The sequence below is a fragment of the Dromiciops gliroides genome, chromosome 4 (assembly GCF_019393635.1).
Source record: "Dromiciops gliroides isolate mDroGli1 chromosome 4, mDroGli1.pri, whole genome shotgun sequence".
Lineage (NCBI taxonomy): Eukaryota > Metazoa > Chordata > Mammalia > Microbiotheria > Microbiotheriidae > Dromiciops > Dromiciops gliroides.
Genome location: NC_057864.1, coordinates 302,068,831 through 302,201,147, shown reverse-complemented (window position 1 = coordinate 302,201,147; position 132,317 = coordinate 302,068,831). Strand labels below are relative to the sequence as shown.

At 38.0% G+C, this 132,317-nt stretch overlaps 1 protein-coding gene across 1 annotated transcript; it reads right to left on the bottom strand.

The window, feature by feature from the left end:
* Nucleotides 1–12,487: 12,487 nt before the first annotated feature.
* SH3BGRL2 (SH3 domain binding glutamate rich protein like 2) lies at nucleotides 12,488–118,644 on the bottom strand. Its single transcript, XM_044002601.1, has 4 exons — nucleotides 118,318–118,644; nucleotides 50,933–51,118; nucleotides 26,361–26,440; nucleotides 12,488–15,615 (listed from the first exon to the last, which is right to left on the bottom strand). Exons 1-3 carry the CDS (start codon nucleotides 118,360–118,362, stop codon nucleotides 26,381–26,383), a joined length of 291 nt encoding a protein of 96 aa, XP_043858536.1. The 5' UTR covers nucleotides 118,363–118,644; the 3' UTR covers nucleotides 12,488–15,615; nucleotides 26,361–26,380.
* Nucleotides 118,645–132,317: the final 13,673 nt, after the last annotated feature.

Here is a 132,317-nt window from a genome sequence, read left to right as displayed (position 1 = left end):
AAAAAGTACATCCCAATCAGCCATTTTCTGATGCCTTTGAATAGGCCCAAGGATATAGTTAGACAAGAGAACATGCTGCTTTTCTCACCCACCCACTCAGTGTGTCCAAGAAATGTGCTATACGGCATAGTTAGCTCACCGAGGGCTCTAGCTGGCAACTGTGCAACAGTTCAGCCTTCTAATAGCAATGCAATTACCACCAATTTCTCACTCTCAACATAACTCTAATCCAGGCGTGCAAAGCCTCTCCTTTGAATAGAGAAAGCATGCAAAAGGGGAGGGAGGGAATGAAGGAAGGGAAAGGAGGAAGGAGAGAGGGAAGGAAAAAGGAAGGAAAAAAGAAAGGAAGGAAGGAAAGAAGGAATGAAGAAGGAGGGACAGCTGGAGGGAGGAAGAGAGGGAAAGAGGAAATACTTAAGAAAGGTTTAGTATGTGCCAGGCATTGTGCTGAGCTCTCAAATACAAGAGATACAAATACAAGGCGGGGAGGGGAGAATATTTTCCCTCAAGGAGTTTACATTCTAATGGGGAAAGAAGTTATATAGAGAGGAGGTGAAACGCTGGGTGAGTGTGGAGAGGAGTAGGCTGAATTCTGGAAGTCCAAAACAAGACTAGGAGGGAAAAAAGGCCAGACCTGGAATCTACAAAATGCAAGCTCCAGGAGGAACTCACTAATGAAAGAAGAGGAAAGGCCTTACAGATGGATATTCCAGGTTGACAAGGCCACAAGAATAGCCTTGGATGTTAGAGCAAGGGGGTGCCAGGCATTTAGGAAAATATGCCAGGATGAGGCAGCATGGTTTGGAAGTCTGGAAGGCAAGAATAGGGCTGGGAGAGGAACATGGGTTTGTGAAAGCAGGTAGGTAATATGCGATCTGAAATCAGGGGGACATGAGTTCAAATTCCAATCGGATACTAATTATTGGGTCTAGACAAGTCACTTAATTTCTCTTGGCTTCAGTTTTCTTATCTGTCAAATACCTTACAGCGTTGTGAAGATCAAATGAGAAGTCAAATGTATGGAAAATACTTTGGAAATGTCAAGATACAAAATAAATTATAGCTATTGTGGTTAAATTATTTTTGTTATGGTTAAATTATTATTAAATTAAATTTAAAATGAATAAGGGCTTTAAAAAGCAATCTTGTATCATATCAATCAAAATTTAAACAAAAGATATCAACCTATATAAGGGAAAGGCAAAGTGGACATCAGACCTTTCCTGCTTTCGTTGTGATCCAGGAATTTTTTCAAATATGATTAATCCTGTCAAATGGATTTTTAGGACTCTTAGTAGTTATTATTTTTATTCCCCTTATCATCATCATTGTTTATGTCTAGGCCTATTATTTTATCAATTTGGGGAGCTCTGGTGCAGAACCTCTCTGCATCAAGGCAGATAAGGAATTAATTGTGACTTGTACTTTTCTTAGAGAACTGTCTTGAGTACTAAGAGGTTAAGTGACTTGCCAGTGGTCAGATAGAGCTGAAATGTTTCAGAGGCAGCCCTTTATCATGTATCTTACTGTTATAGAAGCTGCCCCTCTATTATGCCACACTCCTTCTTTTTACTTAAGTACTAAGGAAAAATATTTCGAGGCTTTTAGGCCTATCTGATTTTTGGTATATGGTTTTTCAAAGACATAGAAAGCACTGCTTGTCCCAACCCAATTCCATCAATAAAAATAAGGCAAAACTCCAGTTTTAGACCCTATAGCAGAACTAATGCTAACTTTGTTATCTCTCTGATCATGGGAGATATATATATATATAGATAGATACACACACACACACACACACACACACATATATATATGTGTATATGTATGTATATATGTGTGTGTGTGTATGTATGTATGTATATCTCCTAACTCCTAAGAAAAGGATCTTAGAATCAGAAGGGAATTCAAAGAACATTTAGTCCAATCCCCATTCGGTACAGGAAAGACATTTCAAAATGCTTTTCCAGTTTCTGTTTCAATGCCTCCAGTAATATAGAACTGCAGATTATAACCTCTTTTGGAAGAACAGAGCATATTTTATGCTATTTAACCCCAGCAGGATATATATTATAATAATAGCTAGCATTTACATAGTACTTTAAGGTTTGCAATGTACTTTACAAATATTATCTCATTTGACCCTCACAATAGCCCTGATAGGAAAGTGTTATTATCCCCATTTTTAAAGGTGAGGAAATAGAGGCAAAGAGGTCAAATGACTTGCTCAAGGTTACACATCTGCTAAGTGTCTGAGGCAGGAATTCAACTCGGGTCATCCTGACCCCAGATCCACTCTTCTATCCACTATACCAACCTACTATTCAATAAGTATGTATTAGTTGATTGATTAGTTGATGACTATGGAGCCTCAGTTTACTGATACAAAAATTAAGCTGGAAAGCAATGACTTGTTAAGGGTCAAGCAGGAAGTTGAACGCAACACTAGTAGAAAGATGGAGTATGAGAGATCACCTTATGGGGCAAATAAAAGAAAGCTTTCAGTCTATCTCCCTTATTTATTTATATTAGAATATAAGCTCCCTAACTATAATGATCAAGCTTGGTCTCAGGAAAAAAAAAGAATTGAGAAAATTTACCCCCTCTCTTTATTGCAGAGGTGAGACATTACAGATGAGAACATTGAACCCACTGTTACACAATTCATTGGTTAGTTTTACTGACCTGCTTTCCTTCTCTTTCTTTTAAAATCTCTGTTACAAGAAGAGGAAAAGGATTTATTTGAAAATGAATGTGATTATAAAAACAAAAGGTGCCAATAAAAGTAATCTATTTTTGTTTTTAAAAAAAGAATTTAAGTACCTTGAGGACTGGTATTATTTCATTTTCTTTGTATTTTCAGTGCCCAACACAGAGTATGCATTTTTAAAAACATCCTTTTGATTCCTTTTGTACTTAGTCATTTCAACAATCCCATCCTAGACTAAACCCTTCCTTGTCACAAACAAAAATCATTAACCAAAAAATTCCCAATGAGTGACTACATCTGACAGCACATATAATACTCAGTCCTTGTAGTTACCTCATCATGATGGAGTGGCTTTCATTATCTTCAATTACTCAGAATTTGACTTCCTTAAGCAATCTTTTCACTTTTATTGTTGTAGTCATTGTGAATTTTTTCTTGGTTCTGTTTAATTCACTCTGTATCAATACATATAAAACTTTGTTTCTCAGAATTCTCAGAATTTATCATTTTTACCACAAAATAATATTTCATTATATTCATCATACCATGATATTTAAAAATCCATTCCTCAATTGATGGATACCTACATTGCTTCTAAAAAAGGTTTTAAGAGGGAGCTAAGTGGTGTACTGGACAGAACACTAGAGTTTGAATCAGGAAGATCTGATTTAAAATAAAGATTCAGGGGGCAGCTAGGTGGAGCAGTGGATAAAGCACCAGCCCTGAATTCAGGAGGACCTGAGTTCAAATCTGACCTCAAACGCTTGACACTTACTAGTTGTATGAACCTGGGCAAGTCACTTAACCCTCATTGCCCCCCCTCCCCCCCATGCCTCTAAAATAAAGACTCAAATACCTTCTACCTGTTTGGCCTTGGACAAGTCACTTAACTTCTGCCTCATTTTTCACATATGTAAGGTGGGGATAATAATGGTACCTACTTCTCAGGGATTTTGGATTAGATATTTGTGAAGGGCTTTGTAAACCTTAAAGCACTATGTAAATGGTAGCTATAATTATAAAAGTACTGGATAGTAATTTTTGCATAATTCCAAAATGATAACCATAATAGTTTCACAGCCACACTAATATTCTAATATTGTGCCCATTTTCCCACAGCTCCTTCCACAGTGACTTGTTCCATAGTTGGTCATCCTTGCTGGTGTCAGATGAAACTTCAGGATTGTTTTCATTTGAATTTCTCTTACTATTAGTGATTGGTAGCAGACTGTCCTTTTCCCATTTATAATTTGCCATTGTTTTTTTGAAAACTGTTAGACTCTTTTAACCACTTATCTATTGGGGAATGGTTATTAGTGTTATAGCTTCAGTTCCCTATATATTTTGAATATCAGACTTTATTAATAGTTTTCCTACCATACCATTTCTCTTCAAATTCTGTCTCCATTTACTATAATCATGCAAAACATTTTGAATCCTAGCTGGGAGCTAGTGGTACAGCTAAGAGTACTGGGCCTGGAGTCAGGAAAACCTGAGTTCAAATCTGACCTCAGACACTTACTAGCTGTGTGACATGAGGCAAGTTGCTTAATGTGTTTGTCTGTTTCCTCTTCTGTAAAATGGGAACATCACTTACTTCCCATAAAAATGATTGAATGAGATAATAATTGCAAAGGATTTAGCATAGTGCCCAGCACATACTAAGTTCCATAGAAATGTTAGCTATTAATAATAAAATTTTATGTTTTTATCTTTTGTGATTGCTATCCCTTATTTAGTTAAGAACTTTCTCTTTAGCAATAGTTGGGGAAAATACTCCAACTTCTCTTCTAATTTTACATGGTATAACCTTTTATGTTTAGGTTACTTAGTCATTTTGAGTGTATTGGCTACATGTTACGTTAGTCTAAAACTTATTTCTGCCAAACTGATTTCCAATCTTCCTAGCGGTTCTTGTTCCCCCACAGCCCAAAAAGAGTCCTTCCATTGGTTACTTAAATTTTGGAGTTTATCAAACCTTGGGTTGCTGTTGTAAATTGTTTCTTATCATTTGCTCCTATCCTTCTTTTCTGTGTTTTTCAACATGTGCCAAATAATTTCGATAGAGTAGGCATTTAGTAAATATCTGTTGAATTTGCTGTTGAGAAATAGCCTTTTAAAAATTCTACCTTGAAATATGTGAGAGGTTTAGGAGAGGATATGCTAAGAAGAGAAAGGTCTGTGGACCGCATATGCAGACGGCTAGGTGCTCAGGTTATTTGGTTACCTTTTGCCTTTGATTCTTTGAGGATGATTTCTTTTCTAGTAGGGCATATGGTAAACTTTATGGTGAAGAAACTGTTGCTGTGATTAAATCATCAGCAGCAATTGTTCAGTCATTTCAGTCATGTTCAACTCTTTGTGACTCCATTTGGGGTTTCCTTGACAAAGATACTGGAATGGTTTGCCATTTCCTTCTACAGCTCCTTTTTTTAGATGAGGAAACTGAGGCAAATGGGGTTAAGTGACTTGCTCAGGGTCATACAGCTAGTGTCAGAGGCCAGATTTGAACTCAGGAAGGGGAATCTTCTGGACTCCAGGCCTCTATCTACTGCACTACTTAGCTACCCAGAAGGGACCACAGAAGTCATCAAATCCAACCCTTTCGTTTTCCAGATGAGGAAATGGGAGATAGAGATAAAAAGATGTCTAAAGTGATTGGACTTGAATTGTCTGAGGTAGGAATTGAAACCTGGTTTCCCTGACTATAAATACAGTTCCTTATCCACTGCTCAATCCTGCCTCTCTGATATACTTACCTTCCTTTCAAAGGGCAACTCTAATCCCAGTTCACAGAACCATCTCCTGATTCCAGGTCCAGTGTGTTCAGGTAAGGTCCTTCCACAGTGCCCTGTCTATGTAATACTGACACCCCCCACCCGCAAACCTGGGGGGCTATGCCCAGAATTTCACAAAGGGTTTTCCTCTGTACTGCCTTTCCAAATGGGGCAAGGAGCCAGGACAGGCATTTTTCATCTTCACATTTTCCAACAGATAACAAACACTCCTCCCTCCACCCCCCTCTCCGGAACCAGAATGGGGGGAAAGGGAGATTTCCCTGCCTCTGCATTTCCTGGGAAGGCCAGGCTTTGACTGGAAAGCTTTCTTTGGCAAGGCCTTCCTCTTTCAAATGCATGTGAGGGAGGCTACTTCAAATCAACAACAGCAGGAACATTAGTAACCACAGTGTTACTAACCTAATGGAAGACCATGTGCATGTGAGTGGCTAATAAACAGTTTGAGATGATGATGAAAACATTAGAAAAAGCAGCTTTTCATCAAACTTAAAATATATGCTCCGCTAAAATGATTTGTTTCAGGACGACAGCTGTCCCCTTGATTACCGTCTGCCTGACTACTACCCAATTCCACTTATCATCAACTTGTCACTTCGCCTGCGTCTATCCAATTTCAGTTTAAAGAGATCTTCTGTCCTTCCTCGCTGCAAATGTAGCTGTTTACTCATTTCCTGGTTCTGCCACAATTTATACCTGGGGAAATGAGTCCCCCTGGAGATGGCTTTCCTTGAAGACAGCTTGTTGCTCTCAATCAGGGAGTGACAATGAAGGGCTCCATCTTTTCAATTCAGTCACCGTCCACAGTTTGGGTGTTGTAATCATTTTGTCTGCTAAATATGTATCTTCAAAGATTTTGTTTGCACGGCCTATCCAGGGCTAGAATGGAAAACCTGTCAGTGTTCTTTTTTTTTTCCATTTCAAACTGTAATGGGATAATAATGATAAATATTTATTAGGCGCCTTGAAAAATATAACGGGAATTGCAGTTCAAAACACAATTTCTTCTGATTCCAAGACTGTCTTTAAAAGTGGAAAATAATGCCTTTAACATCATTTCTGCTATTAGCCTTGGTCAGGGTAAGGTGGCAAGGGGGTTAATGGTCCCTGAGTAGCTTGCCATTAAAGATGAATGGAAAGAAAGACAGGAAAATGACAGGTGTGGTCCAGGATCACCCAGGTGGCCCCAAATGATATGGCATTTAGGCCTGAGCTATAAAGGAGACAAGTCTTTGGACTGGACCAGACTGGGCTGTGTTTATTTCCGGACCTAGCTAAGCTAGTGCAGCTTGTTAATACTGGAGCCTTGGTGATGTCATTGGCACACAACATGAAATGAGTTGACAGGAAGGAAAACAAGAGAGCTTGAAAACCTGAACCCACATGTTGAAGGCTGAAGCAAATTAACATGAACTAGTTTGTGTGCATTTGAATTTGACAGCTTCGAAACATGAGCTAGTGAAATGGGGTGTGTGGGGCGGGGGGGGGAAGTAGTCAAAAAGTCAAGCACAGACCCGAAGGCAGGGTTGTTCACTGGCATCACCAAACTGAAATAATTCCATTAAGTTCCATTCAGCAAACATTTATTAAGCAACTACTCACTATTAGGTGCTGGGAATACAAAGACAAAAACAAAATTCAGAGCGATGTGACTGTGGTTCAGATGACAATTACAGTAGCTATCCTACCTCTTACCTTGCCAGGATCATAATAAACATGTCAATCTTTTATTTTAGAACTTTCATTTTAGGTGGAACCCTTGGAATAAAATAATATCACCAAAACACGCTGAACTATTCTATCTTCCCATACACTGTGATAAAGACCAAAATCAAAATAAAATTCCCCTATCTCCTCCACAACTTTCTGGTTATTTGACCAGGAGAATGGGTAAACAGTGATTAGTAACATGGTATTTCCCCAAACACAGGGAGTCAATATCTCAGGAATTTTAGAGGAATTATTCTAGGAGTATATTCTGCTGTCCTGCATATTATTAATGGTGTCTGAAGCTGACCTATTAAACACATTCCTTCCTCCCCCTCCCCCCCCCAAAAACCACCCATTATGATTGGGCCCATGAGCTCTAAGTGATTAATGAGAAGGAATAAATGTTTCATAAAATAATGTAAAAACCAGAGTTCTGAGGCAGAATTCTAGGAAACAGGATATATAGATAGCTGTCACTTGCTATAAAAACACACATGTATTACTTGTTTACACAGGAGAAAAGATAGATCATGATTTTCCTTTTTTTAAAAAGAAAATTTGCTATAAGCAACTATTGCAAGAAAACCCCAAACCAGAGGAGCATTTTATCTTGGCAGTTGTTCTAGAGAATTACAGTCCAGAAGATATTTCCCCACCTCTTCTAACTGGAAGCATTGATTGAATAAGAAAAGATGCCGTCAAAACACATGGTACAGACTTTTAGAAGTATTTATCTTTCTACTGTAAATTCAATTTTAGAGGTTGGTATAGAACTTTCACTTATATTACCCAAGTGATGGATGTTTCCATCTTTTGTGTACTGAAGTTCTCTTTGTGAAAAAGGCTGCAAGTGGAGGACTTAAGTTTTAATTCAAAGCCAAATACTTCCATTTTTTCTTGTTAGTGGTTTTGATAGTATCCAAACCAACAACAATAATAGGGCACTTTAAGGTTTGTAAAGTGCTTTACATATGTTATCTCACTGAATCCTCAGAACAACCTCAGATGGTAGGTGCTATTATTATCCCCTACTTTATAAATAAGAAAATTTTGGCAGAAAGAGGTTAAGTACCTTGCCCAGGGTCACACAACTAATAAGCGTTTGTGGCAGAATTAGAACTGATCATCCTCGGGGGCAGCTAGGTGGCGAAGTGGATAAAGCACCGGCCCTGGATTCAGGAGTACCTGAGTTCAAATCCGGCCTCAGACACTTGACACTTACTAGCTGTGTGACCCTGGGCAAGTCACTTAACCCCCATTGTCTTGCAAAAAAAAAAAAAAAAGAACTGATCATCCTCATTCCAAACTCTATACACTGTCCCCCCTAACTGTCCCAACATTTCTCAGGCATCTAGCATGTATAAGGAAACTCTCGAAGTCAAACAGTGATAGAGAAGGTTCTGACTTGCATCAGTTGAGTAAACTATCCTCACCAGGCATTCCCCGTATCCTATGAGCTCACAAGTGTTTGAGCTATGAAATGACAAGTCTGGTCTCCCACAAAAAATATACATGGCACTGAGGATACAAAGACAAAACAGAAAATAGTGCAATAAGAGTAATAATGATGAAAATTATAAAGAAAATAGCTAACATTTATATAGTGCTTTAAGATCTGAAGAGTGCTATAGATAATCAGATAGATCTTATGTAGATATCTCATATCTAGATAGATATAAAGATATATCTCTACCTATCTAGCTATTATCTCATTTGATTCTCATAACATTTATGTTAGGCGAGTGCAATTAGAATCTCTTTTATAAATGACGAAATTAAGGCTGTCACAGGTTAAGTGATAGACTCAGCCACAAAATTAGTATCTGCAGCAGAATTTGAACTCAAGTCTTCCTGACTTAAAGTCCATTATTCTATTACACTGTAACAATATAAAAATAAAATGTTTGATTTTATTACTAAAAAGTATATACATATATGTACGTATGTTTATACATACGTACATATATACATACACACGTCTTTCTGTGTGCATATATGTATACATATATATTTCCACTAGAAATATTAAGTCCCAACATTTTAAAGTGAATGAGCTTTCAAATACCAGTATTTTAAGTCTCTTACAAATATTGACCCTGTAAGTTAATAAGTTCTACAGAGGGTACAACTTCTTTCTAGTTTCATATTCCTGACATACACCAACCAATGACTAAACTAATATACTAAAACACGCTGCTTGCATAACAGACATTCAATATAGTGTTTAAAGATTTTCATTCATTTAATTATTATTGAATTAAGTTATTTAAATTTCCAATGATTTAAGGCAAGATGGTCTTAACTATTTTTATGTCATGGCAGTCTGGTAAAACTTAAGGACTTTTTCTAAGAATCATGTCTTACAAATACATAGGAATACATAAATTAAAGGAAACTGATTATATTGAAATAGAGATGCATTTTTTCCCATCCAAGTTCATAGACTCCCTGAAATCTACCCAATGAATCCTAGGTTAAGATTTCCTGATTTCAACAAATAATTTTCTTCACAGTTTTTTAACATACAAGAAAGGCTTCTTGCCTATTTGTGAATCTTCCTGCTGTTACATGCCCAGCATGCATGTGGGCAAAGGTGCACAGACACATACTTCTAGTTTATACAAAGATTTTCTTTCACTGAAATTCAATAGCAGCAAATCAATTTGTAATTCTAATGGCTTGGATTTCTAACAAAGAAATGAAAGCATGAGCAAAGGCTCTATGCTTTCAGATACACTGACAACTTCCTAAACACCTTTGTTTGCACTTAGAAGACTGAAAATTAACATTATTTGCAAATAATATAAATTGTTAGAGAGGCAGGATGACTGCAAATAGAGTACTGGGCTTAGAGTCAAGAAGACCAGGATTGAATTTCTGCTTCTGAAATTTACTAGCCCTGTGAGCCTAAATGTTTTAAGGAACCACAGGCATGTCTCTAAAAATTAAGCTATAGACCAATTAGAATCTGAGTTAGGGAAATGAGTTCCTATACCAACATGTCAGGATCCTTGTTATACTAAAATATAACTTTTATTTTTTTAGTTAATAAAAGAAATTAATTTCTTTGACATACTTGTGGAAGTCATCTTAACAGAGCATTTCTACTAGAAATGTTATTCTTCTGACTTGGAATTAGAAAACAAATGCCCCGGGGCAGCTAGGTGGCACAATGGATAGAGCACTGGCCCTGGAGTCAGGAGGACCTGAGTTCAAATTCGGCCTCAGACACTTGACACTTACTAACTGTGTGACCCTGGGCAAGTCACTTAACCCCCATTGCCCCGCAAAAACAAAATCAAAACCAAAACCAAACCAAACAAAAAGACTTTACCAGAAATTTCATTCTTTGTTCAGGGTTATTTTTCTGAATCCTGAAACTATTCTTAAGCATAATACCACCTAGGTTTTTACCTCTAAAATTTCTGCATTGTGATCGATTTATTTGGCAGCAGTTACTTACCTATTTCTACCATAACAGTGCCCTTTTGGTTAGTTCCTTCCCTTGTCTGTGATTTGGATGTAGAGAAGACATGACAAGTCTTAAAAGTTCCCTAACTTCCTTCTCCTTCCCCTATCAAGATTCATTCCCAATAGAATGCATGGTCCTTGAGATTTTCATTTTTTTGTCTTTGTTATCTCTAGCACCTAACATGCAACTAGCATTTAGCTAGTATTTATATGGTACCTTAAAGTTGGAGAAACAGTTTACATGCTAACATTTGAGCCTTACAAACACTCTGTGAGGTAGGTGCTATTATTATCCCCATTTAAAAAATGAGGAAACTGAGGCAAAGAGATCAAGTGATTTGCATATAGCTAGTAAGTCATATAGCTAGTAAGTGTCTATGGCAGGATTCAAATTCAAGTCTTCCTGTCTCCAAGTCAGCACTCTACCATTGGCCCCCCCCTCCCCAAAGCTGCCTTATTACATTTCTTTGTTGACTGATAAGATCATAGGCTCATATAGAGGTGGAAGGGATCTTTAAAGGTCATCTAGACAGATATCCTCATCTTACAAATGAGGAAACTGAGATCCAGGGGGTTAAGTGATTTGCCAAAGGTTAGATGAGCTGTTTCCAGGACACCACAATGCAATGAGAATATAATTGACCAATATGAGTGGCTGGAATTAAGTGATGGGATGAATTTTAGGTATTGCTACCCTTCAAGTGACGTTGAATGAAAGGTATTGTATACCTTCATATAAACTAAGATTTCCCTTGGTCTCTGCTCCCTGGATATATGAAGGATGTGTGGTTTCATCAGTGCAGGAAAGTCCTGAGTGTAGGAACTCCTTCTGCTTCTGCAGACTGAAATCCCCAATGACCCATATATGATTTACTTAGTAGAGAAGTCCTAGGAATTGCCTTAGGAACATATGGCTTAGTAACATGCCCAGTCTCAGTCAACCAGCATCAGGCCAAGGATTTGAACACAGGTCTTCCCAACTCTAAGCCTAGAATTTTATTCATTGCTATCTTAACAGAAAGAAAGTACTCACCAACTACAGAGCATCTGTATGCTCAGGCAGTCAAGGAATCACTGAGCTAAAAACAAAGGAGTTGACAAAATTACTGATGCTTTGTGCTGTATTGATTGATGTTTTTCTGAAACAAGCCAAATTTTTTTCCCAGGGTCCTATCCATTGGCTTCTCCTTTCATCACACTGTTTATATGACTGAATCTTTAGCATTTCGGCTACTGCATGCATGTGGCTAGCAGAAATATGGCAGAAAATGAGACCTAAGGGGGCAGCTAAGTGGAGCAGTGGATAAAGCACCAGCCTTGGATTCAGGAGAACCTGAGTTCAAATCCAGCCTCAGACAGTTGACACTTAATAGCTGTGTGACCCTGGGGGAGTCACTTAACCCTCATTGCCCGGCAAAAAAAAGAAAAAGGAAAACAAAAAAGAAAATGAGACCTAAGCAGGAAGTTTTGCCTTATACAGAAAACTCTACAAAAGTAGTGTAGGTGGGAAAACTTGTTGGCAGGGGGACACTCCCAATTTCCGTGTATGTTTTAAAGCAGCTCACATACTTCCTTTTGCTGCTAGATCTGCCACCAGGTATGCAACTTATTTTATGAGCAGACAAATAAAGCTAAACACAAAAGCAGCAATAGAGGCTATAAAGCAGTACGGAGAGTGACAGTAAAATGAAAAACGCTTGTAAAGAGAAATAAAAACAAGAGCCTGTTGTTTTCTATAAAGGAAGTATATAGTTAGTTTACCTTGCTATATTTTTAGCTCATTATAAAGAAAATGCCAAACTATGGATGTCAAACTGGAATTTTTTATTTTAAAAAAATCTGAATTTCGTTTTGGAGTCAAAGACAAGTCTTATCTGTTTTGATATCTGATATAACACTTAACACCTGAAAAAACAAATATTTCCTTAACTAAATATTCTGTTTGACATTCTGGCAGCAACAGAAGACTCTGGGGCATCTGATTAAAAGTCACAGAATTTGCTTTTTCTCCATCAAGCCTCTTTTGCCCTAAAATTGTTTCCAACAGCAACTCACTTGGGAATTCTCCTTTAATGACTACCCTAAAGATTTGAAAATTGCAGTTCCCATAATCATAATTCCTCCCCACCTTGGTTTTTAAGACACTGGCCACCACGATCCTGTGATAATTAAAGTATTTCATCCACATCAAAGTTGTGTCTGTTAAAAATGTCTTTCTTCAAGGGCCAGCTTAAATGCCCCTTCTTTGATGAAGCCTTCATTGATTTCTTCAATAGAGCATGATTGTTTATTCCTCATATTTTTTATAGTACTTTGTCTAGTTTACTCCAGTGATGTTCTTATGAGATTTTATCTTGTGACATATTCATAAATGTGTTTTATTCTAGTATTGGACTATAAACTCCTTGAGGGCAGGAACTACACTATTTTTCAGTTTATTTACCTCACATTTAGAGCAACACCTTATACATAGTAGGTGCTTTTGAAAAAGTATTGAATTTAATTCAAAGTAAGATAAAGGAGGTCATTTTGAGTATGTCATTTGGTGGTCTGGTTGGTCCTATATATTAAATGGCTATTGCATAGACACAATGTTTAGGTTCCTTGCAGTACCCTAAAATAGTACATTTGTCCCTCGATAGGCCTAATATAGATAATGTACTTCCAAAAACTAATTATTCACTGGAACTAATACAGTGCTTGATCTACCTACTTTTATTACTTAATTGACAAAGCAAAAAGATGGATATTGCATGTCAAATGAATTCAGAAAAACTCTCATTTAGTATGAACATGGCAAGTTTACTATGGGAAGTTAAGAATTCATAGAGGAAACATCCAATCTGGGTTATTGTTTTTCCCAGGATACATACTACTGGTCCCATAGTTCCTCACCCTTGTTCTTCAACTTCACCTTTTGTTGTTGTTGTTTGCAAGGTTTAATGGTATGGATTAATTCTCATTACATCCAATAAAAATCTCTTCAGTTTCAAAATTTCAGTATAACCAATACTCAATTAGACAAAATTCTTGGACAAGCCCTTGGAATTTACAATCATAGGGCTTGACCTTCACTGTACTCATTGGAAACCAATCAATGACATGCAAGCTTCCTGACTTTTTTATTTGGATGGATCCTGGATCAAGTCTCTAGTTTTTATGGAATAGAAATGAATATTTCTTTTTTTTTTCTTTTTTGGTTATAGTGCTGGACTACAAATATCTGGTCTGAGAATCTAGTTTTGGTTTTCACTAAGTTCTGTGAAATGTTAAATAAATCACGCAGGGACTTTTGAAACAGACTTGGGCATTTCTGCTACTCTTTCAATTTTGCATAAATTTCCTGTTCAAAGTCCCAACCATGTCAGTACTCTGGGAGTAGGCCCAATAGCTCAGATAGTCCTGTACATGTGTATATGTGTATGTGTGTCTCCATGCACATCAAGTAGTTTTTCCAGGGTGCTCTAGGAAGATGTCCTATGCAAGGAAATCCCATATTTAGCTATCACATACTATACAAATACAAGTTGTTTACACTAGGAATACTAAGATGAAGAAAAGCACACTTGTCCAAATGGGAGGACCACCTAAGTTTATGAGCAGCTGCCCTAAGTGGGAGTGTGAAAGGATATTGCATGCCATAAAGCAATTCTCTTGTAAATGCATAGTCTGCAAACTTACTATTGAGGTCAGGATTACTGGGAAAACAGTATTTATCTGCATTAAGTTGAAATGCTTAAATTTTAAAATAGGTTAAGATTAAGGTAGGACTGAAGAGAAAAGGAAAAGTTACATAGAAAGAAATATTCACTTATGTTAAGGTATTAGTATCATTTAATATGACTCATTAATGGATACACAAAATATATCTAACCAAGAGCTCCCTTTTCAAAAAATATAATTCCTTTACAAGAGATAAGTAGCTATTGGGGAGGGGCACACTAATATATGTATGTATGTATGTATGTATGTGTATATATATGCATGTGTATACATATATAAATATGTATATATATATACACATACACATATATACAATATATCTCTCTGTAGTCACAAAACTTTCAGATCTAAGTCAAACAATTTTCTTACAAAGTTTGGATTAAATTAGTGCATGACCTTCACAATTTAAAACATATCTGTCAAGCATCTTATGGCATTTAAGTGGAAAATTCTCTAAGGAGGAAAAAAGAAAAACAAACGAACCCAGATACTTTCCAAAATATCATATAGAGTTTTCAATATGCTAGTGAGAATTTCTTCAAGTCACTTGAATGTTTCATTGTGACAATGAACTTAGAATCATTTTTTATAGTTTGAAGAGCTCCTATTACAGTAAGCAGGTTGTAACATCAAAGGTTATATTTATGTGGTATTTACAAATAGCAAAAATATCACCATTCCTGGTTATGAGCCATTTTTCTTCACTACCCTGCTTGTACTAAGCATCATTTTCCCCCTTCCTGGCTCAAGAGATGCGAATGTCCTAATAAACTAATTTCAAGAACATGATCTGGGCAACATTAGCTTAAAGGAAGCATGTCTAACTAATGTGGGTATATACTGCAATATTGTAGAGATGCTACATGTGTCATCTGGTGGCTGCCATCCACTTATCTTTGAAACTATCAAGGAAGACTATCAGTACCCAGTAAAAGACTCCCCCAAGACAGCTCATCAAATGTAGGTAAATAAGAAAATAAGGAACAATCCACCATATGGCCAATTTGATTTATAGATTTTTGTAATGCCCAGTGGTCCCACATCTTTGGAAAGCACTCCTTCAGTGGCAAGCAAAGTGCTGATGATGCACGTGGCTTTTATCACAGTGATCCATTAGGTAAGTGGCTGTTTGCTGAACACCACCCTTGCTCTTTCAAATGTGCTTCTGCCCTCTTCATTGTTCTCTTTCCACACTTAGGGCTCTGCCTAGATGTGAAAAGAAAGAAAACACAGATAACAGCATGATTTGTCATATTCTGTTGAAATGCAAAACAATCTTTTTTCCTCTCCAACCCACCATTTCTTCTCTGTGACGTTGGCAGCAACTTTTCATAGCAAGAGATGTTGCCTCAGATGAAAAGATAATATATCAATCAATAAGAATTTATTAAGAGCTTGCTGAGTGCCAAGCAATGTGCTTACAGAGACAAAAATGAAAGTCTTTGCCCTCAAGAAGCTTATATTCTATAAACTAATTCATGAAGTAAAACCTGAGTTTTGTAACCAAAAGGAAAAGAAAGAAAAAAAGAAGCATAATAGCAGTTCAATTCAATCAAACAAACTTTAATTTATTAAACCCGGCAAAATAAAATTAACCTGTCTCCTAATGGCTTAATCCCAGTTCATGTTTCCTATTAATAGGTATACAATTATAGTATAGAGAAGGCCAGCCTTGGTATCAGAAATAATGACATACACTGGCTGTGTGACCCTAGCAAGTGGTTTAACCTCTCAGTGCATTAGTCAACTAAGGCTCCAAGTTATAGAAGAGTTGCTGATCTGTATCAACAGAGGAAATTTCTAACCAGGGAGTTCTAACCACTTCATGTGAAAGGACTGAAATCACAGGTCCAGCCCCAAATCAAAAATAGTTCCAAGACCTAAGTATGTTTAGGTGCCAGGAACACAAAGATAAAAACAATTCACTCCCTCCCTCAAAGAGCTTATATATGCTATTGAGAATAACAGACAAATGTTTGCTCCCATAAAATGTGCCATCTTTTATGTTTCATGATACAATTCCTTTCCAGAGATTTTTCTTCACAGATATTGAAGTATCTCTATGGTCTCAGACTATTACAGAACCTTCTATAGCATCTTACTTTATGAACCATCTGTTAATCTGTGTGTTCATGTTAATGGTATCCAAAGCTGAAGCAAGGTTTTAATAAGGGGGCAGTTTTTGGAGAAGAAAGTGCTTTGCTTTTGAAACTTCTTCCTTATTTAAGTCTGGATGTTGGAGCCCACTGTCCTTAAATAAACAGCATTTGGGTCTTTTTTTTTTTTTCCTTTCCTTTTCATTTGTCTTTCACCAGAGGTGTGAAGGTTTCTCTTCTATACAGGGACCTGGAAAGTGAAAATTAGGTACTTTTTGTGGCTTTAACACTTACTGACAGGGTTACACCAATTGCTATGACGGAAAGGAGACATTTTTAGAACCACTTGACAGGTATCCTAGTTAATGGAATAAATACATTTCAGTACTGCTCTAAAGTGAATTCCCATTAATTCTTTTTTCTATTTGGCTTTCATAAAGAATCAGAAGATAATGTTCCCCTGGAAAAAATTTTGTTACCTAAATATAATAAAAAATATTGCATAAGTATGCAACAAACACGATTTTTAAAAGCAAAGCTAAAGGAAAAAATGTTTTCTATAATGTGTCAATAATACTAAAAATATTAACAACAACACTAAATAAAAAATAACAAAATAAAAATAAAGTTTAGCACCCCAAACTGGCAGAATGGATGTGTGTTTTACTGTACACTACCCACTCGCTGTTCCCACTATTACCCAACTTCAAATCATTTGCTAATTCTAATTTTATATCCAAGTGAAATTTTTTTCCCTCTGTACATTTCTTGTTATTTGAACTCATTGGTCTCTTTTCCCACATATCTAGAAACACCTATATAGTTTGTTACAATTACTGTCACAATGCCTCAAGATGTCTTCTCCTAACCTAGTGCCTCATCCCCACCCCCGCCCTGCCCCATTTCCCATTGGTGAGTTTTTTCTGGATCCTCCATTTTGAGGAAGGGCCTAGATCCACCATCCTTCATCCTCTGTACTTTACCACCATGCCCCTGAGCTGGTACCACCCACTGCCTGCTTTTCGGCTCTTTGTTACATGTTATCTCACCCATTAGAAAGTAAGGTCCTTGAAAGCAGGGACTGTCTTTGTATACATTTATATCCCCCAAGGCTTTAGGCACAGGGCCTGTAACAGAGTAAGTGCTTAAAAAATGTTTTTTGACTTGACTTAATAATACCCTCAGATCATACAATCATAGAATTTGAGGGTTGGACGGGTCCTCTCCATAATCACCCAGTCTAACCTTTGTTTGAAGCAAGAATTCTCTCTACAAAATTTCCAACAGGTACTTTTAACCAGTTCATGGCTGAAGAAAACAGGGAAGGGAAACACATTGGGCACATTTTACAATGGGCCAGTTCTAATTGTTAGGAAGTTTTTCCTTATGGAAAGTGAAAATATGCCTCTCTACACATTTCATCCATTGCTCTTCCTTCCACCTTCTATGGCCAAGCAGAACAAGATTTGCCTCTCTTCTATGATAACTTTCAAATACTTAGAAGACATTTATAGTATTCTCCGTTATGACTGTTTTCCACATTGTAGAAGATAACACAGAAAGCTCAAGTCTAATCTTTGCTTTAGATTGGAGCCTGATAAAAGAAACTAATGCCTGACAATGACACGAATATACTGTGCCCAACTTCATCTTCAGTTTGATTTATTTAGTGTTACTGGCTGATAGCCTCATTATTCAATTCAAAAAATATTTATCTCACGCCTACATGGGCACAGGCAGTGTAAGGTTAGAATGTTTTGTGCCTCTGTTATATTACAAAGGCAAGAACTTAAGACAATGCTTCTAGCTCCTGGTAAGGTACTATCATTGATGGGAACCAGCAGGTGATTGGGTTAACTAGAGACAAAGAGTTAAGCCAAACTCTCCAGCTGGCAGTAGCAGCAGGGACAAAAGTCAGTTAAGTTTGGGCAGATATTGTTCTGCAAAGTGAATTTTTGTCTTAATTTATGAAAACCCAAACTTATAAGTGAATTTCTCTTATGGAAAGGATGCTGTCAGCATGATACATGAAAATCACTGGGGAAGTTTCTACTCTAACCACTGACCAGGTCTGTTTTGAGAGATGCAAGGTCTGACTTAGGTCTCCACGGTCAAAATGATCCAAAATGGACCCTAACACTCAAGTTAGAGGCTATTTAGTCAACTCCCTCATTTTACATTTGAAGAAAGTAAGGCCTAGAGAGGTTAAATGACCCATAAAGTCAGAGCTGGAAGGGACCTCTGAGGTCATCTTTTTCATTTTATAGATGAGGAAATTGAGGCCCAGAGAGGTTTACTTAACATTACAAATTGAAAGCTCAAAGGGACCTCAGAGGTTGTATCATTTTATTTCAGAGTCCAATCATTTCATTTTACATCTGAGGAAACTAAGGCCCTCAGAGAGTAAGTAATTCACCCACGGTCACATGGGCAGTAAACATCAAAGTTGGGATTTGAACCCAGGTCTTCTGAATCCAGAGCCAATGTTCTTTCTGCAGCAATGCACTAAATCTGATATGATTGCTCCTAGGTTTATAGTAATAGCAGCTCCCGTTTGTAAGGTGCTTTAAGGTTAGTTAACAAGGCACTTTCTGAACAGTATATAGTTTAAGTATTATTTACTCAACTTTACATAAGGAAACTGAGGCTCAAAAAAGTTCAGTGATATGCCCATGGTCAAACAACCAGTAAGTTATCAAGGCAAAGGTATGAATCCAGATTTCTTCTGTCTACAAATTCAGTGTCCTTTCCGCTACTCCCCACGGCCTCACAAAAAATAGTGGAAGGGGTAGAGAAGACATACTTCAAAGAGAGGCATATGAACGAAGATGTTAAAAATATTTTGTGTCACAATTCCTTTTGACAATGTGGTGAAACCTATGGGTCCCTTGTTTGAATAAAATAAATTACATAGGCTCAAAAAGGAAGCCAATTATATTGAAATACAGTTATCAAAGTATTTTTTCAAGTTCATGGATAACCACAGGTTAAGAACTCCTGATGCAGGGTGACAAGAGAAAGGAACAAGTATTGATTAAGCTCCTACTATGTGCTGTGCACTGTACTAAGAGCTTTACAGATACTATCTTATTGGATCCCCACAACCTTGGAAGGAAGATACTACTATCATCTCCATTTTACAGTTGGGTAAACTAAAGCAGAGGTCAAGTGACTTGCCCAGAGTCACACAGCTAGTTAGTGTCTGAGGCCAGATTTTTAACTCAAATATTTTTAAGTTCATGCTCAGTGCTCTATCCACTACACCACCTACATGCCTCTGCTAAGGGGCAGGAAGACAGTGCAACTGGGGTTAATTTTTCTGCTTTTTGCATTTTCATACATGGATACTCAAGTAGATTTCAGATTGTAAAGGGAACTGTTTATATGTGCATAAACATATGTATATACATTTATATAGGAATAGGTATACCCCCCACACACACACACATATTTCGAACACACAAGTGAATTGGATTTAAATAGTGCACTATCTCCTCCTCCAGAATATCCACTCACTGATCTTCAATAACTTCCTAATCCTTTCAGGAAGAAATACCAACCCATCAGTTTAGCATTTAAAGCCCTTCACAATGTGGCCCCATCCTCCCTTTGTACACATTTCACATTACTCCCCTTCATTCCAGTCCATGCACTAGCCAAACTGGCCTAGCTGCTGTTTCCCATCTCTCACCTTTGTGCCTCTGCCAAGGCCGTCACCCAGGATTGTCTCCTCTCTGCCTCTTAGCGTCTTTAGTTTCATTCAATGTTCAACTTAGGGGCCACCTTCTAAGGGTATACTCTCCTGAGCCCCCCCAGTAGTTACTGCTCTCTCTCTCCTCAGATTATCTTTTTATTTATATGTGTACACAGTATTCCTCCTAGTACAAGGTTCTTCAAACTCTTGGATCATTCATATCAGTAATAAATTCTGAGCATGCACCACTAATATGTGTACATTTATTTAAATATGTACTACTGTACTAACATGTACATTATAAAATGTACACAAAATAGACTTTTATTTTTTTTTTGGCGGGGCAATGAGGGTTAAGTGACTTCCCCAGGGTCACACAGCTAGTGTCAAGTGTCTGAGGCTGGATTTGAACTCAGATCCTCCTGAATCCAGGGCCAGTGCTTTATCTGCTGTGCCACCTAGCTGCCCCCCAAAATAGTCATTTTTTTTTGTTTTTTTGTTTTTTTAAGTGAGGCAATTGGGGTTGTGACTTGCCCAGGGTCACACAGCTAGTACATGTTAAGTGTCTGAGGCCGGATTTGAACTCAGATACTCCTGACTCCAGGGCTGATGTTCTATCCACTGCGCCACCTAGCTGCCCCCCAAAATAGTAATTTTTAAAGGATGTGATAATGATAAACAATATTACAGAGTTTTTAAAAAACGTGTTGCAGGCAGCTAGGTGGCGCAGTCGATAAAGCACTGGCCCTGGATTCAGGAGGACCTGAGTTCAAATCCAGCCTCAGACACTTGACACTTACTAGCTGTGTGACCCTGGGCAAGTCACTTAACCCCCATTGTCCTGCCCCCAAACAACAAAAAAAAACCCCACCACGCACAAAAAAAAGTGTTGCAAAGGGGCTGGATATGGTGATTTCATTTGGTTTTTGTTTTTGTTGGGCAATGAGGGTTAAGTGACTTGCCCAGGGTCACACAGCTAGTAAGAGTGAAGTGTCTAAGGCTGGATTTCAACTCAGGTCCTCCTGAATCCAGGGCCAGTGCTTTATCCACTGTGCCACCTAGTTTCCCCCGATTTCATTTGTTTAAGGAACTCCCAGATAAAGAAACTTCCTCGGTCAATGGAGGTTGGCACCATCTTTATTAACTTAGAAGTCTCAGTTTCTTTAATTTTTAAATTTTTTTTTTTTTTAGTGAGGCAATTGGGGTTAAGTGACTTGCCCAGGGTCACACAGCTAGTAAGTGTTAAGTGTCTGAGGCTGGATTTGAACTCAGGTACTCCTGACTCCAGGGCCAGTGCTCTATCCACTGCGCCATCTAGCTGCCCCAGAAGTCTCAGATTCTAATGAGGAAATTTGGTTTTTATTCTTGTTTCGTTTTTCCTAATTGGGGGGAGGTTGAGAGGCAGAAAGAACTTATTTGTTTAGTTGAAAAAGATTTCATTTAAAAAGGGTCATCTTCTTAGAGACTTGCCTGGAGTACTGAGAAGTTAAGAGCCTTGTCCAGGATCATAGAGTCAATATACCTCATGGGCAAGACTTGAATGGTGGTTTCCCAGCTCCAAGGCCAGCTCTCTATCCACTTCCCCATGCTGCTACTCTGCCTTGAACATAGTAGGTGGCTAATAAATGTTTGCTAAATTGGGTTGTTGAATTAAAGTTTTGGTCTTTTCTTAATGGTTTGTTTTGAATCCTACACATCTAAAAGGTCTTAAATAAATATATTTGAGGGTTGTAACTTTCAGACAGCTAAATGTCTCTCCATCCATGAAAAGAGAAATCAGTGTCACTTCCAATTTGCATATCCTGCCACTTCATCTTAATTACCTTGCAATGGGCTTGATTAATGAGTCATACTAAAATTTCCAAAGAAGCCAATTCTGTCAATTTTGTTGATTCATGAGATTCTTTTGATCCTCATCTCCACCCAGTGTATCTAGAATTCAATACACTTATTCTAAAATACTACAATAATGATTTATTCTATTCTTCCTTTTTGTCAAAATTGCCCAGAAATTACTACTATGGAATGATTTCCAAAATGGAGACAAAAGGCAAAATTTAGAATGAAAATCACTTAACATAAAATGAACAGTTATATAGGGGGAAAGGTGATTTTTTTTTTTTCTGAAGAGAAGATACCCAAAACAGTTGACCACTGTTAACCACTTTTTTCTGGAAACTCCTATCTGGGTTTTCCTGACAGTGCTCTCTCAATTTTTGTCTTATCCAACATCAACTGCTTTGAGGATCTTCATCTGTATCATGTTCCCAAACATGTGCATACTCCAAGGTTCAGACTCAATATGCCCTCTTTCACTGACCTCATCAGTTCCATGGCTTTAATAATCACCTCAAAATGTAGATGACTCCTGGTTCTCTATGTCTCACTCTGATTTCTCCTGAACTCCAGTCCTGCACCATGAACTGTCTCTGAGACATTTCAAACTAGATGTCCTGACATACATCTCAAACTCAGCATCTAAAACAGAACTTATCCCCCTAAATCTATTCCTCTTCTGCACTTCTTTGTTTCTGCTGAGACACAATCATTTTTCCAGTAACCTAACTGTATATCCCTAGGATCAGTCTCCCTTACCCCACATCTCCAGTTGCCAGATCTTGTTCATTCTACCTCTGCATTTCTTGTATCCTTCTCTCTACTCAAATGACCATCACCGTAATTTCAGGCCCACATCATCCTTACCAGAACTACTTCAACAGCCTCTTAAAAGGCATCCCCTGGGGACAGCTAGGTGGTGCAGTGGATAAAGCACCGGCCTTGGATTCAGGAGGACCTGAGTTCAAATCTAGCCTCAGACGCTTGACACTTAACTAGCCATGTGACCTTGGGCAAATCACTTAACCCTCATTGCCCTGCAAAAAAAAAAAAAAAAAAAAAGCATCCCTGACACAAATCTTTTTTTTCCCTTATCTGAATCTGTACTCTGTATAGCTACCAAAGTTTGACCACATCACTCTCCTTGCTCACTGAACTCCATTAGCCCAATCTAACTTCAGCCTAACTTTTGAGCTTTTTTATACATTATTCCCCTTCAAGTACTTTTTGGTCAGCCAAACTAGACCACTTGTTATTCTCCCTTATTAAAGGTCTTCAAGAATAGACTAAATTACACTTTATTTGTTGGTGATGTGGTAGAAGAAATGTTTGGGTCAAATACAGGGTGCATTCGATAACCACTGAGGTATCTTCCAGCTTTTATGATTCTACAACACACATTTTTAGTTCTTTGCATATAAATTTGCATTCTTAAGACCTTTTTCTGAGAAATTTTATAGAGATACTAGAATTTTAACAAGCATGCAATTGTTCTATATTAAGAATACTTCCAAGAGCCTTGTGTATGTGTGGGCTTTGTTTTTGCTTAACACGTGTGCAGGGAAAACACCCACAACCATCTGGAGGTTCAAATGATGAAAAACAAAACACCACTTTACACCAGAAGTATACCAATTGGGCCTATTTTTAACTTGTGATCTTTGTTTTTGTTTTTGTTTTTGAGACTGGGGCTCCCTGCTTCACCCAGGCTGAAGGGACATTGGCTACTAGTGGGCCCAGCCCTATTGCTGACTGACACTGAAGCTTGACTTTCCTTCATTATTCTGACCTTGGCTAGTTCAGCCCTCTTTAGCCAGCCTGGTGCACCTTTGCTCTCTAGGGGCTCACCATATTGGAAATAGGTTTACTGCAGACACCTGATTCAGCTTTAGCCCTAACACCGCTCAGAACTCCCAACTAAAACCATCTACTAGCCTAGCCTCCTCAGAAGTAGCAACTACAGGCATCTGTCACTATGCCCAGCCAACTTACTGTTGATAAGAGTCCCTCCTTTCTCTCACTAGGTTTGTAGAAAAGATTGAAATTCTGGTGAACTTTAGAAGAACCTATTTCTCCCAAAACATAAACATAATTTGCTTTTATTTCCATTTATTGGATAAAATTGGAAACCTTGAAATCAAGGCTCAAAATAAAAACATTCAGATTTATTCATATGAATCTTCTCTCATCATTTTACCTCTTACTATGATATCTGGAACATGAACAATGAAAATAAGAAGTGATATTCATAACTGCTCAGGTGTATCATTTGTTAGTGGTTCTCATCATAGTTTCTGGAGGGTGGAAGGTGGACACAACAGATGGAAAAATGTAAAATACAAATGAACTATTTTTCCTTCCAGTGTTCTGCTAGAAGACAGTTTGGAAGAAGAATAGTCTAAAAACTGAGTGATTTCCTTCATTATCCTAGTGTCCTGCTACCATGAATAATGAAGAACTACTGGCACCTAACAACAACAACAACAACAAAAACAGAAACCGCACAACAATTTAAAGTCTGCTGATTACCTAATACTTTTAAGGACAGACAAACCAAAGACCTTTCCTTAAGAAAGAAACAGTTTCAGGGGCAGCTAGATGGCGCAGTGGATAGAGCACCAGCCCTGGATTCAGGAGGACCTGATTTCAAATCCGGCCTCAGACACTTGATACTTACTAGCTGTGTGACCCTGGGCAAGTCACTTAACCCCAATTGCCTCACAAAGAAAATGAAAAGGAAAGTAAAGAAAAGAAAGAACAGCTTCTTCTCCAAGTATTTGTTGGTTGAATGTAATATTCTCAGAATCTATTGACATTAAGTCAAGGGATCATTAAAGGTCATCTCTAACAACCACCTTATTTTACACATAAGGAAATTAAGCCCTACAGGGATTTAAAAACTTACCCAAAGTCATATTAAATAATGATGATGATGACCAACATTTGTATAGCACTTTTAAGCTGGCAAAGTACTATATTCACACCTCACCTCATTTGAACCCCACAACAATTCTCGGAGGCAGGTACTAGAGGTATTACTAGTCTTATTTTACAGATGAGAAAATCAAGGGTCAGAGAAGTCAAGTGACTTATCCATGGTTATATAACTCATAAATGCCAGAGTTAAGATTTGAACTCACAGCCAACACTATCCACCACAACATTCTGACCCTCTTATAAGGACTAAGTAACACCACCAGGATTCAAATCCAGGTCTTTGGCTCTGGATCCAGTGCTCTCAAACTAAACACTAGAACATAAATCTCTTTTACTAGAATTAATGAAAATCAGTCTTTCCCAATTGGGGATCATGTATGCCAAATTCCAATATCCAAAAGTTTCATTTGTAAGACGTCCCAAGTATATGGGAAGGCTGCAATAATGCCAATCATTTCTGGATCTAGACGACAAAAAAGAAAACTAGGTCTAGAGCTTCCACATTCGCACAGAAACTACTAAGGAGACAACGTTAACAATCAAGTGACTTCACCATCACATGAGCAGAAATAAACTGACAACATAATATCAACACTGACCATACCCTGTCACAAGTCCCTCTTTTGTAGCTGGGCACAATTCAGACACAGCTAAGCATTTTTTTTTAAATCTAATTTTATTCAATTCTAATTTAACACATAGTTAAGTGCCAGGCACTGGGAATACAAGATGAAGTAAGACTCAAATCCTCATCTCTTCAAAGAACTTATAGGCTGATACAGGTTTCTACTTCCTGATGCTGATAAATGAAGAGGGATTCAGATCATAAAAATTAAGAACTCCTGGTTTGAATGGTCAAGGACATAATCTGCTTATTGCTATTGAGATCATTCTCCCTGCCTTGCCTGGGCTAGTGCATTCATGGACCCAACCCCACTGCTGATTAGTCCAAAAGCAGCTTTTACCTGCTGTTTTAGACCTGGTTCAGCTGTTCCCTCCCTCCACTCCTGAGGGCTCATCACATTAGATACCCAATTTTAGCCCCACTGAAGCTCAAAATTTCTGAAACTTTCTAACAGAACTAACCAAAAATGGAATGGGCAGCCTTCTAGAGAGAGAAATCTTGTTACTCAAGGTCTTCTATCAGATGACCACCCATCTCAGATGGTGTTGACAGGATGCCTTTTGGGTAGGGTTTATACTAGATTATTCCTGAAGTGCCCATCCATATCTGCAATTCCATGATCTGTTTTAATGTATTTCTTTATCAGCTAATCAGCCTAATAAAATGGAAACTGAAATACAGGATAGCATCAGTGAATCCACACCCTTAACCTGGATTTTAGAAGAATAAATTCCAAAAAGGGACTAAGAAGATATTTATTTACCTTTGATGGCAATCTTGGTTTCAGGCTAAGAATGAAAAGACTGTGTTGCTTTCCTTCGATTCAAAAAAGCTGTCATAGTCCTAAAAAGTGGAAAAGGAGATGAGAAAGAAACAAAATCAAACAGTATCTTTGATGCTTTAAATACATAATCCTTTAATGTCTATATAAATAAAACAAAATATATCTGTATCTACTTTTAGGAAAAGCTACAAATATTTGCACTGTACCTGAACTCAAACTTCTCTACCTAGGAAGATACTGGAACAATACAGGATCCTGATCCAAACTCACTGGAAAAGATGCTTTTAAAACCTCCCTTCTCTTATCATGGCACTGTAAAATCTACAGTCACATAAATTAAATAGGGAAAATGGCCATAAACAATTAATTCATTTCCCCCTACATACCAAGCTAAGATTTAATTGTATCAAATTTTTTCCCATCTATAATTGCAGAAGGATACACTCTAATCTCTTTCAGTGTTAAGTTGTTGAGAAATTTTAAAACGTCCCAATTTGGGGGAGAAAAGTCACTGGGAAAATAAGAATAAATCATTTCCCAAGAAAGAGGATTTTAAACCTTTTTTAGTGGTAGAGACACCTTTGGAAGTCTAACGGAGTCTACTGACAACTCAGAATAATGTTTGTAAATGCATAAAATAAATTATAAGATTACAAAGGAAACCAATTATACTGAAATACACTTAATTTTTTAAAAGTTCATAAACCAAAATTAAGCATGATCCTTACCCCCTTCTAACTGCTAAAGCAGATTTTCCTGGAATGGTATATGTACTTTCTTCTGATATTCCACCCCAGATGCAACAAGGCAAAGGCAGGAAAACGGGGCCTCAGACTGTGACCTTGGGTGGGTGACTTAATCCATGTAAGCTTTGGAACACTGGCCCTGAGGGCTCATGCATGTCATGACTGGTGAGCATACAAGCACAAACTCCCATGATTCACTCAATAAGAGAATGCCCCTGTCCTGCTTCACATTCCACCTTGCACATTGTCTTGACATGTTAGCCTAAAGCCCACTTTCCAACTTCTCCTCAGAGAACTGTAATTATACCAGTACTGCCATCTATACTAGACAAAGTAAGTCAATCAACTCTTTATGGCTCACTCACAATTCCTGTGATTTCCCAAATGGAAACACTCTTCCCTGGGAACTGCTCCCCTAATTTGTGTTTTTTCCTTTCTATTAGCATGTATGGTCCTAGAGGGATTTCAGGGGTTCTATTGTATTGGTATTCCTTATTGTTGCTGTTGTTGTTTGTCCTTTGTTCTTAAAAAGGACTGTGGCATTGGGGTGATGTCATGACTTGCAGTGAATTGGATTTAAGTGAGGGAGGACTATTGAAAGGTCACCATCTTCACTCTCTCCTTCAGAGCCTTCTGGGTCCAGTTGTCAGATGATAGATAGATAGATGGATAGATAGATAGAGGACAAGTGGAGATGGCTCAATGTTTTTTAAGGCAATTGTGGTTAAGTGACTTTACTAAGCTATATTTGAACTCAGGTCCTCCTGACTCCAGGGCCAGTGCTCTATCCACTGTGCCACCTAGTTGCCCCTATTGGTATCCCTAGTACTTGGCACACTAGTAAAGTCTTTTTCATTCATTTAAATTCATTCATTTTCTACTTTTTGAGAATCAGTCTAAAAAAGGATTTAGACTCTCCCCAGTCTGAGACTTCATTCCTCCTTTGGTAAAGTAGAAAATCATATATATACATATTACCTACCCTCCAGGATTTTGAGAGGAAAGCATTTTGTAATATTAAAATGCTACTTAAAATATGAGTTGCTTACTAAATAGGAAAGTTATAGTTTTAAAAGGTAGTAACCATCGTCTAAAAAATCATTTCTCTCTTGCTGGATTCGGAGGATCACAAAACCTTCAATCTGGTGTTGGAAGGAGACTTGGACATCATGTAGTAAAACCTTTTCATTTTACAGATAAAGAAAACTGAGGCTGAGATAGAAGTGACTCACATAAGATCACAAAGGCTAGGAAGTGGCAGAGTTGTAGTCTGACTTCATTTCAGGTCCTATCATACTAAGGACTGGACACTTCAGGTGTACTACACTACTTCATTTATAGGAAGAGCCACCAAAGGACCTCAGAATAAATGAGTCTACATCTGAAAAGCATTTCTGCAAACCTAAAGCACCATCAGCTGCCAATGCCTAGCCCTCTAAGGTTGTCCTTCCATCTCTGTCTGGATCTTGTTTGTATCTATTACATACATGCTGTCTCCTCCATTAGAAGGTTAGCTTCTTCAGGGAAGGGGCTGCTTTATTTTTGTCTTTATATCCCCCAGCACTAGTCCGGAGCCCGCCACAAAGTAGGACCTTAATAAATGCGTGTTGACTGATTCATTGGCTCAGCAGTAGCAGCAGTCCATATATTTATTTAAAATTTAAAAATCCCTAGCCTGGGTTTAAACTAGTCAGCTTTAGACTTTTGGTTTGTGTGTTGATACAAAGAAGCTCTTCTTTTTTTTTTTTCTAAAAGACCTAGAGGGCTTCTAGAATGTAGTGTGGCTTTTCTGTGGACAATTCACAGGAAAACATGGAACAAGACCTCCACAGGATAAGAAGGGATGAAGGAGCAGTGATCTGTAACAGTGATAAACAAAGAATCAGAATGAAATGTCCTACAGAATCAGCAAAGCTCCTTCAAGGACATCCTTACCATTCTGAGTCAGGAAAACAACATAAAATATGGACATTTCTTCAGGAACTGCCCTAGTTTCCACAGAGAATTTAAAACTTTTCTTGCTTACTGTCATACCACACAGATTAGTGGCCTGACTTAGACTATGCTGTGACACAGGCATAAAGAGGACAAAAATTTTAAAGGAGGAAGCACTATGTTCAAAGTTGTCCATTTTGAAATGCCTCATAAAACCTTCTTTGTTACTGCTTCACTATGTATATTTGGTACCTCATCTGCCTAAAGCATATCTGTATTTCCATACCTCAGGGGCCCATGATTCTATCAGCCAAAGAATGCCCTTCTTTTCTACAGATCACAGTCCCTCTCAGGCTTCATGGCCACTCTTTGTGGGTTGCTGTGACTGAAAAATCTACTGTGTGACTGAAGAACAACTAGGACAAAGACATAGAGAGGTGGGAGATGAAGTGACATAAATGAAGAAGAGAGGAGGGCCGAGTACTGATGGAGCACAGCATGTGGGAGAGAGAGTATTGCCCAGTGAAGCTGAGGTTGGGATTATAAGCATGACTACATTTATTTGTTACTAGGATAAGGTGTAAACTCTTGACTTCAGTAAGAGGGTACTCATAGGCAGATGAAAAGGAGGCGCCCAGGAATAAAGGAGAGCAGACAGAAAAAAGACAAACATACACAAAATTAAAAGAAATATATTGCCTGCATGTTTAGCTCTTCCTTATGTATCCTATTCTCAGAAATCATATTTATGATTTCCTTACTTTAAGGAACTCCCGGTGAGGAGACTCCCTCTACCAGTGAAGCCTTCTCTACAATTTATGTAGTTTTGGGTTTTTTTTTGTTTTTGTTTTTGTTTTGGCAGGGCAATGAGAGTTAAGTGACTTGCCCAGGGTCACACAGCTAGTAAGTGTCAAGTATCTGAGGCCGGATTTGAACTCAGGTCCTCCTGAATCCAGGGCTGGTGCTTTATCCACTGCATCACCTAATATAAATCACAATTTATATAGTCTTAAGAGAGCTGCCTCAAGCACTGAGAGGTTAAGTGACTTGCCCAGGATCACACAGGCAGTATATAAATATAATATATATATAAAAGAGGCAGGGCTTGAACCCAGATCTTCCTGGTTCAAGGGATGGTTATTTATATGCCATTACTGCCTCTCATGAATAGGAAAGAGTAGGTGTAAAAGACTAAACATCAATGGTTGTTGATGTTTGGAAGAGAAAACAACAAGGCTTCTCTGCATGTACATTTTCAGAGCAAAATAAATAAATACATCCTGCTTTCATATTTGAGATTTCTCAGACAATAAACATTTTATTGCTGCTACTGCTATTGGCACCAATTGATTACTGGTGTGATGATCTGAATGCCAGGGATTACTGGCCCTTGATTAACACATTTTTTAGTCCTGGCCTGGAGTGACAACTGATGCTGTCCAGGAGTGTAAAGAAAAGCAACAATTTAATTTTTTTTTTTGGTAGCGCCTTATTTCTTGGAACTTCCGAGTGTATTTGATTCATATAATGTTTGAACTGAGTGACAGTGGTGTGTAACGATTGGATATAACGCAACTGCTGATACTTCGGTAGAGGAGTTCTGCCCATGAAGGGAAGGTCTTTGAGGGCAAGACCAGAGTCAGGAAGTGACGCGGGCTAGTGGGAGGAGGAAGGAAGAGGACTGGCGCTCAGTCTCGCTCTCTTTTGCTCTGGACTCTGGTGGAGAAGGGAGCTAGAAATGTGCTCCTCCCTTTAATAGATAGAAATCTAGGCCTTTTCTCTCTCTTTACCAATTCTTATTCTCCTTAATAAATGCTTAAAAGTCTAACTCTTGCTAAAGGTTTATAATTTTTGGCGACATCATTAGATATTTTAGACAGTTTAGCTAGAATTTTAGCCCTTAACAGATGGCTGACCAACGAAGAGGAAAGCTAACCTTCAGTCTTCTTCTGATCTTCTAGTTGGGTAAGAAATTTCCCCTCCCTCTTCCCTTTAACTGCTAAGTACTGGTGTACTGGCTGTGTTTTCCTTTAAATTTTTTCGAATGGACCTTTTAAACTCCCTAATTATCCTATTTTTGATTTTAGTCTGTTTAACCAGACAAATGGGAGATAAGATCATGTTAATGCTTTGTTTTTGTGGATTTCTATTTTTCTTTTTATTTTTGTTAAAAGAGCCCAGCAACTTACTCACACAAGGAAATATCTCTCCCTCTCCCAACCATGCTTTTTCAGAGAAACCTGAAGAGATTCCCGCAGCTTTTCCCAGTTTCTAACACTAATTGTTGCTCTATTTTGCATGCCTGGAGGCAATGACCCACCCTCTTGAAGCTTTTAATCCCCTAGCACCTGGAGGCAAAGTGGGGAAGAGGAATCCAGGCCTGAGTTCAAATCAAGTCTGATTCAAATTGCTCTGGTCCCTCCCCTCCTCTCCAGACCCCACCCTCTACTCCTCCCATGGCCAAGCCCATTGCTCCCCTGCCTGGGAAGTCCAGAGAACTGATGCGCATGCTCAACTTTCATCTAACTACATTTGCAGCTTCAGGCTCAGCCCTTCCCCAGCCTGGCTGTGCTTCTGAGACAACCTTAGAAAGCCCTTTAAATTCAGATATGCTCGTTTTGTTCATAATTTTGCTAACCTGCTTTTGTCTTTAATTAGTAATCTTATAAAGCATTTGTATGGTGAAAAGACTGACAGACAATATAGAGGGGTTAAAGAAGAAAAACTTAAGCTGAATAAGAATGACAATCAACATAGTTCAAGACTCCTGCTTCTTTTGCCATGGAAGGGTATATATTTTACAGAAATGTAGAAGTAAGCAGGCAAGGTATTGATATGAGTATTGGGGATTTTAGATATCGGAATCAAGAGTGTTCTGAATTCACTCAGATTATTAATGTCAGTTCAGAGGTTACATAGGATTTCTATGCTATTACATATACATTTTGGAATTAATGGTATAGGTTTATTTTCATAGAGATTTTAATGCTTTTGAGATTGTGTTTTATACTTAGTTTTTAAAACAAGGAGAATATTTGTAAAAGCTTTTTATAGTAATGTGATCAAGTTTATATTTTATAATACTCTTATTGATATTAAGTTCATATTCATTTATATTTCATTAGTTTGAATTTAACTGTATTTATTGTTCCATGTGTATTTTCTTCTATTCATTTGTCTATCTATTTGAAAACATTGCAAGATGGTTTTGATTTTATTATACAATGTTAATTCTAGGAGTATTGTGCTCCCATATTCTGAGTTGTTTGTTTTGTTATTTTTTCTCAACTGATTATTTGATCAACTCTTTAAAGCATTTCCCTGGCAAATTGTTTGCCATGGCAAGTGTAAATTGATTCTAGAAGTATTATTTTGATAAGCATATTCCAAAAAAAAAAAAAAAAGAGGGGAACATTTGTAAAAGTTGTCTTTGAGATTGTGTTGTGCTTTAACTTGTATTTAAATATGTTCAGATTTTTCAAAAAAGTAATTGTATACTAAGTAAAAAAAAAGGGGGTATTATTTGAAATTGTTGCATAATTATATATTGTGTTCTGAGTCAAGATGTATTCACATTTTTTGCAATCATTTATTATCCTCAATTTTAATCCATATGAGACTTGGATTATGGGAACTTATCATTTAAGACTTAATTGCCTTTATTCTGAGTTATCAGATGCCAGTTGGCCAAGATGCCATCCAATCACAAGAGGAATACATGCAAGAGCAGACACTGAACTGTCACATGAGGGGAGACATGCATGAAGTCAAGGTATGGCCGAGGGAAGTGGCTTTTGACAAATGTTGAGGTTGGATTCTCTTGGTTTAATATTTTATTCTCTTTTTCCCCACAATATTGTACAGATGGCTGAAGTATTCATCCCACCCATCTCACTTCTACACCTGGCTTCTATGCTCCCTCCTATATGGCCTGATGCCATGGACATCTCAATCCCATGCATCTGATTAAGTCTGACTCAGTTCTTCCAATATGTTCGGTGGCATGGACCTATATTCCATCCACCTATTTTAAGCCTGCTATACTGTATGGGCAGTATATATTGCTCAAGTGTGGGAATGCTCATATCCCATCATTTCTCTGTTCTTTTATGGTAACCCCCATAATTATCTCAGGTGTCATGATAAATACACTGTTGAATTTGGCCTTGACATCTGTTACCAATTATATTAGATTTTTAAAATTTCTCATAATGGCATGAGGATAATTAGGCAGATGATGCAAAAAGTGATGAACAAAGACAAAAATTATTTTTAAAAATTAATATCACAGCAATTGTCTTCTCAATTACTCTCCATAAGGGGGGACTATAATAATAATGTAATTTTAAAGAATGGTTCAATTTTTGTTTTATTGTATGTTTCACGTGTTAACAACTAAGATTCTGTATTCCCTTAGACATGTTTTTGAGAACTTTCATTGTTTGATTTGATTATTGACAAAGCTATTTTAAAGTTGTGTTAAGCTCAATTTTGTAGGAAATTTTCCTGGCTGATTACCAGCATCCACACCTCAACCCCTGAAAAGACTTCCATTCCACGACTACACCTAGAGGACATCTGAGAAAAGACTTTCAGAGACTTTAAATGACAGTTTTGATTTGTTGTTTTTGTTGTTTTTTTCTCTTTCTGTTATAATATACACCATCTGTAACATGTATTCTCTGCAGAGGCCCTCCCTTTGCAAGACTAATGTCAAAGCGTCGGTTCATGAGGACAAAAAAAAAAATCGCCCCTCTGACAAAACTTTCCTCTCTTCCTTTTCTATATTGTTGTTCACATATTATTAGTTAGCAATAGTTATTATATTCTTTTTACTGTTCCGTCAAGGAAACATTTTGTTTCTTGAGGAACAACAGGGGGGACTGTAACGATTGGAATAACGCCACCTGCTGGATACTTACTGTAGAGGAGTTTCTGCCCATGAAGGAAGGTCTTTGAGGGCAAGACCAGGAGTCAGGAAGTGACGCGGGCTGTGGGAGGAGGAAGGAAGAGACTGGCGCTCAGTCTCGCTCTTCTTTGCTCTGGACTCTGGTGGAGAAGGGAGCTAGAAATGTGCTCTCCCTTTAATAGATAGAAATCTAGCCTTTTTTCTCTCTCTTTACCAAATTCTTATTCTCCTTAATAAATGCTTAAAAGTCTAACTCTTGCTAAAGTTTATAATTTATTGGCGACCACTCATTAGATATTTTAGACAGTTTAGCTAGAATTTTAGCCTTAACAGGTGACTCTTGTGGGGCAAGTCAGCTTATCTCCAGGATGCAGCTACTCACGAGGCTAGCTGGTTTTGAGACTCACAGCCATGATGTCTCTGTTCTCTCCAAGCTACAGCACCTGTACTACAGGGATAGTGAATAAAGTGTTATAACCCACGTAGGTCTGCAGCCCTCAGACAGTACAAAAGTAATGAATTCAAATGACTTTCATTATCAACAAGGTTATGATTTAAGTGAATTATCCCATGAAGCCATTATAGTATCAAAACTAGTAAAATCTCAAGACAGAAAATAACATTATAATACCATTTCTAACTAAAATCCCTGTGAGTAGGGGAGACTGTGGTGGATGGCTTGAGCTCTGGACTTTTGATCTGCAGGATGGCTAAATTCTATTGAGGAGCCCAGCTAAGTCTGGCAACGGCACGATGAACCTCGAAGGCCGGGAGGCCCTGAGCAGGTTAAAGTTTCTGTGCAAATCCAGTGGTGGGGCTGGGCTGGTGGGTGGTAGCTGTACTCATAGCCTGGATGAAATAAGGAGATCCAGTCTCAAAATTCATTCCTATATTGTTGTTCGTTCTCGAAGAGGACCATAACATTGGGGGGATGTCATGACTTGCAATGAATTGGTTTTAAGTGAGGAGAGCTGTATAAAGTCCACCAATCTCACTCTCTCCTCCAGAGCCATCAGGGTCCAGTGGCAAGATATACATCAGGAAGAACTGGAGATGGCCCCAGAAGCTGAAGGCAATTGGGTTAAGCGACTTACCCAAGGGTCACACAACTAGTAAGTGCCTGAGGTAAAGATTTGAACTCAGGGTCTCCCAACTTCAGAGACAGTGCTCTAGCCACTGCACCACCTAGCTGCCCCCATTTCTATACATCAAAGCTATTACCACATGCCCCACCCCGACTCAAAAGACCTTCAATGTCTCTCTCACCATTGCCTAAGAAATGAAATCCAATTTCCTGGCATTCAAGACCCTCCATGATTAGGACTCAATTTACCTTTCATCTTTATCTCCCACTAACCTCTCTGTACACTCTTTTGCTATAACCAAACCAAGCTCCTTGCTGATTCCTGAACATTCCCTGACATTCTGAGCTTTCCTGCCCTGAGCCTTTGCTTATGTTGTTCCCCACACCTGGAATGCTGATCCCTGACAGTTCCACCTGTCCAACTCAATTTAAGGCATGGTTTGTTTGTTTGTTTGTTTTTGCAGGGCAATGAGGGTTAAGTGACTTGCCCAGGGTTACACAGCTAGTAAGTGTCAAGTGTCTGAGACCAGATTTGAACTCAGGCCCTCCTGAATCCAGGGTCAGTGCTCTATCCACTGTGCCACCGAGCTGCCCCTAAGGCATGTTTAAAATTCTATGATCCTCTTTTGCCCTTCCCTTATTCTCCTGGTCATCTAGAAGCAATCTCTCCTACTTCTGAACCTTCTGGTGAAGGCACTCCATCCATACCTCTTGCACAGAATGGACATTCTACCTTGAATTACAAGAAATTTGTATACATAGAAGCAACATTGTTATAGTGGAAAAAGCATTGGATTTAGAGTCAAAAGATATGATTTTGAATCTCGGACTCTGCTACTTACTATAGGATCTTTTGACCAAGTCACTTTAACCTCTATAAGCCTGTTTCCTTTTCTTTAAAATGAGAGATCAGGGATTCTTAATGTGAGATGTATTTTTTTATTCTGATTTTTGAAAAACTATTTGTTGTTCAGTCATTTTAGTCATGTCTGACTCTTCAGACCCCATTTGGAGCTTTTGTGGCAATTACGGTGATTTGTGATTTCTTCTCCAGCTCATTTTACAGATTAGGCAAAAGTTAGGCAAAAACAAAAACAAAACAAAAAAAAAAAAACAACAAAAAAAGTTAGCAAACAAGGTTAAGTGACTTGCCCAGGGTCATACAGTTACTAGGTGTCCTGAGACCACATTTGAACTCAAGAAGCTAAGTCTTCCTGAATTCAGGAATGGTACTCTACCTACTGTGCCACTTTACCTGTCCTTGAAAACTGTATTTTAATATAATTGGTTTCTTGGAAATCCTATATATTTTATACTGTTAAGAACATTACTTGGAGAAGCAGTCCATGGACTTCACCAGACTGGGTTCATGACACACAAAAAAAGATGTCCCTTTCTGTCCCTTGCCAAAATGGTTTCTACAATCCTGGACTATGCCTTATTTATCTTATTCTTTTCATCTCTTAAGGCATCTAGTCTAGGACCTTGGGCATAATGGATTTTAAAAATTATTATTAAAAAAAATTTTTTAAATCATTAATGATTACTATATGCAAAGCACTGTGCTAGAAAACTGGGGGGGGGGGGGGTGGCAAAGGGAAGCAGGAAAGAAGAAAACAAAAAACAACAGTTCCTGCCCTAAAGCAGCTTAGAATAAATATTTGTTGCATGTCTTAATGAATTGTCTAGGTTGCTAGGTCTTAAGAACAACATTTCCGAAAAATCTGGCCACAGCAATATGATCTTATGGCAAATGCTTCCTCTGGTTCCTAGCTATATAATGATGACTCTCTGTTTACATAGCATATGAGGAGTGAGAGACAAAAGCTAAAACGTGTCTGGGTTCTCCACTATTTCATTAGTCTTCCTTTACGTAGTAATTCAATGCAATAAACATTAGGGGTCTAAATGCAAGGTCTCCACTAAAGGTCTATTACAAAGTCCTCATGGGGCATGAAGGTGACCTTGAATTCTCCAATGTTATGCCAGGGGAATGTAAATTCTGGCAGGTTCTCCCAACCCAGAAAGGCTTTGAATATGAGCTTAATGATAGACTGTATGTATCTATTATCTGTAGACCAGCTCCAACCCACCAGAAACTAGGATTCCACTCCTGGCTCCCTCCAGCTCTGATAACTGAGCCTCTTACTTATCTCTCTGGGAACAAGGACACTCCATTTCCTGCAGTCTCACCACCTCCCTCCTTTCCCCAACTCCCCCTTATAGGTTGTCTTTCCCCTTTCCTCCTTTAGAATGTAAGTTCCATGCAGAAAGGGACTTTCTGTGTGCTGCAGTATTTAGCATATAACAAATACTTAATGAACTTCCTTCCTTCCCTCCTTCCTTCCAAGTGTCCTTCCTTATTCTCAAAGGCATTTTGCCAGTTTACAAAGTAACAACGTTTTTGCTGTTTCTTTTTCTGCCATAGCAACTTCTGAAAATTACCTACCAGCTTTAGGTATAAACACTGATATTTGAAGCATCCGTATTAAAGTATAGATGAGGAAGGACCTATGATTTCACTGGTATAGGAAACTCCTGATGAGGAATTTCCCTCTTCATGCACACTTTAGAGTTGGCTAGGGCACTAAGGTTAAGTGACTTGGCTAGGATCATACAGTCAGTATGGCTCAGAGAGGGGCCTTGAACTCATTCAGGACTTTCTAGCTTCAGGGCCTATCCCTCAGACTGCTTTTAGTGCACGGTAAAGTACATGCAAAAGGGATACAGAGAAAAACAGACATGGATCCTGTCATCAAGGAATAGGACAATCTTAATAAAAGAAATTGTCCTCCAATTCTCTTCATTCTTTTCTTCTTTCAACTCTCCTAACTAATTTCCTCTAAAAATCACTCCTCGGGACAGCTAGGTGGCACAGTGGATAGAGCACCGGCCCTGGAGTCAGGAGTACCTGAGTTCAAATCTGGCCTCAGACACTTAACACTTACTAGCTGTGTGACCCTGGGCAAGTCACTTAACCCCAATTGCCTCACTAAAAAAAAAAAAAAAATCACTCCTCAACCTGCCAACCCTTTTACTCCAAACAAGTCAATCATACAACACCAAAAGATGTATCTAGAGCCCAGAGAAATAAATGGGTGAGAAAGAAGAACCTGGGCTCTTCCTCCCGCTTGTTTCATTACAGAATTGCTGGCTCTTGGCCTTTATTTAAATTCCAATCCCTGCAGGCCAGGAATGTGATTCTAACAACCAATTCGTTGTATTCATTCATGTTTGTTAGTTGTGACTAAATTATACTATGGCAAACAATTGGGGTGTCCTGGGAGTTGTTGTAATGCACTTTTATATATTACCAGAGCTGAGCTGGGGCAATTCGACAATATATCTGGCTCAGTCTTTTCTCTGATCTAGATGGAAGTTGGGATTGACCTAGGCAAGGGAGGAAGTAAATAGCAGTGGCAGGAAACAGTAGAAATCATAAGAGTTGGATGTTAAAGGGGGGTGGTATATATCAACAGTAGCAAGTGTGTACTGACTAAATCACCATCACCCACTATTTCTCAAGCGATGAAAACTCTACTATAAGCATAATTACTGGGATGAGCTAGAAGAGCAGCTCTAAAGAAAGGGAATCTAGTGGGTCAGGCAGACAAATCACTGGCTGATAATTACCTTTAAGAAAAAAAAGAAGGGCAGCTAGGTGGCACAGTGGATAAAGCACCAGCCCTGGATTCAGGAGTACCTGAGTTCAAATCCGGCCTCAGACACTTGACACTTACTAGCTGTGTGACCTTGGCAAGTCACTTAATCCTCACTGCCCAGCAAAAATAAAAAAAGAAAGAAAGAAAGAAAAGAAACTAATCCAGGAGCCCAAGGCCTCCAGAAAGAACTTTTGCTATGTAGGTAAAAATCAGCTAGAACACCAATTCATTAAATCAGGTTGAGAAACAAGGGAATTTAGACAAATCTGCCTATTAAAAACAAACTGTTTATATTTGCCATTGGACTGGAAGGCACTGGATCAGTGTTTTTACTGGCATAAGGACTGCTAAATAAGGAAGGTTCTCTCTCAATGCAGATCTGAAGCTGTTCTGTAACTAAGAGTTTTAAGTCACAAAGCCCAAATGTGTCAGAGGTATGATTGAACCCAGGTCTTCCAGACTGTGAGGTTAGCTCTCTATCTACTATTAGCAGTTCTTAAAGTGTGGTCTGGAGTCCTCAGTGGCCCCAAGACCCTTTTGGGGGTCTGGAGTGTCAAAACTATTTTCATAATGATCTTAAGATGTTTTAATTTCTAATATATAATGCAAATAATTTCAAGTAATAATATTAGTAGATATAACCCATATAAGAGCTCTAGAGGGAGTCTTCAGCAATGTTTAATAGTTGTAAAGGGGTCCTGAGACCAAAAACCTTTGAGAACTTCTGCACTACACCATATTTATGCCTTCTCACTACTGAAATGATGTAGAATAATTCCCATATACTATTTATGGAACTGGAATCTGGCTATGCCTTAAAAAGACTAACTATGTAGTAACTCATGTCCTGTACATAAGAAAGATTATTGATGCAAATTATGGTGAAACCCAACTTCTACATTCCAGGTTTCAATGTTTATATTGGAAACTTTAATCTTAGAATTTTATGAGCTGAAAATAAGAGCCTCATAAGAATTTTCATACAGACTTATATAATAAAGGTATTTAAATGGACACACGTAAAGAAAGCACCTGCTGAATCCTTAGCTAGGTATTTTTCATACATAGATTATTAGTCTTTCTCATGAAATCTAACTAACTGAAAATGCTGATTGTTACAATCTTCAAATCATGGGACCATAGATTAGAGTTGGAAGGGAACCCTAGACATCATATAGTAAGATGAAAACCCCTCGCATTTTCCTCTTATTAAAAAAAACCCCTCTACTTAGTAATTTCCATCATGAATCTAAAGAGAATACCCTTGTGAATAGTGCTTTGGGCCACAGTGGTCCTCACCCCTGCAATTCCAACCAGGTCCTTACAACTATGGGTTGCCCCATACAGCATTCCAGGGAAGCGGTTGGCACTGTGGGCCCAAGGCCAGTCAACCCAAACTTTAGTCCTCCCTTCAAATCTGAGATGAGGACACTGAGGATCAAAGAAGGTCACTTAGTGGTCAAGCCAAGATTTGAACCAAGTTCCTTTCACTCTTAAATTCAGCATTCTTCGTTCTACATGGTGTTTCCTGCATCTTTGATTCATCAAGTTCATATTTGTTTTCATGGTAGCCTATTTATGATGTTGAAAACGGGATTTCTGATTATTAAGTCATCAGCAGAACCAAGTACGTGCAATCTATCAAGAGCATCCTCTACACTTGTGACATTGAAGGCTGTATTCCACCTGATCTGTAGTACTGGGTTAGTTATGGACACCACATTTAGAAAGGACATTGCTAAAATGGAAAGCCTCCAGAAGACAGCAAAGAGAATGGTGAGGTGATGCCATATTTGGATCAGTTTAGCATAGAGGAAAATGATCATTTTCTTCTAAGTATCTGAAGAGCTGTCACATGAAAGGGGGATAGACTTGTTCTCTTTAGTCTCAGAGAGCAGAATTAGGAACAGTAGGTGGAAATTGCAAAGAACCAAGTTTAGGCTTGATATATTTTTAAAAATCTAACAATGACTCAGAGTTAGTACATGGAGTTCTTCAAAATAAAACCAGATGGGGGGTAGCTAGGTGGCACAGTGGATAAAGCAACCGGCCTGGATTCAGGAGGACCTGAGTTCAAATCCAGCCTCAGACACTTGACACTTACTAGCTGTACAACCCTGGGCAAGTCAGTTAACCTTTATTGCCCCACCAAAAAAAAAAAAAAAAAAAAAAGATTAGAAGAATGTGCTTGAGGCAAGAACGTAAAAGATCATCCCAGAGCATGTTCTCTGCAATGGGTTCAAAATAGGACCAGATGACCAGTTTCCATGTCTGTATTAGAAGAAATCCATGTACAAGTATGGTTTGTTTGTACTAAATGGTTCCTGAGGCCCCAGCCTCCGAGACTGATTCTGTGAAGGTAACACATATCTACATATCTGAGCAGTAATTTTTTTTTATTGAAAATGAAATTTAAAGGAATCTATCATCTTAGTTTGTTCTAGTTTGAAAAGCAACTAAAGCTTGAACAGAGTATAAAAATAGACTTAATTCATATTCTAGTAAAGATGCATTTTTTTGAACTTGGTGTTCTTCCAGTGTCAAGAACACAGAAAAACTAGAAAAAACAAAAAAACCCAAAACTAATTCATCTGAAAGACTTGCCACGTGTAACTAATCACTATTCTAATTATTAGAAGTTTCTGCTTCATTTCATCACAATATTTTCAAAACTAAAAGTTTGCCAGCATTTAAACAACCATACAACTTATTCAGTCATTCTTCATGTATGATGCTTTTCTAAATATTAGGCAACCTACACATAGGTCAAAAAATTTAAGAAGCTTGAGGTGCAGTTAGGTGGCACAATGGATAGAATAGCAGTCTTAGAGTCAGAAAGATGCATCTTCATGAGTTCAAATCTGGCCTCAGATACTTATTCACTATGTGACCCTGGACAAGTCACTATCTCTCTTTGCCTCAGTTTCCTCATCTGAAAAATGAGGTGGAGAAGGAAATAGCAAACCACTTCGAGTGTCTCTGCCAAGCAAACCCCAAATAGGATCATAAAGAGTTGTACATGAGTGAAACTAATGAATACCAACAACAATAAAGCTAAAAACAGACAAGAGGAATTAAAGGTATAAAATGATAGGCCATCAGAGTTGCAAGGAGGGATGTTTGTGTTAAATCTCAGTTTGCATCCAGGACAGGCACCTGAAGATGTTCTGTATTCAGCAGCATTTGAAAGTACTTTTTTTTACTACACAGCCTACATGCTAATTGCTCTAGAATCCCACCAAAGACTATAACAGGGATAGTATTTCTTTCTCTTATTTGAATCCTGAATCTAAGCTTTTCAACAGAATGAAGACACAAAATTTTCCCTGGTTTTTGAAAATATTTCATGTTACTTGTTTTCATAAGTAAAACTGCACTTGGAGTCTTAACAATCAATTATTTTTTTAAAAAATCTCTTTGGTACAGAATGTCTAACCAGTACAAGGTGTGATTCAGATTAAGTGGTTTTTAAAAAAATTAATGTTAAATTCTACAATTAGCTCTATAGTTAAACCCAAAGAAATTAACATTAAATTCTATAATTAATTCTAGAGATGAACCCAAAAGAAATTCAGAATGTTCTTTATATCTTTCAAAGGAGCAGCTAGGTGGCAAAGTGGATTTAGTGCCAGGCCTGGAGTCAGAAAGACACATCTTCCTGAGTTCAAATGTGGCTATGGACATTTACTAGCTGTGTGACCTCGGCAAGTCACTTAACCCTGTTTGCCTCAGTTTCCACATCTGGAAAATGAGCCAGAGAAGGAAATGGCAAACCACTCCAGTATATTTGCCAAGAAAACCTCAAACAAGGTCACAGAGAGTGGGACAGGACTGAAAAAAATGACTGAACAACAAGACCTCAAGAAAGTTGTTTCTGTTAACTGTTGAAGTTAGCACTTTCAAAGACAAAATCATTCTCATTATTGAGGTTCTTACAGCATTTAAAAGGTATTTTTGCTCTTTTAATATAGCTTATTGATGCTTTATTTTTTTTACATTCAGACATTTCAAACTACCTGCCATCTCCACTGAACCCTGGCCTGTGACAAAGGAAAGTCAAACAAACAGAAGCCTCCAATATATATATTTTTTAAATTGGGGCTTTGAAGTTTTCAAAGTACTTTGTATGGTAGGTAATCCTGATGTAGGAGGTAAAAAAGGGGGTTAAGAGAAAAACCTAAGACCCAAGCTCTAATTTAGATCTGAGCTCCAAGAGGGGCTATAACTTACAGACCCCAGCTCCAAAAGGGATTAATGGATAACTAAAAATTTGGGAAACTGAGTCACTGAGTCTTATAATTTTGGGGGGATGACTCAGGATCAATTTGACCCTAAATCCATCCCACATCATTTCAGGCACACTCTTTATCCACTATACTACACTGCTTGCTATACTACAGTCAATTTTTTTTCTATCTTCGATGGAGTACCAACATGATATTTGGATTTCAGCTTTTTTACAAATAAATGCATAGCCTCTCAATTAAGTTACCTAAAGATTGGAGCTTGTCCTCACTCAGTGATAAATTCCAAAATTTGTGAGTAGCTCTTTATTTAAAGAAAATATTTTTACATTTTTATAACATTTAACATGAGTAATAAGATTAATTTAGGAACATGCAAACATTTCACATTATGAGTAGTGTGATGTTACTAACACAAACTTCATTGAATAAAAGTTCTAGTGTATTGGTTCTTGTTTTATCTTTTCTTTCTTTTTCACCCTGACATCACTCTTCCTTCAATTAATGATACTCAGTTTCATTCACTGAGGTCTGTTAAATCCTTAAATAAAGAAGATGTTAAATAATTTTCTTTCAAACTGCTAAATTAAAGAATAGTAGCAGAGAGTTCATATGCCAGGACTTGTTGCAAGCTGATTTTTCTAAATCTTTCCTTTGAAGTTATTTACCTCAGTTTGAAAAAGAAAAAAAGAAACAAAGAGCATTTATGAACCTAACATGAGTCAGGCACTTTCTAGGTGCTAGGGATTCAAAAAAGTAAGTCAGTCCTTGCCCTCAAGTAGCTTACATTCTATTTACATTCGATACCATAAGATGAGTAATATGTTTGTCACTGGGAAAAGGTGGGGGTCCTTAGGTATTCCTCAATAAAGAATTACAATTAAAATGTGTTTGTTTGTTTTTTTAATTTGGCCCTAGGGTAGGTTACCAAGAGGTAAGTCTAAGATTTTACCTCAAGGGGAGGAGAGATTAGAAATATCCTCCTCCCAGAACAGAAGGAATGCAAAAGCTTTTATAGAGGATAGAAGGGTTGTTCACCTAAAAGTGGAAAGTTCCTTTTGGGAGTGGGGTGGACAAAACCTGGATGGTTTTCATATTCTTGAGAGTCGAAGGGGATTTTCTTTGAAATGATGGTCCTGACCTTTGGGGTTATCTCTTTCTCCTAGTTCTGGTTAGGTAGTAGTGATGCCTAATTGACTTTCCTGCTATAGAATTTTGTCTCCCCTTACTTTTTAGGTGTGTCTGTCCTAATATCTAGTTGGTCAACTAAACTTTACTAGTCCTTTGTTCCTAGATATGTCTGTCCAGTTATCTGTCATCTTTGGTTTTGCTTCTCACAGGAGAAACTTCCTCTGACTTATCTTAAGCCCCATGTCAAGTTCAATGGTTTAGGAAGAAAAATGTGTTTTCTATTACATGAAAATAATTAAAAGAATTTATATTTTTAAAATCTTCCTGCTTTCTCATCAAGAAATGTTTCACTTATATATCTTTCCATTAAAGTACTTTGAAGCTTTTTTCTACTCTGGTTAAGTGTGTTATTTTTTTTCTTCACACATAGCCATAAATATTCTATCCAACATTTACTTCAGTACCTCCTTAGGGAAGGTCGAAAATGCACAAATATCTTAAGGGCAAGTCTGCACATGCCCTCACCCAGTTTCAGAAACTTGATTCCTTTTCACTGAACTTCTGAGGCTGGTGTTTATACTGGAGGGAGCTATTTAAGAAGGAAACAGAAATCCCCTGGATCCTGTGTGGATATTTGCTTTTTAAAATTCTATTTACATGAATACTCATCTGACCACCCTAGACTTAAGAAATTATAAAGCTTTAGAACTGTTTAAAAATTCTAATCACCTGTATTCCTATTTGGTCCCCGTGACCCTTAAGTCAGATCTTAAGGTTAGGAACATTTACCTCAGAGGTCATATAGTCCAATCCCCATTGTTTTACAAATGAGGAAACTGAGGCTCAGGGAAAGTGAATGATTTTCAATTGAATGAAAGTCACACAAGTAGCAAATAGCAGAGCTGTCAAATCCAGGCTTCACATTCTTCCACTGAGCTCACTTAAGAACATTAAAGGCAAATTGATTAAACTGTCTTGGATTAGACAGCATTTGGGAGGGAGAACCTTACATTATTATGATGTTCCAGTGTTCCCCCAAAAAGAAAAAGGGTTGATGGAGGGTGTGTGTATATGTGAAACACGTCCCTCCCTTCCAGCTGCTTTGAACATCTGTGTTGTTTCATAGTGCTAAACCAGAAACAATCAGGTGACAAGCTGATAATACCAGTTGTATTCCTGCATAAAGAAGACACAGTCAAACAGGGGTTGGATGTGATAAAAACAAAGATGAGCCACTAAGAAAAAGGTCAACTTCAATCACTACCAAATGAAGCGAGTAAACTGGATTGCCTTAGAGAAGGAAATGAACATGACTTTTAAAAGACTCTAAGAGTGTTTTCCAGTGGTTTAAACTGGGCAGAGGCTGTTTCTTTCATGCCTGAGGGCATCCTGCAAGCAAAATTTCTTCCCTTAATGGCTAAGGGCTACTTTCTGCTCCAGTCCATCTCATGAAATTATGATGGGAGAAGTTGATGTTCTCTCTAGTCCTAAAAGGGTATGAAAGACATAGTCATACAAAGCAGTTCTATTCAAACCTTTTAATAGGCAGCCTGACAGTAAAGGCAAATCTTATAGAGGTAGATTTTTTTAAAAAAATTATATCTTATGTTCGGTCAAAGCTGTTTTAATTGCAGAGGAAGAAGGGGAAAAAATGTCTAACATTATCCTATCAAAGAAGTAGCCTGAAAGGGAAAAATACAACACTGTAATTATTCATATTCACTTGCACTAGCTCAAGATAAACATGTTTCTCCTCTCCTTTAATCTCTTTGAGGAGGAACTTTTAATAATTAATCCACATTTTGACTGGCAGGATGAGACATAAAGCCTGATGGCCATTAGGGTGAAATAACTAATCCTAAAGCAATAACTTGAAGAACTGTGAAATCTTTCCTCCCTAGCCTTGGTCTTAAGCATAGAATAAAAATGGTCACATTGGCCTATCTTCAGGTTTGGCTCTCATTAGGCATCTCCCATAGAGACTTTCTACATGTCTAAGGAATGAAAATACACGAATCAGAACACTAGGGGAACAAAAGGCATGGGCTAGATATGTTTAGGCCAAGTTCATGCCAGGATGTGGAGTTGTGGGTGGCCTTGAAAACTGTTTAGCTGAGGGATTGATATTCACAAGCACAAAGCTTCATTTTCAAGGTGCAATCACATCATAGGAATCCATCACTGCAGAACACTAAGGCAAACAGCCTAGTAAAGGTGAAAAGGGGGCAGGATTAAACACTCAGAAGCAGTAGAAAAGAAATTGGAGTTGTAAAGAATAGATAAAATTGCAAAAGATATATTAAATTTTATGCTTTGGAAGATAACATCCAAGACTCCAGATTCGTTGTTGGGGAGATGAGAAATTCATACTTCCTCCCCCAGCACACATTTGCCCTTTTCTAGCCTGCTCCGGAGCTACAGCCTCCCACACTCCTGGAGGTATTTACAACACTAAGAATATTCCTTTTCCTCACACAGCCTGGGGGATTGAGCTGACCTCTGCCCTACGACAAGATGAAGGACAGCCAAAAAAAGATTAGGGACCATGCACTGGCTGAAGGGAAAGGCTGTTTAACACAGAGAAAAGAAAATTTGAGGAATTCATGATCTTTACCATCAAGCATTGGAGGGACTGTTATTGAAAGAAGGCTCAGATTTGTTCTGCTGGTCCCCAGAAGGCAGAACCAGCAGCACCAGATGGAAGAAGCAATTTGAGCTGTCCCAAAATAGAATGTGCTGCCTCAGGAGGAGGTGGGTTCCCTATCACAGGAGGTCTTCAAGTGGTGGCAGGATGAATATTTGGTGAATCTGCTATAGAAGGTATTCTTGTTCAAGTATGGATTGTATTAGATGGCCACTGAGGTCCCATTCGGCTCTAAGCTTCTGTCTCGGTGCTGTGGATGGTGCCACGCTGAAATACGATTAATGAAAATATGGCTCAAAAACCTTTCCTATAGGAAAACACAGTAAGTCTTTTGGATAGACTACCTTAGTTGCTTCAACAGTCTTGGTCTCAATTTCCTCATCTGTAAAATGATGGAATTGTACTAGAGACCCCTTCCAGCTCTAAACCTATGAAAACTATGAAGATAGGTTTGTGAAAAGCTCATAAACTGACATCTTCAAAAAGAAAAAAATGTAGCATTTAGGGCACAAGGGCTTTAAACTGAGGTGGTCTCCTAGACAAGATTCACTGAATACAATTTGAGAAAGGCTTATGATTTTCCAGAAGTGAAAGCCTGAAACATTTTGGCATTGGCTTTTAATAAGGGAAACAGTGGAACAATAGCGTGTATGGTCCAACTCTCTAAGAGCTGTCCAAATTCAGGACTCAACATGGTGTTAATATGAATGTATGGTTCACCTGGATTTGAAGGAGGTGCCTTATTATCCAAAAGTATTTTTTATGAAACCCTGGGTTAATAGGAGCAAAATGTCCTTCAACTGATAAAGTAGGGATAATAACACTTGCCTCACAGGGTTTTGGATACATGAATGAGATGTTATTTGTTTTTTTTTGTTTTTTGGGGTTTTTTTTTGCAATAATGAAGCCTGGGACCTGAAATCCTTCAGGTTTATGTTTGTGTGCTTAAATATTACATGTTGTTATTAGTAATTTATAGGTATTAGGTTGAGATTTTTTTTTTAATTTTTTTTTTTGTGGGGCAATGGGGGTTAAGTGACTTGCCCAGGGTCACGCAGCTATTAATTGTCAAGTGTCTGAGGCCGGATTTGAACTAAGGTACTCCTGAATCCAGGGCAGGTGCTTTATCCACTGTGCTACCTAGCTGCCCCGAGATATATTTTTTAAGTATTTTATTTTATTTTTTTTCTAATCAACAAAGTATTTTATTTTTTTTCCCATTACATGTAAAGATAGTTCTCAACTTTTGTTTATACGAGCTTTCCAATTTCAGATTTTTCTCCCTCCCTCCCCTCCCTTCCCCCTCCCCTAGACAGCAGGTAATCTGATATAGGTTTTATACACACACACACACACACACACACACACACACACACACACACACATATACACACCCATAATAACATTAAACATATTTCTGCATTAGTCATGTTATAAGAGAAAAATCAGAGCAATGACGAAAAACCTCAAAATAGAAAAACATCAGCACCAAAACCAAAAGAAATAATATGGTTCATTCAGCATCTATACTCCACAGTTCTTTTTTTTTTTTCCCCCTGGATTTGGAGATCCTCTTCTATCATGAGTTCCCTGGAACTCTTCTGTACCATTGCATAGGTGAGAAGAATATAATCCATCACAGTAGATCAACACTCAATGTTGATGATACTGTGTACAATGTTCTTCTGGTTCTGCTCATCTCACAATGAGATGTTATTTGTAAAGCACTCTGCAAACCTTAAGCATTATATAAATGCTAACTATTATAATTAAGGTTGGGGCTTTAAAACTGCAGATCTTATCTGAATAATATGGTATCTTCCCCCAGATAATCTAAGAAGTTAAAGTGGAATTCCAAGAAACTTTTGAGGGTTGGCTGAAGGTTCCAAAAAACTAGAAGTAAATCTGGAATAGGTTCTTCCATGAGATTTACCTTCTGGTCTGGGCCTGATATAACACTCCACACATATTAAGAGATTAATAATAAATGCTGATGAATAATCCTACATCAGGGCTTAATCTTCTCTTGCCACCACTATCTTGTAACAGTTCCGGCTGAAGATTAGCTTTTTATATATGTGAACTCTGTTTAAAGAAAATTCAGTGTGTGAAAGCTGAATTTGCAAAGCTAATAAATTAGGGGCTGATAACTTGTCTTATGAGAGAATTCAGTTTCCTCTGAAAGGCAAATTCCCCAGTACACTTAAATTGTGACTAAATGTTGGGTACCTGATCTATTCACACTTTGGGGGAATAAACCTAATGCATAAAGTGAGGTGTATTTGTAGACCAAGTTTTAACCATATCCAACCCAGTTCAATAATCATTTTTGAGCACCTCTGTAAAAGTACTATGGTAGGTAAGATGAAAGAAACACAGTCCCTTGTTTTTCATAGTGCTAACACTCCAGGAGGGAAAAAAAAGAACCAATTCATTCATTTCTATAACATTTACAGTCTACAAAATGCTTTCATCACAACAATGTATTTGTTAGGTAAGTAATACCAAGGTGAGGAAGAATAACAGCTGTCATACAATTTTTTCTTTTCTCCTTTAGAGATCAGGGGATCAGGAAAGAAGGTTAACACTGATCCTTTCATTGGCCTGTTCATTTGCTCTTTTCCTACTTGAACTAACTCATCTTTACATCCCATATTTGTGGGGGAAAGAGAGAGGGCAGTCTACTATCTAGGTAGGAGACAGGGTAAAGGCAAGAGTCAAAAAAGGATGTTTTGGTTCTTTTTTAAAAGGATGTTAGTGAATTTGACTCTCTGGATACGTACTCCCTAGTAATTCCATTGAAATAAAATATAAGTGACCTAAGTGTGAGTAGAAAGTCTCTGCAGAATTCCTTCCAGACCAGACAAAAAAGGACAGGAGAATACAGTCTACAGCAGTAGCCTGGGGATTAAGCTGCTCAATAAGAGCAGATCCTGTGTATCTGGATTAAATTATTTCAATATGTATGCCTCATAAGACAACCCCCAAAATATTCCACCTGACCAAAAAACTCATAAGATACAATAAGGCCCTGGAGAGGGACCTGGACCAGGCATCAGGGAAAGTTCTAGTCAAATGCTCTTCCCTCACTTAGCTTAGATCTTAGGTTGTGTGTGTTAGGGGAAGGGATAGTAAATTTCCTTCTCTAAGTGACAAAATCATGTTTCTGAACAAATGAGATAATACATGTAAAGCACTTTGCAAACCTTAAAGTGCTGTGTAAATATTAATTATCATTACTGTTATTTGAGAAGGGAACAAAAGGCAGAATTAATACTATATCTGGAAAGACCTAAGTTACTAATTAAGAGAATGGGTACTGGGACTTCTGTTGTATGTAGCTGTATGGACGCTGTATATTTCAAATATTCATAAAGATGTCTAAAGAGGAGTTTGGTTTAGAGTCAATTCTTGATTATTCACACTGATGTAAAGGCACAGAGGCAGAGTCAATTTCCTCCTGTCCCCAAAAGGCTGATTCGAAAGTCATTTATATTTAAATATGAAATACAACCAGACACAGATACAGACACAAACACAAACGCACACACTCTATGTGTATTTGTATTTAGACCCATCTCAGCTCAGCTCTATTTTTGCTCAAAGTATGAAACTAGCTAAGTATCAGAGAGAATAAAGCTATTTGAAAGGCAGAAAAGTTGAGAATAACTGTGATTATTTTTTTAATTTTTACCAGAGCTTGATTTCATTGATAGAAGGAACTCATGCTATGCCATTTAGAGTCTTAGAGAGTGGCCTGAATCACAGAGAGGTTACAAGACTTGCCTAGGATCACACAGCTGGTGTGGCAGTGATGGGGCCTGAACCCAAGTCTGCTCTTTCTTTTCTTTCCATCCATCCATCCATCTATATCTATCTATCTATCTATCTATCTATCTATCTATCTATCTATCTATCTATATCTGTCTATCAGGCTATCTTTCTCTCTAGCTATCCATCTGCGTGCACACAGAGAAGAGTCAATGCAATATAGTAGAAAGAGTGCTGACCAATGAAATAACACATCCTGTTCAAATCACGTATACATAGGCATAAAATCCACATCTATATTATATACAATATTTTGTATATGCTACATATCATATAATATACATAGAAGTATGCATATAGACTATAAACACAGAAATCAACATACACATGTACCCAAGTTATAAGATACTACTCTAGTTACTTACACCACAGTATCGATCTCCGTTGAATATTTGTGGTGGTGTTGGATTGCCTTGAGCTGGTATTTTTTCTGGAGGAATGTTCTTGTACATCCACTGTCTTTGTTCTTCTGACATTGTGATGTCTACCTCTTCAAATTCTATCTTGTTGGCTTCTAGAAAACGAACTACATCTTGCTGTTTCTTTTTTATCTGGAGAGAAAAGATCAGCAATGAGAGAAAATTTGAACCAGGAAAGGAATTTTTTGTTTTTGTTTTTGGGGGAAACTTTTTGAATTTCATTCAAAATGAACCAAATTTAACTTCTTGGGGTGAGTTGTGCAAAGAAATAGTGAGTCAGGCAGGTAATAAGCTCTAAAATGGCTGTTTTTCAAATGGCTGAGATATTTTTAAGGTTCCTTGAAAGAAACATATTCGTTTGTTCTCTGCATATAACATTGAGGCCCAAACCCAGACCCACATAGTCACCATTCAGGTCCCGATACTGAACATCTCTCAACTTTAATACTTACAATACTCTCTAATTGGTCTCCCCTCCCTTAAGACTCCCTTCTCCAATCATCATCCACAAAAATGCTAGAGTCCTAAACCCTAGATCAGATTGACGATTGAGCTCAAAGATATTCAAGTGGCTCCTTCTTACTTCTAGGATAAGATGCAAACCCCTTTGTTTAACTCTTAAAGAGCTTCACAATCTGGTTACAGCCTAATTCTCTGGGTATATTACACATTAGTGCCCTTTAGGGATGCTACATCCCAGCCAGAGAGATCCACTTGCTCTCCTTCCTTTATGGCATTCTATTTCCTGCCTTCATGCTTTTGAACAAGTTGTCTTTCCTGTCCCTATACCTGCGATGCCATCCTTCCTCAATTTTACTTCTTAAGATCTCTCTTTAAAAAAAAAACCAAAACAACAACAACAAAAAAAACAAAAACACAAGGGGCAGCTAGTGGTGCAATAGATGGAGCACCGGTCTTGGAGTCAGGAGGACCTGAGTTCAAATTTGACCTCAGACACTTGACACTAGCTGTGTTACCCTGGGCAAGTCACTTAGTCCCAATTGTCTCACACACACAAAAATCAAACCAAACCAAACCAAACCCAAAACAAAAAACCTCCAAACTCTTTGCTGACTTCTCCTCAGCTACTAGTGCCCCCTCAAAGTAAGTACATATTTTGTATTTAGTTATATGTGTAGATGGTTGTTGGTTTGTTTTTTTTTAAACAGAATAGAAGCTAGTTTGTCCTTGTATTCTTAGTGCCCAACAAAATGCCTAGCACATAGTAGGTGCTTTAATAAATGCTTATTTAGGGGGGCAGCTAGGTGGTACAGTGGATAAAGGACCGGCCTTGGAGTCTGGAGGACCTGAGTTCAAATCTGGCCTCAGACACTTGGCACTTACTAGCTGTGTGACCCTGGGCAAGTCACTTAACCCTCATTGTACCCCCCTCCCAAAATCTCTTCTCTAATAAATGCTTATTTACTGATTAATTGCAAAATGGTAATATGATCAGGAAAAATTAGAAAAACACTAGTGTAACACATAACAGTTTACAAAGAACTTTTACATACACTCAGTTCTTACAACCCTTTAAGGCAGAGGGCACTGATTACAATGAGAAAATAGAACTGAGAAGTTAAATGATTTTTTTTTTCAAGGACCCACAGCTTTTTTTTTTTTTTTGCAGGGCAATGGGGGTTAAGTGACTTGCCCAGGGTCACACAGCTAGTAAGTGCTAAGTGTCTGAGGCTGGATTTGAACTCAGGTACTCCTGAATCCAGGGCTGGTGCTTTATCCACTGCGCCACCGAGCTGCCCCGACCCACAGCTTGAATAGAAACAGAGAAGCTAGGACTCAAGTCCATGTCTGCTTACTTCAGTCCAGGACTCTTTTTCACCACACTATGCTTCCAATGCTCTGTGGAGGTGACATTTCAGTTATTTGGGGGATGGGGGGATCCTTTGCAACATCAGGTTTTTTTCCCCCAAAACACAGCATAACAATTCATGCTACTCTTACAGATATTTTCTTTTATTAATTCACAGCAGAAAAATGTACTCTACTTCTAATAATAAGAGTAGAATAAGAATGTAATCTTTAACTCAAAGTCTCATTAAATTTTTAACCCTTTTCATTCTTCTAGTCTTCTATTACCTTCCTTAGTCACTAGGTGTCATCTGTACTCTTTTGTCAAAACCACCTACCTACCTATTAACAGGGTCTTAAAAATGTATACTCATTTTCAAAATGTAAAAGTATATATTAAAATATTTTGGACAGATAGAATATTTACTAACAACATTAAGCAACGTATAAAGAACAAAACATAACTTTATATAATAACACCACTAGGCTCACTTCCTCCAGTTTGCACCCATGTGTGAAATTTAGGGCACCAGAGAATCAGATAACTACTACTCATCAGTGGTCTAGGGGGAACCCTGAGGGGTTGGGTTTCTAGTACTACTGTTCACAAGTTTCTACCAGGGCTCCCTATTTATTATCAGTTAATAGCATCAGTTAGCTTTTAGAAAATAATATTTACTGAGGAAGGTTTGGCAAAACGTCACAAAACATTCCTAAAAACTGGAAGTACACCCTCTCCCTATATACATAAGGTTCTTGGGTAGACCCTGATAGGACAATGGTAGCACCGCATAAATGGAGACAATATGTGTTACCGAAGGATAAACTGATAATGCCCGTTTACTGAAAGTCTTTTTCTCCTTTCAAAGAATTATCGTGAAATTCCGTGTGTGTGTGTGTGTGGGTGTGTGTGTGTGTGTGTGTGTGAGAGAGAGAGAGAGAGAGAGAGAGAGAGAGAGAGAGAGAGAGAGAGACACTCTTTACTGGACTCTTTGGGTTGTTGCCTCTGCTGAGTTCACAGATGAACCTTTTTTGTGCCATGAAATGTCTCACTTTCTGAAGTTATTGCTGTTCTCAAATGACTATTGTTGCACATCTATCTGCAAGTTCTTTCTTTCTCATTATCCATTAGCATTCTAGTGGCCACTGCTAACAACTCTGGTCACTGGTGAAACCCCTCAGATGAGACCTCAGGATCTTCCAAAACCTATACAATGGCCTGGGATTGGGGGGGGGGTTGGGGAGAAGAGGGGCAGGAAAGAAACTCTCTCCTTTCCCCCAATAAATATCCTCTCAGAGGCTTAACTGGAGCTCCCCAGTCTCTGGACTGGACTATTACTGGCTTAGAGATTCCTAATTGGCTTGTTGTTTTGTATATAGGCCCAGAGGTATTTCTGACTCAGGAAATCACAAAATGTTTCCTGTGTAGCATCATTTATGTTTATTCAAAGATCAAAACATTTTGTTGCTCTGAAATTGATTAATGGCCTGTCCAAGTCTAGTTTATACTATGAAATGATTAATTCAATCAAGCAATCTTGGGCCTTCTGTGGTTCTTCTGCACTGATACAGGCAATCTGTAAACTCCTAAGAATTGCCAAGAAAAGTGGAACAATGAATTTCTAACAGTAACTAAATATAATTGCTCAGGGAACACATAAAGCTTTTTTTGAGATGGCTTAACTGGTATGAAGTGGTGGTACCAGAGCATTGTGAATAGGTGCTAGAATTGGAATCCAAAAAATATAGGTTAAAATTCTGCCTCTAACATCTACTAGCTGTTAGACCATAAGCAAGTCAATAAATTTCTCTGAGGCTCAGACAACTGCATATGACTCTAATTTATGGACTGCTGCCATCTGAATTGATGAAGGCGTTCTTGTATTTGGACAGTCAAAATTATGTCACTGGTGCTTGATACTGAAGTATCAAGCAGCATTCTAAAAGACCTCCTCTCTTGTGTTCTGGAGCAAGCACTCACATAATTGATCACAATAAATTCAAAAAGAGATGAGCCTTTGACATTCAGGAATAATAGAACACATTTGCAAATACATTCTAAAATACTCATGCTACTAATAATGGTATATGCCATACATAAAGAGAATTCAATGTTGTGCTTGGTTTCCAAACCAGTGACTTAAGCAAAGACAGACGTGATTGTCTAGTGGAATGTAATTTGTTTCATGTTCAATGGTACTGAAAATGGCATTAGAATAAGTATTATAAACCGGTGATGCTACCAATATTAATCCAGGTATACATAGCTTTATACAACTGAAACATTCCTGTAAAAAATATCTAAGCCCAATTTTTGTAAACAGAATAATTATTTTCTCATGACTAAAATATTTTTAAGAACTTGGTCTGAGGAATTAGAAAGGTAAGGTAAAATAAGTCCTGAGAAAACAGTAAATCCTTTTAAAGTAAATATGAAAGTACATTGAATTTTTAATTAATTATTTTTTTTCCATGTTTTGTTTTTTCTTTAGTTATCCTCTCCTATCCTCTGGCTAAGAAGGCAAGCAATGTGATATCAATCATACATGTGAAATCATACATGTAAAACATTTCTATATTAGCCATAATGCCAAAAAAGCAAGAAAAATAAAGAAATTGGAAAAAAATGACACTTCAATTTGCACTCAGAGTTTATCAGTTCTCTCTCTGGAGGTGGGTAGCATTTTTCATCACGAAGACTTTGGAATAGTTGTGGACAGAGTAGCTAAGGCTTTCACAATTGATCATCATTACAATGTGGCTGTTACTCTGTACAGTGATCTCCTGGCTCTGCTCACTTCACTCTGCATCAATTTATATAGGTCTTCTGAAGTTTTTCAGAAACCATCCTGCTTAATATTTCTTATAGCACAATTCTATTCCACCACAATTATATACTACAACTTGTTTAGTCATTCCTCAAGTAATGGATATCCCCTCGATTTTCAATTCTTTGCCACCACAAAACAAACAAACAAACAAACAAAAAATACCTGCTATAAATATTTTTGCCTTTTTCTTTTATCTCTTTGGGATACAGACTTAGTGGTATTATTACTGGGTCAAAGGTATGCAATTTTATATTCCTTTGGGCATACTTCCAAATTGTTCTCCAGAAATAGTTTGACCAGTTCACAACTCCACCAACAGTTAACTAGTGTCCTTACTTTTCCATAGGTCCTTTAGGATTTGTCATTTTCCTGTTCTATGTCAGAGTTGTTTTAATTTGCATTTCTCTAATCAATAATGATTTAGCATTTTTATATGAGTACAGATGGCTGTGATTTCTTCTGAAAATGTCTTGTTCATGTCCTTTGACAACTTATTGATTGGGGAATGGTTCTCATTTTTGTAAATCTGACTCAATTCCTTTTATATTTAAGAAGTGAAGCCTTTATCAGAGAAACTTGCTGTAAAAATTTTTCCTAGTTTCCAACTTCCCTTCTAATTTTGGCTACATTGGTTTTGTCTGTGCAAAAACTTTAGTTTTATGTAGTCAAAATTATTCACTATTCTTCCCATGGTTATCTCTAACTCATTTGTTTTTCTTCCCTTATCCACAAATCTGAGGTAAAATTTTCCATGTTCCCCTAATTTTCTTATATCACCCTTTATGTTTAAATCATGTACCCATTTTGACCGTATCTTGTTATTTGGGATGAGATGTTGGTCTATGCCAAGATTCTGCCAAACTGCCTTCCAATTTCCCCAGAAATTTGCCAAATAATGTGTCCTTGTCCCAAAAGCTTGAATCTTTGAGTTTATCAAATATTAAATTACTAGTCATTTACTACTGAGTATTATAATGTATCTAATCTATTCCACTGATTCACAGCTCTATTCCTTAGTCAGTACCAGATTGTTTTGATAATATAGTTTTATAATATAAAACTTTATAATATAGTTTAAAATCTAGTACTACTAAGCTACCTTGCTTCACATTTTTTTGGGGGGTGGGGCAATGAGGGTTAAGTGACTTGCCCAGAGTCACACAGCTAATAAGTGTCAAGTGTCTGAGGCCGGATTTGAAATTCAGGTCCTCCTGAATACATGGCCCATGCTTTTATCCACTGTGCCACCTAGCTGCCCCTTGCTTCACATTTTTTAATTGATTCCCTTAACATTCTTGACCTTTTGTTCTTTTACTGATGAATTTTGTTATTTTTTTCTAGCTCTATAAAATAATTCTTTGGTAGTTTGGTATAGCACTGAATAAGTAAGCTAATTTAGGTAGAATTGTCATTTTCATTATCTTTGTTTTAGATAGATAGTACTTATTTTAAGAAAAGCTCCATTGATTACTATGCTTTCTAGTGTTTTTAATAGGAATGGGTATTCCATTTTGTCAAAAGCCTTTTCTGCATCCATTGAGATAATCATATGATTTTTTTGTTATTTATATCCTCAGTTATGCTTCTAGTGCTTTCCTAATACTGAACCTGCCCTATATTCCTGGTATATATTCTACCTGGGCATTGAATCTTCTATAAAACATCAGCATTTAAATGTTGTAAAACGTAGTAAAATGTATGGTACTATGGAAGGGAAGGCACTAACAATTAAAAGAATCAGGAAAGCCTTCATGCAGAAGATGATGTCTAAACTGCATCTTAAAGGAATAGAGGGAAACTGAGGGAGAGGTAAGGATAGAGTGAATAGCATTGTATTTCTAGTGGACTTAGAATATTCAGTGAGATGTATCTTTAAAAGTTAGGCGACATCTCCATTTTTAGTCAAATTTCACATTTTATTACCTGCCAGGCTTCTATCTTCAGGTTTGTTTTCACTTATTAGGAAAAAAAAAGTTTTTAAAAATAATAATAAGGGGCAGTGAGGTGGCACAGTGGATAAAACACTGGCCCTGGATTCAGGAGGACCTGAGTTCAAATCTGGCCTGAGACACTTGATATTACTAGCTGTGTGACCCTGGGCAAGTCACTTAACCCCAAATGCCTCACCAAAAAATAAAAAAAATAAAACTAAGTTAAGACAGAAGAAAGTTAGGATGAAATAAAATCGCCAAAAAGGCAAGATTGGAGAAGAAAGTTTACAAAGTTTATTTTACTAAAACAACATCCAGGAAAGAAGATTAGTCATGCTGGTAGGCATTGTTCCAAGTGCCTGCTGAAACGAATACACCTTGAAATGAATTTGCCTAGTTTGAATGTGGGCTAAATGAGGAGTTGTGTCTTGCAGAGAAGTATGGAGTGGCTTGACGGAGCTGTTAAAGCATGTTGACACCTGAACATAAAAGAACCACCCATTATAATTTTCATTCAGAAACAGTATGTTCTTTGAAGGGGTCTGATATAAGACAGGAAACTCTAAATCCTCAGTGTGATATCAGGGATGCCCTAGGAGAATTATAAAAAAACTATAGGATTATAGGACAGGAAGGGAATTTAGAGATCATGTAATTAAATGACTTTATTTTATTAAGGAGGAATAGAGTCCCCACTGACTCCCACCTAAGTTAAGTAACTTGCCCAAAATTACACAGCTAAGTGATTGGTTATGCCAAGATAGCAATTTCTCAAGGAAATGGGTAAGAGGAAACATAAAGCACTCCAGATTTCATTATCAACTAGGGGTAACCTGAAGGATTCCAAGTTAGTTACTCATAAAAACTCTCATAATTAAAACTGAGGATTCTTGTTCTACTACTTTTTTTGGGGGGGGGCAGGGCAATGGGGGTTAAGTGACTTGCCCAAGGTCACACAGCTAGTCAGTGTCAAGTGTCTGAGGCTGGATTTGAACTCAGGAACTCCTGAATCCAGGGCCAGTGTTTTATCCACTGTGCCACCTAGCCGCCCCCCTTGTTCTACTACTTTAGCAGACTCAGATTTATGCTACCTCGATTACTATTTACATTTCCTGGATGAGAATAATGACTATTTATTAGTGATTATAAACCATGCAATGAAGTACATATATTGATATCCTACATCTTAAGTCCTCAAGAGTTGCCAGGTACACTGAAAGATGATAGACTTGTATAGGTTCATATAGTCAGTAGGTGTCAGAGGTGGAAAATGAACCCATGTCTGACCCTGAGGTCAACGGTGTCTACTCTACTGAACCAACAACATTCATACCTAAATAAAAATCCCCTGTACAGTGTTTCTGACAAGTGCTCATCTAGCCATTACTCGAAGGCCTACAGTGAGGAAAACCTGTCTCATGGTAATAACACTGTTGGTCATCATAGTTTCTTGGTCAGCCCATTCCACTTTTTGAAGTTCTAATTTTTAAGTTTTTCTATACATTAAGCTGAAGTCCACCCGTCTGACGCTTCTACCCATTAACTCTAATTCTGCTTTCTGAAGCCAAATAGAGCAAATGTAATCCTTCTTCCACGTGACAGTCTTCCAAATAAATGCTTAAAGACAGCTATCATACTCCCTTATGCTATATCTTTTCTTCTTTGAGCTAGTTATCTCTGCTTCTTTCAGTGGATCTTCATATGGCACGATATTGAGGACCGTAACCCACTCACCATCCTGGTCACCATCATATGGACATTTTCCAGCTTACTGATATTCTTACTAAGCCGTGGTGCCCCCACTGATGGTCTGTCAACCTCCTTAGAATGCTTCATCTGGTTCTTATGTTATTTCAGCATATCAATATATGTACTTCATTGCATGGTTTATAATCACTAATAAATAGTCAGGACAAATCAATTCTGTAAATTGGTTATTTTAAAAGTGCTAAGAGAACTTATTCTAGAAAGGAATCCTAATAAACAAGGACCCCCTAATTGACTCTCCGGGTAAATTCTGATTTTCAAATATTGACTGGCTTAGTTAGGCATAACTGTATTTGATTATTTATGTATGTATGCAATTTCTTAGCGATACATCAGAGAATACTGACAGCTCATGATAAAATTTAGAAAAAAAATTCCTAGATTAAACCAGTTGTGTTTTTTTAAGCATCATTCCTCTCCCTTCTCCACAACATTTTTTTTTTTAATTTAACAAATATTTATTGAGTGTCTAAAGTCCTGGACACAGATAACTTCAATGCAAAGTAGAATGTGAAGATGTAATTCTAAAACTACAAAAGTGGTTTCAGATCCAAAGAGCAGGGATAGATTTCTTTCTTTTGAGGAATAAAGATTTTAGCTATATTTTGAAGGATGGGAAAGAATTAGAGAAGTGGAACTGGGTATGGGGGAAAAAGGGGACTCTTAAGTGGAAGGAACAAACAACATGGATAAAGGCTTAGTAGCAGAAAAGATGGGACATATTTGAGAAACAAGTAGCTCAGTTTGACTAAAGAATAATGGAAGATGAGTATCAAAGATAAATTGAGTCCAAAGTGTAGAAAACCTACAATACTAAGTGAAGGAATTAAAGCTATATTCTGTAGGAAACAGGGAGCCATTATATCCCATCTTTCTTTTCTAAGGCAAAATGGAATTATTTTTGACTATAATTTTTTAAAGGAAAGAAGCATTTATTATTATGAACCAGTCACAGTAAATGGGTGCCTGATAAATGCCTATTGTGTTGTCATTCTAATCCCTAGTGGTTACAGGATCTACAACACCAGAACAACAAGCACTGAAAAGAAACTACTGTGTACACCTAAGAATAAGAGGTCTCCAACTTACAAATATTCACTTGGAAATCAGTTTTTCAGAAACTCAGATCACATATTCACACAGAAATAATGTTTTACATATATATATATATATATATATATATATATATATATATATATATATATTAGTTTGGATGCCAAGAAAATTCTCCAAATCCCATTTCACAATGGAAATCACATTTTACAATGGAAAATGTTTAAAAGATAATAATTATATCATTGCAAGGAATTTTTAAGCCAAACCTAAGGATAAAATTGAATAAGGAACAATTTCTGAATGCTTTGATTAGATTAAGCTGAGAAGGTAGATAGAGACTTTTATGGAGATTCTGAAAGGGACTCTGAGAACTTTCAAGGGCTCTTTAGAGATTGATAGCAATGGTTCTTTATGTTGTCCCAATTTCACTTCAAAACTTAAGAGTTTCGGGGGCGGCTTGGTGGCGCAGTGGATAAAGCACTGGCCCCCGATTCAGGAGTACCTGAGTTCAAATCCGGCCTCAGACGCTTGACACTTACTAGCTGTGTGACCCTGGGCAAGTCACTTAACCCCCATTGCCCCGCAAAAAAAAAAAACAAAAAAAAAAACCCTTAAGAGTTTCCCTTTTCTTTAGCCTCTAACACCTGCCAGCCATGATTAGAATTGCTTTTTGATTTATCACTGAAAAGGAAGAGAGAATTTTCTGAGGTTTAAGTGGACAGTATCTGAAAGAGAAAGGGTAAGGAAGAAGAAGAGGGTTAAAGAAGATGTGTTTGTAAATGTACAAAAGAGACTGTGAAGTAGAAATAACTGAATGTGACTAAGAAGAGCAGAGGAAATCAGGAACATGGTGTATGTACAATCCCCTAGGGGGAGAAGAAAAGAGGTTGTAGGGAAGAGATGTTGGAATGAGAACAAATCACCATACCAGTAACCAAGGGGTAGTAGTGTCAGTCCAGTACATTTTGGTTGCTACCTGGAGATGCTCTGACATTTAGAACATATGTTAAGTATTCAGAATGCCCTTTTAGGAGCTGATAAAGCTAAAGAAGACACAATCTCTACTATTATAGAATTTACCAGGTCTGTCCCTTCCCTAATCCATCTTCTACCTAGCTGCCAAAGTGATTTTGCTAAAAGCTCAGGTCTGACCATATCACTCCCCACCTAATAAACTCCCTGTTGCCTCTTAAGATAAAAATGTATACTTCTTTGTTTGGCATTTAAAGTCCTTCACAGCCTCTAGCTTTATTATATACTGCCTCCCTCAGCAAACTGATCTTCCTGCTATTCTTTATACTGGACACCCCATTTTCTATGCCTTTTCACATACTAACCTTTATGCCTGAACTCCCTCATTCCTTATTCCAGGCTCTTGAAATCCCTAGCATCAACCATTACCTTCTACAGGCAACCGTTCCTGATTCTCCAGAGGCCAGTGCCTTCTCTCTAAAAAATAAGGTTGTATTTATTTTATTTGTTTTGGTTTTTTTTGAGGGGCAATGGGGGTTAAGTGACTTGCCCAGGGTCACACAGCTAGTAAGTGTCAAGTGTCTGAGGCTGGATTTGAACTCAGGTACTCCTGAATCCAGAGCCAGTGCTTTATCCACTGCGCCACCTAGCTGCCCCATATTTTATATAGATTGTATATATACTAATATAAGCTGCATGAGGGCAGGGACCGTTATTTGATCTTTGTAAGCACAGTGCCTGGCACATTGTAACTTCTCAATAAATGCTTGTTGATTAACTGATTGATTGTAACGTTAACAAATGAATTGGATTTAAGTGAGGCAGGGTTGGGGGCAGCTAGATGGTGCAGTGGATAAAGCACCGGCCCTGGATTCAGGAGGACCTGAGTTCAAATCCAGCCTCAGACACTTGACACTTACTAGCTGTGTGACTCTGGGCAAGTCACTTAACCCTCATTGCAAAGAAGAAGAAGAGGAAGAGGAGGAGGAGGAGGAGGAGGAGGAGAAGGAGAAGGAGAAGAAGGAGAAGGAGGAGAAGAAGAAGAAGAAGGAGGAGGAGAAGAAGAAGAAGAAGAAGGAGGAGGAGGAGGAGGAGGAGAAGGAGGAGGAGGAGTAGGAGGAGGAGGAGGAGAAGAAGAAGAAGAAGAAGAAGAAGAAGAAGAAGAAGAAGAAGAAGAAGAAGAAGAAGAAGAAGAAGAAGAAGAAGAAGAAGAAGAAAAGCTCTAATTAAAATCATATTGTAGGACCACAGATCTAGAGCTGGGAAGAAACCCCAGAGGTCAACTAGTCCAACTGTCTCAATTAATCAATCAACATGCATTTCCTATGTGCCAGGCATTGTACTAGATGCTGGGGAAGCAAAGATGAAAAGCAAATCTGGTCTCAAAGAACTAACTCTGAATTGAAGTTAGCACAGTCTGACATAGTAGGTGCTTAAACATGTTAGCTGACTGATAGCATGTAAAGATAGAAGCATATGCAAAATGGATACAAGGAATTGGGGGAAGGGGAGGGGAGAAGAAACTGACTTCCAGAGAGAAGTATTTTATGCCTGAAGAAACCCAGGTTCAAGGAGGTTGTTATGCAGCCAAGTCATAGGTAATAATAGAGACTAAATTCCATTATCAGAAGGTGAAGCCGACATGGCTTCACCTCCCAAAAGTAGATAGTATACACGCACAAAGAACCTACAGTTTCTCATTATATTACATCAAGATTATCAATGGGGGCAGCTAGGTGGCACAGTGGATAAAGCACCGGCCCTGGATTCAGGAGTACCTGAGTTCAAATCCGGCCTCAGACGCTTGACACTTACTAGCTGTGTGACCCTGGGCAAGTCACTTAACCCCTATTGCCCTGCAAAAAGACAAAAAAAAAAAAAAAAGATTATCAATGGAGGCCCATAAAGTCCAGCCTTTCACGCCTTCTCTTTGAAATGACTAAGTCATATTGCTCAGTAAAAAAAAGTACTGGATTCAGCTTTGGGGAAAATTAAATTCTATTTTGAATTTCACCTCTGATCTGGGATAATTCACAACTAGAGTCTCTTTTTCCTAATTTGCAAAGGGGGAATAGCAATTCCTTCCCCCCCCCTTTGTTAATAACCTCATGTGGGAGCTTTCTAAGATATTTTAACAACAGCTGTTCTATACAAATGCAAAGTGCTGAGTGGTAGTTATTGCAACAACAACAAAATTTCAAAACAAAAAATTCAAGGGTTTGAACCACTGGTATGTTATTTTTGTGGTCCCACTCTCAAGTTCCCACATCTAGCCAGCACCATTGTAAAGGGCAAAAGATTAAATGATATCCTTCCTTCCCTTGCTAAGGACACCAGTAGTAAGATAACTTAAAATTACATAATTTGATATTTTATGTCTGACAGTAAATTTTTGGTTAAAGAATAAATGACAACTGAACGATTTTATATGACATTATCATCAAATGGCACTAAAAGAATCAGATAAAACAACCTGAAATTGATCAGTGTTTGAAATAAATGTATAGAATACCAAAACTATTCAGTTTTAAAATTGCATCATTACTCCAATGTAATTCTTGTTAACTGTTAACTTTCTAGGATCCTTTTAAATAAGAAAACACTAGACAGCACATGAGTACTATGTCTGGTTTCTTTTACAGTTTATCTTGCTGGAAAGCAGATGCCAGGTCACTTAGCCAAAGATAACAGCAAAACTGTTTGACCTTCAAGAAACCAAGGCTATAAAAATAGTGGGAATGACAATATAAAGATGGGCCACAAGAATGCACTGGTATTTTAGAAAGAACCAGTGATGCATGCAAGGCTTAATTCAGACCAATGGTTATTAGGCCCTATAAGGACAGGGATAGATAGGGTCTGGACCTGCCATTTCACTGGTATAGGGAATTCTATGATGAGAAAATCTCCTCTACCAATACAGGCCAGCATCTACTCTGTAATTATGGTCTTATGAGTGTCCTAGACTACTGAAAGGCCAAATTGCTCAGGGTCACACAGCGAGTATGAATCAAAGGTTAGATTTGAACCCAGATCTTCTTTGCTTCAGTGTTGGCTCTGTAACCACTAAGCCATACTGCTTTGGGGCCTTATAGAAAATTAGATTTTTATGATTAAAGAATTCTGTTTCTTTTCCTTTGAGTTGTTTTTAGAGTATAGCATACCTAATGAATTTAGGTTCAATTAAAAATGTAATACTGATCATCTAAGACAAGGGTTTCCAGATTTTAAGTCACAATAACTATTGATTTTTTTTTTGACAAATCACAAAACCTTGTCCAATTGTTATTGGAGGTCAGCAGAGAGGTTGGTAGAATAGGTAAATCTGAGAATCATCAGCATAGAAATGATAATTAAATCTATGGGAGCTGATGAAATCACCAAGTAAAACTGAATAGAGGGAGAAGAGAAGAGGGCTCAGGATAGCAGGTTTAATATATAAAAGGTGCATGGGAAAGCTAGGTGGCACAGTGGAAAGAATGGCAGACCTGCAGTCAGGAACACTCATCTTCCTGAGTTCAAATGTGGCCTCAGACATGTAGGAGCTGTATGACCTTGGGCAAGTCACTTAACCCTGTTTGCTATATATAGGTTCCTCATCTGTAAAATGAGGTGGAGAAGGAAATGGCAAACAACTCCAGTTTCTTTGTCAAGAAAACCCCAAAATGGGGTCACAAAAAGTCCTCACAACTGAAAAATGACTGAATAAAAAGTGGGAAAGTCAGTGGATTGATACAAGATAGGATCTGGGTTCAAATGTTGGCTATATTGCCTGTTTTAACTGGAATAAGTAACTTCACTTTTCTGGGTTGTGTGGTCCATTTTAGCTCCAGAGCTGTGACTTAATGATTTCTAAGTTCTCTTCCAAATCTAAATCATATTTTTGCCTTGACTTCTCTACAGTTATGCATACTGCAACTTCTTCCACACCTTAACAAAACTGTTTCATTATCTGCCATAATTTTTTTGTTTTTGTTTTTGTTTTTTTTTAAGTGAGGCAATTGGGGTTAAGTGACTTGCCCAGGGTCACACAGCTAGTGTTAAGTGTCTGAGGCCGGATTTGAACTCAGGTACTCCTGAATCCAGGGCCGGTGCTTTATCCACTGCGCCACCTAGCCGCCCCATTATCTGCCATAATTAAAACCATTCAACATCTGGTGATAAACTTTCCTGTGATCAGTCTAGAAGATATCTTTTCAGAAGACAGATTTTATTGTTCAGTCATTTCAGTCATGTCCAACTTTTCATGACCCCATTTAGGTTTTTCATGGCAAAGATACTGGAGTTGTTTCTCATTTTCTTCTCCAGCTCATTTTACAGATGATGAAACAGACAGAAACAGGGTTGTGACTTGCCCAGATTTAGTTAGTTAGTGTCTGAGGCCACATTTGAACTCAGGTCTTCCTGACTCCAGGTCCAGTGCTCTATCCACTGCCATCTACTTGCCCTCAGAAGACAGAAAGATGGCGTTATACTCAAAATCTAGCTTGCAATTGTTGGAACTTCTGTTCTCTCCATATAGCCTTCAAAGACACAGGGTCACCTCTATTACTGGCTGAGCTCTGCAGCAAGTCTTTAGAGAAGATAATGATATATGTCAAGAGCAAATTCATTCAGTTAGAATTTTTTAAGCACACACTAGCTGCTTGTGCTGTGCTAGCCACTGAGGAAAACAAACATGTAAGAGAGGCAACACAGAAAAATGGGAAGATAGCCAGCACTGGAATCAGGATAGACCAGAATTTGAATCCCATACACAATAGGATCCTTCACTTTGTTCAGTTTCCTTGTATTCATCTGTAAAATGGGAATAATAACACACTACACACTTAACATGACTGTTGTATGGAGAGTATTCTGTAAACCTTAAATCCCTTTATGATGAGAGATGTCATTAAGACTCAGTCTCTGCACCCAAGAAAGCTTAATATCAAATAGGCTAAAATAAGAAACGTATGAAGAAAAATTATACAAATTAAAATACAATTAGTATATATGAGTACAAAGTACTAGGCTTGTGAGAAACAATTTCATCTAAAGAACATTGTTTTTTGTTGTTGCTTTTTTAACAACTCAAGTGGTGTGATAAGTCCTTTTACTTGTTGCAGGGGAAAGGATATGGTATGAAATAATAAGTAAATAAAGGGTATGAAACAATAATAGGTAGAAATTAAGGAAAGACTGGAGATGGAGGTTGTGACTCTTCTAATAAAAGTTCTCTCTCTCTCTCTCTCTCTCTCTCTCTCTCTCTCTCTCTCTCTCTCTCTCTCTCTCTCTCCCCCCCTCTCTCTCTCTCTCCCCCCCCCCTCTCTCTCTCTCCACCTACCCCCTCTTCAGACCTTCCTCTTTTTAGGTTATTTCTTTTTCAGGTCAAGGTAAACTATATGTAAAATCCCTGCCTAAAGGTAACGATACTTCCAGTGTTCACTAGTACTAATTTCATCCCCAAAATGCCATTTTTATCGAGAAAAGGCATTAATAGGAATACAAGTCCTTGATCTCACTCAGAATAAAGGCATTATAAAAAAAATAGGGGGCAGTTAGGTGGTACAGTGGATAAAGCACCAGCCCTGGATTCAGGAGGACCTGAGTTCAAATCTGGCCTTAGGCACTTGAAACTTATTAGCTGTGTGACCCTGGGCAAGTCACTTAACCCTCAGTGCCCTGCAAAAAAAAAAAAAGAGAGAGAGAGAGAGAGAATAAAGGCATTACTCCAGAATAGAGGAGATGGACATGTAATCTGGAGAGTGAAGAGAAAAGAACTAGATTCAGAAGGAATATCCTTACACAAACTTAAAACATGAAAAATCATATAATCATCTTGCAAAAAACACCTAGAGTGTTTTTTAAATGCTTCCTTGAACACCAGCAGGCTTCCAGGGAATAGAGAACAAAGCCTGTAAAACGTGCAAAAGGCCTCCTTATGAAGGATTCATAGTATTCAAAACTGAAGGGACCTCGGAAGTCATCAAGTCCTAACCACTCTCCCTCCCTCATCAAACATTAGAAGCAACAGAGGGCCTAAGAAAGTGACTTATCCAACGTCACACAGATAATGTCACAGGTGTAGTTATACCCAGGTCCTCTGACTCCAGAGCCTTCCTGAGTCATCAATTCATAAATGAGAGGGTCATGGTCTCCATTGCCAACTTCAACTAATTGTGTAACTATATGAGCTCCTTGTTTTAGGACCCTTAACTAGTCATTCGTTCAACAACATCCACTCACTTGACTACTGGAAAACTGTGCGAAACAGTCCCCCAGAATGTTTTCAGAGCCAAGAAATGTTACAGTCCTGTTAAAACCTAGGCTCCTGCAAGACAGGCCGTCTCCTTTTTTGTGTTGTATCCTTGATGCCTAAAATAATTGCTGGCACTTAGAAGTCAATCAATAAATGCTTAATGGGTTAAACTGAAGTTGTTAGTTCTTCCCTTTCCAGGTTCTATAAGCACAAAGGCCTGGCTACTCAGACCAAAGCTGTTCTCTCCTCCCTCTCTGTCCTCCAGCAAGGGCAGGAAGAGGCAAAGTGGAGAGAGAACAGAGTGGGGAAAGTTCCAAACCACTCCTAGCTTTTGAAAGACATGTACAGTGCAGTGAATCATTCAGCTTCCATTCAGACTTGCTTTTGAAAGAGAAATGTCATAGTGAAATGTGTTTGAACATGAAAGTGTTTCATGTGCATTCAAGAACAAAAGCAAAAGCACTATATGGGATGACACTATTCCGTCAATAAATCAATAAAGCAACCCTGAAGAGAAAATGGATTTAGAGGGCTAGTACCTGTTATTTGGTTTCCTTATGTATGAGTACTGTGGACAAGATCATTTTAAAGTCCGCTTTATATCTTCTAAAGTCCAATTCAACAAACATTTATTAAGTACAGACTGTGGAGTCAGTCAATAAAGATTAATATTATAGGGGCAGCTAGGTGGCGCAGTGAATAAAGCACCGGCCCTGGATTTGGGAGGACCTGAGTTCAAATCCGACCTTAGACACATGACACTTACTAGCTGTGTAACCCTGGGCAAGTCACTTAACCCTCATTGCTCTGCAAAAAAAAAAAAAAAAGATTAATATTAAGTACCTACTGTGTACTAATGGGCTAGGTATATGAAGAAAGATAAAAACAGCTTCTCCACTGAAGAAGCTCATTCTAATAGAAAATGCAGGGGGGCAGCTAGGTGGCACAGTGGATAAAGCACCAGCCCTGGATTCAGGAGTACCTGAGTTCAAATCCGGCCTCAGACACTTAACACTTACTAGCTGTGTGACCCTGGGCAAGTCATTTAACCCCCATATCCGCACCAAAAAAAAATGGGGGGGGGGGGAAGAAAATGCAGAACCCTGTGCCAGACACAGGAACAATAGAGTTTGAATAAGGCCTAGTTCCTTTCCTTACCTCACCAGCTCACAGTCTAATAGGGTAATGTGTCACATGTATAGATCAAAATCAATGAATTAGTGATATGTATATAGGTCTTAGAGTTTTAGATGATGTTAGGAAGAAAATAGCTCTAAATTCCAATTAGGTCCCTCTCAGCTCTGCATAAAACCTATGAACCTAGTCCAAACTTATGCAGGTTACTTCAACTCTGTGAGCCTGTTTCTTGTCATTGTGGGATCATGCATTTAGAGCTGGAAAGGACCTTAAAAGTCAGCTGAGGGGACAGCTAGGTGGCACAGTGGATAGAGCACCAGCCCTGGAGTCAGGAGTACCTGAGTTCAAATCTGGCCTCAGACACTTAACACTTACTAGCTGTGTGACCCTGGGCAAGTCACTTAACCCCAATTGCCTCACTAAAAAAAAAAAGTCAGCTGATCCAATCCTTTAATTTCATAGATGACATAATTAAGACTGAGAAAGTGACTAGCTCAGATCAGGGAGTTGAACTTCAACAGGGGTTCTTAACCTGAGATAAGTGAATAAAATTGTTTTAATAAATATTTCAATATGACTTGATTTCTTTGTAATCCTTTGTATTTTATGTGTTTAAAAATCTTATTCTCGGGGCAGCTGGGTGGTGCAGTGGATAGAGCACTGGCCCTGGATTCAGGAGGACCTGAGTTCAAATCTGGCATCAGACACTTGATACTTAACTAGCTGTGTGACCCTGGGTAAATCACTTAACCCTCAATACCCCAACCCCCCCCAAAAAAAGATCTCTACATTGCTATGACAGTGATTCTTCAGATTCATCACATATAGCAATACATATTCTTTATTTAATATATATTTTTAAATCCTGTTATTCAGGCTATTTTATTTGTAAAAATGACATTTAGGAGTAGAGATAATCACTGTAATAACAGCCTTCATTTATATAGTTTTACAGTTTGCAAAGAACTTTACGCATATTTCATTGGATCCTCAGGGTACCCAGGCTAAGTGGGTAGTACAAATATTCTCTTCAATTTACAGATAAGGAAACTGAGACTCAGAGAGATTAAGTGATTTGCCCAAAGTTACATACCTAATAAATGTGGAACTGGGCCTCAAGCCCAGGTGTTGTGAATCCAGTGCCAACAACACATATAAAACCTCTATCACCTTTTCCACTCAAGCTTAATGGAATTGTGCATAGTCTATAATCACAACTCTCCTTATTAATTCATTGACTTCAAATTGACAGAAATGGTTTTCTCTTAATTGATGTAACTTAATAGCTATCTACAGAGTGTATAATATTTACCATTATTGTACACAGTCTTCTAATAAAATTATAGATGATAATTTTATTTACTCTGAAATGAAGCCTGTTTGACAAATTAATTTGTTCGAATGTAGAAGGTGATGTGAAAATATTTATCATAGTGTATGCCTTTAATCCCAGCTCTGGGGAGGCTGAAGCTATCAGATCTCATGAGCAACAAAGTTCTGAATGGGAGTGGATTATTCTGATCAGGTGCCGAAAGGAAGTTTGGCATTAATATTGTGAGGCTCCAGAAGTGGCAGGCCACCAGGTTGCCTCTGGAAGGACAAACAAGCCCAGGTCTAAAACAGAGCAGGGCAAAGCTCCTGTGGGGATCAGAGTAGAACTGGGTCCATGAGTAGCCCCTGTACTTCCAACCTGGGTGAGATTGAGGGACCCAGTCTTAATAAAATCAATAAAAAAAAAAATGAAATTTTCAAGTTTGGAGCTTACAGAAAACTGTAGTTCCCAAACTTACTATACACACACACACACACACACACACACACACACACACACATACATATACATATATACGTGTGTGTATATCCACACATACATACATATGTATATAAATTTTTGTATGTCACAAATTATGTCACATTTCGGTGCTCTAAGACAATCCTCAACAGAAGATGAGTTGCAGAGAAGGTGCCAATCTTAACTAATAGAGGGAATTTCCTTACCTGGAAGATCCCTATACAAATGAAATTGCAGATTCAGTCTCTTTTCCTGTATGTACATCTAATAATATGCGTGAAGAGAGTTAAAAATTGACCTTGTATTAGTTAGGACTTTTTCTTGATGATCCTTGAAGAGTAAGATTTCTATATTAGGTTTAGAGTAAACAGACACAAGTATCTTAGAACTGATATTAAAAATGCATACAACTCTTTCTCTGGGAAATGTTCTGGTTTCACACATCACCCACTCACCCTCCATAGATCACAATTATTTTCTCATTTTGGATGGGCCTTTTCCCCCGCACTACACATCAAGGTCTGTCTTCCCACTGTGTACCACCTCCAGATCAAGAATCTGATGGAGAGAAAAAAATGAATCTTGAAACTCTGAGTCTCATGAATTCCCACCAGAATAACTGGGCATCCTTACACCTTTAGCTATTCTTGAATTGTTTCAACAATTCCATTCACATCTACTTAGGATGTGCTATTTCTATAAAACTACAGATTCTACCCTCACCAATTACCTCGTGGGACCATCCCAACAGCCAAAAGCTACCTTAAGGAGTTAGGTGCTATCTGACATACATAAAAATTACCCTAGAAGCTGCCTAAGCTACATTCTGCAAGAAATGCCATTGGACAAAACCACCAAATCACTTCCAAAGGCTAGCAACAAGTTCCCAATCACAACCAGGGATCTCCACATCAACTGACACTAAGTAACAACAACAACTAGGATTTTCATAGTGCTCTGAGGTTGGTTTGCTAAGCACTTTACAAATACATATTTTATACTCACAAAACTGGGAAAATAAATGTTAAGTACTTAGCACAATGCTACAGAAATATTATTATCATCGAGATGACAACTTATGATGAGATTTGGTACTTCATCCTCCACAACTGAAAGCAGTGTATAAGCTACAATTATTTTCATCACCTTTTTTTTTTTTTTGGCTTAGGCTTATTATGTGTATTGCAAGGTGATATGGACAAACATTCCATGAACATTCCCTTTCAATCCACAGAAAAAGGAACTCCTCTAACACCCTTACTTGTCTTTCCAAGGGGAAATCTATGAATTCCTATTATCTGCAACTTCCATTCACTTCTGATTTAATTTATCACAAAAATACGGATATGGTTCAGTTGTTCTAGTAGCAGGTCAATTTCTTGGTCATCTGACAACACTCCATATTTAGAGTACCTATAGATGCAGCAGATAATTTAAAGATTATAACTCTTGTGGATAAGGCACTGGCCCTGGATTCAGGAGGACCTGAATTCAAATCCAGCCTGAGACACTTGACACTTACTAGCTGTGTGACCCTGGGCAAGTCGCTTAAGCCTCACTGCCCTGCAAAATAAATAAATACATACATATATTAGAACTCTTAGAACTCTTTCTCCCTTTTCCAACTTTTCTACCACCTGTGGAAAGGAGCTGAACAAGATTAACAAGATTTTAAAACTGGTCTTTGTTCAATATTGTTGATATATATGATACTGACTGACACATAAGGAAGACCACAGTACGTTTTATTCAGTATATTAATCGGTTCAAATAAACTAACACAATATTCAGTTTGGTCCAAGGTTACAAAAACCAGAGATCCTGAATTTTCCATGCTAGTCACAATTTTAAATATTCTGTCCTGCTGTCCCCATAAACATTTAAAACATATCAAGAATTCCAGTATTTCACCAAATAGTGACTGGATAAACCACATCTGTAAGCATTGCAACACAAAAGCTATATAGATCACTGAAGACTGAAAGTTACAAAAGATTGAGAATCATAGGCTGAAAAAAAATCTACAGATTATCCATGAAAATGCACACTGATAGCTCTGCCCATAGGATGTATGCCTATGATATGAAGAGCAGACTGCAGCAGGGATGATCAGTGGTTTCTAGCCTTAAAGCCTTCAAACATCACACTGCATTTGGCAATAAGCCTACAAAATTCTGGCAGCAAGGAAAGGTTGATTGACTGTATTATGGAGCGATAAAGATGGTAAATGTTTCCAGGCTCCATTGCATTCATTTATTTTGCAGCGTGGGGGGCCCTGACAGGGCTTGTGCTCTACTGACCTAACCTTCAAGAACCCAGGGTCACGTCTAATTCATGATGAAATTACAGAGTGGAACTTTGGCAGAGGCCAATAATTATCACCACACTTAAAAGAAATCAAATGCATTAAAACCTTTATTCATTCATAATTAAAACAAAATAAGTTACTTCTATGGCTCCAAAAACCTCAACTAGAATTTTAAATAAGAGTATGTCTGGGCTCAGTTTAGTAGGATACATATTTCTGGAATGAAAGAAAATTAGTGTGGTCCTTATGCAAGTAAGATGTGCAAATCTGGGAAATCTTCTATCTTTTATCTGTGTGCAGTCAGCTCAATGCGCTATCCTAAGCTAATGAGGCCAAGGTTGTGGATTTGATTCTCATTTGGTCCATCTGACTTTGCCAAGTGCCAGGGCAACAATTCTACAATGTGTACCACTAGTCAAGAAAGAGAGGGAGTTCTGTGTAAATTTCTCTCTACTATTTAAATTTTTTTTTTTTTTGGTGAGGTAATTGGGGTTAAGCAACTTGCCCAGGGTCACACGGCTAGAAAGTGTTAAGTGTCTGAGACCAGATTTGAACTCAGGTCCTCCTGACTCCAGGGCTGGTGCTCTATCCACTGTACCACCTAGCTGCCTCCTCTCTACTATTTTTTAAAGCTAGCATGTATATGTCCAAAGATTTTCACAGCATGGTATGTAATTACCAAAAGAAACCCTCCAGAAGTCATCTAAATGTCCAGCCACAGGGAACTGGATAAATAAAATCGTACTACAGTAATATAATGGAAAACTGTAATGTAATAAAGAATGAGGCATAGGACTATGTAAATACCTTTACAAAATAATACAAAGTGAAAAAAGCAAAACCAGAAGAATCCTGGACAATACAAAACACGACACAAAATCAGATTTTAGAAAACACAGATGGCGATACATGCCTGTAATTCCTGTTACCAGAGATGCTGTCACTTACAGATCTCGAGCTCAGGAGTCAATCAGGTGTCTGCACTCAATCTGGCACAAAAACGACAAGCTCTCAGGAGCAGAGGGGACACCAAGCTGCCTAAGGAGGGGCAAACCAAAGCCCAAGTTGGAAATAGAACAGATCAAAATTTCTGTGCCAATCAAGCATGGGATCACTATGAGTGGCCACTGTACTTCCAGCCTGGGTGAGATGGGGTGACCCAGTCTAAAAAAGAAATAAAACTGTCTATATCTTTTAGGCACATAAAGTTTATCAATAAAGAATAACCTATCCTATATATATGTGTGTGTGTATATATGTATATATGTATGTATGTTTGTATATGCTTATATATTTATACATTTATATATAAATGGTGCTGTCACCCTGTAAATAGAACATGTACTTAATTTTTTTCTCCTCCAGTTTATGATGAACCAATCCTTCCTTTGCCATAGGAGCAATAGCACATGAACTAAGTGCAAAATTTGGAATTAGAAGGACCTGGGTTCAAATTCTCCCTGGACCCTATCTAGTTATGTAACCAAGAAAATTGAGCCTCAGGGTTCCATATGTAAAAATGTGGATAATTACACCAGTAGTAGTACCTCATGGGTCTATTGTAAGGCTAATGAGACAATGGACAGAAAACACTTTGCAACCTTTAAAGTGCTATATAAATAGAAACTTTTATCATTATCATTATTATTAATTCAGGATCAGGGGCAAAATTAACAACAGTAGAAATAAAAGGTTTGTTTACATGTGAAACTAACTGGCCATAAACCTGGAAGAAAATTCTCAGCCAATGAACTAACCTTCTCAGACCTATTGGAGAAAACACAGAGAAGACAAAATAACAGACAAATAATATAGTACTTTTTAAAATATTCACAGTATTTGCTTTTTTTTCTCTCATGTCTCAACTGAGTTGTAATGAAGGTAGGATGGAAAATGAAGTTGAAATAGAGATACAGATGATAGAGATAGAGATAGAAGTAAAGATATATAGATATATAACTTTAAAATTTGTAAAGTGCTTTAAAAATACACTGTGTTCCAAAAAAGTCTCTTTTTATGCTCATAACACCCTGGGAGGTGGGTGCTATCATTATCCCCAATTTACAGATGAAGAAACTAATGCTATGAGAAGCTGTGATTTGTCTAATGTTACATATCTAGTAAATAACTGAGGTAGGATTTGAACTCAGGACTTCTGGATTGAATACTTGCCCTACCCATTGTGCCACCTAAGTAACTATTATAAATTGTAATAGATCAAAACTTCTGTGCTAACCAATGTGGGATCAGGTCATGAGTGATGTTAAAGCTAATCTTTAACTCCTATCTAGGAGTTAGTACAAAATTAATCTTCCTGAGGGTCACCTTATTTACTACACTAAGGTGCGGGCAGGTGTCTGAATTTATAGTCTACTACCTTTGAGTTCAAAGTAACCTTTCATAACAGATCAAAGACAGTTTCCCTACAGCTGCCAGAAACAGTTCTTCCCAGGAACTATAATCTAATTCATAATCAGAATACAATGTTACCAGTAAATAGTTTCTGATTAGGAACATAAATATTTTCATAAAGCAGTTTATTCAGTTCTTATTACATCACATCTGTGATCAGAGACAAGCTACTAAAATTATTTGTTTACTTCTAATATTTCTATGCTTTTATAAAAGAGACAGCTCGATAGTGCCGTAAATTTAAGAATAAAATCAGTTAGACCATAATCTAAATAGCAGTCATATATTTTAATTAACCTTTTAAAAGAACATTTGAGCAATAGCAATTTATTTCAAAGACTTATTCTAATATAACAGCCTCATTATTTTCATCCATAAACCCTCCTCCCCTCATAGCTTCCCCATCACCAAGTGCAATAACATTCATTTCCTTTTTCATGGTTGGCTGGACATAACCAGGAAATCATAATCTCTTCTTTCCTCCTTAATTCCAATTCCTTCATCTGCCAAGTTCTGAAAATTCTGTTTTTAGAATCTTTCCTATTTCTTTCCATTTCACTCCAGGGCCATGCATGGACTACCTCAACAGTTGCCTTGTCTCACTCTCCTCAAATGGATTGATGCTGAATTGGAGGATGTTCTCTTCTTAGGAGGTGCCGCATGGATATGTCCTTGATCCTAAACATTTCAACATTATTAGTGACTACTTTATCAATTCAAAGGCAGTATGTGAAAGGCAGTGCCATGTGATATGGTGCTGACTTTGAAATTAGGAAGATCTAGCTCAAATACGGTAACTAATACTTACCAGTCATATGTATATACATTTTTGCATTTCAGGCCCATATTGTATGAATAAAGTTTTAGAAAGATAGAATGCTACAGTGTAACACTTTTTTGGTCTTCTATTGAGGCCCCGGGTTCAAAATCAATACCTGCTACACACTACCATTAGAACCTTGGTCAAGTAACTTTTCCTCAATGATAATATGAAGGTCTTGGAAAAAATGATCTCTAAACTCCCTCCCTTCTGTTTCCAAATCTATTATTCTGATGCACATTCATGTAACATTTTATTATCATTTTTCAACATAATAATCAACAATCTGAATGAAGGGATAAATAGAATTTTATCAAATGTGCAGATAAACTTTTACAATCAGCTAAACAATTATAAGATAGAGAAAGGCATAGTTAAGACAGTTCATATGGAGAAAAATATTGGGAATTTTAATAGTTTACAAGCTGAATATAAGTCAACAGTGTCATGGTCACCCAAAATTCTTAGCTTCCATTACCAGAATAAGAGCAATGATAGTCCTCTATGCTATCTATAGTACAAATAGTAGAGGTGACAGTTCATTTGAAATATGACCGTCCATTGTAATCTGCGCTGGTCAAACTACATCTAGGCTCTCATGTTCAGTTCCAGGCAATACATTTTAGGAAAGACACTAACGAAACTGGAGCACATTTACTGGGCAATCATAATAGTGGAATGGCTAGAGAACATTAGATTTGCTCTTTGACCCAAAAATGCAAGACATAGGAACAATGGGTTGAAGGCACAGGAGCAGAAACAATCTAATCACACAAGCATTTATTAAGTGCCTAGGTGGCAAAGTGGATAGAGTGTTAGAGCTGGAATCAGGAAGACTCATCTTTATGAGTTCAAATCTAGCCTCAGACACTCAGTAGTTGTATGACCCTTGACAAGTCACCTAATCCTGTTTGACTGTTTCCTCATCTATAAAATGAGCTAGAGAAGGAAATGGCAAACCACTCCAAAATCTTTGCCAAGAAAACCTTAAATAGGGTCATAAAGAGTTGGACACAACTGAAAAATGATTGAACATTATATGGGTAAGATACTATGCTTGCAAAGTAAAAATGAAAAACAATCACTGAGCTCAAGCAATACAGCATGCAAAAAAGTATAGACACGAAAATATGAGAAAGAACCACTTACTCATCAGGAAAATACCTCTTTTGATTGAAACTATCCCAAAATGGAATTAACTATCTTGAAAGGTAATGGGTTCCCCATCATTAGAGGTCTTCAAATGACAAAACTTTTCACTTGTAGGAGATTCTTACTTAGATATAGGTTGGACTTTGATACCTCTAAAGTTTCTTCCAACTTTTAGATTCTATGAACTATATCCTGTACACAGCAGCAAGCATAGTTTTCATTAACATGCAGTCACCACATCACTACCTTTCTCAGAATCCAAAGCAGTCCCTAATTGGTTTTGCACTTAAAAAAGAAGCAAGAAAAAAAAGGAAACCCTTTATGGCTCTTAATTATCTTCAGTTCTTGTTACAACCCAACTGGTTAATACCACTAGTGTGCATATTCACTTAACCGATCCAGATCATAACCCTTAACACCTCAAGCTATATGACTCTTTCCAACAATCCACCATCTGCAATCTATCTTTGGCTGGTCAAAGCTATCACCAGCAAATCATTCCTTCTCTCACTGAGAATATGTCTGTTGACTGAAATGTTTTCTTTTCTTCTCTTTCATCAAAGAAACACTTCCTCCCTCCTTCTAAATTCTGCTGGGCTCACCCCTAGCAAGAAACCCTCCCACACAAGCACAGCTGAATCTAATTACTTCAGCAACTTTTTTTTCATTCTTCTCACTACACACTTTATATATTTATACAACTGTAGATGATGTATATAGGTATAGCATGATGATTATGACTATCACTCACATTACATAGTACTTTAAAGTTTACAAAGCAATTTCCTCACAAATATCCTATGAATTAAGTATTGCTAGCATTTTTTTTTCCATTTTATAGATGAGAAAACAAAGAGGTTAAGTGCTCATGGTCAATGGCCATTAGAGCTGAGATGTATGTGCAGACACTTAATTTAATATAGTTTTCATGACGATGGAGCACATTCCCTCATGGAGAGAGAGGAACCCTTGTGGGACAGAGGGGTTACTGAGTTATTATTAAGGGACAGTTAGGTGGCTCAGTGGATGGAATTGGAGTCAGGAGCTCTGTGACCCCAGGCAACCTACCTGACCTCTTTCAGCCTTAATTTCTTTTAGTCCAAAAGAGGAATAATATAGCACCTACTTTACAGGATTGATACGAGGTTCAAATAAGATATGTGTAAGGTATTTCTCAAACCTTAAAGTGCTCTATCGATATCTATAGGCATAGATATGCTAACATTTTTATTGGATATATTTAATTATGATGTCCACCTAAAAACATTTTTTAAATGAAAACAACATTGAAATCAGTGCCAAGAAAGCTGAGTACATAGCAAAGTTGCTCCAACTGACAGTGAATTCAGTACCTTAATTATATGATTTAATAGGGTATGTACAAACAAGGTGAAATCTGAGTCAGAACATATTGAATATCAATGCAAATACACTCTCAATTGGTGTAACTTCATGACACTGATGAGTTGTGTCACTGAATATCATCACAAGCACATCATTTGATGTACTTGAAGTGTGTAAACTTCAGGTTAAAAACCATTGTGTACAAGCTAAAAGCATCCTAATAACAGCTACTTATCTCATCATTTTGCAAATTATAAATAGAAAAACCCTAGCTGGAGAATTCCAATGTACTATTTAGACTATCTACCTGTCCTGATGTTTTTACGATATAACCAGCCTACCTAATTTTCCCATCATAGCTATCCTTGATGATGCATTTTATTCTTGTTTTTCACATGATCATCATTGTTAATGTGCTACAGAACTTCTTTATAACCTTTTGTAAATTTCATTCTTCTGAGGTATTGGGTGTTTTTTGGCTTGTAGTTTATATTTTATTACTGGGTGAATTTGCATGGCAGGCAGTTTGAGATCATAAAAAAAAACTATGCAAATTCCCAATTATTTGTAGTCTTCAACTCCAAGCCCACGTTACTGTTCAACTACAACACTAGTCCAAGAAAAACATATTGAAGAATATTTCACATACCAAAATTTATGGGATACAGCCAAAGCAGTACTTAAGGGGAAAATACGTCTCTCTAAACACATATCAATAAAATAGAGAAATAGCAGATCAATAAATAGGGCATGCAACTAGAAAAAAAACCAAGAAGAACAAATTTAAGATCCCCAATTAAACACCAAGTTGGAAATCTTGAAAAATCAAAGGAGAGATTGATAAAATTGAAAGTAAGAAAGCCACTGAACTAATAAATAAAACTAGGAGCTGATTTTATGAAATAAATTAGTAAAATAGATAAATCATTGCTTAATTTGATTTAGAAAAAATTTTTCAACAGGCAACCCATATGTCCATATGTCATACTCAGAACAATGTGCATTTTTCTTCTACTTTGCTTCTGCAGTGTGATTCACTGGACTGATCACTTTGACATTACCAAGGTCTTGTAGCTTCCTGGAGCTTTACATAATGAGTAATACATCATCTCTGCAGATTCAAATCTTGCCTATGATAATCACTCATATGGCTATCGATAAGTTACTTAACTGCTCTGAGTCTCAGTTTTCTCACCTGTAAAACAGGGATAATAATACCTGTTGTACAGACCTGACAAGGTCATTTTGAGATTCAAATGAAATAATATACACAAAACACTTTGCAACTTTAAACTCCAACATCAATATCAGCAATTAATTACTATTACAGCTGGGGAGAAAAGTTTGCAGAATACTAGTAAATTAGAAGAGCATTGCAGAAGATTTTAAATAATAGTGTGATTTGAAATAATAATATTGTAAAACATCAAAAAGCAGTTCAGTAGATATATCCTAGAATAAAATTCAACTAAACCAGAATATCTTGAAAAGTGTGAAAAGTAAAACTGGAAGGAGGATGAAAAAAATGTTAACGGGTCTGTCTGTATTTTACAGTGTTTTATTTACACTGTCAAAAACATTGGAGTCACTACACTGGACTCTACCACCTCTGCTCCTGTTAAACTAAGTAAAGAAAAAGTAATGCTACTTAGGAGATAAAAGTTAGAAAGAATAACTAGACCTGACTAAATATATACAAAAGAAATCTGTGCAGGATGAAACTTTAAATGCACTTAGAGATTGATTATCTCATAAAGAGGTGAAGATCATCAATTAGGAAATAGCTGAAAAAAACTACAATGTGTGAATATAATTGCTGCAAAAAATGATGAAATGGACAGTTTCAGAGAAATTTGGGAAGACATATGTACTGATGCAGAGTGAAATAGGTAGAACCAGGAGATTAACTTATACAGTAACAACACTGAAAAGACACATAATTTTGAAAGACTGAAGAACTATGGTCAACATAATAACCAACTATGATTCCAAATGATCAAAGCTATCTACTTTCTGACAGGGAGGTGATGGACTCTAGGTACAGAAAAAGACATATGTATTTTTAGACATTGCCAATTCAGGAAATATGGATTTGTTAAAAGGGTTTTGCTGGGGCAGCTGGCGCAGTGGATAAAGCACTGGCCCTGAATTCAGGAGTGCCTTAGTTCAAATCCGGCCTCAGACACTTGACACTTACTAGCCGTGTGACCCTGAGCAAGTCACTTAACGCCCATAGCCCTGCCAAAAAAAAAAAAAAAAAAGGATTTTGCTTTCATTTTTCTCATTAAAGAGGAGGTGAGGAGAGAAAATAAATTTTTGTTAATTGGAAAAAAATTATTTTTTTAAAAAGGGGAAGATTTTAAAGAATGAAGATAATGGAGAACACCTTATTTACTCACACACAAGAGCTTCAGACACTAGAAGGACCCACAAACTTGCTTTCTCCATCTATAAATTTAGTATTAATTGTTTATATTTCTAGAAAACATTTGACTTAGCTGAGCCAAATATAGCCTTGAAAGTTCTTTTCAAAACTCATCTGACAAAAATTGCTGGGAAAACTGGAAAACAGTATGGCAGAAACTAGGTATTGACCAACATCTCATACCATACAATAAAATAAGGTGAAAATGGGTACATGATTTACACATAAAGGGTGATAACATAAGCAAATTTAAAGAGCATGGAATCATTTATCTGTCAGATTTATGGACAGAGGAAAAATTTAGGACCAAAGAAGATATAGAGAGCAAAACAAAATGCAATATAGATAATTTTGATTATATAAAATAAAAATTTTTTGCACAAACTAAACTAATATAACCAAGATTATAAGGGAACCAGAAAACTGGGAAAGAATTTTTTTTTTTTTTGCGGGGCAATGGGGGTTAAGTGACTTGCCCAGGGTCACACAGCCAGTAAATGCCAAGTGTCTGAGGCCAGATTTGAACTCAGGAACTCCTGAATCCAGGGCAAGTGCTTTATCCACTGTGCCACCTAGCCACCCCCCAAAGAATTTTTGAAACAAGTATCTCTGATAAAGGTCTCATTTCTTAAATATATAGAGAATTGAGTGAAATTTATAAAAATACAAGTCGTTCCGCAGTTAATAAATGGTCGAAGGATATGAACAGGCAGTTTTCAGACAAAGAAATCAAAATTATCGATAATCATACGAAAATATGCTCTTGATCACCAGTGATCAGAGAAATACAAATTAAAACAACTCTGAGGTATCACCTCAGAACTATCAGAGTGGCAAATATTTTTTTAAAAAGGAAAATAGGGGATGTGGGAAAACTGATAAGCTAATCTACTGTTGGTGGAGTTGTGAAAAGATATAACCATTATGGAGAGCAATTTGGAACTATGCCCAAAGGGCTATAGAACTGTGCATACCCTTTGATCCAGCAATGCCAGTGCTAGGTTTACATCCCAAAGACATCCCCAAAAAAGAGAAAAAGACCTATTTGTACAAAATATTTATAGCAGGTCTCTTTGTGGTGGCTAAAAATTGAAAATCAAAAGAATACCCATCGAGGCAGCTAGGTGGTGCAGTGGATGGAGCACCGGCCCTGGAGTCAGGAGTACCTGAGTTCAAATTTGGCCTCAGACACTTAACACTTACTAGCTGTGTGACCCTGGGCAAGTCACTTAATCCCAATTGCCTCACTAAAATAAAAAAAAAAAAGAATACCTATCAACTGGAGAATGGCTAAACAAGCTGTGGTGTATGATGGTGATGGAATATTATTGACAAGCCGGATGATTTCAAATAGGCCTGGGAAGACTTATATGAACTGACATATATAGGAATGAGCAGAACCAGGAGAACATTGTGGACAGTGACAGCAATATTGTTTGATGAAAAACTGTGAATGACTTAACTATTCTCAGCAATACAACGATCCAAGACAATGCCAAAGGACTAATGATGAAATATACTATCCACCTCCAAAGAAAGAACTGATATTGATTGAACACAGACTAAAGCATGTTGTTTTTCACTTTCTTTGATTTTTTTCTTTTATGCAAGTTTTCTTGTATAAAATGACTAAGATGGTAACGTTTTACATAACTGCACATGTATAACCTATATCTGATTGCTTACCACCTCAGGGAGGGGGAAGGGGAGAAAGGGAAGGAGAGATAGAATTTGGAATGCAAAACTTTAAATCAAAATGCTTATCATTTTAAAAAAAGAAAGTTCTTTCCAAACAAGTTCTCTCTCATGAAGATCCCCAAACCATATAAAACAATGACATATGACTTTAAAAATAACTGTTCATAATCTGCTAAAAATTGAATGGTGTTAAATAGGTTAACATATCAACAAAAATGGTTGACAATATAATGGAGATTGTCAATGCACATTTTTAAGTGTCTATTCTGTACTAGGCAAATTCAAGGAATAGAATAATCCCTACTGACAAGGACCTTACATTCTAATGGGGCATCAAGTAGATATATATGCTCGTACACCATAAATATAAAATGAATAAATAAGGATAAATACAAAGTAGTTAAATACAAAATAGTTTGGAAGGGTGTTGGGGAATCAGAAAAGGTCTTATGCAGAAGATGAACCTTGTGTTTCACAGAACAAAGCTTCTTAAACTGTGAGTTATGACTCCATGTGGAGTCACATACTTGAACGGGGGCGGGGGGGGGGTGGATTGTAAAAAATTTTGTAATAGTAAAAGATTATGTATACCTATTTTACATACCTATTTACCTGGGGCCATGTAAAAAATTCTCGGGTGAAAAGGAGTTGAGAGTGGGAAAAGTTTAAGAAGCCCTTTCTTAGAGAATACTCTTTTTTTTTTCTGCTCTGTGTATGAATTTTTTTCTTGTTGTTTTTGGTGCTTAAATTCAGAACAGAAAAAATTAAGAGACAGAGACAGACAGAGAGAATCAGAGAGAGAGAGAGTCAGAGAGGAAGAGAGGGAGAAAGAGATCTTATCCACCAACATACCAATCTACTAGCACCTGAAGCAGCACTTGGAACTGGAAGAAGGGCAAGTGCTGCCAGGACAATCAATGGAGCTTCTGGACATAGGAAGCAGAAGCCACGGAGGGAAGCAACATCAACCATAAAATCCTTTACTACCAGAATCTAGGACCAGAGCTATGTGAGTAGATTGTGCTATAGATAATATTGTGATGGTTGTGTTGCTGAAACTTTCCACATACATCAACCCTCATTGAAGATCTACAAGAAAGTGATGCCTCCACTTTTTTCTGTTTCCCCTTTTGCTCCCTTTCTCCTGAAAGAGCATGTGCTTGTTTTCCAAACATCATCTCTGTCACTTAAGAGTTTATTCTTCTGTTTACTTTTTCTAAAGTATGATAAATTTAGCTAATCATTGCATTTTATTTTATTTTTTTAATTAATAAAGTATTTTATTTTTTTCCCGTTACATGTAAAGATAGTTCTCAACTTTTGTTTATACAGGCTTTCCAATTTCAGATTTTTCTTCCTCCCTCCCCTCCCTTCCCCCTCCCCTAGACAGCAGGTAATCTGATATAGGTTTTATTTATATATATATATATATACACACACACACACACACACACATAATAACATTAATCCTATTTCTGCATTAGTCATGTTATAAGAGAAAAAATAAGAGCACTGATGAAAAACCTCAAAATAGAAAAAAACAACAGCACCAAAAACAAAAGAAATAGTATGGTTCATTCAGCATCTATACTCCACAGTTCTTTTTTTTTTCCTTGGATTTGGAGATCCTCTTCCATCATGAGTTCCCTGGAACTCTTCTGTACCATTGCATTGGTGAGAAGAATATAGTCCATCACAGTAGATCAACACTCAATGTTGATGATACTGTGTACAATGTTCTTCTGGTTCTGCTCATCTCACTCATCATCAGCTCACGTAAGACCCTCCAGGTTTCTCTGAACTCCTCCTGCTCATCATTTCTTACAGCACAATAGTATTCCATTGTATTCATATACCACAACTTGTCCAGCCATTCCCCAATTGATGGGCATCCCCTCAACTTCCAATTCCTTGCCACCACGTAAAGAGCAGCTATAAATATTTTTGTACATGTGGGTCCCTTTCCCCTTTCCATGATTTCTTTGGGAAAAAGACCCAAAAGTGGTATTGCTGGGTCAAAGGGTATGCACAGCTTTATCGCCCTTTGGGCATAATTCCAAATTGCTCTCCAGAATGGTTGGATCAGTTCACAGCTCCACCAACAATGAATTAGTGTTCCAATTTTCCCACAGCTTCTCCAACATTTATTATTTTCCTTTTTTGTCATTTTAGCCAATCTGATGGGTGTCAGGTGGTACCTCAGAGTTGTTTTAATTTGCATCTATCTCTCTAATCATTTTCCCCTGAAAGAGAATGCTCAGTTTTTCTGGGTAATAGATTCTTGGCTGCAATCCAAGCTCCTTTGCCTTCCGGAATATCATATTCCAAGCCTTGCGGTCCTTTAATGTTGAAGCTGCCAGGTCCTGAGCAATCCTGACTGTGGCTCCATGATATTTAAATTGCTTCTTTCTGGCTGCTTGGAGTATTTTCTCCTTCACCTGATAATTCTGGAATTTGGCTATAATATTCCTTGGAGTTTTCCTTTTGGGGTCTCTTTCAGGAGGTGATCGGTGGATTCTTTCAATGATGATTTTATCCTTTGATTCTATGATATCAGGGCAGTTCTCCTTAATAATTTCCTGGAATATGGTGTCTAGATTCCTTTTCTGGTCATGGCTTTCAGGCAGTCCAATGATTCTCAAATTGTCTCTCCTGGATCTGTTTTCCAGATCAGTTGTCTTTCCAATGAGGTATTTCACATTTTCTTCTATTTTTTCATTCTTTTGATTCTGCTTGACTGATTCCTGGTGTCTCATGGATTCCTTATCTTCCAACTGTCCCATTTTAATTTTTAAGGCATTGTTTTCTTCAGTGAGATTATGCACCTTTTTTTCCATTTGGCCAAGTGAATTTTTTAAGGCAGTGTTTTCTTCAATGAGATTATGCACCTTTTTTTCCATTTGGCCAAATGAATTTTTTAAGGCATTGTTTTCTTCAGTGAAATTATGGGCTTCCTTTTCCAAGCTGCTGATTCTTTTTTCATAGTTTTCTTGTTTTGCTTTCATTTCTCTCCCCATTTTTTCTTCTACCTCTCTCAATTGATTTTTAAAATCCTTTTTGAGCTCTTCCAGGAAGGCTTTTTGTTCTTGAGAACAATTCAGCTTCCGTCAAGAGGCTTCACATGTAGGCAATTTGAGATTATTGTCCTCATCTGAGTTTGTGTTGACTTCTTCCCTATTGATACAGAAGCTCTCAATGGAGAGGGCTCTTTTTTGCTTCTTACTCATTATTGCAGCTTGTTTATTTATTTTTTAAGTTGAGGTCTGCTCTGGGGGCACCAGAGTCCCTGTTTTGGGCTTCTTGTGCAGGGGTATAGGTGCTGTGTGACCAGCTTTTTACTCTGAGGCCTTTATAGTGTGTGCAGTTCAACCCCCTGCACTTCCTGTCTGGGTGCGCTCGGCCAGGCGCCCGCTCCCGCCTGTCCCATTCATGGCCCTACAGCCCGCCCTCCTGGCCAGTGCAGGTAGGTTTTTCCACTGTCCTTCTTGGCCACCAGATTTTTGAGCCAGGTTCCAGGGGCCTCAGTTGTTCGGCTGTGGCCTGCAGCTCCTGCTGACTTTCCCCGACCCCCTCAGCGCTGGGCTGCTGCCCTGCGCTGGGCCTCCCTTTTGCCCGAATCAGACCGAACTTTTCCTGAAGTCTTCTAAATTATCTCTGGTTGGAAGACTGTGTCTCTCTGTCTCTTTGCAAGTTCTGTAGTTTCAGAATCCATCCAGAGGCTTGATTTAATGTTCTTTTTGAGGGAACAGAAGGAGAGCTCAGGCAGCTTGCTGCTTCCTCTCCGCCATCTTGGCTCCCTAATCATTGCATTTTAAAAGAAGAGAGGGACTTTGTGTAGTAAAGGTAAGGAGGAAATATATTCTGGTTATAGGGGATGGCCAAGGCAAAAGCTCACAGACAGGAGGTGGAATATAATGTCTGAGGAACAAAGACAATGCCAGTTTAGCTAGATAGCAGGATGCAAGAGTGGGATGTGAAAAAATCATGGAATTTGGCAGATGCCATGGGGTCCCACCTGATTGATTTAGTATTGTTTGAATTGGGTGAGAATGAGAAACTAAGTACCTACTTAAGGATGATTGGATGGGGACCACACCTGGCTGGCCCTGAGTGTTAGTGTACTACTGACATCAGTAATAGATCACTCTCAACCAACCAGCTTGAAGGACCTCCCCTTTGGGGGAAGGAGAGTAGAACTAGGAAGGGGATGCTGGCTCATAGAACAAGTCGCTTTGGGGCAGCTAGGTGGCGCAGTGGATAGAGCACCAGCCCTGGAGTCAGGAGTACCTGAGTTCAAATCCGGCCTCAGACACTTAACACTTACTAGCTGTGTGACCCTGGGCAAGTCACTTAACCCCAATTGCCTCACTAAAATAATAATAATAAAAAGAAGTCTCTTTTTGTTGAGGACTAATGAACTTGGTGGCAGATGGAGAACGGAGGGGGGCCCTCTTAGTCATTCAGACACAGGCTTGGTGGTGAGTGATTTCACATGGGCTGCTAGGAAAGGAAATTGCTTTCTTTCTCTCTAGCTATACTGAATTAGATCTGAGCTAGGATTTCCATGCTATAAGGAATTTGTTCTCAATCTCTCTCTCTTCACTAACTTATAATATATATTTTAATAAATCTTTAAAAGCCTAAACTCTGGCTAAATTTATCAGTGATTTTAGCCAGCTTCCCTGTCCCTCCCCCCAAGACTGGGGTGGGGGGGGGGCAGATTAGAACCCACAATTTAGATTTTAAACAACACAGTTACAAAAGATTAATCTCATGTTTATATAGATGAGTATGTGTTTATATTTTTAGGTACATGCCATAACTTGAACATTGCTCACTGGAGGTCAAGGTTACCTTTTTGCCAGATGTGATCTTATGGGTCTTAGAAAAAAGGCATGGGCCATAGACAACACTTACTCTCCTCACCTCAGACATCTTTGTACTCTGGAAAGGAGCTGTGACAAAAGACACTTGGATTTCCCCCAGCTCAGCCTTTAGTCTCCTGCTATGTCTTACAGCAAAAATGGATTTTCAGTTCCATCATTTTCTAATTTTTTTTTACAGATGTGTAACTAGTCATCTAAAAGGGAACAAAGTGAAGTGTACATCAATACTATCTTCAGGATCCCCTGTGAGGTCTCCTAAGTATCAAAATAAACCCAAGAGAAGTACAATTAGTGGTGATAAGATATAAATTCACCTTTAGAGTTTCATTCTTCACAAATTCCTTGATTTCTCTGGCACAGTGAAATAAAGTATGGAAATTTATTTTGACTAGGGGACCCTACCTTTAGGCTGAGATTAGAAAGCCTTAGGCCCTCAGGGTCTCTCCCCTTCCTCCTCAGCTTCAGCTGAGTGAAAAAGCCCCGTGGGCTATACAAGACGCCAGGTCAGACAGCTGGGGTGGGGGGGGGGGAAGCCCCCAACTCCCTCTGACCTGAGCAGATCCGGATAGCCTTTGCTGAGGCACGTGAAACTTGGAGCACACCCCCCCCCCCCACCAGCCGCAGCTCTGGCTGGTGGATTAGCTTGGTCTGTGGGGGCGAAGGAAGCCCCGAGATTTGAGTGGAGAGAAGAAAAGGTATATATAGACCTGGGAGTGAGCTAGGAGAGAGGAGAACGGCTGACTAGAGCGAGGAAGACGACAGGTGGAGGAGATGGACCGAGGAGAGTTCGGTTCAGAAAAGGAGAGACCGGGCTGGACAAGGTTATGGGCCTTAATACAAACCAGGGAAAGTGTAACTTGCCCTGAGGCCGGAGGCGGCTAAGGCCCTTATTGTATTCAAGAAGTTTGAAGCAGCAGGAGCGAAAGAGAGCAGTGGAAAGAGACCGCAGGAAAGCAGTCAGGTTGTACACTTTATTTCCCTGTATTCCTAATTTGAAATAGTATCTCATAAATAAACTCTGCTTGGATTATTTAGTTAAGAGGCTTCTTAATCCTGTGCTTATCAAATTGGGAGTGGAGCAGTGTGGTGGAACTTTACAAATGGCCCAACATTAAATTAACGTAGTCAGATAGCCAAATAGTCAACAGTCCCCAGATTAGTCCTCTAGTCAGCTTCAGCCCCCAAAATTAGGCTAGTCATTTAAAAATATTTCAACAAAAGTAAATTATCATCTGATACAGAATAAGTTGGTCAAGTCATATGGTCAATATGGGTGTGCACAAAAGACATGAGGTACTAAACCTTGGCAGAAAGGAAGCACAGTGTAAGAAGTAAAATGGGCATAGCAAGAAACCATCAGGAAATGAAAGTGTTTTATGCCATCCCACCAATGTTCAAGTGTTCAAGTAAAGCTTCTACAAACTCTTCCTATTTGCTTGTTTCTAAAGGTAGGATAAATGAGCAAACCTAAAGAACAAATGCAGAGTAGAAAGGCACTCTATACAAGGGTGGCTAGCATTCCCCTTTAACATACAAAAAAAAAAGCCCACCTTTCCTTTTTCAAGTATTCTCATGTCTCTCTAAAAAAAAAAAATTTAAAAGCCTCCACTGAAAACAGAATACCAGGAGCTACAGTAATTATCTGCTGTGTTTAAATGAGATATTGATCTGGCCTACTCTCAAGGATTACTGACCTCAGTGAAATACATGATTTCTTCTTACATATATCTTATTTTCTAAACAATGTTAGAGAAAGTTTAATGTCTAGGACCTTCCCACTAATGGAAAACCAAAAGAGCAGACTATATAGACACATGGCAAACAAAGACAGGGGTTTGTATAGCATCTGACATAATACAATACACTCAGCAAAATCATTTCTGCCGGATAGAGCTGCTGCTCTATTCTGTGACTTTGCTCTACTCCATACATAATCCCTTCCCTTGAGAATTCATCCGTTTCAGGGTTTCAACTATCACTACTACATATAAGACTCCTAAATTACATTTCCAGGATCATTTATCCTCACTACCTCTCCAATCTTTCCAAGTACCTGCTAGGTATTGCACTCAGATGTTCCACTATCATCTTGAACTCGATGTCTGAAACTAAACTTTTTTCCTCCAATTGGATCACTTTTGTTATACAAGCTCAAATCTTTTAAATCTCCTTTGACACCTCTTTCTCCCATGACCTCATATTTAGTCAGACAGCCTCATGATTCTTCCCTCATTCCATTCGGATTGACATCTGTCTGGCTCAGGACTTCATCAGCTTTCACCAAGACTATTTCACCAGTTTGACCTGCCTCAAGTCTCTCCTCTGCTCAATCTATCAGTGCATTACTACCAAATTAATCCTCATAACACCCCTATGAGGTAGGTGCTATCATGATTCCCATTTTACAGTTGAGTAAACTGAGGCATAGAGTGGTTAAATGACTTGCCAAAGGTCACATAGCTAGTAAGTGTCTTAGGCTGGATGTGAACTCAAGTGTTCCTGACTCTAAGCCCAGAACTCTAACCACTGTACCACCTTAGTTTCCTCAAATGAGAACCAGAAATGAGCAGTGTCACAAAAACCTAGAGAGGAGAGATTATAGAGCAGTAGAGAGTAACTGATAATGCCAAAGTCTGCAGCAGAAAGGTCAAGAAGAACTGAGAAAAAGCCATTAGATGTGGTAATTAAGAAATCAATGGCAACTTTGGAGACAAAAATCTTTTAGTGGTGGGGACAAAGAAGTAGGCAATGGCTGGCAATCTCCAAAATGTGGCTAAACACCAGACCTCGAAAACTCACTTATGATTTGGTTTGGGTCAATGAGCACAGCCAGCTGGGTCACAGTGCTAAATCATGAGGTCAAGGTCACAGGTTCAATTCTCCTATGTATATCTAAACTGTCACACCAGTCTTCACTGGATAAGCCCTTGATAATAAGAAGAATTAACTTAGGTAAGAAATTCACAACATTATCTTATTACTTTTTTTTAATAAAAAAGTTGCCAAATGTATGGCTTATATAATCTGGTTTATTTTTTCTTTTAAAATACAGGAAATAAGAGGCAACTAGGTGGCACAATGGGCAAAGCACCAGCCCTGGATTCAGGAGGACCTGAGTTCAAATCCGGCCTCAGACACTTGACACTTACTAGCTGTGTGACCCTGGGCAACTCATTGCCCCACCAAAAAAACCCCCAAAAAACAAAAAAACAGGAAATATTTTGTATACAAGAACCAACCAAATGGTGTTCTTCTTTTAGTTTCCTGTTTAAGGAATAGTCATCTTATGCTAATAGAGTATTTACTTTGTTCTAAGGATAGTTAAGTTGATATAATATTACCAGCTGTCTTTTATACAGAGTCAACTCAGAGAAGCCACAATGTGGAGTGGGATAAACACTAGACATGGAGTTAGGCAATGCATGTGGGCTTCAGTTGCTTCCGTAAAATTTATTAGCTGAGCAGCCTTAGGCAAATGATGGAATATTGAGACTCACTTTCCTGCAAGCTGGGTGTGCCAGAAGGGAAAGGGAAAAGCCAGAGATGATGCCCTCTCATGGCATGTTCACAGCGCTTTTATGAGAATCAAATGATAGCATAAATAGGAAGATAACTCTCCTAGTACTGTTACTAATTTCACTAATTACAGCTTCACACAATATGTTCTGAATTATAATCTAACAACTAGTAAGAAAGGAGCACCCCACTGTCACCAAATTAAGTCTAATCTCTCCTGCCTGGCTTTCTAGACTACCCATAATCTGGCTCTACCCTATTTATCCACTTTATCTCCAACTATTCTGAGTTAATTCCCACCTTGGCCCCACTTTTACAGCTCTCCCTCCCCATTCTCTACCTGTCCCAAATTGTACCTACCTCTCAAGGCCCAGCTCAAGTCTCAATTCCTGCTCTAAGCCTTCCAAATTACTCCAATTCTCAGTAAATTTCCCTCTCCTCCTCCTCTATATCCCACAATTTAGGACTTAATTACATATATTTGAACATTCTTTTATTTGTTTTTAGCTTTATTTCTTTTTTTAGATCAGTAGCTCTTTGAAGACAATGTCTTAAAGGAGACACTGGTATCCAACGCTGTGTCAACACAGCTTGTCAACAACCGTAGTGTCAACTCCATCAACAATTCTTTTGTTTCTGGTCCTGCAGTGAGCACCTTGCAGAAGGTTAAATCCTCATTGATCCATTTTCCTTTAACTCCCGTTAGGTAAAAAATAACATTTATGTAACACTTTAAAGTTTGCAAAGCACTTTACAAATATTATCTCATTTTATTCTCACAACTCTAAGAGATGGGTACTATTGTGATCCTTAATTTACAGATGAAGAAACTGAGGAAGACAGAGGCTAAGTCACTTACCCAGGATCACACAGCTAATAAGTGTCTGAGGTCACATTTGAACTCAGGTTTTCCTGTCTCCAGGTGCAATACTTTATCCACAGCAACACCAAACTGCCTCTAGGTAATATGACTGTGTTTCACCAGATTTGTAGGTGTGTTAACATACTACTTTTAGACTTTGATATGACAAACAATGTTGTATACGAATTTAGTATTTAGAGAAAAACTGACATTGTAAAATATTAACAGAAACACAGAAAGAAAGATGTGGGTGTTCTGCTTTCCCTGTTTTTAAATACACTGTCAAGATTATGCCTTTACTTGCTTTTTAAAAAATCTACATATTCTGCAAATCCTAAAATGAAAATTTAGGTGAAAAAATTATTAAAGGAGACACTTTTCGAAAACCATGTACGAGGTCTCATACTCCCTGCTTCCTGTTAATTACTGCCTTACATTTTAGAATAGCTGCTCCAGCACAAGCTGCTATTACAGCAGTCAAAATCCTGCTGCAGTAAGAAGGAAATCCTGCTGAGCGTTGTATTTTCCACAGGACTCCAGCCAAAGGGCTTGCCTTTACCCAATATCCTAAGCTATTAAGTTATTTACCCCAATGCTTTGCCTTACAAAAACAGTTTGTTTTGGAATCTGTTATATTTCTTAGGAAGTAAGAATTATCTGAGAAGTTGTAGTTATGGTAATATGCCCATATCATTTCCATTTGGTTTCAAAATTTATAATATTTTTTTGAAAGGGAAGCTGTAGTAGAATTATCTTCCTATTTATGCTATAAAAGGGCTCATGATAAGAGTAGTTGAATGTCAACTTCCAGTTAGAAAAGTCAGCCTAAAATTTAAAAATTTGCCATGGATACTTAAAATGGCTCCATTAAAAAAATTAACAATTAGTAAAGAAAAATATGAGTCTTGAAACCCAACCTAATCTCTCTAAAAATATGTCCATTTCTGGAAAAATAACAGTACAATATTTTTCTTTTTGTTTTAAGTCTTTGCAATGAAGAAGGAACAGACAATTTAAAATCCCCTAAGAGTTCTTTATACTCTTAAGTACCTTAGTATTACTTGGCCAAATGTCTGAAGCACGTTTTTTTTTTACATTTATAGACACAGTTCTATAATATACCTCCCATATATGGGGCTGTGATTTGGGGGGGGGAGGGGGGGGGAGCAATGAAGGTTAAGTGACTTGCCCAGGGTCACAGAGCCAGTTAGTGTCAAGTGTCTGAGGCTGGATTTGAACTCAGGTACTCCTGAATCCAGGGTGGGTGCTTTATCCACTGCACCACCTAGCTGCCCCTATTTTCTATATATATTTTCTTTATATCTCCAGCAACTCACACTATACCTGCCACTTGGTAGGAGCTTATCTGGTTGATTGATTCTGAAAGATTGACTTGCCTTAAGTCACACAGCCAGTGTCTGAAGTGGAACATGAGCCCAAATACTCTTTACTCCACATCCAGTGCTCTTATATGCCACACCACACTGATTCATATAAAAAGGAATGAGAAAGTACAGATGGGATCCTAGAATAGTGAAATATTGACTAGTCATGAAATAGTGAAATACTAACTAGGAGGAAGAGGGCATATACAGACAGAAATGCGGAGTGGCAGCTAAATGCTAGTACAATAATATCTCACTAATAGAATGTAGGGTCCTTGAAGGCAAGAACTATTTTATTTTTGCTTTCGTATTTCCAGCACCCACCTCCGTGCCTGGAACATAGTAGGTACTTAATAAATATTTTTTTTTAATTAATGAACTTACTAGTGAGGCAACTTTTAGGAAATTAAGCCTCCCTTGATAACCAAAGTTCACCTCCTTATGTATAATGTTTATTTTAACTGTTTTAGGTTAAAATCTTTGTGAAACATCTTGCTAGTTTCTCTGTTCTCTTAAATAAGCATGTAAATATGATGCCAGCTGGAGTACTGGTAAAATACAGAAATGTCCTCCAGGACAAGTGAAGTCTCTAAGGCTGTTTGCCTCTATGGCCCACATCCCTGCTATAATTATCTGGGTTTTTTAGTTGTTTTTAAATTTTTCATTTCTCTTCTGCCAGCTATACCTCTTGCCACAAGGAAGGGCTGACCTCCTCATTTCTAATTTGTGGACTTATTTTATCTACAGACATCTGGATGAACAGGAGGATGACCCTGAATCTCTCTCAGAGTACAGTATCTAGGCTCTAAGACAACTGTTTGTTGTTCAGTGAGTGGCCTTTCAGAATTACTTCCAGGCTCCAAATAGCTAAGGTTATCAGGAATTTGACCTCTTGATAAGAAGGGTCTGCTCTACATACATTAATTAGTGAACAGAGATAGTCTCAGAGACAAAAAGATCTGGGTCCAAGTTCTGCCTGTGACACATATTGACTGTGTGATGTGTGACCCTGCAGGACTCTAGGCAAATCTCTAAGATTATATATTGCAGAGAAGGTACTAGCCTCCCTGTATGGGAGGGAGGTCCCTACATTAAGGAGCTCTCAAGGTATGGTTCCTATCCCTACATCAATCATAGACATTCTGGTGGAGGATTTATTCAAATACAAATGGTAAGGACCCACATCATAACAAGCAAGGGCTTGCATATTTTTCTCAAGGGGCTTCTTCTGTCTAAAGAACAATCTCCTGGTTCTCTTTGGCAAAGTCAGAAACTCTTATTCTGTGCAAATTACACATTAGCTTTGATATGACAGTGAATGGATCAATACTCCTTTTTCTAGACTCTCAAGTCATGCGGACTGATTGATTAAAAAACATGCCACTTCATTTGAGAAGTCAAAAAGGAATCTGAAAGGATGATGACTAATCATCATATCATTGCTAATTATCTGTTAGAATCAAACTCATGTTTAGGTATCACGGCAGACTATGTCTTCTACCACCACTGTTAGAAGTAAATAAAAGGGAAAAAAAAAAGAAGTAAATAAGAGAACAGGCTACCATCATCTCCAAACTGAATGAAAAAGATAGCAAAGATTACATAAATGAAGTGGGTGTGGTAGTATCTGCTCCATTTTGTAAATTATAACACAGCCTTTCATTTCCTACTGAAATCTCTGGGTGGGGGAAACTTGCTCAGCATGCTTGGAAGTTAGATGAGATTATTCTTCTTAGTTGAAACTTGGAACCAACATAATTTTGTAATTGATTTCAAGTTCAAGTATCATTTTCTGTTTCACGAACTAGTCTTCTTCTGTCTAATCAGTTTCTAAATTCCTGGAGGGAAAGATATTTCATTTGACCATTTAATGCCCTTCACAATCTAGCTCCACCTTATTTTGTAGCTTTATTACTCAACACAGTTTGAGTCTGTGCTTAATAAATGCTTGTTGATTGACTGGATGATGATGCTCTTTCTTCATTTCTCATAGGGCCTACCCTCAGGGCCAAGCACATCACAGATGCTCAATACATAATCAACTGATTAATGCTTTTGGACAAGATTGAAGAGATATTCACCTCAGAATGAATTCTGTGCTCAAGAGGAAATGTGTGCCCATTTACTGGGCAATGGATGAACAAATTGTGGAATGAAAATGTAATAGAATGTTACTAAATTATAAGAAATGTGGGAAAATATATGAACTTATACACAGTAAAAAAGCAGAAACAGGAAGATAACAGTGAGTTACTACTATAATGTGAACAAAAGTAACACTAAAAACAAAAAGCCAAACAGTAATCTTAATGATTAATCTTAGTCCCAGAGAACAAATGAGGAAATATATCTTTCTGTATAGAAAGATGAGGACTATGGGTATGGAATTTAGCATATATTATCAGACAAAATTATAATCAGTTTTGCTTAGCTATTTTTCTTTGTTTCAAAGGAGGGTTATGGGGCAGCTAGGTGGCGCAGTGGATAAAGCACTGGCCTTGGATTCAGGAGGACCTGAGTTCAAATCCAGCCTCAGACACTTGACACTAGCTGTGTGACCCTGGGCAAGTCACTTAACCCTCACTGCCCCACAAAACAAAAAAAAACAAAACAAAACAAAACAAAGAAGGGTTCAGTGTGTGGGGTCAGACTAGGGAAGGGTGTGTAATGATTGGAATGATGCCACCTACTGGAGACTTATTATAGGAATGCTTCACCATGAGGAAAATACCTCAGAGCAAGGCCATGTGGCTTTTCCTTGGCGTCAGGAAGTGACGTTTGCTCGTGGGTGCTGTCTATCAAGACTACCAGCCAATCAACTTAAGGAGCCTCCTATTTTCTGGGAGGAGACAGGAAGAAGGAAAGAGGGCCTGCGTGGAGAGTGCTCTTTCTTTTGGGTTCCTGACTTGGTGGTGGTGGCGGCGGCAGAGGACTTCACAGGAAATTTGAGGAAAGATAGGAATGCCAGGCTGTTGGAATTCTGTTCTCAATCTTTCTCTTTCTCTTTTTCAATAAACCCTGAAAAACCTAAACTCATTTTATCAGTGATTTTAGTCAGTTTTCCCCAAAACTGGGGGAACAGATTAGAATCCACATTTAGAATCTTAAATTACACAGGTGTTTATATCCAGAAAATACTAGGATATAAAAACCAAAAGCATCAATAAAATATCTTTTAAAATAACAAAACCAAACATTAATGAATCTAGAAAGGTAACATGACAGTGGAAAAAATATCAAACTAGATCTGGAAAGGGTTAAGTCCTAGTCATATTTCTGCCACTAACTAGCTATGTGGTTTTACTAATTCTGTCCTCTCTAGGTCTGTTAGCTTGTATATAAAATGAGATGGCCTCTGAGGTCCCTGATATTGCTAACATTCTACATTCTTTTGATCACCTAAGTATTTTTCCAATGCTTACATGTTGTAGGCATGCCCATGTCATTTTATAGGCTTACCCAAGTTAACACAACAGAAGTCTCAGAGAGCAGTAATTATGTTTAAATTAGTTTAATGGCACTCACCCCAGCAACAAGCACAGATGGCCACTGAACAAATGTTTTTTGATCATTAATATTCACCAATCCTATCAAGTAGAGGCCAATTTCAGTCCTTTCAGAAATCCTTTTACTAGAGAAATTTCATCTGCATCAAGGTCTGTGGAATCTGTTGAGTTTGGCGTAATGAGTAAAGACTGGGCCACAGCCAAGAAGTCATGGGTTCAAGCCTTACCACTGATACATACTTCCTATGTGTGGCCTCTAGCAAGTCTCAACCTCTCAGTGCCCTGGACAATTCTCATGAGACAAGAAGTTTTAGATGATATGCACTGGGAGAGGAAGTTTCCTCCTGAATTCCCAGGTACAGACCAAACAAATGAAAAAGATCCCATATAATCCTTTGATAAAATATTAATAGCTGATTTGAAGATAAAGATACAAATACATGATAGAAAAATGTAGAGCTCTTTCCCGAGTTTAATTCAAATGAGCCAAAACATTTCCTTTTGAGGAATGCTGTCATTCATCTCCATAGCTTACTTATATTTTGTACTTTTTATCAGTCATCCTTATAAGCATTTCACAAAAAGTTCTATGTTAAGTCCAGGATTCTCTTCTTTCTGGAATAAAGATGACCAGAAGGTCCTGAATTCCTAACTCACTTTTCCAGGGTTACAAAGTCCTAGAATGATGAAAACTACATTGTTCAAATTTCTGAACTTAAATAGCTTCACAATTTCTTTCAAAACCTACCAAACATATATGAAGTCTTTCCTGCCCTCCTCCTACCTTTCCTCATGCCCTTCCATCAGTATCATTTCCCACTGTGGCTTCACCCACCATCACTGGGAGTTTCCAAACCAAAACACACCTATCCTTGGCCACCACTCCCCCATATGTCTGGTTTCTCCTATTAAATTATAAGCTCTATTAGGGAAAGAACTGTTTTATTTGTGTATTGGTAGCCCTAAGACCTACCTCATTCCCTGAGACTGTCAATTTGTATTTATTTCAATGTGCATTAGAAACACAGATGGTCTTAGTATATAACACAACTTAACTTGCTTGTCATGCCTTACTCTGACTGCTCATTTCTTTACTTCTCATTTAAACAACTCTATGTGGCAACAAGAAATTAAGTGCTATATTGTTCAAACATTGGCCATTTTTTTTTTTTGGTCAGGGAGGTTACTAAAGTGGAGAATAAACTTCACCTAGGCTTGTTCCAGGGCCATATTTTCTTTCTATACTTCTCTCTCAGAGATGTCATCTACTCCCATGGGTTTCATTATCTTCCTATGCAAATTTTATTTATATTCATTCATTCATTCATTTAGGTGTGTGCATATACACACATATGTGCATGTATGTATATATGTATAATATGTATATGTAAACAAATGTGCATATGCATGTCCTGGCTATGTTACTCACTACCTATGTGACAAGGTTGGGCAAGTCATTTAACCTTTAATAGGCCTTGGTTTCTCCATTTGTAAAATAAGGTGGTTGGATCAGATGACCTCATCATCTCCAAATCTATAATCTATGATAACCCTCCCTTAATCACCCTTCCACACTTTTTCTACATCACTTCTTCTAGTCACCTAAGTGTTTAACCCTGGAGTTGTAGGATCTCATAAGACCATATCATGGAATCATAAATAGCTCTATAGCTATAAGGAACCTTAGAAGTCACCTAGTCAAACCTCTTTATTTTACAGATGAAGAAATTAAGTTTTTGTTTTTGTTTTTTTGTTGAGGCAATTGGGGTTAAGTGACTTGCTCAGGGTCACACAGCTAGTAAGTGTCAAGTGTCTGAGGCTGGATTTGAACTTAGGTCCTCTTGAATCCAGGGCTGGTGCTCTATCCACTGCACTACCTAGCTGCCCCAGATGAAAAAATTAAGGCCCAGAGAACTTAAGTGATTTGCCCAAGGTCTCCTTGGTAGTTAAAACCATTCCTGACTCTTCCCTCTCCCATATTCCCCATATATAATCACATGCTACATTTGGTCTGCTATTCTACCTCTTCAACATCTCTTATATCCATCTCCTTCTCCTACTCCTAAATCTCCTTCTCCTGTTCAAATAAGGTTTTTATCACTTCTTGCCTGGACAATTTCAATAACCTCCTAATTGTTCTCCATTCTTCTAGTATCTCTCTTCTCCAATACATCTTCACACAACTGCCAAACTGATATTCCTCGGGGCAGCTAGGTGGCACAGTGGATAGAGCACCAGTCCTGGGTTCAAGAGGACCTGAGTTCAAATCCGGCCTCAGACATTTGACACTTACTAGCTATGTGACCCTGGGCAAGTCACTTAACACCAACTGCCTCACCAAAAAAAGAAAAAAAAAACACCCTGATATTCCTCAAGCAGATATCTAATCATGTTGCTCTTCTGCTCAAAAGTCTCCAGTGGCCCCCTATTGCCTCTAGGATGACAAATAAATCATCAGCCTGGCATTTAAAGCCTTGTACAATTGAATTCCATCCTACTTTGCTAGATTACTCCACCTTATATGCTCCACATTACAGCCAAATCGGTCTACCCACTCTTACTTGGATTCAATATTCTGTCTCCTGTTCCTATGGACTTTGTACATGCTGTTGCCGATAATTGTTCCCTCCTGACTTCAGAATCTTAAAATTCCTTAGCTTCCTTCAAAGTTCAGATGAGATACCACTCTCTCTGTCACTCCTCTTCTAAATAAACTCCAGTGGCTCCATTTTACCTCTATGATCTTCTCTTCACTGTCACCCAACAGGCATTAGTGATCATTATATCCTCAGCCATCACATAGCACTCCGTACCTCTCTAGTATACTTATGAAGAATATTGTCCTAGTTATCTGTGGATATGTGTATATATACATATACATATACATATACATATATATGTCAAAGCCCCCATTACACTAAATTATGAAGCTGGGGATTACGTCTTATCTAAACTTTGTATATCAGAGGGCAGGAATTTAATATGTGTTTGAAAAAATTTCCTTGGATCCCATCTGTCATTTATCCCATCACAGTGCTGTCTTCACTGCTGCTACTCAATTTTTTTTTTAAATCCAAAGACCAGATTTTTCTCCACCTTAGGTTTTCTTCATTCCTAAAATCCCACTTGCATCTTCTCCAGCAGTGCCTCCTTTCACTATGAACAAGAGAATGAAATTGGTTCAAGTGCACAATTAGAACTTACAGCAGATGGAAAGAATTTGGAGGGAGTAAGAAACCATATTGCTGTCAGATGCAGGAGTTGAGGGTTATTACCAGTCAAAAACATTTTAATTATGTCTAATAGTCACATTGAACACAGGTGTCAAGCTCCTTGCCCAAGTGGGAGGGGGTGCCAGATTAAAATGTATGTTGAACCAAATAAATAAAAATATAATACAATGTGGATAATGGTAATTTATGGTTCTCTAAGTCAATAATGCAGGCCACAAGGACCTGTTTCTATTTGTTTGATCCATTGTCATAGAAAATGTCAAGCATATAAGCTACAAGGTAAACAATGGTGGGTCACAAATAAAAGCAAGATAATCTCAATTATGAAAGGGCGATTACTTCTTCTATTCAACAGACAGAAACACAAATGAGACATGCTTGATTGTGACAATTTAAAAATTATGTATAGGAAAATAATATAATCAAAATACAAAGAAAACCATTAGGGAAATATTTTTGGTAAATATGACCAAAAAACTTTGGGGACATTTTTCACAGGTTCTTTCTGGTTTAACTATGAATAACACTTTGTGCAGAAGGTAAATGTGTACTCTAGACAAGGTGTGAAAATTGCATCCCCAAGGAATTTTTGACCAGAGATTTTAAGCCTTCACTGTAGGTGACTTGAAATCTCTCTCTCTCTCTCTCTCTCACACACACACACACACACACACACACACACACACTATGATGTCAAGGAAAATTTTCTTTGATTAAAAATGTGAATTTATAATAAATAATAATTATCATCCCTTTGTACTCTAGTCAGCTGCTTAGTCTACCCCTAAATCGTTTGCTATCATTCTGAGGACCAGAGACCACAGATGCATTTTTTTGGTTTGCCATTGGTTGTTATTTGATTAGTGTTAAAAGTCTGATCCTATGTACTTTTCAAGTATTTTAGAATTACCTATATCCCAAGGAGCAAATAAATAAATGAAGCACAGGGAAGACATATGTTAAAAAATATGTATGGCAACACTATGTAGTCACACACATAAAATCTATAAACAAAGTGGGCACCCATTAAATAGAGAACAGGTAAACGAAATGTGATATATGAAATAATCATTCTACTATAATAACCACAAATACTAATAATTCAGAGAAATTTATATGAAATGATATGAAGCAAAGTAAGCAGAACAAGGAAAACAATTTTGTAAAGATGAAGAGCTGTGAATGAGACAAGAATTAGATGGCTTCCAAACTGGTTTGAATAACTAGACTCAAAGAGTAGCTCTTAATGGCTCACTATCAGCATGGTGAGAAGTCTCCAGTCAAATACCTCAAGGATTTGGGCTTGGTCCTGTGCAATTTAATACTTTTATCAATGACTTGGAAAAAGGTATCCATGGTAAACTCAAACAGGCAGGTAACTCAAAGCTGGTTAGAACAGTTAAGGCAGTGAATGACAGAATCAGGGTCCCAAAGTAACTTGACAGGTTAGCACACTGGGTTGAATCTAATAAGATGAAATCTCCTTCCCAAGGATAAGATGGGAGAGGCATAGATAGAGTACCTGTACTGAAAAAGATCTAGGTGTTTTAGTGGGCTATAAGTTCAGTAAAAGTCAAGAGTGTTATGTGGTAGCCAAAATGCTAATACAATCTTGGGGAGCATTAAGGAATGCATAGTTTCTAGAAATAAGAAAGTAATAATCCCACTGTAGTTTACTGTCAGACTTCAATTGGAGTATTATGTTCAATTCTGGACTCCTGGCTTCAAGAAAGACAGTGAAAAAAAGCTAGAGTGCCCAGTTACATACTAACACTTAACAACCAAAGCATTGAGAAGAAAAGATGTAGGGAGGGGATACAAGAAAGTTGTATTCAAGAATTTGAAGGGCTGCCATGTCGAAGGGGGATTAGACTTGTCCTGTTTGGTCTGGGCTAGGGAGGGGTGAACAGGATCAATGGGTCAGAAGTTGAAAGGAGTAAATTTAGGTATGCTAATCAACAAAAACTTCCTAATAATAAGAGCTGCCCCAAAGTGGGCTGGGCTGCCCTAAAAGGTCATGGGTCCCCCTCATTAGAGGTCTTCAAGCAGAGTCTGTATATCTACTTGTCAGGTATGTTTTAGTGAGGATTCCTTTATGTATGTGTTTGACTAATTGGCTGCTGAGATGCCTTTCAAATCTCAAATTCTTCCATTCTTTCACTTACATAATGACCTCAATAAAAGGAAAGGTCCCTTAGATAATTAACAAGCAATTTATTCAATAATACCTCATTTTTATCCTAACAACAGTCTTGGGAGGCAGGTGCTATTATTATTCACATTTTACAAATGGGGAAACTGAGTCAGACAAAGGTGTGACTTAACCAAGGTCACACAGCTAATAAGTGTCTTAGGCTGGATCTGCACTCAAGTCTTCCTAACTGTACTTTGCTACCTCTTGCAATAGTGAATAAAAAGCCTAAAGAAAAAAGGAAGACCAGGGTTCAAATTCTTCCTCTGCCATATTATTGACTATGTGTCCTTGAGAAAGTTGCTATCAAAGTTGTCCTCCAGCTAACTCTCTAAAAATTATAAATGGTAAAGTAGATAACAATATGTATTGGTAGAAAGGGTTTCCTCCCTGAGGGTTCCTTACATTAATGAAATCATGGATGAATCTGGTATAAAAAAAATCGAAGGAAAACACTGAAAGAATTTAGAATAGATTTTGGAGGAATGTTAGTGATGCATGATTGATTCCCTTGTTTGCCAAAGTTTTGTTGTTGTTGTTCAGTCATTTTTCTGTTGTGTCTGACTCTTGATGACCCATCTGGGGTTTTCTTAGCAAAGGGATTAGAGTGGTTTGCCATTTTCTTCTCCAGATTATCTTACAGATGAGAAAAATGAAGCAAGAAGGGTTGACTTCCCCAGAGTCACAGAGCTAGTAAATGTTTGAGGCCACATTTGAACTCACAACGATGGGTCTTCCTGACTTCAGGTCTAAGCACTCTATCCACTTTGCCACCTAATAGTCCTATGCCAAAGTTGATAGACTTTAGTTGTAGAATAAGGTCTGAGTTGTTAGACATCAATCATTCAATACAAATTTGCTCAGTGCTTACTAGTGTGAGTCACACTGTGCTAAGATCTAAGGATACAAAGAAAGGCAAAGAACAAAAATAAAAACAAAACTCAATATCTGCCTCCAAAGAGCCTATATTTTAAAGGGGAAGAAAACAATTATATAAATAGGCACAGAGAACAGATGGAAGGTAATCTTCAAGGAAGAATAGGACTTCTACAGAAGGTGGCATCTGAGCTAAATCTTGAAAAAGTCATGGATTCTAAGAGGTGAAGCTGAAGAGAAAGCATGCCTGGCACAAGGAATTGTCTTTGTTACAACTACACTTCATTGTGGGCAGGAGAGGGAAGTCATCACTGGAAAGTTATTACAATGGTTTTCTAAAAAATAATCATAAAACAGAAGAATTAGTGTCCCCTACTCTTCTTCCATAATATTCGCAGTCTCAGAATATTCTAGTTCCAGTCCACATTAGAAAGCCTGAAATGGCATACCTTAGAGAACAAATCTTAGCCCAAATCAAACCCTAATGTTCCTTATTACTCAAACTAATAAATGTTTTAACCTATGACCTCTAGCATAGTAGTGGTAGAGGAAGCACCCAAAATACTACATTATTAGTTCAATGGAGTAATAAAACTTTAATTACTACTGGGCACCCATGAAATACCCAGTAGTAATTAAAGTATTTTAGAAGAACCTTGATTAAAATAAGAATGCTTAGGGAATGGACTGTTCTAAGTAAATTAATTTTCTGGTTACCTAAGAGTTAAACATATTCTCTCTCTTTTTTTTTAACCTTATCATGAAGAATTTTTGTAAAATTTTGATTTCCTGCTTTAGTAGTCTATTGTAAATACAATTTAGACTTTCTTTGATAATTGAGAATTCTTCAGTGCTACTGGGCCATGATTTTAAATCACAATTATGTCCTACAGTGTTGCAGCTTTAACAGTAAGCTAAAGGGAACAGGAGAGAACTGAATCTATATGTAAATGCACATATGTAAGTGTATATTTGACATCAGCTTGTTTTGTTTCCATTTGCTTCTTTGCCCAGAATTATAGCACCATTAAAAATTCTAATTAAGAGAAGCAAGGTGGCTTAGTGGTTGGAGAGTGGGGAAAATCTGGGTTCCAGTCCTGCCTTTGCCACTTAATCTGACCATGGATAAGTCACTTAGCCTCTCAGGGGACCAGGCAACTCTATAAGACTTTAAGTTGTGGAAAAGGGGCTGACATTTTGATGAAGGAATTTCTTCCCTGGGTTCCCTATACCAGGAAAATTACAGGTATAGTTTTTTAGTCTAGTTTTTTTTTTAATTCCTGTTAATGAGTTTAAGTTCATTGAAATGTCACAAAGCTTATTGGAAGACGTCTTTCCAGGACTATCCTAATACACATAATTAAGCAGAAAAAATGTTTCCAGTGTACACAGGAATGTCATGAAAGAGAAAAAAAAGACTTGTACCTATGCACAAAAGAAAGGGGTAGGGAATAACTTGACAAATATTATCTTACTTGATCCTCATAACAATCCTGGTAAATAGATGTGATTATTATTCTCATTTTACAGTTGAGGAAACTTAGGCAAACACAGGTTAAGTGACTTGTCCAGGACCATACTGGTATGTGTCTGAGGCTGGATTAGAACTCAGGTCTTTCTGACTCCAGGCCTAGCACACTATATAGTGTGCCAACTAGCTAGAAGAAGGAAAACAAAAACAAAAATACCAATAAGCAAAACTGAAAGTTATATACTAACACTGAAGTTTTGTTTTATTTAGCATTTTACCAGTATCTTTCTTTGTTGGGGAGCAGTTTATGATTACTGAAAATGCTGTACAATTTCCCAAATGGAATTGATTCAGTCTGCTTTCCTTCTTTGTTCATTTCTGGGCCCAGGTCATTGTCCATAGTGCCTATTCAAGAGATGTACTAATAGACTAAGAACAAAAGTTGTGTATCCAAAAAGCATATCAATGTGTACTCTTCATCCACTTTTTTTCCCCTCTGGTGTACTACTAAATGGATTTCCTTTGATCGTCTGTGGATCTCAATAAAGAGGCCCTACTGTATTCCGGAGCTTAATGTAATCAGCATGATGTCATGCACAAGTAGGAGCATCTGGAGAATTTCACCACTGATAAGGAGTTACTCTTCCATTTCAAATCTGCATAGGTTATCTCCACAACAACAGTAAATATCTCCAAGGAGCACAGAGTGATGGATCTTGATAATAAGATGACTATTATACATAATTATCTTTATTATTACATCAACCAAGGAATCTTGCATGAAGTTAAAATACTCATGGGAGATAACTTGTTGGTGATGGCATATGGCTCCAAAGCAAGGGAACACCACAATCTCTAAATCATCAAAACTGGGTGACCCAAAAACACAACAAAGAAACATATAATTAGTGTAAGCAGCTCGTATGAAGAGTTCATGATGAAACAAAGGATAAGAGATCACAGAAGATGAAATGAACAATTTTGATGATATAAAGAGGGAAATTTTGTTTGCACAAACAAAACCAATGCAACTAAAATTAGAAGGGAAACTAGCAACAAGGAAAAAGATATTTATAGCACTTTTTTTCTGATAAAAGACTTATTTCCAAGATACATAGGGAACAGATTCAAATTTTGGATAAGAGCCATTCATCAATTGATAAATGGTCCAAGGATATAAATAGGCGGTTCTCAAAGGAAGACATCCAACCTATCGAAAGCTATATATTTTTTTTAAAATCCAAATCACTAATAATTAGATACAATGCAAATTACTCTGAGACTCTTCCTCACAGCCATCAGATTTGACAAAGATTTTTTTTAAAAAATGGAAAATTATGAGTATTGGAAGAGCTAGGGATTTATAGATCGTTCTAGCTATTCTGGAAAACTGGAATAATAATTTTTAAAAGTCACTAAATGCTACATACCCTTTGACTGAGAAATGCCACTACTACACTTTTATTATAAAAAAAAAAGATTAAATAAAAAGGAAAAGAATCCATATGTACAAAAATATTTATAGCAGTTCTTTGTGTAGTGGTAATGCACTGGAAATTAAGAAAGTACATATCAGCTGAGGAATGGCTATAAAAATTATGGCATATAAATGTTTTGTTTGTTTTTTGCAGAGCAATGAGGCTTAAGTGACTTGCCCAGGGTCACACAGCTAGTAAGTGTCAAGTGTCTGAGGCCGAATTTGAACTCAGGTCCTCCTGAATCCAGGGCGGGTGCTTTATCCACTGTACCACTTAGCTGCCCAGTATGGCATATAAATGTAATAGAATATATATGCTGTAAGAAATGTCTAAAGAGATGACTTCAGAGAAACTTGGGAAGATTTTCATGAGCTGATGCAGAATGAAGTCAGCAGCAGCAAGAGAACAATTTATATAAGAACAATATTGTAAATACAAACAACTTTAAGGAACTTAAGAACTCTGATCAATGTAATGACCACACTATCATCAGAAGACTAATGATAAAGAATGCCAACCCACCTCCTGACTAAGAAGAAACAGAGTCAAGATGGAGAATGAGACATACGCTTTTTAGACATGGACTGTGTGGGAATTTGTTTTGCCTGACTATGCATACAAGGATTTTATTTTACTTTTAAAATGGGGAAGTGTGTGAGGAAAGGAAAACAAATGTTTAATATAAAAATAAAATGGAAAACTATGTAAAGTAAGTGAGCTATAATGTATTAGCAACAATGCTTTTCCCTTTAGAAGTGGTATAAATGACATCATAAGGCTACCCATGAGCAGAAAAGGGATGGTTAAATGCTCATCTGCTAAATTTCTCAGGGCCCCAGGCAACTCTTTAAGCTGAAAGACTGCAGAGCAACAGCCAATTTGCATTGGAAAAGGGAATGTCCTCAGTAGGGTGCTCTCTTCAAAGATGAAATTACATCATTATCCAGACCATGAGCAGAAAAGGAAGGAGTGAAAGAGAAATAGATGGACTGGCCAAGTGTTATACTGGCATCCTCCAAATATCGGGAGAACATCTCCAGAGCAATGAACATATACTCTGTGGGGGGGATCATTGTTAATATTATTAATAAAACCACAATAAAATTATTAACATTAAATTAATAATAGCTCACATTTACATAGTGCTCTAAAGTTTGCAAAGTACTTTATAAATATGATCGTCATTTGAACCCTAGGAGGTTGGCAAAATTATTTTCCTAATTTTCATGCAGGTGAGGAAAATTAATATTATGCTATTATATTAATAACAAATTATTAATTTGTGGTCCATCCTTTTTCTTATTTTTGTCAAGGCTCCACTTCTGAATAGGCCAGGCACTCTCAGAAGGTCCAGGCTCCAGTAATGTGATTACTCCTGGCCCCAACTGCTCCTTAACTAATTTGGGCTGGGCCCCACCCAAATAGGGTCCAGTCTGAGATAGACCCTCCCCCACGAAGTATGAGCTTAATGCTTGCTCCCTTCATTAAAGTTTGGGGTGACCTGGTCCACAAAGGGGAGAAAAGGCCAATTAATTGATTTAGATGGCTTATGTTTTTCTGGTTAAGGCTGCTAGCAACTCCATTCCTTAGGAATCAGAAAAGTATGATGATTAGCCACATCTGAAGGCCAACCCACTGCTTTCCTCCCTCCCAAAGAGAGGGAGGAGCTGAAAACTCTTAGACTACGTCCTTATTAAAATGTCCAATCACAGGGATTACCAGGGGAGATCCCAATGATGTACTGTCAGGTCAATCAGAAAGAAGACACACCTAGGTATAAAAGACCCTACCAAATCTCACTGGGGTCTCTGGTGCAAATGGGGGCACCCCTCAGACCTCTTTGTTACTAGACAAGCCTTCAGAGAACTGCTTCATTCTGCCTTTGTTACACTGAAGGTGACTTGTCCAGGGTCACACTGCTAGTAAGTGTCTGGGGGCCAAATTTGAACTCAGTCTTCCCGACTTTGCCCCAGTGTTCTATTCACTTCACCACCAGCTACCTTTGGAAGACATAGGTTGTGATCTACACTGGTGCAGGAATGATATCACAGGTCCATGGAAGTATCCAAGGTATAATAAGTTGTATCAGCATCTATTTACCATATAAAATCGAGCTAGCAACCTCTATATATCCAAGTTCTATTCTTCTGCTTTCAATGCTATTAAATCCAAGAGGACAGAGAGCTACTTCCACATCCATTTTTATTTTTTTGATCAACAGTAATTACAGGAAGTTGAAACAATATATTGAAGTGAGTACCACCCTCTATATACAGGTCTAGTCTTATCCTTTGACCTGACTTATGAGGAGAGATTCTGTTTGCCTTTGTATGCTCAGTGCCTTGCAGTGCCTGGCACATAACTGGCACTTAATAAAATTAACTGTTGATTGATTGACTTTCCCCTCTTCTTCTTTTTTTTTTTTTAAATTTTGTTTGTTTGGTTTTTTGGCAGGGCAATGAGGGTTAAGTTAATGAGGGTTAAGCCCAGGGTCACACAGCTAGTTAAGTGTCAAGTGTCTGAGGCCGGATTTGAACTCAGGTACTCCTGAGTTCAATCCAGGGCCGGTGCTTTATCCACTAAGCCACCTAGCTGCCCTCGACTTTCCCCTCTTCTGAGGGTTCTATGGCAATGCTGAGAGATGCTTCACACCAAGTCCCTACTATTAACACCTGTGTCCCTTTCTACCAAAGGGGTAGATCAACTTCCAAAAGACCCAGGGGTACAGAGGGCCCTCCAAAGACCAGCCTAGTTCTAAGCTATCCTGATAGGTTCAAGTAAATTCTCAAACAAATTTTTGGTATTTTCACACTGAAACTGATGGAGGGGGACTGTCCTAGAGCTGGGCTTCTTAAACTTTTTCCACTCACGTTCCCTTTTCCTCTGAGAAATTTTTATGCAACCCCAGCTATATAAAATAGGTATATATAACCTTTTATTGTCACCAAATTTTTCGTGACCCCCACACTCAGTTACAAGATCCCATATGGGGTTCAGACCCACAGTTTAAGAAGCTTTGTCCTAGAGAAACAATGATGCAGTAAAGCATCATTTGACTAGATTTTTTACCCTTTAGTGTTTTAGCATGTTGACAGTGACTGTTCATATAATGGGCCTAAAAAGAAAAAAAATTGAATTCTGCTTTTCCAAACTGTGGGGAATTAATCCGATTTACAAAGAAGACTCAGAATCCTTTTATCATTACATTATTACAAACGATAACTATTTCTACTGTAACTATTACTGCAAATAATGAATGGGTTTGATAGTACTCATCAAAAGGGACCTATTAAGAGAACAAATCCAAACCAAGAACCTAACACTGTCATAAATTTGTTTGCAAGCTGTATGACCTATGTAAAGCAGGTTTCCTGCTTCCCTGGGCTATGATGCATTAGGATCAGCCAAAAGTACTGAAGAGAAAGGTTCAATGACAAGTCCCAGAGCTTCAGTTGGAAGGTAAACAAAAAACAATTGTGTAGAGTCAGTGGTGTTTTCTTTTCCCCAAAATTTTAATGAGCAGTCCCTGTGACCCAGAAAGTGAGAAGGCAAACTTATCAAAGTTTATAACTTGGGGGTCTAAAGTCACTTTCCCCTTGCTTGAGGTTGATCAACCACAATATAAAGTGAATTAATAAAAGTTGTACTGTGCAATTTGGATCAATAAAAATTGGCTCATACTTTTACTTTATTGCCCCACAATCAAAATCAGGACAAAGTAGGCCCTTCTTAAAGTAATTTATAAATGAGAAAAAAAATTCATCTGCAATCACAACTTAGAGGTCAAGATTGCTGAAGTTTAGCAGCTGAACAAATAATCCCTTTGACACCTTTAAAAAACTGAGCTTTGTCCAGTGAGATAACCTAACCTTAACTACAGCTCAGTCAGGACCTATCAATTTTCACTGATAAAAAGTGAAATTCAACTGTTTCTTTGCAACTAGAGTACAAAATTCTCTTTTAAAATGTAGATTTTAGACTTGACTTTGAACAGTAAAACCAATTAACATATTTTTAACTGCTTACAATTTTAAAATACTTTATATGTATAGCATAAGCATATTATTATTATTACTCTTTTTATGTTTCCCTTCAGATTTTGTCATTGTATCACTGGCACCCAAATAGTATGTTGCACAAAGCAGGTTCTTAATAGATGTTTGTTCAATTACTGAATGACTTGTTTCTGAGCCTCCAAAGCCAGAACCCTTTCCACTGTACCTATAATGCACTTTTTTTTTCTTTTTAAATAATCATAGTATGTATACTGTTCTTCTGGGATTGCTTTATTCAACTAATGTTATGTCATAAAATTCTTTCAATGTTATCAATTGCTAAAACCAGTTCTTCTTGCCCCATCCACCTAACAAAACAGGAAAGCATTCGTATCATTCACTTACACTTTATAATTGATTGATTAATTTCATTTTAATATGAATGAGTTTCAAAGTTTCAATTAAACCAGCATCGGAATTTTAAGTTCTCCCTCTTATTTCTCCATAAAACAACCATTCCTGAGGTTTCTTCACGGTGTGGTGATGGCCCGGGGTCCTCAAAAGGCTACCTTAGTAAGGCACAAGCTTTGGGTCCTACCAAGCTGGAAAGGATTCAAGTATAAGGCAAGTGGTGGCCTGAATGTATGTCTCGTCTGAAGAATAATCTAATTAAGTTTGGTAAGGCTCATCACCACAGCTGATGAATTTGGAGGGCATTACAACTCTCAAAGACCATCTTCTTACAGACAAGGTCTATCACCTATATGCTCCATTAATAAATCACAGGTACTTGATATACTGAGGTATCTGTCACTGTAGACTGAAAGGCTTTGGACCCAGTTAAAATTTTTCTGAAGTAGAAAGGAAGTCATTTTTCTCCCAAGAGAAATCTCTGTAATCCCTCTTTTTTTCTAACACAATTATGTCTTAGTATCTAAGGGTAAACGCCCATATCAGCCAATCTAGAAAGCATCCCTATGCCTAGTCTATCATTTCTACCATGGATTGTGAAGTTTATGACAAAGAAGTGTGTCCTTGTGACATGTGCTTTTTATTAAGAGAAGTATTGGCTTACACGGTTTAATAATAAGTACCGTGAGGAGAGAACATAGGGCACAGGATTCAAAGTTGAATAGGATCTTGGAATCATCTGGGTCATCCTCCTCACTTTACAGATGAGGCTAATGAGGTCAAAAAGGCTAAGTGATTTAGCCAAGGGCACTCAGATACTAAGCAGTCAAGCCAGGTGACAACCCCAGGTCTGGTCACACATTCAGTGCTTTCCACACTCTACAAATTCATGTCATCTGCTTCCTTGATATTCTCTTCCTTTTCACCCTGACTTCCACCCAACAGCATTTAATATAGTGTTGTACATACAGTAAATACAAGAAATACTTATTGAATGACTATATTACTGCAACTTTCCCCTCCATTAAATTTTTTTTTAAGTATATTAATAGGGGCAGCTAGGTGGCGCAGTGGATAAAGTACTGGCCCTGAATTCAGGAGGACCTGAGTTCAAATTTGACCTCAGACACTTGACACTTCCTAGCTGTGTGACCCTGGGCAAGTCACTTAACTCTCACTGCCCCACAAAAGGAAAACAACAACAACAATAACAAAAAACCCTAAAGTATATTAATATATTACCTTTCCAAATACTTTAGGGCCTCCATTTTCTGGGGAGAACTGAGACCATCGTTTTCTCAGTCAGACTTACCCTAATACTCTTTATACCTCACTTAAGGAAGAGAAGAGAACAACTATTTATTAAGGACCTACCATGTGCCAGGCACCATGCCAAGCACTTTGCAATATTATCTCATTTAATCCTCACAACAGCACTGAGGCAAGTGTTATTATTATCCCCATTTAACAGTTAAGAAAACTGAGGCAGGGGGCAGCTAGATGGCGCAGTGGTTAAAGCACCGGCCCTGGATTCAGGAGTACCTGAGTTCAAATCCGGCCTCAGACACTTGACACTTACTAGCTGTGTGACTCTGGGCAAGTCACTTAACCCCCATTGCTTAAAAAAAAAAAAAAAAAAAGAAAAAGAAAACTGAGGCAGACAGAGGTTAAATGACTTCTCCGGGGTCCCATAGCTTGAAAGTACCTGAGGTCTGATTTGAACTCAGGTCTTCTTGATTTCAGGACCAGCACAATGCTAATATTTAAATGAATTACCATTTATTAGAATTTACCAACATTCATTTTTATAATATATATAATTTTCAAATATGTACATCACAGGATATTACTTCATAGTGAAATAGGTGTTGTAACTAGAATGAGTATATATGTGTGTGTATACACACAATAGCACACTAGATAAATTGTGACTGCAATTGCATATTGTTTTGTGTGTGTGTAGATATATATACATATATACATATACATATACATATACACACACAATTACAGTTACAATTTATTCATTGTGTCACCTAACCCACTCTAATCTGTTTTGTCTGTATAGGTGTCACACCCCCCACCCCTTTACTAGATTATAAATTTCAGGGAGACAGGTATCAAATTGCATTTATTCTTGTATCCCGTCTTGATTCTTCCCCTTCCCCTACCCCTGAGCTTAATAAAATGTTTTGCACATAGTAGGCACTTGATAAATATTTGTTCAACTGAAGTGAACTGAATTCACTTCCCTAAGGTGTCACCTCTCTTCAATTCAAATTAGGACAAATAATAAATAAAAATTTAAAATATTTGCATATATACATAAATATGTGGACGTATATGTGTATTGTGTATATATGTATGAGTATAAATCTGTATGTGTGTATATGTATACCTCATAAGAGACTGAAGTGGTTTGCTATTTTCCTTCTCCAGCTCATTATATAGATGAAGAACTGAGGCACAGTTAAGTGACTTGCCCAGAGCTGGTAAGTGTCAGAACAAATTTGAACTCATGAAGATGAGTATATAAAGCCCAGTGCTTTATCCACTGCACCTTGAGGTGAATAGTATGAGTGTGTATTATTAGCTTCCATTTTACCTGGGGAAACTAAGACTCAGGGAGATGAAGGGAGTTGCCCAAGATCACATGAATTAAAACAGGATACCAGAATTTTAACTGGTGATAACTGTTCAAATCTAGGCCTGGTTAGCCCAAAGCCTTTTTAGTTTTTCTTTTCCTGTGGTGATATTATCAGTGTGGGGGTTCCCAGTATGGGAAAATCCTTCCATCAACATAGATAAGGGACTCACCTGTAGTTTATCACACTGGAAAGTTGTCTGGGGGCACTGAAAGATTAATTATCTTGCCCAAAGCCACATAGCTAGTATATGTCAGAGGCAAGATTGGAAACTAGGTCTTCTTCATACCAAGGCCAACAAACCCTCTATCGACCAAGCTACAATGCCTCTCCTCTTTTTAAGCAGCCCCTGATAAATTACTTACTTGGCTCAGTCCAGTTCTAATTCAATTCCTACCTCAGCTATTTAAGAAGGTTCAGCCAACACCAAACTGACTTGCAAAGCAAACTATTTATTCTCCCATAGCCCAGTCAGGGTTGGATCATGTCATTTTTGTTCATTTGGGGCAACTAAGATTGCTGACATATGTGCTATTTTCTGGAAAGAACAGAAACTTCTAGGTTTCCAGTACTATGAATGAAACTGTGACTATGACCACTATGTTTATTTGAGGGGGAGAAATTGGGCCTTATTTCCCAGACTTAATAACTAGCAGGAATGCAATAAGACCCCATTAACTTTGCCTAGCCAGCTACTAGGTGACCTAAATGAAATCTATTAACAGCTCATTATTTCTTAGAATAATTACTAATTCCTGCATTTGGGCATAAATTCCAGAATCACCAAAAACATCAGTATTGCATCTTTACAGAAAAAAAAATGGACTACTGGTTAATGGGATAGGATATTACAGTTAGGGAGTCTCAATGAATGTCTATTGTTTGAAACTTGAAAAGATTCAATGTTTACACAGAAGTCCATTGAAATGGATAATTAGTTTTCATTAGCTGTGAGTATGCAACTGCTGAGTATTTCTAACAGTTCGTGCCAAGTTCTGTCAGAATACCTGTAAGGCATTATATTGAACAGAACACAGATGCCACAGAGTTAAACACTAAAGAAAAGAAATAAATGTACTTTAAGGATCTGTCTCCACAAAATAATGAAGATTATTCAGGAAATTATCCAGATCCAGTCAATTCACAAAGAAAAGACTCAGTGGGGACAAGAGAGCTGCCCTTAAGCACTGAAAAGGATGCAATATAGAAGAGTAAGATTAGCCTTTTTAGCCCCAGTGGAAAGAACAAGCACCAATGGGTGAAAGTCGAAAAGCAGTAGATTAGGCATAATGTAAGGAAAAACTTTACCAGTGGAAAAGGCTGCCTCTGGAGGCAGCAGGGCCTACTTCACAGGTAATTCCTGCATGTAGAGGATAGGTGACCACTTATCAAGTATCTGGCAGTGGGAATTCTTTGGAGGGCATGGGTTGGGCTAGATCAGTGCTTCTCAAAGTACAGTCCAGGGCAGATAAAGGTTTCCCTAGACCGTTCCTTTCAGGGAGTCAACCAATTCAAAACTACTTTCATAAAACTAAGATTTGGATTTCTAATACAATAAATATTGACACATATAACCCACACAGACAAAAGCTCTTGGAAGGAGTCCTCAATTTTTAAAAGCACAGAGTTTGAGAACCACTGGTCTGTTTGATTCCTAAATTCCCTCCATGATTCGTGACTCAAAAGAACCAATGTTAGAGCTATATGGTTCAAGTGTTCCTTTCAATAAAAAGATTTTTTAAAGGCTATTTAGGTGAGTAAAGGCTTGGTCATACAGAAGCATTTTGATTTGCAGTCCACATAGATCCAGGTATTAATACAACAAGCTAATTCCTGACTTTGCCAGGCCTGGGCCTAGCCTAAGTCTACAGGACACTACCCTCCTTCCTTCAGTGAATAAAAATGTCATGATCAGAATTATTAAAGCACAGGGGTTAGGGATAAAACCTAAAGACTTCTAATGTCCTCATTAAAAGATACATTTAGATGAGCACTTTCCACTCCTAAAACAGACTCTCTACCCAGAAACATGATTTGTGACTTAATGGGGAAATTTATAGCAGGTAGGTATGACTAAGCAGCAACAAGGAAACAAAACTACAAAAACCTCAACACAGCCCTGCCAGGTCAAGATGATAACTTCCCACCAATTGTTCTCTGGGCAAATGCCTCAGTTCTCTGGGGTTGGTTTCTCTTGTAATTAAAATGCTTATGATGGTTTATAAGCCATTACAGGCAGTATTTTATTCCACCAATCCCTTCAGGAAAGAACCCACTGTAAAATTACTCCACCCAAGCACAGGGCAAGAAGCTAGTGATACTCCTGCATTTCTTCAAGTATATCAAGATCCTTGACTTAACTAAGCATGTATTAATATTAGGATATATTGGGGCAGCTAGATGGCGCAGTGGATTCAGGCCCTGGATTCAGGAGTACCTGAGTTCTAATCCGGCCTCAGACACTTGACACTTGCTAGCTGTGTGACCCTGGGCAAGTCACTTAACCCCTATTGCCCCGCAAAAACAAAAAAAAACAAACAAAAACCAACCAAACAAAAATACTAGGATATATTTACAAACTTAATATGAACTTTAACTGCTCATCCAAGAAATGTAAGTCATAATAACACCGGTACAGATTATTCCTACAGTATGAGATGTCGACAATATTTTTTCTTTAAGGAAAAATCTCTAGTTGTTTAAATGAGACTTACTCTCCTTATTGCTGTTGTCCCAAGGCTAAAATATGAAGTCCCCAAATAGATATGGCAGCTTAAAAAAAGTAGGGCATATGTTCAAACCCCATCTCTATTATTTAATACCTGTGTGATTTTGGCTAAGTTGTTTCACACCTCTGGGGCTCTGTTTCCTCATGTGTAAAATTAAGGAAGTTGGACTCCAAGCCTTCTAACATCCTTCCCAGCCTTGAATCCATGATCCTATGAGTGTGGAACACTGCTATCAAATATGGTTAATATGTGGCTAAGTTTCCCTGAGTTATCTTTTTTTTTCTTTTCCTTCTTTGTTATAAGGAAGAACTCTGAGCAGGGGAGGGAGAAGAGATATATTTGGAAATAAAAGTATTGTAAAAACATATATATGTGTATATATATATATATATATATTACATCTATACATATACATACACATACATACATACATATGGGGTTTTAAAAAAAATCTTGGCTCTGCTCCTTATCTGCTATGTGACCTTGGGAAAGTCACTTTACCTCCCTAAGACTAATTTCCTTATCTATAAAATGATGTCGCTAGATTAAATCAGAGGATCTTGGGTGTCAAGGAAGTCAATGCTAAATTTCAGAGCTTAGTGAGAATCAAGATATGAATTTCTTTTTCCTTCCAATTTCACAAACCTCCTAAAGCCTATTCAGAGATCTTTTGGGGGTTCCTGGATACCAGGATAAGAACCCCTGGAGTAGATGGTCTTTGAGATCTCTTGTAGCTCTAAATTCTAAGGTACTAAGAGCATAAATGTCCATGATATGCTTACCATAGCATGACCGGAGATAAATCAAACAAGAATATGTACCTCAAACAAATATTTATTACATCATTAGGTATCACTAAAGGGAGGAACTATTTTAGTGGGTGACCATTAAAAAACTGACAGAACAGGAAAGACTTGGTTTGCCTTTCTTTGAACCCAGGAAAAACTAGAGAAATATATTGGAGGGGGGCGGGGTAGAAGAGAAGGGGGGAGGTGCTTCTCATTTAAACAGGTTTCCTTTAGGAGCTAAGCTTAAAAACAAAACAATGGACTTGGCATCGCCAATGAAAAAGTGGTTAAAAAGCCCAAGATGCAAAGGAGAACACCAGAAAAAAGAAAAACCTCTCTGGTCTGCCCCTAAAAGTCACTGCCAAGAGGCACTGTTCATCCTCCTGTCCCTCACTCCCAATTTCTGAGTTCCATATAGCCCAACACTGTTATCTAATGAGAAAAGCATTGAATTTCAGATCAGCGGACCTGGGTTAGAACCCTACCTATGCTACTTACTACTTTTAGTGTGACCTTGGGCAAGCCAATTCACCTGTCATGGGGTTGAGAAAGATCATGCCTAAGGTCCCTCGTAGCTCTAAATCTAGGGATACAGGATCCTGGGTGGGAGGTGGTTCAAGTTAAGGGAGAGGAGAGCCATTAGACATCTGTCTTTCCCTATTACTCCCTGTGTGACCGTGGATAAGTCAATTTACCATTATGGACCTCAGTTTCCTCATCTGCCTGGCCCATAAGGAATGCCTTAATAAATGCTTGATGAATGAAGGGGTCAGGTTAGATCCAGCTTTAAGTCTATGATGTCATAATCAGGTAGGAAGTTCTCCTCTTCAGAGGTCCCAAAGACCCAAAGAAGACATCTGTATCCTTCCTGGTAGACACAGGTGCTGGATTTGAAGTCAAAACTTTGGTAGCCCTGGGGCAGCTAGGCGGCACAGTGGATAGAGCACCGGCCCTGGATTCGGGAGAACCTGAGTTCAAATCCGGACTCAGACACTTAACACTTACTAGCCGTGTGACCCTGGGCAAGTCACAAATTGCCTCACAAAAAAACAAAAACAGAAACAAACCTCTGGTAGCCCTGCCGTCTTCTACCTATGTAGAAAATGTACTTTGGACCAGTCTCCTAACCCTTTTTTTGGAACTCAGTTTCTTCATCTGTGAAAGGAAGGAGTTGGACTAGATAATCTCTGAGATTCCCTCCACCTTTAAATCTATGATCCTACGATCCTGGTGGGGAGGGGAGGAGGCAGAAGACCTCAGGATCCTTTCTAGAGGAAGGAGGGCTGGATTTGGGGTCAGGGAACCTGAGGTTCAAAATATTGACTCTTCCACCAATTCCCTGCGTGACCTTGGACAAGTCGCTTTCCTTCTCCGGGCCTCTCAGTTTCCTCACCGGTAAACTCAGGTGAAGGGGCTGGGCTTCAAGACCCCGGAGGTCCCATCTAGCTCTAGATCTCCGCACCTTCCCCCAGAACATGCCCGCGGGGTGGGTTTAAAGGCGGAGCTGCCAACTTCCCACCTTCCCTTTCTCATTTACAAAGTTGGACTCCCTCCCCCAGGAGGCTGGGGCCAGAGGACAGCCACGGTCTCAGGTCCCCAATCAAAGCAGGGGTTCCCCCTCCTCACCTTTCCCCCACCCCCCAGACGCCCCTGACTCCACTCACCGCCACAAAGCCTGAAGAGGAGGCGATGAACACTCGGATGACCATCGTCTCACTTCATCCGCTGTCCCTTACTCAAGAGGAGACCGGAGGGCGGAGAGGTGAAGGGAGGTGAGAGCAGAAGGAGGGCTGGGCTAGACTGTCCCGGCTGGACCCCCAGCGACTCTTCGCCTGGTTGGGGGGCGGTGCTCCAACGGGAGGCGCGAGCGCCGACTGAGGATGCGGAGCGCAGCGAGTGCAGCAAGCCTGACGTTTCGTAGGACTACGGGGATCTGGCTTCGACCAGCGCCAGCCGGGAGATAAAAACCTAGCTCCAGCCCAGCAGCCAGCCCGGGGAGATATGAAGGAGGGGAGGGGGGGGCGGGGGAGGAGGCGGGCCGCAGGGGCTGGTGGGACTTGTAGTTTGACCGGCTCCCCGAAGTGAGCTGGGGAAGGAGGCATTGCGCCAGGGTTGACTGGGGGGGAGTAGAAATTGAGTTTAGAGGAGGATCAAAGAGAACAATATTGGAAGGGACTTCCCTTGGTAGTCGGCTCCTACCTTTTAGAGAGGATGAAACTGAAACTGGAAAAGGAGATATCCCTGAACTCCCTACCTTTAGTTTCCTCCTCTGTAAAACGGGATGGGTGGGTTAGGCAAGAGGTGGTGACCGAAGGAGATAAAGAAGGGTCCACTACAAAGCCTCTAAGTTCTGTTCCAATAGTTTCAAATCTATGATTCACAAAATGACTTGCCCAAGGACACATCGGAAGACCTTGAATTTGAACTAGAGACCTTCAGAATCCAAATCTGACACTCTTAACATTCTTTCCGTCAATTCTGACCAGGAATATTCACCCGTGGAAACTTTAAAATAAATAAATAAAGGGAAAACAAATAAAACCCGGAGTGAGGAATTCTCCAGTGAGTAGACTAGTATACTTCTCTAAGACCCCACCTGGAAAACCCGCCCCAGGGCCGGCTTGCAGATGCTTCCTGGAGGGAAGGTGGGGCGGGGCCGCCAGTGTTGGACTGGGTTGTTGCTCTATGGGTTGTTCTGTAACTGTTGAGAATTATGAGGTGTTTTTTTTCCTTAATGCTGAAAATGCTATCGATTGTTTAAATAGTAAAATTGTGATAGAAGAAAAATTGAAACCATGAAATAAAAGGACATAAAAATGGGAATCATCCTGCATTAGTGTTTTACTCCCTTGTACTTAATTTCTACAGTTGAGGCAAATGTGTGACTTTTTTTAATGGCACATTTTCTAGCACATGTTTCCAGGAGTGAGTTATTGAACCGATGCCCTTTGTACACCAGTGGTTTCAACTGGAAAATGGCAATTCATCCATGCCTGGCTACCCTGTGAGACTCTCTTCTATGTCTTCCCATAAATCTTTCTCAGAGAGTCCACCCAATGTTCAGGGAGCCATCTTTGAATTCTCTTTACATTGTATGGATACCAGTGGAACAAAAGGGATTATCTCCACTCCTTCATGTGTCCAATCCATCTAATTTTGTCATACATGTATACCATCTATATTGTTAAATCTTAAGGAATAAACAAAAAATATAAGGCTCTTCTTGTTGTGTGGTGGGAATGGACTATTGTCTACCTGTAGTAATGTATTTACTTTCTTATCTCAGCAGGGAAGTTTAGCCTACTTCTGGTAAAATGTTAATTAATAACAGAGAGAGACAGACGGGGGGGGGGGGGGGGGGGGGGGGGGGGAAGAGAGAGAGAGAGAGAGAGAGAGAATCCTAGAAACAGTGAGACAGAGAGGCACAGACATACAAAGAGAAAGGGAAAATAAAAGCACAGGCAGTCTGGTGACTTTCCAATATAAATACTGATAGGTTTTTTGTTTGTTTTAAGATAAAGGGTTGTCGCTTGTAAGAGAATGCTCTATTTAGTCCCAGAGGGCAGAATAAAGAGCAAAGGGTGAATGTTGCAGAGTTTGATTTAACCTAAGTATAAGGGAAATTTTCCTAACAATTAGAGATGTCCTAAAAGGAGTGTGGTGCCATGGAAAGTAGTGAGTTCCCCTTTTCTGGAGGTCTTTTATCTGACCCAGGACAACTACTTGGCAGGCATGATACAGAAGGAATTGTTCAATTATGGGTTGGACTAGTGAACCTTTGAGGTCCATTCCAACTTCAGTCTATGATTCTGGGAATATATTTTTTATTATTGTTTATGTTTGCCATTACTATTATAACTCATGATGCAAGTATTTTCAACAGTACAGTGGTTATAGTCTAGTTCAGCAACAAAAAAATATATCCTTGAGGGAAAATTTCTGCTGAATATTTTTATGTGCTCCTGGTCCCTCAATGTATACGTGTGTCTGTCTGTGCTATGGTTTATATAACTGCAAACTTATTTTAATTTGGTTACCACAATAATACAAAATAATGGGAACAGGGTTAACACAGTTTTTACATTTATTGATAACATACAAAACTTTAGGAAGAAGAGTTTTGAATCAACTAATTCTAATCTAAAGAGACATCCTTATAGGATTCTAGATATAGAGGGACTTGAAAGACCATCTAGATAACTCCTTCATTACACAGATGGGGAAACTGAGGACCAGGGAGGTAAAATTTATCCACCAATAAACTGAAGGGCAATTTGAAATATTCTGGCCACTTAACTTCCAGAATTTTATCATTGGAATTTGACTATATTCAGTGAATGACTCTACTATATTAGGCCTGACTGTTGACTGTAATACCCATACTTTCAAGAGATTCAACATGAAATAACATAAACATTCACCAGACACTCTGGGACTCCCCATGATCGACATTGTTCTAAACTGATTATAGTGAATGTGTAATATGGCATTGCTTAGGAAGGAGATAGCTTATATCTCTAGGAGGAATGTTTAAGAGCTGAGGATGAATGCCACTTAGTGGTCAGATCTATTACATTTTACCTTCTCACCCTTTCTCCCATACCCTAAGACAGAGCTTCTTAAACTTTTCCACTCATGAACCCTTTTTGCCCAAGAAATTTTTATGCAATCCCAGGTGTATAGGTATATAAAATATGCTATACATAACATTTTACTGTTGCCAACTTTTTCATGACCCCCCCACATTCAGTTATGCAACCTCATATGGGGTCACGACCCACAATTTAAGAAGTTAGGTCCTAAAGCAAGGAGACGGTTGTTGAGTCTCTCTTCTCTGCCCTTGATCAACCCCTCACTATGTTCCTCCATGTGAGGTGCCAGTGACCAGCACTCCAGTTCCATTTAACCATTTAACATAGGGATAGCTTTTACAATGAAATATTTACTTCAAAGATACAGCAAAAACATATTGAAATACTTTCCCCTAATTCCTGGGAGGGGAAGGGGAATGGGGGAAGGGGCATAACCCACCCTACAGAAGCATTAGGTTTGTGGTTCCTTCATAGTATTAGTTTTTCCAAGTTCAAGTTCAAATCCCCACTGAGCCAGCCTCCCAGATTCTAGTTCTTCAAGATGTTCCTACTGAGCTGTTTGAAATACCTGTCTTAATTCCTGGACTCACCTGTCCTCATGGCTTAAGCTCCTATATTAGAGACTCTACTCTCTGCACTTAGAACTGAAAAGGCTGAAAAAGCTAAAATCCCATCCCCACTTTTGGGGACCACATGGCCTCAGGGCCATACAGTGTCTTCTGCTGTGAGTACAGTCCTTTACTTTCAGAAGGAAATGCCAGGAAAAAATCCCCAACTGCACTGGCAGGCAGTTACTGCCATTTCAGCTATGCAATCCATAGAAAAAGGCTGCACCTAATCATAGCAGGCCAATATAGAATGTCCACATATGCACCAGCTTGCCTTTCTCCAAGAAGCAGGTCTCTCAGCATCTTCCACAGGAAATGTCATTTTAGGTGTAGCCTAGGCATGCAGCAAACCTGCATTAAAGATGTTAAAGGTGGTACCTTTGCTGTCGGATTTACCACTCATTGTCGTCATTATCAACAAGCATTTATTAAGCACTTGCTGGGCAGCTAGGTTGTGCAGTGGATAAGCCCCAGCCCTGGATTCAGGAGGACATGAGTTCAAATCTGGCATAAGACACTTGACACTTACTAGCTGTGTGGACACTGGGCAAGTCACTTAATCCTCATTGGCCTGCAAATAAATAAATAAGCACTTACTATGCATCAGGCACTGTGCTAAGCCTGTAATACAAAGATAAAAACATGTTCCTGACTTCAAGGAACTCACATTCTAATTCTAGTCATCTGTTAGAAAGAAAGAAGAAAGAAAGAAGAAAGAAAGAAAGAAAGAAAGAAAGAAAGAAAGAAAGAAAGATAAAGAAAGAAAGAAAGAAGAAAGAAGAAAGAAAGAAAGAAAAGAAAAGAAAGAAAGAAAGAAAGAAAGAAAGAAAGAAAGAAAGAAAGAAAGAAAGAAAGAAAGAAGAGAAAGAAAGAAAGAAAGAAAAGGATTTCTATCCAATTAAATAGGTTAATATAACAGTTGGGTCTGAGACAACTAATGGAGCAGTTGAATAATTTCTTCCTAAACCCCTGAGCTATTTCTGTATCTGTGTGTATAATATTTGAAGGATACACAGTCAAATCAAATAGAACTCAGTAGCCCCATGGTCCATTCCCTCTAGTCCCCAAAGTGGCAGCCCCATTTAGCAAGGCTGCCTTGCAGCTTGAGGTGTGCTGGGGGCACTACTGACATCAAATATGTATAGCCAAGTACAGGACACTGTCCCAGACCTCAGCCTCCCAACCCCACCCCATTCTATAAAAGAGAGTTTTTTATACCCCAAAGCAAGGTTGGATGGAAAAATACTAGAAATACTCTTGAGTTCTCTCCTGGGAAAACAGTATAGACCATACCTCATGGGGAGGTAGGAGGCTAAGAGAAACAACAGGAAGGAGACAGCTTATCATATCTCTAGGAGGAATGTGCAAGGGCTGAGGATGAATGAGAATGGCAGCCACAGTGGTGATTACAAACATAGGCCCTTGCAAAACAGTCTATGAATATATGTGTATATATACTTGTATATAAATATATATGATACATATTTTCTCCTGTATCTGCCATTAAAATGTAATTCCTTAAGAATAAAAACTGCGGGCGGGGGGGGAGGGGGGTGCAGCTAGGTGGCACAATTGATAAAGCACTGGCCCTGGATTTAGGAGTACCTGAGTTCAAATCCAGCATCAGACACTTGACACTAGCTGTGTAACCCTGGGCAAGTCACTTAACCCTCATTGTCCCACAAAATAGATAGATAGATAGATAGATAGATAGATAGATAGATAGATAGATAGATAGATAGATGGATGAATGAATAAATAGATAGATAAATGAATGAATGAATAGCTAGATAGAGAGAGATAAATAAATAGATGAAAATAAAATAAAGAATACGAACTGTGCTTGTTACATCCTCTATAGTTTCCAAAGTGGCACTATGGTGTCTTGTATGTAGCAAGCCTACAATAGGTGCTGATCGTTCTTTCTCTATATATTGAAGGTTCACCTTTTTTAAAAAAATTCTATTTACTTATTCATTCATTCATTTGTTTATTTGTTAATTCACTCATTTATTTAGTCACAGGCTCCTTTGTCAGTCTAGTGAAGCCTATCGACCCACTCTCAGAATAATATTCTTAAATGCATAAAAGAAAATACATAGGATTACAAAGGACACCAGTTATGGGTTGTTGTTTTTTAAGTTACCCAAAATTTAAAAAAAAATTCACAGAACTCCTTGAACTCTACTCATAGTATTTTATGGATATCAGGTTATAACCCCCTACTATAGATAATATATTTATGTTATCATTAATATATAATATACCAATTAGGTGGCACAATGGATAGAATTCCAGACGTAGAATCAGTAAGACCTGAGTTCAAATCAATGCTCAGACACTTAATAGCTTTGTGATACTGGGCAAGTCATTTAAGCTCTGCCAGTCTCTATTTTCTTTTCTGTAAATGAGATTAATAATAGTACTTATCTAGCAAGGTTGTTATGAGAATAAAATGAGTTAATATTTGCAAAGAGCTTTGTAAACCTAAAGTGCTCTGTAAATGCTAGCTATGATGATGATGTAAGTATATTGACAGTTTATCATTTGACATAGAGATCATTAGCCATATTGTCCTATGTCAATATGTATGTGCCTATGTCCACCTGTATATTTTTTGTAAAGTAAAAAGTAGAAAGCCAGGATTGTGTCATTCTTTTCATTCAGTGCCACTCATAGCAAAAGGGATTAATTAAAAGGTTTTAATAACAGTGATGACAGACATGCTTAAATTAAGAAATTTCTAATTAAAGAAAGCAATGGTGAGATGTAGCCATGTGGCCTGAAAGGGAAAATCAGAAGATTCATTGCTTTTTGTTAGTTTGCAGACCCAGAGAGAGAAACAGAAACAGAGAGATAAAGACACACACACACACACACACACACACACACACACACACACAGATGCAAGATAAATGATAGAGACAGAAAGACAGATACATTTAATATAGTATGAAATTGATCATAAGAAATGGCTTAGACAGAGCCTTCCATTAGTTTGAATTTTTTACTCTTGCTTTTAGGAGAAGGCAAATCACCCCAAACAAAACCAAAGTCAGAACAAGAATTTAGTCAGGAAAAAAAAAATAAAAGAAACTAAGCCTAGTCATTACCAAGTTATATCATGGTCAATACAGATTTAACCCCATGTCCAATACCAGAGTACCAGGGTATCTGCTTCTCTGTTTGTGTTTTCATTTTCCTAAAGCTATACTGGCTGGAGGTGGGGTGGGGGGAGGGACAGGGAAGGGGATGGGCTAGGTGAATAGGGGTATTGATGGGGAAAGAGAACTTATTGACAGTGAAGTGTCTAAGTCTTGAGGGAACCTAACAGTAGAAGTTCCTAAATAGAGCTGGGGTGGGAGTTGGGGCAGGAAATTACTATCCTCATGAAAAAGCTGGGAAAATAATCAATATTGCATTTATTAAATACCTACTAGTGCCAGCACTGGATTGGGTACTAGATGACTACTTGTCAAGAATGGCCCTGAAGGGGTAGATTCTTATTCAGATAGGAGTTCAGTTAGATCAGAAGTTCTCAAAGTATGGTCTGAGGAATCCTGGGTCCCCAAAATATTCTCAGTGGATCTTCAAGGTCAAAACTGTTTTCATAAGAATATGAAGGTGTTTTTATTTCTAATACATTAAATATCAATAAATGCAACTAGGTGTATGCTGGAACCAGTTTGAATGGCTCCCTAGAGCAAATTGTTAAATTTTCACTGATGGCATCTACATCTCAGAAAATGACAAATGCTACAAATCAGAGCTTGATGTATTGCTTTTATTGTGTAGGCTTAAGAAAGGGATGAGAAAATATTAATAAGGCAGATGGGGGGGGGCAGCTAGGTGGCACAGTGGATAAAGCACTGGCCCTGGATTCAGGAGGACCTGAATTCAAATCCAGATTGAGACACTTTATAATTACTATCTGTGTGACCCTGGGCAAGTCACTTAACCCTCATTGCCCTGCAAAAAAAAAAAAAGTCAGATTAAATTTAAAAGTGTGTCCTGTAATCCTTTTCACCACCACTCCTCCCCCACCCCTGGCTGGTTGTTAAACATTTACCAACACACCCCTGCATACAACTCACATAGAAAAGGGGTTTTGGGGGGGGGGGTGGAGAGCAATAATTTTTAAGATTGCAAAGGTTTTCAGTGTTTATATTACAACAATATTGTAAAATGTTTGAGAACTGCTGGACTAGATGATTTTTGAGGTCCCTTAACTCTGAGACTCTGTTATTCTCTGCCAGGTAAGGCTATGAAATGAATCAACCAACAAGCATTTATTTTCTACTCTGAAATAATCAGTCTCAAGTAGCTTATAGTCTAAGGATCTACCAATAGATCCTTATCTTCTGTTGAGGGACCCTCTTTGGCAACATCTCCCATACCTAGAGTGCAGTACAATGAAAACTGAACGTTCCAAATGATGGCCCTAAGATGCTCAAAGTTTCTGAATCATCAAGAAGATTAAACAATGCCTTTTATACTGTAATTTATATTGGTAAGCAGAAAAAAGACCATTTTAAGAAAGATTTTCAACACAAAGGGTTGAAATGAAAAGGGGCTTTAGATTAATCAGAGTATTAAATAAGTAGTATTCTTCCCCTATTTCTGAGACATTTCAGTAATACTTTTACTCTATTTTTATCATCTTCTTATGAGATCAAATAAACAAAATTAATTACAACAAAAAAGGAAAATGTTGGATGTTGAAAACTGAGACACTAATGCTCTGTTGGTAGAGTTGTAAATTGATCCAACCATTCTGGAGAGAAACTTGGAACCATGCCCAAAGGGCTATAAAACTGTGCATACCTTTTGATCCAGCAATACCAAAGTTAGATCTATATTTCCAAATATATCAAAAAAAAAAGGGGAAAGGACCAATTTGTAAAAAATATTTATAGTCGCATCTTTTTGTAGTGGCTAAGAATTGGAAATCAAAAGGATGCCCATCAATTGGGGAATGGCTAAAACATGCTGTGGCATATGATTGTAATGGAATATTAGAAAGGACAAGCAATATAATTTTAGAAAAACCTGAAAGACTTACCTGAACTGATGTATAGTGAAGTAAATAGAATCAGGAGAACGTTTGTACACAGTAACATCAATATTGTTTGATGAAGAATTGTAAATGACTTAACTATTCTCAGCAATACAATAATTTATGACAGTCCCAAGGAACTAATGATGAAGCATACTATCCGTCTCCAGAGAAAGAACTTATATTGTTTGAATAGACTGAAGTATGCTCTTTTTCTCTTTCTTTCTTTCACTTTTTTCCCTTTTGAGTCTTCTGTACAAATTACTAATATGGAAATGTTTTACATAATCGCATACCATTTCAGGAAGGGAGGAGGGCAGGGAAGGATAAAATGTGGGATTCAAACTTTAAATAAAAATGTTTTAAAATTTTAAAGTAATTATAGCATCTTTTGCAAATCAAAAAGTTTAGGAATAGCTAAGAAGAAGGGGAAAAAGACCTATCTGCTTCTAACTTCTAGCAGCAACAATGCAAGATTTTTATCTTGGAAGATTCCCATAACTTTAAATTTCTCTATCTTTCTTTAAGTGTGTACTTTAAAATAAATCAGGATTGGAGTCGTGCTATGAAATTGCTCTCTACTTTTGAGTTTATTGCTGAAAGTGAAAGCTTGTTATCTATTTGTATAACATTATGCAAAGTAACTTATGGGAATTTCCAAGGGCTAGACAATGCTTTCTAAAGAATAATTTTCCGCTTATAAAATTATTTCCCTGATTGTATTAAAGAGAGATGAGTATGTCTAGATTACTATTGAAATACTGGAAACATTTTGAGATTTCATAATCACATAAATGAGTTTCAGGTTTTTGTGTTAAGAATTATTTGTCTTTTCATCCCACAAGAAAAAAAAATTCTAATTTAAAATAAGATACTTCTTCAAATATCAATACAGTGTAAATAAGATATAGCAAAAATATTAAAATGTGGGTTTTTTTTCCATGTAATTTTTGAAAATTGAATCACTATTCTGGGGATTAAAGGAACTGTCAAAGAACAGTGTTAAACATTTATCTTAGGTACTTCTACTAATATAAAACACTGTGGTTTTGAGGAAATAATAAAGCTTTGAGATCAGAATTCTACTTTTTTTCTAAATGGTCCCTCTATATGTGTCAGACTAGATAGACTCCTGCATTTAAGAAATCCTGAGTTAAATCCAGCCATAGACAATGATTAACTAAGTGACCTTGGGCAAAGCACTAAACCTTAATCTATAAAAATGGCAAGGCTGACAGTTCCCATCTCAGAGTTGATCTGAGAATCAAATGTGATAAATTATATAAAACACTGTAAACCAGAAAACACTAAATAAACATGAGCTATTTTTATCTTTAAAATGAGGGGGCTGACTATAGTATCACTAGTTCTGTTCCAGTACTAACATTTTATGAGTCAAGGGATTGGGAGGCATAGTCATGAGTTGTAACATTAGAATATCCCCCATCTCTTGTTCATCACCACTTCCCTCTGTTTGCCTATTTTCCCTGCCTAATCTGTAAGGAGTTTAAATTCAGGGATGGATCTACTTTAATTTAAGCAACAAGCCATTATATATTCATACTTATCAGATAAGATTGGGGTATAGATTCTTTAGAGGGGAGCATTTTCATATGTAGTACTCAAATGTAGCTATGATCTCATTGATGTAGATCACAGCCCAACTATGCCTGAATGACTCTTATCTATATCCTTCCTTAAGTTTGTTTGTTTGTTTTTGTTTTTTACGGGGCAATGGGGTTAAGTGACCTTGCCCAGGGTCACACAGCTAGTAAGTGTCAAGTGTCTGAGGCCAGATTTGAACTCAGGAACTCCTGAATCCAGGGCCGGTGCTTTATCCACTGCGCCACCTAGCTGCCCCCTTCCTTAAGTTTGACACAAGAGTCCAGCCAAAGTTCTGGAGGCCTTCCTTAGCTTCCTTTGACACTGCAAAGGAGGCCAATGAAGCATTCTGCTGTCTGCTCATCATCTCTGATTCTTATCTTATGGCCAATACATCTTCTCTTCCCCTTATAGTTTCTTGGTGAAATTTTTTACTCCTTTTGCTCTTCAGAGTTCTACATTGGTCATATGTTGCAGCCTATAAATGCCCACCATGTAATAAAACTCCCATTATAACATTGGTGTAGAGACCACTGATGATAATCATGTTATAGACTTTCTGTGTAATGCAATAAATCTCCATTACTGTGAAGTATGCCATTAACTTACAATAGGATTAAATATATGATAAACTTATACTGAATTTTTTGGGGAGTATATAGTAGATATAGGACAATGGCATAAGGATGATGAGGTCTTATTTAGGAGTGTGTCTGATGAGAATAGGGAAATATTGCATTTACCTAGTGAAGAGCTGCTCTGAGTTAAAAGGGCTTTATACTGAAAAGGGAGAGAGAGGGAGAAAACCACATAGAAATAAATAGTTGTGTAACCAGATGCAGTAGAGAATAACAGGTATATCACAGAAAGAGTTACTCAACATAGAAAAAGAACAATACCTATTATGTCAGGTTTCAATGTTCTACTAGGCACCAACCCAAATATTCCAAAGCAAATGTTCACATGGATTATTTGTGCCCAACCTGTGGTAGAGCATTACAAGCTTGTATTGATCTGATCTAGCCCCAGTTGGACACACTGTAACTTGACTCTAACATAATGATGCCATTTTGGTCCTCTTCAGGAATGAAGGATAACAACTAACCAACCACAGGGCACCTATGGCATGGAAGAAAAAACAAAGAGGGAAAGACATTGGATTTGGAATCAGATCTGGCTTTAAATACTTGGTTCTGTTAACTTACTAATTGTGTCACAGTAGTTAAGTCATTTTGCCTCTCAAACTTCAGTTTTCTCATTTGTATGATGGGTATAATTATATCTGCCCAGCCTATCTCCCAAGGTTATTAGTGAGTATTAAATTACATACATAAAATGCTTTATAATGTACCAAGCAATAAATATTCAGTGGCGGCAGTAGCAGCCGTGGTAGTAGTAGTGATAGTGACAGTCACAGTGACAGTGATAGTGCTGGTGCTGGTGATGGTGCTCGTGGTGGTGCTCGTGGTGGTGGTAGTAGTAATAGTAGAAATAGTAGAAGTAGTAGTAGTATACCAAGCCACAGAGTATTAAGAATACCCAAAATGAGCCTGAGATCTTGTTGCAGGGAGGTAATTATGAACTCATTGCCACTGAGACTTGGTGAGATAGAGTCGTGACTAGACTGTAGCAATGGAACAATACAACTTAAAAGAAACAGACATAAAAGGGTGGTGGGGTGACATCTTATGGAATAAAATATTTAATTATATGAAAACCCAGAGATCTAAAGGAGAAAATCTAGCGGGGAACATTTGGGTAAAGGGAGGGGAGAGAGGGAATAAGCATTTACTGATTTATCCCACTATGTGCCAGGAACTATGTTAAAGGTTTCCTTCCTTCCTCCCTCCCTTCTTTCCTTCCTTCCTTCTTTCCTTTCAAGCTATTATCTCATTTGATCTTTATAACAACCCTGGGAGGTAGGTACTATTACAATCCCCATTTTTACAGTTGAGGAAACTGAGGCAGACAGAGGTTTAAGTGATTTGCCCAGTATCCCACAGCTAGCAAGTATGTGAGGTCAGATTTGAACTTGTCTTTCTGACTTCAGGCCCAGCACTCTATTCCCTGGATCATCTTGCTGCTTCTAAGGATCAAATGAGAGAGAAATAGAAGCAATACTGAGACAAGAGTATTCCTACTAGAGGGTACTAGGCCAGCTAAAAGAAATAGATGAGACTGAGAAAACTTCAGAAGTTGTGTTAAATTAAGTCCAAGGTTATGTGGATAGTAAGGAAATTGAACCTAGGTCTTCTTTGACCTCAGGCTTAAGTTAACTTTTCTGACCTTCAGTTTCCTCATCTGTAAAATGAGGGGTTTTCAATCAATGATCTGTAATGTCCACAGAATTAGAGAGAAAAAGGACCTCAGGAGACATTTAGCTCTAAATTCTATGATCTTAAATTAGATCAAGGGGGATGGAAGACTCCCAAGAATAATATTTTACAACATAATAGGAAATTATTCTGCTGAGGAAAAAGAGAGAGAAGATTGGTTATTGGGGAATTATTAAAATTATTAATATTAGCTATTAGAGCTGTACTGAGAAATCATGGACGAGTTCAAATGTTTAAAAGACATGTACAAAAAATATAAGTCAAGGCAGGCAACTCAGGACAAATCCAAAAAAGTAGCCTGTCTTTTAAGAACAGTGTCAGGAAGGATAAAGCCTAGATTGAGAGGATGCTGATGATAAGTACTGAGAAAAACAAAAAGGGCTTTTAAAGTACAATGGGGACAAGGAAGATGATCAAGGAAGGGATAAACCTGCAGCTATGGGTAGATAGCATATGATAATGGACAATTGAGAGAAGGCTGAAATACTTAACACTTATTTTGCTTCAGTTTTCTCTATCAAGGAGAATGATCTTCAGACTGAAAAGGAGAGAAAAAAGTGGATAATAGGGAATTAAAACCCAAATTCTAGTGAAAGATGGTAAAAGAGCACCAAACAGGCCTTCTTAAGTTCAAGTTACCAGGCCAGGGCAAAACTACTTCCCAGGATTCTGAAATAACTTAACTGATGTCATTGCCAAACCACAGGTGGTGGTATTTGAGGAATCCTAGAGAACTGGCAAGCTGCTAACTGTACTAGAAAACAGAAACATAGTGAAATTCTCAAATGGATTACTGAATGGAAGGTTAGTGACCATTATAAAGAAAGAAACCATCATTTAAAAACAGCTTAGGTTTCTGTTAAGACATAGCTACGACCTAAGCTGGAGCCCATCCCTCTGACTGGAAGGCTCCTCCCAGAACTTCCATTTAAGGAGGGTGCCGAGGCCAACCATCTCTTCATTTTCCACCAGGCTTTACTCCTCTAGACTTTGCCATCTGAGCCTTCTCTCTGGCCCTTTTAGCTTCTTATTGTGTATTGTTTTCTCAATTAGAAAGTAAGCTCCTTAAACTTAGAAGGAAGCACAAAGCAGGCGTAGCTTTGAAAATGATGTGAAGTATTATTACATAGTTTTTTAAAAAGTAAACAATATGAAATGGAAATTCATGCTTTTTTGTATTGAATCTTTTTATGTTGTACTGTGTATGTAGAAAGGGTTTGGTTTGGAGGTGGGGTGGGTTTTTTTTTTGTTGGTTTTTTTTTTTTTTTTGGTATTTTGTATTTAAGTTCAAAATGAATAAAAAAAATTTTTTTAAAGGCCAAGTCCAAATAAAGAAAGAAAGAAAGATCCTTGCGACGGTGGCTTGCTTTCTTTTTGCTTGTATTTGTAGACCCCCGACCTTAGCATACTACCTAGAACATAGTGAGGGCTTAATACATGTTTGTTTGACTGACTAATCCCTTGTTTGCT

Excerpts from the sequence above, each read along its gene's own strand:
- SH3BGRL2 (XM_044002601.1), bottom strand. The coding sequence starts at position 118,362 with ATGGTCATCCGAGTGTTCATCGCCTCCTCTTCAGGCTTTGTGGCG. Across the intron at positions 51,119-118,317 it reads CCTCTTCAGGCTTTGTGGCG|ATAAAAAAGAAACAGCAAGA; the intron begins GTGAGTGGAGTC and ends TTTTCTCTCCAG. Across the intron at positions 26,441-50,932 it reads ACGGAGATCGATACTGTGGT|GACTATGACAGCTTTTTTGA; the intron begins GTAAGTAACTAG and ends TCCACTTTTTAG.